The 144,179-nt window shown below is 36.9% G+C and overlaps 2 protein-coding genes across 2 annotated transcripts; both read right to left on the reverse strand.

Moving 5' to 3' along the window:
• Positions 1 to 1,143: 1,143 nt before the first annotated feature.
• LOC129777761 (elongation of very long chain fatty acids protein 7) lies at positions 1,144 to 11,266 on the reverse strand. The gene is made up of 4 exons (XM_055784227.1): positions 11,064 to 11,266; positions 2,368 to 2,642; positions 1,932 to 2,094; positions 1,144 to 1,847 (listed from the first exon to the last, which is right to left on the reverse strand). The coding sequence occupies exons 1-4, from the start codon at positions 11,119 to 11,121 to the stop codon at positions 1,531 to 1,533; spliced, it is 813 nt and encodes a 270-aa protein (XP_055640202.1). The 5' UTR covers positions 11,122 to 11,266; the 3' UTR covers positions 1,144 to 1,530.
• A 24,006-nt stretch (positions 11,267 to 35,272) lies between these two features.
• On the reverse strand, positions 35,273 to 121,109 carry LOC129776219 (elongation of very long chain fatty acids protein AAEL008004). Its single transcript, XM_055781732.1, has 6 exons — positions 120,016 to 121,109; positions 56,955 to 57,457; positions 36,348 to 36,428; positions 36,092 to 36,275; positions 35,902 to 36,017; positions 35,273 to 35,840 (listed from the first exon to the last, which is right to left on the reverse strand). The coding sequence occupies exons 2-6, from the start codon at positions 57,207 to 57,209 to the stop codon at positions 35,601 to 35,603; spliced, it is 876 nt and encodes a 291-aa protein (XP_055637707.1). The 5' UTR covers positions 57,210 to 57,457; positions 120,016 to 121,109; the 3' UTR covers positions 35,273 to 35,600.
• Between the last annotated feature and the right edge of the window lie 23,070 nt (positions 121,110 to 144,179).

Here is a 144,179-nt window from a genome sequence, read left to right on the forward strand (position 1 = left end):
GAACTGAGTGCTTGCGTACCAAAACTGAAAGTATTTGCAGAGCAATGAACTTCAAATTCATTTTTTTTTGAAATCATAAAAATGTCACATGGTCCGGTCTGACTTAACACCGACCGTATGTTGTATAAAAGCTTGTGCAGACCAAATTGAAGTTTTTGTTTAGCCATTTATATTTAGCGGGATAATACGCCAGTAAAAAGTTTTGAGGGTGCTTTAATTGTTCAACAATTCATGAAAAAGTTGAACAGACTCAATTTAAGCCCTAAATATATATTTTATTTGACTATTTGCACTCTGCCCTACCGACACGAACCGAACAATAGGTGTAATAAAATTAATCAGTGAAATAATGGTCGAACAATAGTATTGAGTGCTCAACAACACAATATGCTGAACTATACGTTGTAATTTGTTTTTATCTAGTAGCTGTAAAAGACTCCAACAAGCGTCTGTCAAGGTGCTAAAAATTCTATTTATATTCTATTTTCTAATTCTATTTATAGAAATTTGGTAGAAGAAAATAATGATGTCAGACAAAGATCTTCGATATCGCAGTCGAAGTAGAGCTAATCAAATCAGAATATGGTCGAATGTACGTGTCCACCACACCTTGGAGTTGGATAAACGTTTTCTAATTAACTTTAAACTACATTTTACTAACACTATTGGCTATAGCTTAATAATTTCTCCTAATTTGCTTGAACAAGACTTGAATAGAGTATTCGATCACAATAAGTTCGGGCATTATTAAGCATTGAGCTGGATAAAACCATCATAAAAACGTCACACTGATGGGAAATTGTGTATGAGTTTTTATTGCCTGAGTAAAAATTGATGGAATTTTGAGTAAAACTAGTTAAGAGTGTAATGTTCACATGTCCAAAGGAGACAAATCCGCCTAACTCGCCAGAACTTTGCCCAATAGATAAATTTTGGGCGTAGGGCTCCGGAAAACAGAGAAGGTCTTCAAGAACGATCGGGATTTTAAGAAAGAGTGGATGAAAGTGTGTAAGAAAGATGAACTAAGCGTTGCACTTGATTTGATGGGTAGCGCATAGTCCAAGGTGCAGGCATTTAGACCAGGACAGGAAGTTAGAAAACCAACTCTGAAAAAACATAGCTAATATGCGTTCATTCATTCCCTGAGAGTTTCAAATGTATCCGACTTAAAATTAATTTTTGGTGATCATTTTTTACTGTTGCACTTTTTCCGAGTACTGTCTTTATGTGAATTGACTGACAAATATTTAATGGTTTGATTTCAAAAGATCTGAAAAGAGTACACCTGATACGAAAATAATTTTATTTCAAGCTTAAGTCTAGACTCTAGAGTATCTAGAGCCATGTATTTAACCCAGTGATTCGAAGAACGTAAAATGAAATTGGAGAAACAAGCTTGAATACTTTTAATTTTCTAGAATAAATTATATAATACTTTTTCTTATGCATAAAAATATTACAGCATTTTCATCATATCAATCGGCAACAACATCTCTATGCAAATCATCCGCCTTTTCTCCTGCTTACTCCTCACTGCGCCTTCTGTTTCCCGCAGCGCTCCCGCTGACCATACGCGTTCCGGTAAAAGTTCCAAAACAGAAACAGAAAGATGGTCACATTGATCACGAAGAAGAAGCTGAGCGAACGTGGCGCACTGCACTGGAAAGTTATGATAAGGAACAGATAGACCAACATGATGCCGAACTGCAGCAACTGCAGCGTCGTCATGTACTTCTTCCACCAGAGGTACTTCTGGTACCGGGGTCCAAGGGCCGCTATGAGGTAATACGTGTACATCACGATATGGACGAACGAGTTCAGGATGCCGAGAAAAGCGCCTTGGGCTCCTATAATTGGATGATAAGAAGAGAGGGAGAGAGAGAGTGAATCGATTGAACTAATTGAATTTGGTGATTTGTCACAACGCATACCTGGCAGATATTTGAGGTAGCCCCAAGTGAATACCACCATGATTGTGTGGTGATAAACGTGCAGGAATGAGACCTGATTGTGTTTTTTGCGCAGCACGAAGAACACCGTATCGAGCAGTTCGATCACCTTCATCACCAAATACCACCAGGTACCCTTCCAAATCTGCGAGATACAAGCAAACAAAAAAACGAGTATTAATCAAATCAAACGCAAAAAGGATGGTCTCCCGTCTGTAACGCATTTGTGTGTGGTGGCTCCGAATCCATCTCTAATAATTTTGACCTTGGAGTGATGCTGATGCACACTCTCAGTCCTCCTACGGCTAATTTCAGCCATATTTTGCCCCGGGTCGAGAATATTCAACGTTTCGGCGCGTGTTACGTTGGGAGAGCGAGATAATCTGATTAATGGTGGTAATTTAACTATTCCGCTTACCGCCATCTGTGTGCTTTTGTCCAATGCGGTGCTAGCATTGCAGGAAACATTGAACATATGACTCAGGCCGCCGATGAAGAAAGGCTGGATGCAGAGCAGGACCGAGAACACCACCTGAGTGGCGTTGTACAGTATGAGTGTCCTCTTCATTTCCAGCGGTTTGCGGTTCCGCATCCATCGAGGGCCGAGGTGCAGCACGAATGAGAGGTACAGCGCGGCGATGGCGAGAACCGGAATCGGTGAGCCCATCAGTGGCCAGTTGTCGATGATGGGGTCTGAAAGATTGCGATTGTATTATTAGTGGCTGAGTGGAGAATGTTTCTTGGGTATTAAGCGACGGTCTACCCACAAAGCTTGTGTTGGGTCATATAGAATAAATATTTTTTGTTGTGAATCCAGACTGTGCTTCGAAAACATTTTTCTAGTTTCTAATTTTTCAATGCTATGCATGTTTTTTGGATGGAAGAAAAACGCTCGAGAATTTGATTTTTCACGATAATGCGCCTAATCACAAGTTACTGATCGTGTGTAATTCTTGGGCTGGAAATCGCATGTGTCCCAAATCATCCAATGAATTCACCTTCATTTGCACTCTGTAATTTTTTGTTTCTAAAAATCAAGGCAAAGTTAAAAGGATATTTTCTAGCAACAAGTCGTTCGAACGTCTTCGACCGTATCATTGAACACCATTCCGCAAAATCAGCTAGAACACCTATTTAAATCGCTATTAAATCGTTGTGAAAGTGTATTTAAGCAGAGGGAAACTATTTAGCATAATAAAATCAACAAATATTACTTGCTGATTTTTACCACTTGTCCCGGCACGTTATTGAACATGATACAAAATGAATTCAATTAAGTCAGGATTCTGTTCACAAATCCGTTAACCGGAAAACAAATTGATTCGGGAAATCCGTTGACGCAAATTCTGGACAAGCGGATACCGAACGATGCGCTTACGTAATATGAAATTCATTCTGTTATTTGAGGTGAGGCGAAATTCGTGTTTCTAAACATAAACGATTTCGGTGCTGATTTTTCGTTTGGATCGTCTTGAATCATACACCTTTCGGCATAATAATTTGAATGAAATAGTCGAAAAATTATATATGGATTAATGAATTATCAAGAAAAATATGTTTGTTCACCACAGGATTGATTTGCTTAGGATAATTAGGATAATAAGATAAATTCTGTGGATAAATATAGAAAGTAAATCAGCTTTTTCACATCGGGAGAATCACTTGTGTCAAACACAGTGTATTAATTGAGATTCGGGACTGGCTGTGAACATGAACATTAACCCGAGTTATTTGAATATTTGTTGAATTATTATTTCTGGAAATGGCGTTCAACGCATCGGTTGAAGACGTACGAATGGACATAAGTGTTATTTTTAAGAATTCCATAATTTTCGACAAAAAAAGAAAAATCACATAATGCAAATCGGATCATGATTCAGATAGCCAGATAGCCTTCGGAATGAATTCAGATGATTCTGGCCATCAAATAATTCCAAACTATGTGATAACATTCTCAGTAACTGCTGAAAATAAATAATGAATTTGCCACCCTGCGCAACATCGAGAATAAAAATTGTTCATTTATACTGCTAAAAGCACGATATCACTTCTAGGTGGATTAATTCGATTTTTTTCATAATCCAACTGATATTCGTGATGAGTTCAGACCTTGGTTGAATAAAATTATCCCTCTCGCGATCGATAAACCTCTATGCTTCATATATTACAAACCTGTCCATATAACCCCCATTTTACCTGCATCGAAAAAAAAAGTTGTATTTTTCAGTCTGTTTTAATTTCAGTAAAAAAAAATTGAAAAACACTTTTTTGTAAAATATTTGATCAATTAGGTAGAGAGACAGTATATTGAATTGCAAGAAACCGCATCAAAGTTTTGGGAAACAATGAGTTTCCAAAGATATAATTGAAGTTCTTCTTAACATGTCCGTTTTACCCCAGATTTTTGAAGATTTTGCTTAAATTTCCACCAGGAATTGTTTGTATCAATATTGTAGCGAAATTAAGAAAGTTGGGTGTCGAAGAACAAATTGTAGAGCTATTAGAGAGCTTCAAGAAACAATCAAGTTTAATCTGAATTTTTAGGATAAAATTAATAATAACACATTAAAAATTACTATCTTTTAAGTTTTCACTTCCAAAATGTTATTAAAATCAACTAATTTAGATGTTTCACTACTATATTCTGTACTATATTTTCTCATCTTTCAAATGGAAGCAACATAATTGTTTCCCGTACAGTACTTTTTAATGTAGAGCCAGTTTGAGGCAACACAGTCCGAACCAAAAACAAAAGTTTTATAATTCTGTCATTGTTGAAATTCGAATATATGCGTAGAAAGATTTTTTTCATTAAATATGATCGTCTATCACCTCTTGAGAGATAATATACATGCATAAAAAACGAATTACTCGATTATATACAGGATTCGAGTGAAAAGAAATCCGAGACTGTATATAGTCGAGTACGCCCTGTATTTAAATTCCTACAAATATTTCGTTCAAAATATGATGACATTTTAAACGAAATATTCAATCTATTGCAGAAAAAACGATTCTATCCTGAAAAAAAAACAAAACATTGAAAAGCGCCTGTCTGTCTTTTTGTCGTTCTGCCTTTCTGTCTTTCTGTCTTTCTGTCTTTCTGTCTTTCTGTCTTTCTGTCTTTCTGTCTTTCTGTCTTTCTGTCTTTCTGTCTTTCTGTCTTTCTGTCTTTCTGTCTTTCTGTCTTTCTGTCTCTCTGTCTATCTAATTCTTATGGACTCGGAAACTACTCGGAATCAACATGAAAATTGGTATGTTTTAAGGGTCGAGGAAGGTTCTTATGATAGTTTGAGACCCCTCCCCCGCTCTGAGTTGGGGCTGCCATACAAACGAAACACAAATTTCTGCATTACTCGGAAATTAGTTAAGCAAATAAAACCAAATTAGGCATATGGAGTTTTTGGGGGGCAATAAATGTTTCTATGGTGGTTAGATACTCCACCCTCCTCTTTGAGGGGGAGCTGCCATACAAATGAAACACAAATTTCTGCCTAACTTGAAAACTAATTAAACAAAAGGAGCCGAATTTGGCATATAGAGGTTCTAGGGGACGATAAACGTTTCTATGGTAATTCGACACTCCTCCCTCCTCTCTAAGGAGAGGCTACCATACAAATAAAACACAAATTTCTGCATTACTCGAAAACTAATCAATCAAATGGAGCCAAATTTGGCATGTGAAGGTTTTTGAATATGATAAATGTTTCTATGATGGTATGACACCCCTCCCTCCTCTGAAATGGAAGGGGTCCCGTAAAATAATACACATATTTCAACCAAACATATTCCAACCAAACATGACAATCGATTTTTTTTAATGTGATAAAACGCAGTCCTATATCTTCTTTTATCTATATAAATAAAAATGGATCATCGAATGTGTTGATAAGAGCACAACTTGAGAAAGGAATTGTCCGATTTAGAGCTGTCTTTATTATATCATATTTTCTGTATCAAACATTTATTCCATGTAACGGAGAGACATGTTATTTATAAGTGGTTGAAAAATCTTGAATGAGGATTGTGTCTGAAAATAATCTGATATTATAATAATGAGTTTTGGTAGAAGTACTAGGAATTTCATAGTATAAGGTAATTTTAAAGGGTAGATTAGAAAATCAATAAATGAACAGTTCGGCGATTAGACCTATGAACGTGTGCTTAATAAACGTGATTGTGATAACGAAAAAAGAATTTTGGGCGGGACGAAGTTTGCCGGGTCAGCTAGTCATAAATAAAAATTTAAAAAATTATATATAAATTATATAAAAATTATATATTATTATAAAAAAACAAATTCTACACAGCATAATCCGTTAAAAATAACTTCAGATAAAGTCAGATAAAGTAATCATTGAAGAAATATATAAACAAAATGTGCAGTAAACTGTCCACATCATCGTTACTATTATTCGTCAAAAATTTAAAAAACATTATTCGGCTGTTAAGAAAATACAGCTTTAGTGTGTGAAATACAGTGCCTCTTGAATTCTGTAAATGTTGTTGCGCATTTAATATGTCTTGGCATCGAGTTCAAAACATTCATTTCTTTGGAATACAACGAATTTTGTGAAGCACACGACAAGGAATGAGCTGTTCTTAATTCATTCGCGTTTCTAGTGTTATATCTATGAAAATCGCTTGCTCTTTCAACTCAATCACTCAAATATCGAGGCAGGAAACCGTTAACTACTTTAAAAATTAACACCATTGTTAAATAAATTCTTTGCTTCACGAATAGCCATTGCAGAGCGTCCAGCATCAAAGATGTGTAAGTGAACCTATCACATTTTAGAATCAACCGCATTATTTTGTTCTGAAAGCGCTGTAACCTCGATATTTGTGTGTCATTGACAGAATGGAAGAACAAAAGTCTAAATGAGGATAGATGATTGATTTGTACAATAGTATTTTGCTGTGAATGGTCCAATCGTTTTTCAATCGATATATGATTCCATACTTTTTGGAAATTTTCTTGATGACATTGTCAATGAGAGTATTTAACTTGAGTATGTCATCAATAATCACGCCACGATATTTAATTTCCCGAACGCGATTAATAGTCTCATCATCAATTACAATAGAGACGTTTTCATTAGATTTCATATAGACGATTTCGCGAGATCACCATATATCCTGATTTGAATCACGACCTGATTTAAATCATTAGCTGCAATGAACAATGCAGTATCATCTGCAGAAAGATTGATGTCACAAAATCGTAAAGCTCGTCGCATGTCATTGATGTACATAATAAATAAAATGGGCCCTAATACACTTCCCTGGGGTACTCCAAGATTATTCCCTACAGGACTGGAAATGAAATCGTTAGAAATATTCCGCTGAGTTCTGTCATACAAATAGCTTTCAAACCATTTATATACAGTACTCGTAATTCCAAAGCGCTTATTCGTATTCAACAACAAGGGCCTTGAAATTGTCACGAAAGCGCGCTTTTGATCCAAGAAAACAGCAACAATCGTGTCTTTACCTTCTAGTTTTTTGTTCCATTTTGCACCAAGTTCAATGCGGTTTCACAGGAATGACCTTCCCGATATCCCGATTGTTCTGGCATTAGCAAAGCGTTACGATTTAAATAGTCCAACAGCTGGCATTTAACAACTAGTTCCAATATTTTATCTAATGTGTGCCACATGTTGATGGGACAAAACTCTTCGTATCGTTCCAGCATCCTTCTGAATTGGGACTATTAGGGATTTCTTCCATACCATACCAGCACCATGCCCAGTCAATAAAGATTTATTACTAAGGTCCAGCAACATGTAAGCAATTAAATGAAAGCAATCTTGACTAACTCTAGCGTTAATATTAGCTACTCCTGCCGTTTTTCCTAAAGAAAAGCCATTACAGGTCGGACTCGATTATCCGGAGACTCGATTATCCGGGATTCGATTAACCGGAATTTTAGACTCGATTATCCGGAGTATTTCATTTTTGATTTTCGGAAATTTTGAATAAATGGGTATCAAATGAAAGGGCTTGACTAGTAGAACATATTTATTTATGAAAAATGCAAATCCAAAATGGCTGCCAACACAAAATGGCGCTATATATGTTTTTGTTCACAACCACATAAATATGGGCATCAAATGAAAGGGCTTGACTAATAGATCACATTTATTTATGGAAAAGGCAAATCCAAAATGGCCGCCACCACAAGATGGCGCCATATTTTTTTTTCACAACCCCATCAATATGGGTATCAAATGAAAGTGCTCGCCTGGTAGAACACAGTAGATAATGAAAAATTCAAATCCAAGATGACCGCAGTTCCCAAATAAACAATTATTTTAATGGTTCCATTCAACTTGCCCTGTTTGTATGTACGTTTGAGTGTTTGTAGGGTTGTCCCACATTAATTGAAATTTGACCCCATTCCTGACCACTGATTGGTCTGAAATTTGGTACATACCTTTAATTCTACTGTCATTATAAAAATGCATATTCCATGATCTAGAAAAATTCAATTTGGCCGCCGCTAAAAATGGCTGATTGGCTTGACTTGGAGAATACACTACATGGAATACGCAGTTTTATAATGACAATAGCATTTAGGGTGTCTTCTAAATTTCAGATCAATCAGTCAACAGGAACGGGGTAAATTTTCTATTAATGTGGGACAACCCTACAAACATTCAAACATACATACAAATAGGTCAAGCTGAATGAAAATATTTATAAAGTAATTAGTTATTTGGGGACTGCGGCCATCTTGGATTTAGATTTTTAATAAATAAACGTGTTCAACAAGTAAATCAAAAGTTATGGACCGCGGTTTGATATTCCTAGGCCAAAAAAGATTTCAAAATTTTCCATAAAATTTTCCACTCTTTACAGATACACGGGCCAAAAGTTGTGCAGTCCACTGAACATTCAACAAGAGCCAAAAGTTGTACCGCTCATGACAACTCTACACGAGCTGATGATTGCGCCGGCTAGCGACCATTCTATCCTGGATTCCTCGAGTCGAGAAAGATGCACCACGCTAGATATGGGTTACAGACTAGGGGGGCGTTGCTGATTAATGGTCAGCTGCATCCCAATAGGAAGTATCCCGTGTCGGGCACACGTACAGAGCATTGGAGACAACAACATCCCAATTACGAAAACACTTGTAATACTAACCTCGAGCCAACCGCGAGTAATCGGTTACATATTACTAACATAGATAAAAAGAAAAATTGTCAAAGTATTGGACTCCCGGCCCCGTGAGGCTAACGCCATATGAGCCTTGATTAAAATATATATTTTGGAAAAAAAAACAAGTAAATCAATTTCATTTGATATACATATTGATGAGGTTCTGAGAAAATATGTAATCCGCCATTTTGTAGTGGCCTCCATTATTTGATTTACATTTCCTATAAATAACTGTGTTCTACTGATCAAGCCCTTTCATTCGATACGAATATTGATGGGGTTTTGGGGAAACCCATATTGATGGGATTTAAAGAAAATATGTACATAATCCGCCATTCTGAAACGGCCGCCATCTTGGATTTTTAAGATCATGGAATACGCACTTTTATAATGACACTAGAGATAAAGACGTGTTCCAAATTTCAGCTCAAACGGTCAACAGGAAGGGGGTTAAATCTTTATTAATGTGGTACAGCGCTACAGACAAAGTTACAAATATACAAGCTAGATAAAACCGTTTAATAAATAAGTACAAATCATAATTGACGGGCTTAGAATGAAAGGGGTGTGGATGATTTGATCGATTTCTCTACATCGACTCTCTCTTTTGGTCATAGCTTAGCCTCAAATACATTCCCAGCTATATTTGACAATTCTATAGCAAACTTAAATTGGAACGTTTTTGCAATTGAGTTATTAACTAAAGAAAAAGTTGATAAAGAGAAATCGATCAAGTCACTTACACCCCTTGCATTCTAAGCCTCTCAATTATATTACGTTTACCGAGAGAAAATCCGTCTTTTTTCATGATTCGATTATCCGGAGGATACGATTGTCCGGAGAGACAAAAAAAATCAATACTCCGGATAATCGAGTCCGACCTGTACTTCTAAGTTCGTTTATTGTAATTGTGTGAAAATTTTCAAATCTACAACTACTTTTAACCGGTTGTTTTATTTCATCAGGTTCTTCGACCAGTTCAATTGATTGATTGATCAATGCAACACTATTGATGAAATAATCGTTAAACTTAGATGCTATTACCTGCTCAGAATGTTCAAATGTGCCATTAAAAGTTATGGACCGCGGTTTGATATTCCTAGGCTTCAATAAAGATTTCAAAATTTTCCATAACTCTTTGATGTTGCTTTGATGCTGATCAATATTCCTTTTAGTCGCAAACAGCATGCAAAAAAAAATCGTTCATATTTCACTTTCTCTCATAAGGTCATTGCTTTAATTCAAACGAAAACTACAAAATAAAATTAATTCCACTGAACACAATGAGTTGTATACATGAAATTTCATGAGCAGTAGACCTAGACCTAGACCCATTTTTGTGCTTGTATGGATGTCATCCTCACAACAACTCACATCGTACTTCAAGGAATATTATGACATAATTATAACTAGTTATACCAACTGGCTGAATTACAATAAAGAAAAACATACTTAGAAATGTTTTTGCCTTTGTGAAACGAAGTTTTTCACTCAACAAATAAAATAGTCTATTAGTATTAATGAAAAACATTGCTCCTATGATATTTTTTTAAAGTAAAATTGAATCCCAATCACACTCCCGTCCAACACTATCACTGAGAATCATTGTTGCAGAATGTCACGTGTCTAAAATACCAAATAGATGACCCCCAAAAGGGAACGATCAAAGAGGTTAGAACTATCGCGACACTTTAAGTTATTCATTATAATCTACTCTCTCGCCTTTTAATATCAGAAATTACTATCACTAGAAAAAAAAAAACACAAATAAAACAATAGGATTCATGGCTGAAATTAGCATAAATATTCCTGACTTATTTCACTCAAAAAGAGTGAGTGACAGTAATTGCCAATGTCTCACATTATTGATTCATTGATCTTGAGCAAAAAGATAGAAAAATAGTGGAATGAAGTTTGGGGATTTAACAAAATTCATGTAACCCACTGTACCTGCTCCTTCCGTCATATTCTTGTATTTGTTAGAGAATGTCACCGCGTAGTGATCCATGTCTCGTCCGTACAATCCAAAACTCCGATCGCACCTACACGAATTCCCACACTCAAAATCCTTGATCACAACCTTCTTCCAGCTATAAACAAAAGAATTGGTCAACCACTTTCGCTCCGGCGACCTCGAGCTGAACTCGAGCAAGTTCCACGTAAGACTGGTGCGAACATTACCTACAACCACAAGCCACGTTCCGCGTTTCCGACGGGGCAGGGACAGGGACAGGTTCAGAGTTCGAACCTTTTAGTGGCAAAATTCCTGAAAGAAAGCGAAATTTCTCCCTGCGGCGATGTGCAAGTTCGCATGCCGCTCTTAATGATCGCGCAAGTTCCACTCGACGGCGAACAAATACACCGAAGAGGCACAGCGCTTGGTTACGGGGCAGCCTTTTTGTAGGTTATACGGTTCGTTGCAGTTGTGAGAGTGCATCAGTGCACACGGTACCTTCGGCAGGAGATGCATCCAATGAGACGTAGGTGGTTAAATAATAAAAATAGGTATTCACAATGTTGTTGCCTCGTGAGACACTTCATCATGAAGGCTCAGCGCTATTTGATTGTGGAAAGAAAACGACCACTCGTAGTGGTCGTCTCCTTTGGTCATTTCTCTGGAGGGCCTCTTAGCGGTGGAGAAGAAATCTCGCGTAACTTTTGAAAAGGTCCAATGTAACATTTTCGTCAACTCGAGAAAAACGAAGTTGAAGACCCGAACATTATTCCGCGAATTGTCTTAAAAGTTATCGATCTTTATCGCTCCTCTCACCACTAGCGATCAAGAATAGCTCTCCAAAACCAATCGTAGCTGTTGTTCCGTGATTTGAGTTTAAAGTTGAAGCCAAGGAGCGAAAAATGTTGCATTGGACGTTTTGACTGCCCGCGTTTGCACATTGGACATATTACGTTGCACGATAAGAATTTGAAACTAACTACTAAACAACAATCCAAAAATCAGCATTTCGTTTTAAAGACAGATTATTATTGTTATCACCCGTTGAATTGAACTGAAATCGATAACAACTACTGTAAGAAACAAAAACTCAAAACGACCGAAGTACGACTTCGTGTTGTTTTGACTGCTTTGTTACTTCGGACGTTTCGGGCATCGGAGGAAAGTGGCGTCCGAAGTAACAGCCGGGTGCTTAAAATCCGAATCTGTACATTGGATATTTTTTGTATCGGCGATAAAAAGATGAAGACGGCGCCAGTGGTTGTATGGTTAGCGTAACAGCCTCACAATCCGATCGGCCTGGGTTCAATCCCAGCTGGCGTCGTTGGGATTTTCTGAGGCGAAAAATCTCTGGTTACGTCTTCCTTCGGAGCGGAAGTAAAAGAAGTTGGCCCGGCTCATGAGTTGTTGAGTCTGATAGGTAGGAACAGGTGGAGTCGCCTCCCTGATGTCGGTGATTGGCACTAAAGTGGCGGAAATAGGCCGACGAAAAATAAGCGAAGATAAAAAAAAAAAATAAAAAGATGAAGAAAATAGATACGTGATCGATTGTTTTTGTAATGCATTCAATGATTGAAGACTAATAGCGTGCATCCATTAACTCGATTTGTTTACATTTGTTACATAGGACCTTTTCAAAAGTTACGCGAGAAATCATCAACAAGCATAATGCATTCTGCATCAGCGTATTGGCGAAGAAAGTTTATCACTTTTGCTATACCTGCTGACCGCGCAAATGAATGAAATCAATTTCCTAGTGGCGATGGTTTTGCCTAGCAAAAATCTACATTTGGTCTATGTGGACAGCTGTTCGAGTGATTATAACGGTAGCTTTGATTACACTTTTGTAATTTTTTATAGGTGGGAATTAATATTCAATAATTTTGAATATTATATGATTTTTTAAAGAAAATTTGATCAACTTTTTATTGTTTTGATTTATCAAATGTTTATCGAAAAATGCATTCGTCGATAAAGGAATTGTGTTATGCCCTCAAGAACATGTATACATGTATTCATAATATGCATCTAGACTTTAAAAACATCTTAATACATTTTATATTAGTTAAAATAGTTATGCTGGAAAAAAAACTTTATTTCTGTTATGAAATCCCACTCTTTCCATGCTGCACTATGATATACGCAAATTGTTAACCAAATGATTGATTGATACTCTAGCAGCTCAGTTTGATCGAAATCTAAAATACTAAGTAGCGTTTCGCTCCAATGTTCTAATTCAATCGAAAATCTAAATATAAATGAATAATGAGAATTCGAAGTCGTTTGAAAAATAACCTTATAATGTAATGTTGAAGCGATTCATAAATGCTATAATCCAATTACATTGTAATTACATGCGTAACTGCCACTAATCATCGCGCTACATTAATCACATGTGCGAAGGAACCGTTAATGAGATATCGCGTGATAAACATTGATCGGGATCTTTTTTGATGGATTATTCGTTTCTATTTAGTTCTACACAAGTGCATTTCATTAGTCGTACTCATTGCACTATCCATTCTAGCTTGAAATTGGAATAGTCAGATTGCGTTGCTGATCTCTACCTTGCGAATGATATCATTATTCAAACGCAATTGTGCTCTGGTACCGACGTCAAAGCGCAAAGCGCCGATTGAATTCAATAACTAAAGAAAAGTGAAAAAAATATTCATTCGATATTTATTTGAAAATAAATCGATAAATAAACCCAAAAAGGTCCTTTTATGCACTCGCTTGCACTGTTGTTGATTTACCAGATATCACGAACAGTGAGTGAATCGTATCCCAGAAAAGTGATCGGTTGTTTTCTAAAAGAAAGAATGCATATATTAGAAAATAATACTGAATCGACAGATATACAATAAAACGTTGGGTTTGAATGGAAAAAAAAATACAATTTATTATGTCACGTGAAAAGGGGTAAAACTGTACTCATGTTCACCAACGAAATCGTGCATTTACTGGAAATGATTTCTACTTGAATACAGTGGGGGAAAATCCTATAAGCGCACCTGGGTTTTCTGAAAATTCTAGATAGAATGTGTACTAACTTTGTTGTTTAAGTCATCATTGGGGCAAACATATTTTTTTACTAAAACATTTTTAAAATTATGGTGCGAAATTCTCATAAACGCAACTGGCATTTTAATTATATTTTCCCACCAATATGTAAACATCTTGGCCATTTTTCAACACATCCTGGTAAGGTTGTAACGTGAGAACGAGTTAACCACAATCAGCTAAGCAGTGAAGTAGCGCAATTGAATTTGAAGCACGATGCCGAAAGGAAAGTTCTTGGACGAAACTGAGCGGAGATTAATAACCGAATTGAAGGATATTGGTTTAAGCAACCGGGAGATAGCAAAGAGGATCGATAGAGGAGAAACAGTGGTCCGGCATTTTTTCAAGAAGGGCCCAAAATATGGCATCAGAAGGAAGAATAAAGGTAACTGCAAAATTTCAAACCGCGACCGGAACCGCATCATTCAGCTTGGGGAGACTGGAAAATTCCCATATCCAAACGACGTGTTTCCCAAATTTTGCGAGGATCTGGACATCTGGTTTACACGAAGAAGGCAAAGAAACCAAACCTCACCCCAAGGCACATTAAAGCAAGATTGGATTTCGCTAAACAGCACATGGATTGGAAGGCAGAGTGGGATGAAGTGATCTTCTCCGACGAGAAAAAGTTCAATCTTGATGGTCCCGACTACTGCGCGTATTATTGGCATGATCTACGAAGTGAAGTGAAGTTGAGCAGGAATTTTGGTGGTGGAAGTCTCATGGTGAGGGCTGCGTTTTCGAGAAAAGGGAAGACTCCTATCGCCACTATTTCGACAAGGATGAACTCCGACAACTATGTAGAGCTACTGGACAGTGTTTTGGTGCCATTTACAGAAGACATTATGGACGAAAACTTCATCTTCCAGCAGGATAATGCTGCCATTCACGTAAGCAAGAAATCATTGTCATGGTTTTCCGAAAGAAACATTCAGGTTATGGACTGGCCAGCTCGTAGCTCGGATCTCAATCCCATCGAGAATCTCTGGGGAATCCTGGCAAGGCGAGTCTACAGTGGTGGACGGCAATTTGCAACAGTTCGTGAGTTGGAGAGATGTGTAAGGGACGAGTGGAATAAAATTCCACATGAAATGTTGGATAATCTGATTGAGTCAATGCCAAACCGTGTCAATGAAACTATTCTGAAAAATGGTAAACCAACCAAATATTGAATGCTGTCATTTTCATGTATAAATCGTTCTTTGAGAATAAAGTCTGATGTGCGTTTATAAGAATTTCTACCTTGAAAACACGTTTTTCTCATTCTGAATAACTGTTGAGAATAGGATTGGGACTTTTCTTGGCAAGATAAACTTGATGTTCGAAGGTCATTTAAATCCCATGAAAATATTTTGGAAATATATAAGTTACGGACAGGTGTGTCAGAGAACCCTACAATAGATTATCAACAGCAGCTGCATTGCCGCCACCCATGGCGGTATCAAATTCGAACGGCATAATTGCCGCCAACAGATAAGCGCGCGAGGTGCAGATTCAGCGATCCCGGAGACTGGAAATGGGAACATAAACATCTCGACAGCATCGGTTCGCATCATCGGATAAACATAAACAACGGACGGACAACAACAACGGCATGGAATGCTGACGAAGTGTTTTGTGATTAATAAAAGCTTTTGGAAAATAAAATCTAGTTAGTTCTAGTTAGGACCTGGCGCAGTCAAGTGTTAGTTTTTAAAAAAACCCGAACGTTGCCCAGCAACTATAACTGGCGCGTGTCGGTAGTTGGTGTTAAAAGTTGTGTTTCCAGCGTTGCAGCTATTTTCGGCGGCTTACCGAAAATTTGCTGGACAACAACGAAGCATCCGAGCTACGCTCTATCAGTCACCGAGACGACAGCATATCGCATTATAGCGACAGAAGGGACGAAGTGAGTCTTAGCAGAAACTTGTTCAAACTCTGCCAAACGACCACTGTCGAAACCTTCTACGGAGAAGTGTGCAACATTATCTCTCTTCTAATCAATCTGTTGAACTTGAGCACAAATAATGAAGAAGTTAAAGCAGCAAAAAGTACGTTTTAGCAGGTTTAAAAGAACCTCTAGGACCTATAATAAGGGCCCAATCCCCAAGTTCTTTAAAAGAGGCTCTAAGATTGTGTCTTGATGAGAAGAATTACAACTACGTAAAGCACCCTTTTAAACAGACACCAGCGGTTCCCCCGAGACCAATTGGTACACAAAACAGAATATTTCAACAACCCCAGCACGTCTACTAACCCCCATTAAGGAATTTTCCGCCACCCGGTCTAATGCCATCGACATCTCAACCGCCTCCAAGGCAATTACAACCTTACCGATTCTCTCAACCACTTCCAAGAAATTTACTTCCACCCCGCCCAGATACTACATCTCAACCCCAACCAAAGCCGGAACCAATGGAGGTAGATCCCTCCTTACGTTCACGACAAATGAATTATATAAACCGACCAAGAACAAGTGCACAATTGCGTTATGGACCACCAAGGTTCCGCAATGAGGAATTGAGAAATACAGAACATTATGAATACGAACCATATTATTATGACCCTTATCATTATTATTATGACTATGAATCAATGTCTGATTATGAACCTGAATCGGAACAAAAAGATGAACCAATCCCGAAACAACAGCAGCCAACTGAGGATTCGGCGTGCGACTACCTAAATTTTCAAATGGTGTGTAAGGGACGAGTGGAATAAAATTCCACATGAAATGTTGGATAATCTGATTGAGTCAATGCCAAACCGTGTCAATGAAACTATTCTGAAAAATGGTAAACCAACCAAATATTGAATGCTGTCATTTTCATGTATAAATCGTTCTTTGAGAATAAAGTCTGATGTGCGTTTATAAGAATTTCTACCTTGAAAACACGTTTTTCTCATTCTGAATAACTGTTGAGAATAGGATTGGGACTTTTCTTGGCAAGATAAACTTGATGTTCGAAGGTCATTTAAATCCCATGAAAATATTTTGGAAATATATAAGTTACGGACAGGTGTGTCAGAGAACCCTACAATAGATTATCAACAGCAGCTGCATTGCCGCCACCCATGGCGGTATCAAATTCGAACGGCATAATTGCCGCCAACAGATAAGCGCGCGAGGTGCAGATTCAGCGATCCCGGAGACTGGAAATGGGAACATAAACATCTCGACAGCATCGGTTCGCATCATCGGATAAACATAAACAACGGACGGACAACAACAACGGCATGGAATGCTGACGAAGTGTTTTGTGATTAATAAAAGCTTTTGGAAAATAAAATCTAGTTAGTTCTAGTTAGGACCTGGCGCAGTCAAGTGTTAGTTTTTAAAAAAAACCCGAACGTTGCCCAGCAACTATAACTGGCGCGTGTCGGTAGTTGGTGTTAAAAGTTGTGTTTCCAGCGTTGCAGCTATTTTCGGCGGCTTACCGAAAATTTGCTGGACAACAACGAAGCATCCGAGCTACGCTCTATCAGTAACCGAGACGACAGCATATCGCCAAGGTGAGCAGTAATTTGTAAGTAATTTATTAAGATTAACTTATGTAAAAGTGCTAGTGTTAAGTTTTCTCCCAACCGAGTGAAAATTGGTTGTATATTTTTTTTTGTGCAGAAATAATTGATTACTGATTGATTGATTTAGAGTGTTAGTTATTATTACCGAATTGTGTGAATTTAATCAATTTTCGAAGAAAAATTTTGCAGTGAATGTAATTAGTTGTAATTATTTTATTCAACGATTTTTTTTGTGAACTTCGTGAATTATAATTAATCAATTCAAATTTTCCGGTGAATTTCGTGAATGGCATTAATTTTTTTTTTTTAGTTGCTGAATGAAACATTATCTTTTTGTAAAAAAAAAATAAAAAGTGAATTAAATTAAATTTCCCTTGGTGAAAAAGTTTTTTTCATTCTGAAATAAACCACATACGGTCTGTTTGTTTTTTGTGTTGTTATTCAATAAAAGAAATTCAGTGGATTCCTCGAAGTTTTTTTTTCGTTTGCTTTTACTCACCAGTGATTGAATAGTGGGAATTTATCAATTTTGTTCTCCGCACGCAAACGTTCCAAAGCATTATTACTACTGATATAAACAAAACTCCAATTTTGAAAAATGGATCCTTACCAGCTCCAACAACGTGTAGCTGAATTAGAAGCCGCGGTTCAGGACCGGGATGACCACATCCAGCAGCTTGAAATAGAAGCAACAGGTACCGCTCACGCTGTGCAAGCTGCTCGCGTAGGTCAAGCAGCAGCAGCAGTACCTAATGTTAATCAAGAATTATCTCCAGTGGAGAGGATTTTGAAATCCTTACAGACTCCACAGATAATTAGGGATTTGCCATGCTTTAAAGGCAACCCAGTTAAACTTCATAGCTTTATTAAAGCAATTGATAATCTTATTCCTCTACTTGAAGCCGCTAGGAATACCCCCGTGTATAGGGCCTGGATACAAGCATTAAGAGCCAAAATTCAAGGCGAAGCAGACAATGTACTCGAACTTTACGGGACAAATTTAGACTGGCCCGAAATAAAAAACAACTTGATAACGCATTATAGCGACAGAAGGGACGAAGTGAGTCTTAGCAGAAACTTGTTCAAACTCTGCCAAACGACCACTGTCGAAACCTTCTACGGAGAAGTGTGCAACATTATCTCTCTTCTAATCAATCTGTTGAACTTGAGCACAAATAATGAAGAAGTTAAAGCAGCAAAAAGTGCGTTTTAGCAGGTTTAAAAGAACCTCTAGGACCTATAATAAGGGCCCAATCCCCAAGTTCTTTAAAAGAGGCTCTAAGATTGTGTCTTGATGAGAAGAATTACAACTACGTAAAGCACCCTTTTAAACAGACACCAGCGGTTCCCCCGAGACCAATTGGTACACAAAACAGAATATTTCAACAACCCCAGCACGTCTACTAACCCCCATTAAGGAATTTTCCGCCACCCGGTCTAATGCCATCGACATCTCAACCGCCTCCAAGGCAATTACAACCTTACCGATTCTCTCAACCACTTCCAAGAAATTTACTTCCACCCCGCCCAGATACTACATCTCAACCCCAACCAAAGCCGGAACCAATGGAGGTAGATCCCTCCTTACGTTCACGACAAATGAATTATATAAACCGACCAAGAACAAGTGCACAATTGCGTTATGGACCACCAAGGTTCCGCAATGAGGAATTGAGAAATACAGAACATTATGAATACGAACCATATTATTATGACCCTTATCATTATTATTATGACTATGAATCAATGTCTGATTATGAACCTGAATCGGAACAAAAAGATGACCCAATCCCGAAACAACAGCAGCCAACTGAGGATTCGGCGTGCGACGACCTAAATTTTCAAATGGTCGCGGTGAACCCTCCCGTGACTTGAATAATTTCATTCCATTTATAACTATACAAAGTACGAAGGGACCATTGAAATTCCTGATTGACACCGGGGCGAATAAAAATTATATCAGCCCACGGCATGTAAATATTGAAAAATGCAGATACACTCAACCATCACAAGTTACAAATGTAAATGGTACTTTTGTGGTGAATCAGTTTGTAGAATTTAATCCATTACCACAAGTACCTAGTTCTAAGAAATTACTTTTTTATGTTTTTGAGTTTCATAGCTTTTTCGATGGGTTGATAGGATATGAATCTCTGCAGAAAATTCAAGCTAACATCATGACAAATGTCAATGAACTACATTTCCCATGTGGATCAAAAATCAAGATGCTCAGAAAGCATGCTGACAAAGTACAAGTTCGACTCAATGCTAACGAAACAAAAATTATTAAACTACCAGTAATCTCGAACGATGGAGATTTTTTCTTAGAAGATGACCTCAATATTTCCCCTGACATCGTCATTCACTCAGGTCTTTATTATGCTGATAAAAATAAAGCATTTCTCTTAGTGACAAATCGCTCAGCAGCATTTGCAGAAATTAGCGTTTCCAATCCTATTGATGTTGAAATAAATAATTTTGAAACATTCCATATGTTCGAAAAACAGGCCAACCAAAAAATGAACTTGTTAAATGAACTTTGTATTGACCATTTGAATGCAGAGGAAAAATCCAAACTTTTGCACGTGATCTCGAAGTACCAAGATGTATTTTATAAGGTAGGCACTGATCTTTTATTCACAAATGCAATTAAACATAAGATTGTGACTAAAGATGAAATACCTGTTCATGCTAAAAACTACAGGTATCCTCATTGCCACAAGCAAGAGGTTCAGGAACAAATCACTAAAATGCTTTCACAAGGAATCATACAACCAAGCACATCACCTTGGTGTTCGCCAATATGGATTGTGCCCAAAAAGTCAGATTCCTCAGGCAAAAAGAAATGGCGACTTGTTGTTGATTACCGTAAAGTAAATGAAAAAACGGTAGATGACAAGTACCCATTGCCTAATATTACAGAAATTCTAGACAAATTGGGAAAATGTCAATACTTCACGACATTAGATTTAACCTCGGGGTTTCATCAAATAGAGGTTGACCCACAGGATGTGCCCAAAACAGCTTTTTCAGTAGAGCACGGACTCTACGAGTATCTTTTTTTTGCCATTCGGGCTTAAAAACGCCCCAGCCACGTTTCAAAGAGTCATGGACCACGTGCTGAGGGATTTCATTGGAAAGTGTTGTGTGGGCCTGTCATTATTTTCGGACGTATCTGTTTGGGAGAAAATTTACTCTCTACACAGATCATCAGCCATTGACATATACCATGAATTTGAAGACCCCCAACTCTAAATTAGTACGTTGGAGATTGCAACTCTCGGAGTTTGATTTTGAGATAAAACATAGGCCAGGAAAGCAAAATGTCGTGGCAGATGCTTTGTCCCGAATCGTACCTGAGATGGATGAATTGAATATAAACGACACCTCTTCCGACAATGCAACAGTACACAGCGCTGATACGGATGATTCCGAATTCGTAGCCTGTACTGAACTACCTGTAAATTTTTTTCACAATCAGATTATTCTTCGAATCGGAGAAGATTCTGAGACATACGAAGAAGTTTTTCCGAATGTCCATAGAAGGACCGTAACGAAAGTAATTTTTGGAGTCCCCGCAATTTTAAGAATTTTCAAGGAATGTATGGATCCACGAAAGACGAATTGTATTCACTGTCCTGAAAGATTAATCGGCATAATTCAAACTGTCTATAAAAACTATTTCAGCAGGTGCAAAACATTTAAGGTAAAAATTTCGCAAAAATTATTACACGAAGTTCAAGATGAAGCCGAACAAGACCAAATTATTGAAGATACCCATGAGACTTCTCATCGAGGTATAAAGGAAAATCACAGCGAAATTATTAAGCACCATTATTTTCCAAAAATGAAGGCGAAAATCCGAAAATTCATCATTCTATGCAGTATTTGCAATAGAATGAAATATGAACGGAAACCATACAAAATGAAATTGGGTGAAACACCAATTCCCAAGCAACCCCTCGACATTGTTCATGTCGACATTTTCATTTCGCAACCGAATTTATTTTTGAGTCTGGTAGATAAACTATCAAGATTCGGGTTTCTAATTCCAATAAAATCCAGGACAACGATGGACATTAGGAAAGCCATCGTAAAATTCATTTCACAGTATGGGTCGCCGAAACTTATCGTTTCGGACAATGAACCAGCCCTGAAATCAATTGAAATCAGAAATATGCTGTATAAATTAGGTATTCAACAATATTTCACTCCAACAGATTGCAGTGAAGTAAATGGAATCGTTGAACGCTTCCATTCGACTTTAAGCGAAATTTATAGGTGCAACAAACACAAGTACGAAAACGTTTCTAGTAAAGAAATGTTTTTAATATCATGTAGTCTATATAACAATACCATCCATAGCTCCACTGAATTTAAACCAAGAGAAGTGTTTTATGGAATAAGAGAGGGTGAAGAAAGGCCCCTTGACCGTGGCAGACTTCTAGAATATCGCGACAAATTCTATGAGGAAACAGCAAAACAAATTACGAAAACACAGACGACGCAACACAAACAGCATAATGCCTCCAGAGAAGATCCCCCACCATTAGGAATTGATCAGGTAGTCTATAAAAGACGACTAGGCATTAAAGCTAAAACCAAGAATTGGTTCGAAGCTGCTCTTGTAACGGAAGACAAGAACCAAACCTACATAGACGAAAATAACAGAAAATTACACAAAGCAAAAATGCGAAGAGTAAGAGAATAGCGAGAGTAACCTTTTCTCATTAAAAAAAAACTATCATAAAAACAATTATAATATCAAACTTACTTCCTCGAACAACATTCTAATGTTTTTTTTATTTTATAGGCGACGATAATCATGGACATCAAGCTAATTTTATATCTTGTATTTTGTAGTAGCCCACTATGCGCAACCAAGATGGTTATCACGGATCATAGCAACAATCCCGGATTGCTCATATTGGTAATAGGAAATAGCTTTTTAAAAGACGGCGATCACAAAATCTATCATATGATAGACTTAGAGGACTTTCGGCCAAGTTTCGATAAACTGCAAGTCATTATCGATGGACTCGCCTCGTTTAAAGACTATTCAGAACTTACGAATATTTTAAAAACTAAATTTAGTAATATTCAAAGTCTCTATTTCGGCCTTCTCCCAAGAAAACGTACCAAAAGAGGATTACTAAATTTTGTAGGAACAGGAATAAAGGAAATCACAGGAAATATGGATCACGAGGACTTCATTGAAATCTCTAACGATTTGAATAAACTGAAATTCAACAACCAAGAATTAATCACAGAAAACAACAGGCAAATAAAAATCAATTTAAGGATGCAAGATAGAATAAACGACATTATAAAGCAATTGAAATATCAGCAGGCATTGATAACAAAAAATTTAGTAGGGAGTAGAAACGAAACAGGCTACAGTAGGGATTTGAAAGTACTCAAAGAAGTGCTCAATATCAATGTAAACCTCGATCATTTGAAATTCCATATTGAATGCATCATAGAATCGATTCATTTAGCAAAACAAAAAATAATATCAAAACACATTTTATATCCAGATGAATTAGAATTTGCTTTAGAAAAATTAGAAGAAAAGTGAGTTGCTATCAACAACTATGAACAAATTTATGATTTTCTGAATATCATCGCTTATTTTAATCAGTCAAAAATAACATTTGTTATAGAAATTCCAGTAATTGAAAAAGAACCTTATAGTTCTTTAATTGTAGAAACAATACCAAGAGATCACAAGACACTTAAGTTACCATCGAAGATTGCCATCATCAGCACAGGAAACACATATTTCATCACGAAGGAATGCGAATAAGTCGAAGGAAACAAAATCTGTACTAAAAATAGCGTTTTGGACTTCAGCAAAGATAATTGCTTTTCGAAACTTCTACGTGGATTACCAGGTAACTGCACTTTTGAATCATGCAGCACGGACAATGTGATTAAATCCATAACAGATAATCATGTACTAATCAAACAAGAAACTTATTCACATGTGACATCCACCTGCGGAATTACTGGAAGAAACCTAACAGGAACGGCCCTTATCGAGTATCATAACTGTTCCATTCAAATAAACGACACTACGTTCTCAAGCCTAGAATTTACGGAGAAAAATCAGCCATTCGTTTTACCTCTCCAAGGATTGCAAATTTCCGTACAAAAATTCGAAAAAACGAAAACGATAGATGACCTGCAAAATGAAAATAGACATTTTTTAGAAGATATAACACAAAACCATAAGCAACATACTATAGCAACAGTGGGGATTTCCACATGCAGTTTTATGCTCGTTATAATAATTGCAATTTGTTTATTGAAAAACAATAATCTCAGAATCAGGATATTTACACAAAAATCCTCAAATCATAATCAGGAGCCACAACTCAATATGGAACTATTGAATCAAACGCATCGGGACGTTGCGTCTCCAAGGGGGGGAGTAGTTACGGACAGGTGTGTCAGAGAACCCTACAATAGATTATCAACAGCAGCTGCATTGCCGCCACCCATGGCGGTATCAAATTCGAACGGCATAATTGCCGCCAACAGATAAGTGCGCGAGGTGCAGATTCAGCGATCCCGGAGACTGGAAATGGGAACCTAAACATCTCGACAGCATCGGTTCGCATCATCGGATAAACATAAACAACGGACGGACAACAACGGCATGGAATGCTGACGAAGTGTTTTGTGATTAATAAAAGCTTTTGGAAAATAAAATCTAGTTAGTTCTAGTTAGGACCTGGCGCAGTCAAGTGTTAGTTTTTTAAAAAAACCCGAACGTTGCCCAGCAACTATAACTTATATCTAGTTAATCTTACAGCCAAAATATACATGTGCGCTTATAGGAATTTCTCGCATTGTATATGTAACAACTTGTTCTAGTAAGTCCAAATGATGTTACGTCAAACTGGAATGGATCTTATACATATTGGAGTAATCATCGATTGTTATGACTTGTTTTTGATCAGAATTCTATTCAGTAAGCTATTTCTGTAGAAAAAAGGATATTGTTATGTGTTTGAGAACATCTCTACAGATGGTCTAATAGTAAAGCTTCTTCTCTACACAGATCCCAATATAGAATCTATGTCAATAAATGTTTTTTTCAATGCTGATAAAAATTCTATTCATTTTGGAGTGCACCATGTCTGTGTATATTCTAAGCTATTCAGTTTCGAGCGCTAACTACAGAGCGGAAAACCCCTTCTATGTATATGGTCGAATTGGAACAATGACAGTGTTACTGAACTTTTGTTGTTGTTTCGTACTCTGATTGTTTCAAACTGGCTCTACTCCCAAAAGTATGCTACTTAAGACGATTCAGTTTCTTCCGGTTGAAAGATGAGAAAATTTAATGTAGGATACAGTAGTGGAACATATAAATAAGTAGATTTAAGTAAGTCAAGTAAATATTTAAGAAAAGGAATTTAAGTTAAGTAAAAAAAACCTTAGTGCTCTTTTCTCAAGGTGTTATTATATGGCTATTAAATAACGGTATGGCTATTAAATAACGAGACTGGTTACGAAAAAGGGTTATATTTTAAAAATTAGGGTACAACGATATGCTCCCCTTGATTATACTCCCCTTGGCTCTTCACAAACCTTTCCGTACGTTTTTTCCATTGTTTGAAGCAGTGCTGAAACTCTTCTTTTGTGATGGCGTTCAAAAGCCGCGTCGCTTTTTCCTTCGCCTCTTCTACGGACTGAAATCGGGTACCTTTCAACACGGATTTGATCTTGAGGAATATAAAAAAGTCACATGGGGCTAGATCTGGCGAGTACGGGGCATGTTCAAGCACTGGAATGCACTTATCGGCTAAAAATTGCTTAACTTCCATTAAAACCACTGCTGCTCGCAAACTACTATAGTGACATAAACGTGTTTTCGTACGTTTACAGCAGACACTTCAAGCTATCGAACGCACTATTCGTTTTCCCCCCCACCCCTCTAGGGCACCCATCCAGGCGCGCATTCTCGTTATTTAATAACCATACCTCGTACATTATGGTTTCTAAAACAAGTTCTCTGGCTACTCTACAATTAGTAATTTGACATCCAACTCTTATCTATTTTAATCCCGCTGCAATAAAATGTTAAATAATTAGTGGTGAGGCTTCATTTAGTTTTGAACATTCCACAAAAATCCACACTTACTCCACTGTACTTCGGACCAATTAACTTTCACCTTAACGAGGAAATATAACGTTTTTTTTCTTGAAATTAAAAAAAAATTAAAATCTCTTGAGTCTAATCGAAACTCAAATTGTATATAAATGAATCACATATAATCGAAAATGTATATAATCGAGTCCGACCTGGATACACAAAATAAAAACTTTGGATATTATACGACCATTATTATAATATATTTTATTAGGCAATTGATATACATTTTTAAAGCCCAATTGAATATAATCAAAAAATCAAAAAGTACGATCGAAATCTTAAATGCGAATTATCGTTCCTTACCAAGGAATCATAATAGAAGTAAAAAAATGGTATTCAAAGCCACTCTACTACGTTGAACTGAAAAATTTAACTTAATAAAATGTTTTATGAAAGCTATAATTAATTTACATTGAAGTAACATGCGTAACCAGCACTCATTGTGGTTCCTCTATCATGTGTGCAAATCAACCGTTGATAAGATATCGCATGATAACTTTGATATCGCATGATAACTTTTTCATAAAGATCATATCTAGTTTATCTAGTTTCTATTCAACAACCACATTTCACTATTCGCACACATTTTATTATGCATGGATTTGGCTTGAATTTGGGGTAACCTGCACTCCAGCACTAAAGGGTGTGTCACATCAAATTGCATCACGGAAAAAACGCTGTAGAAATTCGCCCAGTAGACCGATCCTTTTGAAAATTTTAGACAGTAAAATAAAAACTATTAAACAACTTTTGGCATTTTCTTTTTATTCATACTTCGAGCCCAAGCCCGTATGCTCGCACCTTCCTCTTTACCCCGTCCATAAGGTTCTGTACAACGTCAGGTTGTAGTTTTTTTTGAACAGAAATCCATATTCTTTGGGTTCTTCCGGAGGGCCTGCTTCATAATCGCCCAATATTTCTCTATTGGGCGAAGCTCCGGCGCGTTGGGCGGGTTCATTTCCTTTGGCACGAAGGTGACCCTGTTGGCTTCGTACCACTCCAACACGTCCTTTGAATAGTGGCACGAAGCGAGATCCGGCCAGAAGATGGTCGGGCCCTCGTGCTGCTTCAATAGTGGTAGTAAGCGCTTCTGTAGGCACTCCTTAAGGTAAACCTGCCCGTTTACCGTGCCGGTCATCACGAAGGGGGCGCTCCGCTTTCCGCAAGAGCAGATCGCTTGCCACACTATGTACTTTTTGGCAAACTTGAATAGTTTCTGCTTGCGAATCTCCTCCGGAACGCTGAATTTGTCCTCTGCGGAGAAGAACAACAGGCCCGGCAGCTGACGAAAGTCCGCTTTGACGTAGGTTTCGTCGTCCACTTCGTCAGCATTTCGGTTTACAGCTTCCGAGCTCGCGTCTTCCCCACCATGTTTTGCCTTTCGTCGCGGTTAGGAGCCTTCTGAACCTTGTATGTACGCAGGCCCTCCCGCTGCTTGGTCCGCTGGACGAATGAACTTGACAAATTCAGCTTATTGGTGACATCCCGGACCGAACTTCTCGGATCACGTCTAAACTGTTCGACGATATTTTTCCAAATTTACGAAAAATTGACAGTGAAGCATGGCCAACGTGATCTATACACTCTTATCTGATTATAAGCGAAAGATGAAGATATAATTCCTAAAAATTAAATTTCTACAGCGTTTTTTCCGTGATGCAATTTGATGTGACACACCCTTTAATTTCAATCTTGCTCATACCTTCTTTTTGAATGGCAATTACGTTCCAACAGGAACTTTAGCCGTCTCAACGTAGTGTTAAATGGCATAATTTTTATGAATGTTTGGTTAAGCCCTCATAATCAAATAATACGCCTTGTACAAATGACACATTAGAATGTAACTGTATTCAGAGACTACAGTCCTACTTATATTAGGCTGTCAAAAAAGTCCTGCGGTATTTTTTTTTTAAATTTTCATTTGTTCATAAAATTAGTTACAATCATCTGTTTTAAGTCAAATATGCGCCGTTTTGTTCGATGACTTGTTCCCAACGAGATGCCAACTTCATAATACCCCAGTTATAGAAGCTCGCTTCCTTATTGGCAAAAAACTCGGATAGTCAATTTTCACAAGCCTCTTTTGTGGCTAACTTCTGACTACCTAGCTCGTTCGCCATGGACAAAAACAGGTGGTAGTCAATTGGTGCAAGGTCCGGACTATACGGCGGATGCAAAAGAACATCCCATCCGAGCTCCCGGAGCTTCTGGCGCGTCACCAAAGAAGTGTGTGGCCTGGCGTTGTCCTGATTGAAGACAATGCGGCCTCTGTTTATCAAAGATGGCCTCTTCTTCATGAGTGCTACCTTCAAGCGGTCCAGTTGTTGGCAGTACAGGTCCGAATTGAGCGTTTGACCATAGGGAAGCAGCTCATAATAGATTATTCCTTGACAATCCCACCAAACACACAGCAGAACCTTCCTGGCTGTTAATGAGGGCTTGGCCACCGTCTGAGCCGCTTCAGCGGGCTTCGACCTCGACCGTTTGCGCTTCACGTTGTCGTAAGTAACCCACTTTTCATCGCCAGTCACCATCCGCTTCAGAAACGGGTCGATTTTGTTGCGATTCAGCAGCGATTCACATGCGTCGATAGGGTCAAAGATGTTTTTTTTTGCGTCAACGTGTGTGGCACCCATACATCGAGCTTCTTTGTGAATCCAAGCTTCTTCAAATTGTTCATAACGGTTTGATGACTTATCCCCAGCTCTTGGCCGATGCTACGGCTGCTACTATGCCGGTCTTTCTCGGCTAATTCAGCGATTTTGTCGCAATTTTCGACGACAGGTTGGATGGTTAGGTTCTCGAAGTATCGTTTTAGTACTCTGCTGACCGTGGATTGGACGATTCCCAGCATCTTACCGATGTCCCGATGTGACAACTCCGGATTCTCGAAATGAGTGCACAGGATTAATTCACGACGCTCTTTTTCGTTCGCCGACATTTTTCCAAATTTACGAAAAATTGACAGTGAAGCATGGCCAACGTGATCTATACACTCTTACCTGATTATAAGCGAAAGCTGAAGATATAATTCCTAAAAATTAAATTTCTACAGCGTTTTTCCCGTGATGCAATTTGATGTGACACACCCTTTATTCCACTCCTCACAGGTCGCACCCAAACGGCCTCTTCTAGCGACAAGCCAAAAAAGGAGCAACCGAGCTATAGTAAGGTTGCAGCCATTGGCTTACGACCTACGTCAACACCTTCACCTCATTCTTCTTCTACTGAGGATCTTTACAGTATGCAAGAACTTGCAACCCTGTATCTTGAACTAGATCGGCACTAAGTGGTGCGGACTCAATCCACTTCATTCTCAAGCAAATTCTTGCATGTTTTCAAGCGATTTCTTGCAATAAATTCTCAGACCACCAGAGATGCCAGATTTACAAATATGTTTGTAAATTTACAGACATATCTGTAAAACATTCATCACATCTATTCATCACATCAAAAATATTTGACTCACCATATGACATTTTTCCATAGTTTTAATACAGAAAAGTTATTATATTTAGTATATATCAATACACATGACGTTAGACCAGCGATACTCAACCTGCGGCCCGGCAGTCCTTCTTGTTGGCCCATCTGGTGTGTATGATGTTTGGAACTCATACACATAAGTACTTTTGCCTTGACATCATTGCAGACGAAAAAGAGGATACGGTTATTCACAATTAATGAACAGTTGCATTCTCTGCAGGTAAGGAATCTTGAACGAAAATTGTCTCTGATAATTATTTTCTGTTCTAGACAAGATTGTTTTGCTGAAATGCAAGGAGATTTATTGAAAAATAGTGAAGTTAGGGTCAGGACTATGCAACCTATGTATTTAAACAACATCGAATAAAAATTTTCATTCTATTTTCAACAACTTACATTTGCTTTCGTGTCTGCTTATGACGAAATATGGGTTACTGTTCGATATTGTTACGACAGACATGGTTCATGGCCGTGTGGTGGTCTAAAACTTGTATAGCCTTGCATGGCGGATGGAAAATATACACTGCATTTTTTTTAAAATAAAAACGACAAGACCGCAAGCCTTGGTGGATGTCCAATATATCAACGGAGAAATACTGTGTTTTATAAAAATTAACAACGCGTATGTTTGTGTATGTATGTGTATGTATGTATGTGTAGATCGTTGAAACATTTAAACACACTTACAGCACATAAGTTATTAAGTGGTCCGAAAAATAATTTTTTTCCACTTTTTCCCAAAAATGACAAATGAAAATTAATAACATTTGAATCACTGAATCGATTTAGATGATCGACATATAAAATTGACCTAGCCTTTTATACAAAAATATTTAACTTGCGAAAAACATAATTATATTTTAGTAATTATTGATTGTAGTCGTTTTTTATTTTTTTTTATGACTTTGGACTAGAGGGCGCTATATATTTTTATATTTTTTCTTGAAAGCTGAGGATTTTTTACACAACATATCTCGATATCAGGGTTGCTATTTTTTCGTTTTTTAGATATGATTTTAAAAAAAAATCATTTTTCCCCATTTGTCCAAAAATAACTTTCTGCAAAAAATCATAACATTTGAACTACTGAACCGATTTAGATGATCGATATATTAAATTGAAGCCAATAAGCAAAACTCACACTTGCGGGAAGATTGGATTCTAGTAGCATAGGTCTAGTTTAGTCACATATGAATATTGATCGAAGACTTAAAACATGTTAAATTTACAAAATTCTAACTTAAAAACAATAATTATAGCATCTCTGATATCGAGATATGTTAAGTAAATACTCCTCAGCTTTCCATAAAAAATATAAAAAAATATAGCGCTCCTATCTTTAACCGAGAAAACTATGAAAAACTAACTCAATCCATAATTACAAAAACAAAATTCAATTTTTTCGCAAAAGTAATATTTTTTAAAAAAATATATCTCGTAAGCTTCAATTTGATATGTCGATGATATGAATCGGTCCAATAGTTCGAAAGTTATGACTTTTTGTAGTGGGAAAAATGGGGAAAAATTGTTTTTCGAACCATCGATTAGTTTTGCAAAATCATATTTCAAAAACGAAAAAAATAGCATCTCTGATATCGAGATATTTTATGCAAAAGTTCTCAGCTTTCAATCCATATTAAAAATAGGATCCATATTATATGCAAGTTAAATATTTCTCAATTAAAGCTCATTGGCTTAAATTTGATATGTCGATCATCTAAATCGGTTGAGTGGTTCGAAAGTTATAAATTTTTGAAAAAAGTCATTTTGGGAAAAAGTGGAAAAAATGATTTTTGGGATCACCCTAAAATGGAAATGGGCACCCTAATGACAAATTAAAAAAATACGAGTTTAATGTTTTGCGATAAAGAACAAAATTACCACTTTTGACGAAGAGCTGAGAACCACTATATTAGTTTGGCATGGAATGGCTGTATATATATATATATACAGAATACAATCTTACGTGCATCGTGATGTACAAAGTATTAATGAATAAGTGAAAATTAACGTTAAAAGACATTTCTATAGATCTGCACACTTTTACAGACTTTTCCACATTTTTAACAGACATTCACATGTTTTTACAGACTTTTTTTAAAAATCATCTGGCAGCTCTTCCTTCCACTTTTTATCGAATATTTCCAAATCGCAGGAGTAAACATTTACGTGACTCTGACTTTGTTTGTTTTTATTACGTTCGGAAAAACGTTATGACAAAGAGAGGGGACATTAAAAATGCGTTGCTCAGTGAAAGGCTGAGATGGTCTTTTAGAGATGCAATGGTTAATTAAACAATTGACGGAAAAATGTAGTTCGTTCATTTTATAATTTTACTTATTTTTGCCCTTGACAACAATACCTCTTTTATAGTGTTGATTATCATAAGAAAAATAACACTCCTGATCGTTGGATCTCTTTTGACATTTCAATTGGATCTTTTTTGACAGCCGTTTTGATTCAGTCCGCACTACCTAGGATCGGCAGACTAGAAATTGTCGCAAATCATCAAATGGTGTGGGTAAAAATTCAATGAGCAGAGGATATGAAGGCATATCCTTCAATGCAATCTTGAATAACCGAGCCAAAGCGTTATATGCGCACCCAGTTTTGTAATCCGTGTTAGAAAAACAGTTTTCGGAGTGCAAAAAAAATTATAGGAGGTTGTGTCCAAGATACGACCGCATTGTTGGCGTAGAACTACACTGTTATTTTACATAAGTCGCCATACATTGGTGGCTTGAAACTACTAGGAATATAAACACTTCTCATCATTTTGCGTTATTCTCAGAAGAAACGCTTATATTACTGACCTCGAAAAAAGTTGCATTACTTTCTCATGCTCGAGGGAAGCGCAGCTGTCACTCTTAGTGGAGGAGGTTTTGCTACTGTCAAGCGAAACCTAATCACATACAAAATTCCAGAACGACATTTACTTTCTTGATGACTAAACAAGCGAAATAAACTCTTTTATGTTAATAACAACCTCGAAAACAGTAGCAATGCTTCATTATGATCAATATACTTACGACAACGTGAAGCGCAAACGGTCGAGGTCGAAGCCCGCTGAAGCGGCTCAGACGGTGGCCAAGCCCTCATTAACAGCCAGGAAGGTTCTGCTGTGTGTTTGGTGGGATTGTCAAGGAATAATCTATTATGAGCTGCTTCCCTATGGTCAAACGCTCAATTCGGACCTGTACTGCCAACAACTGGACCGCTTGAAGGTAGCACTCATGAAGAAGAGGCCATCTTTGATAAACAGAGGCCGCATTGTCTTCAATCAGGACAACGCCAGGCCACACACTTCTTTGGTGACGCGCCAGAAGCTCCGGGAGCTCGGATGGGATGTTCTTTTGCATCCGCCGTATAGTCCGGACCTTGCACAGGAGGTTTTGCTACTGTCAAGCGAAACCTAATCACATACAAAATTCCAGAACGACATTTACTTTCTTGATGACTAAACAAGCGAAATAAACTCTTTTATGTTAATAACAACCTCGAAAACAGTAGCAATGCTTCATTATGATCAATATTAGCGCAAATGCAATCCTAGTTGAAGGCAGTTTTGCGACTGGCACGCGATCCCAAATAACTTATAACATTCCAGTAAGACATTCGAGATGCTTGGTATTCCCCAAAGAATTTTTTGGCGCTCAACCTTGCCGCCTGCTTCGCCATAACGTCAGTTTAATGCATTGATGCACTCTCGAAGGCACCAACGAAGCCCTTATGATGACGGAAAACAAACAATGTTACCAGCTTGGAAAAAAACTGAATTATGTCACACAGCTTGTTCTCTGCTGTAACACCCATCGATGCGAATTCACTGATGAGTTTATCAAGAGCGACCGCTTTGATTTTAGTTGCTGCCTGGGTAACGGCGTTTACATTTTCGACCGACGCGCCGAAATCGTCTACTTCGCTGTTGTTCGATGCGGTGTCACACTCGCGAAGGTTCGGTTCAGTGCGAGCGCTTTTCACTGCACCAACATCGCGTGCATCATTAGATGACGCTTGCCTCGAAATTTTATTGCCCCTGGCAATGCGTTCGTATTTTGCAGGGCTCGAACCTGCCTTTCTCTTCTTCTTGCTCATCACACACTACGCGAAGCGTCCAATTTATGACGCGGAAAGAAAAACACACGATGCGAATAACGCGAAAAACGAACAGAAAGACCAAACGACGATATCCAAGTTGGATTACCACTGGTGGGGTCCAATATAAGATCGAAGCGCAGCGAAAGCAAAGTGAACTGGATTGCTCAACAGTCCGATGCCGAATGAAAGTTTGCCTCAGCGAGATCCACTGTTTATACTCTAGGCAAGTATTCCCCTTCATTCTTCTATCTTTTCCTTTGTTCACGGAGACTTTAAATACTACGATTTCCCCTCCGTTGGTCGTCGATAAGTTGCTCGTTATTGACAGCTCTGTTCGGGAAAGCACACAAATGTACAGAACAAATGTATGGGAAAATGGAAACGCTTAAAGTTTGCATGAATTTTAACCATCTACAAACCAGGGGAATCTAATGTATAGCATATTAAACAAATCTTACGGAATTTCCGATTCGTTTAGTATGTAAATCGCCAAAATCCGTTCGCGACAAAAATAGTTATTAACGTTAACTTTATTTCATAAAAACGTGACCTGTTTTCTGATTCGGCCCCCCTAATGAAAAACGTAGTTCTACGTCAAAAAACATGCGGGTGCAATAGCCCCGGCCCCGTGAATCAACAACTTCAACTTCTACTTTTTCTACTATAGAGGCCATAAACTTAAAAGTTCATTCGCCTCTAGTGTCTACACGATTTTCTCAGGTTCCTAAGTTTAGAAGACCGTGTTAAGGAAACATATTCTAGTCTGCACAAAGGCAAGCGAGTACAAAAGTACTCGCAGTTTGCATTTATTTGCAAAGCCGATTTCCCCAGATGCCTTGGTTTTGAAGTCTGTATCAGGGAACACATTTCGATGAAAACAAAATTCCCAATAGTTTCATGTATTTGCAATGCCGATTTCCCCAAGGCTGCTTGGCTTTGATGCCTGTGTTGGGGGAACCGTAAATTGGCCCAATCAAAACGAGGCAATTAGGGCGTTTAGATAACGCTTAAGATTACAGTTATTCAATTGTTTATCTAACGAAAAATAACATTTTATTAATCGCGATAATTGCTCAGAAATATTCCCTATCAATTGATGCATACATCTTTCCGAATGTTGGAGTTATAAACATTCGGCATCTTTGATTTTTTCATGTATGTACTGTGTTTAGGTTTTCATTTTAGCCCCTCTCCATATACTCCGGTTAGACGTAGTCCCACGTCAATATCAATAATCTAATGCGAATTCGAAAACATACTCGTCTCGAAGTGATTCGTTTTTGAAAATTTAGAAAATGTTTCGTTGGGGAGTTACGCAACACTTCATTTCAAAGTGCTGCTGTTCTTGATTGTTTGTCAGGAAAAAAATCGCATCTATAAAAAAAAACTACTCACTTTTGGGTTATACAACTTTTCACCTACCGTCAGCTTCAGCTGTATCGTAGATATACGGGCAAAAATATGTGTCATCAAATTCATCTACAATTTGGGCTTGTCATCAAATTAATTGGTCTATCTGCCTTTCTGAAGCACCATGTTCCATTCCTCTTCTTTTTAGGTAGGGTACAAAGTTCATCGGATACAACACCCTCGAAGCGGACTTGAAAGCCAAAAAAAGCGGCATTTATTGACATACTCAGACAATTCTTCCCAAAAACAGAATTATAATTCGGAAACGAGCAAGGAAAACCAGTTTCTGGCGGGCGTGAATCCTGTTCGTAAAATTTCCAACGCAAATAGCTTACGTAACTGGTTTGCCGGTTATGATTATGCAGAAAGCCGGTTTCCGAATGCTGGAAATTCAGAAGAATTTTACGAACGCTTACGTCAATTGGGTGCAATAAATATACAGTAAAGAATGAACAAATACCGACGGGATAATATCATCTTAACATGTGTCGCTTTTATTCTCACACTATTCGTCTGAACAACAAAACTCTACCTTACGCTCATTCTACTAAAATTGTTAAAATTACCTTACACAGCTAGCGAAAAAATAGTCCTTAAAAATCAACGTTTCACTCATGCAACTCTCCATCAACTTATGAGTAGATTTCTGTATGTTATGAGCAAATACTCGCTTGTTCTATGAACATGGAATGAGGTGTTAGTGTTTCTGTTGGTTTTTCGGTACAGGGAAGACGGGGATAGGGATAAGGGGAATATTTTTGGACAATGAACGGTACACGGTGGTGAATGAAGTGGCAGCCACTGTATATTATAGCACTTTCTCGGCAGGCTTCTCGGCGGTGGACGCTCGACTCAGGGCGGCGGCGTTGTTCCTGGCGGCAGCCAATCGGGCGGCGCGTCTTTGGCCGTATGCCTTCTTGTAGAAATCGTTGAACAGCAGGTAGAAGAAGATTGCGTTCGGCAGGGTGAAGCAGACCGACCAGCGGGGATAGCCACAGTCTGTCCACAGCAGCTGGGCCGAATGGACGAAGGCCATTCCGAATTGGATCTGCGAGTATGGGTTATGAGATTTAGAGAGATTTCTCGATTCAGCATCGGAGGTTCCTTACCATCTGCAGATCCGTGATGTACTTCTTCCACCAGAGATATTTGTGGAACTGTGGGCCCATGGCTGCCATCATGTAGTAGGTGTACATCACAATGTGTACGAATGAGTTGATAACACCTGCGAAAATACAAAGAATAGCAAACAAAACCAATGAGAACGATTACCGCTGGAACGTTCACTCCGATACGAACCGATGAAGGTTCCGTGTCCTCCCGGGTAGTATTTGGTGGCACCCCACGAAATCATCGGCATCACGGTGTGGTGGTACAAATGAAGGAAACTGATTTGGTTGTCCTTTTTCCTCAACGTGAAAAATACAGTATCCAACAATTCGGAAATCTTAGCCAGGAAGTAGATGTAACATCCGCGGGCAACCTAGGTGTAGGGAAGGATACAAATTCGATGAGAGCAATTCGGTCTAGTAAAGGTAAATGTTGAGATTATTACCCTCATTGCATGGGGATTGTCGGAGAAGTCCACAGGTTCACAGCGCCAGCTGTAGTGTCGTAACCAAGCTCCATCGAGACCCTTTAATAGAAAAATGAAGAAAAAACAAAACATTGGTAAAGAAATTTCATGTTGCAGTTATTTTTGTTTCGTGAGTTTTTGTAGGAAAGGCAGCAATTCCAAATGAAATCATCCTAAAAATGCAGATTTTAAAAACTTGTATAAACTTGATTCCAATGAAAGTGTGTATTCCGTTTGGGTTGGAGGAAATATGAGTTTTTCACAGCAAGTGGGAATTTTTTGACTCAAGCGTAACTTTTGAAAAGGGCGTATCGATTTTAGTAAGAGAAATCTTTGATAATTTATATCTCAAAAACTTTGAGTCATGCAGAAATAGTGTCTTAGAAAGCGTATTGATGAGTATTGATGTATTGATGTTTGAATATGGAAAAAATGTATACTGAGAAAAAAAATAGTACTCTTTTTTTTATTTACACAATAAAAATTCAATTTGCAATATCCAAAATACATATTTTATAATTTTTTTTAAATTTTTTCATACAAAATAGAAGTCATGCAGAAAATTTAAAAAATGGGCCCAAGATGTAAAAACTATTTTTGACGAACTTTGTGGAACATCAAATTTTTAGAAATTTTCGAAACTTCGAATTTTTGTATATTAACACTCATTTTTAGCCACAAATTATGAATCCTGATGTGATTTAAAACAAAAAAGGTTATTATCAATCTCCTTCTAAATGTAGTCATTCCCGAGATATTTAAAAAAATATTTCAAATTTATTGTCTTTTTTATAGTAAATAATCGCTTTTAATATGTTTGTCGTGTTATACCGTCATGTTAATTAAATTTTATGAATTTTCATATAATTCCCAACTATTTTTTTTTATTGATTGAAGTTTGTATTAAGATAAAAAAGATTTTTCAGTTTCGCTACGTTTTGTATTAACCCACATGTCTTCGAATGTTTAGTAACGTAACTCCTAAACATATGTCTTTACCATAACGATGTTATGGTAAAGACATATATTTTCATACATTTTTTAAATTTTCTGCATGACTTGTATGAAAAAATTAAAAAAATATATATATAAAATATGTATTTTGGATATTGCAAATTGAATTTTTATTTTGTAAATAAAAAAAGAGTACTAATTTTTTTCCTCAGTGTACATTTTTTTCATATTCAACGATCAATACTCTATAATTTTTTCTAAGACACTATTTCGGTACGACTCATAATTTTTGAGATATAAATTATCAAAAATTTCCCTTACTAAAATCGATACGCCCTTTTCAAAAGTTACGCTTGAGTCAAAAAATTCCCAATTGCTGTGGAAAACTCATATATCCTCCAACCCAAACGGAAAACACACTTTCATTCGAATTAAAAATACTCATGTTTTGTCATTTGTCGATTTCATTTGAAATTACTCAAGGTTATTCTAATCATTATTCTTTTTGTTTGAACTCTATTTGCGTATTTCCTCCATTCAAAATATTGTTCATATTTTACTGGATGTTCGTTAATATTTTTTCATAACAATTAGATTAGTCAATTAAAGTGAACTAGTGGTATATGTAAGAGATTTGTCTTCTTTCTCTAACACAATTTTCTATCATGTTTACCTAGAATGATTGTGTATTTATTTTTTGAAGAAAATATCCAAAAATGCAATTTAAATACCCCAAATCGTTTCTTCAATTCAAGTTGTTTCTGTTTTCAAATTATTAGTAGACGAATTTCATGCCAACTCGACTGTCCATTGGGAGCACCATCTCAGATAGTAGTGAAACGCTGTGGGTGTAAAGACATGGGTCATTGAAGCAACTTTGCATACTTTAAATATTCGAAAAAAGAATTAGACTACTTTTTGGGAAAAGCCAAATTTTTTTTTCTTCATTTTTTACAAAAAATTATAACTTAAAAACTATGATACCTACAAAATTCTTAGTCGAAGGATGAAATGTAGGAAATTGTTTAAATTTTCACAAAAAAACACCAAAAAATTTTGAAAAAAATTTCGCTGACCAAAAAGTTACATCAAAAATTAAAATTCATTTATCTCAAAAACATATTTTTTTTAAAATTCCCAAAAATATATATCTGAATAGCCCTTGAAATTTCCAATAAGTCGTGTATACATCGGAAGATGGGCACTCTTACAGGGAAAAAGTTTTTCGAGCAACAACTTTTTCATAGTTTCTTTGCAAAAAATACAACTAATCCTAATTTTGTTGAAAGTCGAGATAGCGATATAGTGTATTCGACAAAGTTTTAGATCTTATTAAAATATGAACTTTTGTCGAAGACCTCAATATTCTATCTGTTATAGTTTTTGGAATATAAATCATTTTTGTATGAAGACTCCTGCAACAAATAATGTTTTGCTCGTATCATTTTTGTGTGTAAATTCTCACGTTTGACATGTTCTTGAAATGTTTATAAATAGAGAAAAGTTAGCGGATCATGCAAATTGCGATGATTTATACATAAAAAATGTAAATTAATAGAATTTTTTCAAAGAAAAACATGAAAAAGTTGTTGTTCGAAAAACTTTTTTCATGTAAATATGCCCATCGTTCGATGTATGGAAAACTCGTTGGAAATTGTAAGGGCTATTTATTTCTACATTTTTTTAGATTTTTGAAAGCATATTCCACAGAAATGAGTTCTTATTTTCAAATTTATTTTTTATTAATGATTTTTTTTTCAAAAAATTCTTTGATAATTTCTAATGAAAACCTAAGTAATTTCCTGCATTTCATTCTCTGACCATCTTTTTGTAGGTCTTATAGTTTTTAAATTAAGATTTTTCGAAAAAAAAAAGTTGAAACTCAAAATTTAAAAAGAAACCTACAAAAAAATCTATCAGACCAACAACATTTTAGTCAAAGAATGGAATGTAGGAAATGATTTTGGTTTTCATTAAAAATTGCCAAAAAAAATGACATTGAAAATAAATATTTGAAAATTAAAATTCATTTTTCTCGAAAAAATATGCTTTTAAAATTCTGAAAAAAATTTATACAAATAGCCCTTTAAATTTACAACAAGTTTTCCATACATCGGACGATGGGCACATTTACATGGAAAAAGTTTTTCGAACAACAACTTTTTCATGTTTTTCTTTGAAAAAATACTATTAATGTTCAATTCGTTACATTTTTATGTATAAATTATCGCATTTTAAAAGCTCTGCTAACTTTTCTCTATTTTCTCTACATGTCAAGAACATGTCGAACGTGAGAATTTACACACAAAAATGTTACCAGCAAAACATTATTTTTTTCAGTAGTCTTCATACAAAAATGGCTTATATTTCAAAAACTATAAAAGATAGAAAGTTGATGTCTTCGACAAAACTATATATTTTAACAAGATCTAAAACTTCGTCGAATACATTATATCACTATCTTGACTTTAAACAAAATTAGGATAAGTTGTATTTTTTTCAAAGAAACTATGAAAAAGTTGTTGCTCGAAAAACTTTTTCCCTGTAAGAGTGCCCATCTTCCGATGTATGCACGACTTATTGGAAATTTCAAGGGCTATTCAGATATATATTTTTGGGAATTTTAAAAAAATATGTTTTTGAGATAAATGAATTTTAATTTTTGATGTAACTTTTTTGTCAGCGAAATTTTTTCCCGAAAATTTAAAAATTTAAACAATTTGCTACATTTCATCCTCTGACAAGAATTTTGTAGGTATCATAGTTTTTAAGTTATAAATTTTTGTAAAAAATTAAGAAAAAATTTTTACCTTTTCCAAAAAGTAGTTCTTTTTCGAATATTTCAAGTATGCAAAGTTGTTTAAATGACCCATGTCTCTACACCATCAACGTTTCACTGCTATCTGAGATGGTGCTGCCAACTCCTAAGACGAGTTGGCATGAAATTCGTCAGTAGTAATTTTTTATATGTTGCTCCTTTGTTGAATGAATTGTGTGAAAAGTATCTGTTGCTGCTGATTACTTTCTCGGGATACCTAGACTAATTGAACGGTTAATTTAAACCTAAAATTGTTTTTTTTCTCCGCCTCGCGCAACCTTTCCGAACGTGGGCATCAATTCTTGTTACTCCCAACAATGATGGTTTTCAGTACTCCATTCTAAACAATAACATCGGCTGTTCACTATCGGAGGTTTGATTCCGTGAATTAGAAACCAACAAATTTATTAGACTTCTGACGACTGCGAAAGAAAATGATTGAAATGTTTTGCAGTTCTGATTTTCCATTTACGAATTGTTACCTCTGGTTCCATGTTTTAGGAAATGAAAAATAACTCATTCTGAGTATAGACTTTTGTAATTATGATGAGGTATAGATGATCTTTATCTTCTCGTCATTGTTTATTAAGGATTCAGATTGGATGTGGCAAATCCGAAAATACGACGACATGTGTTTTATGATCAGCTCGGCTTAAGTCAACAAACTAGGATAAGAATAGGAAGGCAACTCGAATAAGTAATGAGAATTCTAAACAAGGGTTGCGCTAGTAATGGATGCCATTGCTAACGAGTGCATCATTATATCCTCCGAAGGCCCACAAATTTAGTGTCAGAAGAGGGTTGATTTATATAAATTAGTCTTTAATCATAATCATAGGAGACAAATGAAAACCAAAACTATCAAATTGTTCAGTAATTTTTTTTTTGACGTAGAACTTAGTCTTACATTAAGGGTGATAAATCAGAAAACAGGTCACGTTTTTATGAAATAAAGTTAACGTTAATAACTATTTTTGCTGTCAACGGATTTTAACGATTTGCATACCAATCGAATCGCAAATATTCTAAGATATGTTTTATATGCTATACATTTCAATTTCATAGTCTGTATATGGTTTCAATTGATGAAAATTGGAAGCATTCCCATTTCCCCATACTTTTGTTCTGTCCATCTGTGTGCTTTCCCGAACAGAGCTGTCAAAATGGGCAACTTATGCAGCCGCTAGAACAGAAACAACGAAGGGGGATAGCGAAAAGAGAATATTTGCGAAGTAAACTCCACCCTTGCATAGTAAGCTGTCGCTAGCGTATAAGCACTGCATCTCGTCTGAGGAAAATTCTCAGAATCTTTCTGTGCCCGAAACAACAAAGGTCGCTTGTTCTGCTCGTTCGCATAGGCGGGATTTCAGGATCCTCGGAACTTTTTACTAAAGAGTTATTTATGAAATTACGATGTATTCGCAAATAATATACAACATGATGAACCCACAAATTTAAAAAAAAGAAGATTACGTAGTCCTACGTCCGAAGTGATCGTGTCTCGGATAAAACCCCTCGAATTTTTTCTTGTAGTCGTCAAAAAAAAAAAACGAAAAATCTAGAATAGATATATTATATTGGATATTTTAGAATTTCTAGCATTGTGCAATGTTCACGATTTTACATTGATCTGCAGATTGAAAGAATACTATGGCTGATTCAAGTATTGAAACAGCAGCTGCTTAATATTGGAGGTTGAAATGGTGACAGTAACATATAAGAGGCAAACTGGGTAATGAAAATGGCAATGATAATCGTGGTATCGCCTGCAGAAGCGAGTGTCCTGTACTGGATATGCATTTTTGGCGTAGAGTTTGTCACAACTGTAAATATTGCAATGAACAACACGACTGTAAAGACGAACACGTAAGAAAATGAACACTATCTGATATTTTGGAAGCAATTAGATCCAAGCCTGCTTACATAAAACTTTTGGAGTTTACCGGTAAATCTCTTCAACTAGATGGGGTATCCATTTTCAATGTGTCACTGAAGCTAGTTTCGGAATACAAAAGACAGTACAGCGTGTAAAAACGATTAAGGGGGTATTCTAGTGTAGAGGCACGCATTTCAGACGTTTTTTCCAGTTCCGTAAACATATAACAAATAATATTTTTGCTATCCATTATATCATTATTTATTTCTCTCTATCTTTTAACAATCAAAGAAAAATTTAACAGAGAAAAAATATTCAAAACTAGAATAGTTAAGAGCGGTTGAAGTTAGAGGGTTAAGAAAAAGTTGTGCCATGGCATACACGATTCCAGCCCTTCTGGTTATCTGTAACATAAAAATCGAACAGATTCTGAATCAGTAAAGATGTCGCAATCGCATGAATCTCGGAAAAATCAAAAACATCTTTTTCGACAAAATGGCGACCGTTTGAAAAATAAAAATCGGTTTAAAACGTTTTTTCTAACGCTTCCCAATTTTTTTTAATTTTTCAGAGGTTCATGCGGTAGATAGATGCCTGCAGATTGTATCCATATAAATTCGACATGAATCGGTTCAATAGAACTTGAGATATCGTGTACGCCAGATTGAAAAAAAAAACTAGTTTCGAGTAAAACGCATTTGAAGTTCATTGTAATGGCCATAACAGATTAGATACCGCATCACTAAAATGGCTCTAACTCGGTAATAATAGGTTTTTCGATAAGACCTCTCTAGGGTATATTCTTGAATACCTAAACTACAAAAATATGAAGGTAAAAAAATTATTTTTTCAATTTTTTTAGACTAGAATACTGCCTTAAGGAAAACTCCGTAGGACAAGGAAGTCTTGTCAGGATTGGAGAAGAGCGATGTACAGATTCTAAGCAGTTTTATGGTTAGAATATTGAATGGTTAATGCATAAATAACAAGTAATAATGAAACAATTATAGCAAATGAACAATAACGATACATTGATTGAATGTGTTTCACAACATTGAGGTAATTCTAGAGAATAGGATAGTGGAGCCATTTCTAATAACTGACCTATAAGGAATGCACATGAACAACCAGACTAACAGACATTTATCCTTCTAATTTTCAATAGAAACTTATCCAAGGAACAGTCTTGAAGTCATGTTATACTAGTGAATTTAACAAATGAAAGAACTTAAAATGAAATACATGGGAAATCATTGCGTTATAATGAATAATAAAGTGAATAAGACATGATGGAATTCTATAACGAAACACAGAATAAAAAAAGGATGATATGTTCAAAAAGGAGAAACATAAATTAAAAACACTACAGATATGAATGTAGAGTTTTACGCGACATACGCGACAAATGACAAGGATGATAAAAATCTGAGATAATGCTGTGAGTACGTAAAAGAGTAAGGAGAATCAAATCAAGATTGAATACAAAAACTTAAAAGTAATAAATGACGAATTTAATGCCAACTAGTCTTAGTAGCCCTACCCCTTCAACGAATCAGCAAATCTTTTTTTACCGGTGCATTTTTTGTTTGTACATCACCTTAAACGAAACCATTTTCTTGCACTTGCCTCAAGGAGGCTGAAATAGTGATGTTGAATTAAACCTGTCAAACAGCTGATCAAGTTGTATACGGGGGTTAAATTACGTTTCTGATTGGCCGACAGGTGTATTAGTAGATAGATACCGTGCCTCGCTTGAGAATGCATTTTTTGCACTTGAGTTGCAACGAGATCTGTTCTGTCAGTCTCGTGTGGTTAAGTTAAATCAGTTCAATCAATTACAATCTATTACTAAGTGTAACCAGTTAATGGCAGACGTGGTTTATCGCTGGGATATTTGTATTTGAGCCTGTTGATAATAATTGGATAAATAAATAAACAAATAAAGAGCTCGATACCCGATTGCTATTATGACAATTACGGAGGGCTGGGATATTCTACGAAAGGGTGCTCAATAAGTTTCGATCTACGCTTTCACCTGATACAATAAGTCGAATATGATACACCAGTGAAATGTTGTGGGTGTAAACACATGGGTCTTTTAAGCAACTTTGCATACTTGAAATATTCCGAAAACAATTAGGCTAATTTTTGAAAAGATCCAAAAAAATTTATTTCATAAATTTATATCTCAAAAACTATAAGACATACAAAATTTTAGTCAGAGAAAGAAATGCAGGAATTTTCATTAAATAATATTTAAAGTTTTTTTTATTTACGCTAATTTTTTTTTAATTATTTTTTTTTTAATTTAAAAAAAAATGTAAATAGCTCATACAATCACCAACAAGTCATTCCTACATCGGAAGATGGTCACTTTTACAAAGAAAAAAGTTTTCTAACAACAACTTTTTCCCGTTTTTTTTTTTGAAAAAAATACAACTAATCCTAATTTTGTTAAAAGTCAAGATAGCGATATAGTGTATTCGACAAAGTTTTAGATCTTATTAAAATATGAACTTTCGTCGAAGACGACAACGTTCTATCAGTTAATACACATTTCAGCAATCGGTACTGTCCCATTCCACCAACTACGAACACCCGAAAAGACTAATCTTCATAAAAGCCGGACCCTAGAATTTCCCTGCCATAAAACCCATAAGCAGAATTTCCCCGCCATAAAATCATAAACAGGTATAAACATCATGAACGGATAAGAAAAATACAGAATAAGATAATGCTGGAGCCAGGTAAACTTTGTATGATTCTAGCATGAACATAAATAGCGCAGAAAGCTAAAATATAAAATCAGTCCCTTTTTAGTCCTCAATAAACAAGGAGCATCGCTCCTAACGCAATAAAACTTAGTTTTATTTTTTAAACTTATCTTTTATAGTTTCTGGAATATAAGGCTTTTTTTTCAAAAAAAAAAAAAAACAAAAAAACATGAAAAAAGTTGTTGTCCGAAAAACTTTTTTTCATGTACTATCGTATATCCATGATGGCGAAGAAATGCTCTGTATTTGGTGGGATCAAATGTTGCTGTTCGAGTTGAATATTTGGAAAATATCAGATGGGAAACTATGGTCAAATAGTCCACACCTTGTCCCACCCGACTTCAATTTGTTTCGATCGACGAAGAACGCTTTGAATGGAATGCGGTTCACTTCATAACGGGATATCAAACATTGGCTGGATGCATTCTTAGCTTAGAAATGCACGCTTCTTTCGCGACGGAATCAGTAAATTGTCAGAAAGATGAGGAAAAAGGAGTGGCTAGCGATGACCAATACTTTGAACAATGTATTAATCAATTTTATTATGCGAATAAACGTGTTCTTTAATGCAAAAACAGAAGCGGGTTATATCTGTAATATAACCGCAAGATGAACGTAGAACTAACGACGACGACCAATTGTTTGAAGTTGCATCTGAATCAATTATTAATACTGTTCTGTTCTTGTTTTTAATTCTATTAATTCTCAATGAATGAATGAATGAATGAACGGATATTTTGAAAGAACGCTGAAGATTTTTCTTGTTAGTGTTTGAGTGGATGGGTGTAAATATGGAATTATTTATACAGGGATACACATGAAATTCAACTCTTTTGACCTTGTTGGTGTTCCTGAATAGAACCGAGGCGCCTTTATTTTGCGTCCGTGTTCTGGAACACATATTCCGTCAACGAAAAATGCATGTGAGGGGCTGTCCACATACCACGTGGACAACTTTAGGGGGGGGGGAGATGGGGGTAGGGGTTACGAAAATGACTACGCTTGTCCACGGTGAGGGGGGAGGGGGTTTTGATAATGTCCACGTGGACACGTTAAGTATTTTCTAAAGTAAAACATTCAAGTCAAATTTGAATGAGATCTGTTTTGTATTCACACGATTTTTTGAACTTCACGCCCGCCCTGAGTACTCGATATTCATCAATAAAAAAACTGAACTGCCTGAGAGTGCTGCTCGGTCAAACATCCATATTTTTTCATATGACTGAACGTCTTTCCTGAATTGTATATTCTGAAGGTAACGCAAATGAACTAGGATCCATCAATTTATTCCAATCGGTACTAGAGGGCCATTGAATCCGTCAGAATGTTGGATTTTTCGTAGTGTTAAAAATCACGACTTAAGTGCGGGTTGAATTCAGCTTTTGCTCTTGATGACATAACTGTTTGGTTTTTTTTTCGAGAATTCTCAAGGATTTCTGAACATTTGAAACGAACAACAAATTCTTCCATGAGTGTACGGGCCGTATCTCTGGAGATCTATTTCTTGCAGCGATGATGTTTTTCATTGATGTCTGGTAATTTTTCTAACACGCTTCTTTTGAATTGTCTGGAAAGTTCATGCTGCTACTGCTGATTAATTAAAAGAAAATATTAATCTTTGATGCACATGAATTAGTAGATTCGCTACAGATGTCGAAAATCACCTTTCATGAGAAACGAAACATCACGAAAAACATGCATGCAACATGCAAACATGCAACAATGCATGGACTACATATTAACCCATATTAGATTGTATTCATATAAACATAGATCGGATAAGTAGTACTTGAGATATTGTGTAAGCCAGTTTGAAAAAAACATGTTTCGAGAAAAACGCGTTTGAAGTTTATTGTTATGGCCGTACTAGATAAGATATCGCATCACTAAAATGGCTATATCTTGGTAATTAATGAGATTTTGGAAAAGTCTCTTCTATGCTATATTCTTAAATGTCTGAATTAGAGAAATATGAAGAAAAAAATTATTTTTTTTTCAAATTTCTAGACTAGAATTCCCTTTTAAAGAACGTAACATTGTGCTAATTTCAAATCCGACCAGATTCCGGAATAAGGGTTTACTTTACCGAAAAACACTTGAAGGAACTTATCTCATACTGCGATTCGTTTCATAAACGCGACGAAAATACATATTTGTAGCGAATTGTAAAAGGCAAATCATTCACAAGAATGTTGAGTTAAAAAAATCTTAGCAAGTAAATGGAACCCCGAAGCAGGTTTTCGCTTGAAGAAAGTTATGGCTGGGTCTGGTAGGACTAGAAGAAAATCTGTAGTTTCGATGAATTCCAACAAGTACTGCTAGCAGCTGAGCGTATTAAAATCAACGATCCAGAACGCTTCTAGGGCACTTCTAAAACTCCACCCACCTTACTTACCAGATATTGCATATTCATATTCATTATTAACTGTTAAGATTCTTGCAAGAACTTAAACTTACTGCATAGCATAAGTTCTGAGAGGATGGAATTCTCAAGTTGCATGGAGGATGCTGAAATTTTCAGGAAAAAACGGTGTATCTATGATCGAAAAGATGCATGTCTACAAAAATATGCTTTTGGTTTTTTCCTTAGAATCGGCACGAATTTTTCAGGACAATATTTAGCATGATTTAACAATTAAGGGTTGTAGGTCAACGGAATCATCGATCACGATGATACTGCAGATGTTTTGTTTTTACTAGGTTCATTAGAGCCATCAGGCACCACCGAAGCTGTAAAATCATTGATGTTTAGACGAAAAAATGCTGTTTTCAAACAAAGTGCTTGATTTCATTGTCTGATTTTTTTTTAAACTCAAACAGCCAGCCTGCTTTAATAAAAATACTTGAGAATAGGTTCACAATCGATATTTTAAAATGGATAAGGAGATAACGTAAATGGAATTCGGAAGAAAATAATGAGCTCCCGGACAATGTTAAAAATCGAATATCGAATATTTTAAGACAAATCGTAACCATTGGTAAGGCTATAATTTTTATCAATAAAAATATGCAATAGAAAATAGAAACAAACTTGAAATGAAATTTATGTGAAAAAAATTGAATTTCTTGATTTTTTCCTCAAAACCGGAGGAATGTCCACGGAGGGGGAGGGGGGTGTCTAAAATCATGCTTTTTCTGTCCACGTGGTATGTGGACAGCCCCTGAGTAAAAAAGTACTCAGCTTGCATGTATTTGCTATGACGATTTCCCAAGGTGCTCTGATTTTGCGTTCGTATTCAGGAACACATTTGTTTCACCAAAAAAGAAACCATCGTCAATGAGTTAAATTGTCATGACTTCAATAGCTTGTTTTCAAAACATTTTTGAGCTATTGAAACAATTTGGAACAATAAGTTACAAGCATATAACGCGTAGACGTTTTATTTTTCTAATGAAGTGGTTATCATGTTGTTTGAAACCGAGACGAATGAAAAACTTCGGTAAAATGTGTCGTGAAATAGTGCAGAAGGAATGAGAAGCACATGCCACTTCTGAAAGAAAGAGACGGTGGCACAATCGGAATCTGCTGGATCAAAATATATCAAACGCAAATCTTCCATCATCATTGATGACAACACTGTTGCTTCTTGGTTGGTACATACTTTCTACTGTTCGGGTATTATTTGTTATGTATTTATGTATTTTTGACCATAATTCGTATTTTTTTTTTGTGCATTGTGTATCATAACGTTGTTTTACAACTTAGGTTTGTTTTATGTTGGCTATGTACCGCTGGTATAACTCCATTTAAACAAAAAATAAATCTTGTCCTCGCACGAACCATAATATCTGTGATACTTCCTATTACATTGCTGACGAACGGATCGCAATTTCGTTGTTTTTTTTTTGCTTAGAAGCGTAACCATGCAAATTTCCAATGAAATAATCTGTCCAGTTGAAAGATATTATCGGCAAAAAGAGGGCCTAGGAGATTTTGCAGATTAAAACATATTTTTCCCATTTGGAAAACGCTTGCGTCTATTTTTGTGGACAATCAATCGTTTCAATGTAGATTTGTTCGCATAGCTAGACGTAATCACCAGGTTGCTCTGTCTGTTACGTTAGTATTTACATTTTCAATAATAGTCAAAACGTCTCCGCCGGTAGTTTCTGTTGTTATCGGATAAAATCGGAAAGGTTTGGAAGAAATTTAGTGAAATGTCTGGAAAAGGTGCTCTGGGTTTGTTGCGAGTCTATGATAGTACTTTTTTTTCCTAAATACTCTGGGGTATGATAAGAACAGCAGATTCGTGTTATTCAATTAATCGAATTTGTAAAGGCAATCTACAATGTTGGTAATTTTAACAACATGATTTATGCCATACAAATGAAACACAAATTTCTACATTACTCGGGAGTTAATCAAGAAAATGAAATGAAATTTGGCATATGGAGGTTTAAGGGTGCAATAAATGATTCTATGGTAGTTAGACTCTCCATCCCCTTCTCTAAGGGGGGGCTGCCATTCAAATGAAACACAAATTTCTGCATTCCTCGAGAATAAATCAAGCAAATGAAACCAAATGTAGCATGTGAAGGTTTTGGGGTGCAATAAATGTTTCTATGGTGGTTAGACTCTCCACCCCCTCTCTAAGGGGGGGCTGCCATACAAACGAAACACAAACTTCTGCATAACTCGAGGATTAATCAAGCACAATTCGGATTGTGAGGGCTTTAGGGTATGAGAAATGTTTCTACGATGGTATGACACCCCTCCCTCCTCTGGAATGGAGAGGGGGTCCCATAAAAATATTACACATATTTCAACCAAAAATATTCCAACCAAACATGACAATTGAAAATTTTCGGAAGACTCTAAAGGAAAAAGGGAAAATTCAGAAAATTAAATTCTTATATGTTCTACAATTACATAGTGACAAGTGATGTTAGTTTATTTGATGTTTGCGCTAGCGAAATTGATCTTTGTTCTAAACTGGAAATGGATTTTAATGTGATGAAACGCACTCCTATATCTTCTTCTACCTATACCAAAAAACAACGATCGCCGGATGTGTTGATAAAAGCAGACCTCGAGGAAGGAATTGTCCGATTTAGGGCTGTCTTTATTCTATCATCATATTTTCGGTATAAAACATTTATTTCATGTAACGGAGAAACATGTTATTTGCAAGCGATTGAAAAATTTTGAACGAGAATTGTGTCTGAAAATAATCTGATATTATAATGATGAGTTTTGTTAGAAAAACTAGAAATTTTATAGTAAAAGGTAAATTCAACGGGGTCGATTAGAAGAGCAATCAATGAACAGTTCTGCCATTAGACCCATGAACTTGCTCATAGTGAGAAAACGTGAATGTTTGAAGGTATTGATAACAAAAAACAAATTTTGGGCGGGACGAAGTTTGCCGGGTCAGCTAGTGTTTATATACAGCCATTCCATGTCAAACCGGTAAAGTGGCTCTCAGATTTTCGAGAAAAGTGGTAGTTTTATTCTTTATCGAGAAGCATTAGACCCGTATTTTGTAATCATTATTGGGATCATTCCATTTTAGGATTGCCCCAAAAATCAATGTTTTCCTATTTTTTCCAAAAAATCCTTTTTTTATATTCATAACTTTTGATCTACTGTACCGATTCGGATGATCTACATATCAAATTAAATAGGTGACCATTTCCATTCTAGTGTGGTCCAAAAGATATAGAATCACATTTTTTCCAAAAATTCCTTTTTTTAAAAATTCATACCTTTTGAACTGCTGAACCGATTCAGATGATCGACATATCAAATTAAAGCCAATTAGCTAGTCTATTTCCGAAAAATATTATACTTGCAGAAATTTTGGATTTTGGTCTTGTAATTATTGATTTTTTTTTTCATAGTTTGCATTGTCTCGGGTTCAAGGGCGCTCATAATAAATTCATAACTTTTAATTACCGGGCCGATTCAGATGATCGATATACTAATTTGAATTCAGATGAAAATTTACATATGCATGAAAATTGGATTCTAGTCGCATAGATGTAGTCCAGTCGCATAGAAATATTGAACGAAAACTGAAAACATGTTAACTTTGGAAAATCACTCGAAAACGAATAAAACACCTCTCTGACATTCGGATATATTATGTAAAAAAAACTCAGGTTTCAAGAAAAAATATAAAAAATATGGTGACCTTCCGGTGACTTCCGAAACCATGTAAGCTATGAAAAACAATTACAATCAATAATTACGAAAACAAGATCTTGGTTTTTTCCAAGTGCAACGTTTTCCAAGCAGACCTATTGGCTTCAATTTGATATATCGATCATCTGAATCGGTTCAGTAGTTCAAAAGTTATGAATTTTTGAAAGGGTCATTTTTGGAAAAAAAAAAAAGGGGGAAAAGTTGATTTTTCGGACCACCATAAAATGGAAATGGCCACCCCGATGAAAAAAAAAATACGGGTCTAATATTTTACGATGAGGAATAAAACTACCAATGTTCATGAAAATCTGAAAACCACTATATCGGTTTGGCACGGAATTCGATTTTGTGCTTGATCCATTCTCACCCCCACTCAGTGCAAATAAGAGATTATTTCGAAAATATTGAAATTCGAATGGAAACAAATTTTTGATGTTCAAAATCAGTAATGACTCATCTGGCAAGACTTTATAGAATAATTCTATCCAATATTTACAATTTTAGTAGTTCTGTATAATGCTGGGCATGAGATTTTTTCTGTGGTGTTATTTGAAGGGTATTTACACATCAAACTTTGATGAATTATTAAATAATAACTATTTGTACTACAGTTAAGTATTATGCATTGGAAGTTGTGGAAATATATCTCCTACTAAACGGTTCACAGATTTCACAAATATTCACAATATTTGTCAATAAATTACTAATACTATACCATTTTTGACCCAATATCACCTCCATAACCCATATTCACCCCCTTCGACAGTATTTTTAAAAGTAAGCTGAAACAGTATATGACCATCAACATAAATCAATATATTCTGTAAATGTGCAGATCCCTTTTTATATATGTAGACTTTGGCTAGTGTGTATTCTTTTTTTTTTCTTTTTTTTTATTCTTTATTTGAGAGGCTTTCAGCCTCCTGGGCTGGTTCGCCTCTGTTTCTTTTTTCCAGTATTCTTTTAATGTTGTATAATATGGTGGACCCTTTCAAAGGAACTCCAATGTTCCACTGAGATTTCACATGTTTTGACGTGGGACTACGTCTAACCGGAGTAATGAAAACCCAAACATAGAACATGCAGGAAAAAATGAAATATTCCGAATGCTTATAACTCGAACATTTCTAATTGGATCGGAAAGATGTTTGCATCAATTGAAAGGGAATATTTCTACACTTCTATCGCAATTAATAAAATGTTATTTTTCATTAGATAAACAATTGAAAAACTGTAAAATGTTAAGCGTTATCTAAACGCCCTAACTGCCTCGTTTTGATTGGCCCGATTTACGGTTTTCCTAACAAAGCCATCAAAACTAAGCAGCCTTGGAGAAATCGGCATTGCAAATACATGAAAGTCGGGGGTATTTATGTTCCGACTGATATGTGTTTCCCTAACACAGACTTCAAATCTATGGAGCGTGGGGAAATTGGCATTGCAAATACATGCAGGTCGGGGGTATTTTTGTTCCCACCGAAATGTGTTTCCCTAACACAGACTTCAAATTCATGGAGCGTAGAGAAATTGTCATTGCGAATTCATGCAGGTCGGGGGTATTTTTGTTTCGACTAAAATGTGTTTCCCCAACACAGACATCTGAACCAAGGTGTCTGAGGAAATTGGCATTGCAACTCCATACAAGTCGGGGGCATTTTTGTTCCGACTGAAATGTGTTTGCCTAACACAGACTTCAAAACCAAGATGTCTGGGGGAATCGGCTTTGTAAATAAATGCAAACTGCGTGTACTTTTGTACTCGCTTATCTTTGTGTAAACTAGAATATGTTTCCTTAACACGGTCTCCTAAACTTAGGGACCTGGGAAAATCGAACAGACACTAGAGGCGAATGAACTTTCAGGTTTAAATCCTCAATAGTAGAAAAAGTAGAAGTTGAAGTTGTTGATTCATGCAAGCCGGAGGTACTTCTGCACCCGCATGTTTTTTTGCACTCCGAAAAGTGTCTTCCTAACACGGATTACAAGAACGGATACGAACATAACGCTTTGGCTCGGTTATTCAAGATTGCATTGAAGAATATGCCTTCATATCTTCTGCTCATTGAAATGATTGCTAAGCTTAGGTAGTCCCACGTCAACCTTGCGGTTATATTATAGATATAACCCACCCTTTTTTGTTTTCTTCGTTTGTAGATGCGTTCTCCGCTATTTCTTCTTTTGTTTGTTGTTTGTTAGCAAGAGTCCACTACCAGGGGGCTCTCTATTCGTGCTTTCAGGTGTGGGGATTAGTGGTGGGTATAAAAAAAGAGCAAGTAAGTTTCGTAGATGTCCAATTCTAACGCGCTGTTTTTCAATACTGCACGATTGACTACAACAAATTTATTTTTATTTCCCATTTTTCCCAAAAATGACTTTTTCAGAAATTTATCCACTTAATGTGGATTCGAAAAATTGCCAAAATGATGGTCATTTGAATTTTAATTAGCTGTTTTTTCAATAAAAATCGCTTTCGAAAAATCATAGAATATTCATAAATTGAGATATAAAAAAAAACGGGAAAAATTTAGATAATGCATGTTACAGCTCCCGTGGCCGAGTGGTTAGGTTCAAACCTAACATGCCGGGGGTCCGGGTTCGATTCCCGTTCTGGTCGGGGGAATTTTTCGTCAAAGAAATTTCCTCCGTCTTGTACTGCCACTCAGAATGCATTCAAGGCGTGTTATTTTGAATAGAAATCTCAACAAAAAGTACTCATAAAAATGACGCAAGTAATACTACGTTGAGACGGCGAAGTTCCTTTAGGAACGTTAGAACGTCATATAAGTAGAAAAAGAAGATGATGAAGAAGATTTTACAGGCTGAAAAAAAGTGAAATTTGTGCACTAGATGCTGAGATAAACGTACCACCAGCTGAAAAAAAATGTTTCGAGGAAAACACATTTAATGATTCCTACAGCAATGCTACTTCCCTTGAGGTGTCCCTATAGTTTTTGCTACAATTTTTCAACGAGATGAAATATCGATACAACATTCCTAAAAGTATGTAAAAAATCCCAAATAATTTCGATTCTTTCCGATTACTCTGGTTCCCCACTTAATTATTTTGTTCAGTATATATTTTTAAAAAAATATTTGGGAAATTCAAATAATTTCCTACATTTCCGTCATTGACTGAAATTGTTTAGGTCTCATAGTCATAACTTGAGTTTAAATTTTTTGTGATAATTTTAAAAAAAAACTTAAGCCACTTTCCAAAAAGTAGTCTAGTTTTTGAGATTTCAAGTATGCAAAGGGCCTGGCCGGGTAAGGGAGTAAAAAGTGCCTCCAAACCAAATCACTAGCTGTATGGCAAATAATGTAAATGATATTAAATAAGAAATTTTGGTGGTTTATTTGAATCCCTATGTGGTTTAACATAGGATCTATAGTGAAAAACGTATTTTTTTATTTATTTCACGCCATCCTCAACAGATCCGAGATAAAAATTTGAAAAAAATACTGAATGTGCATCTTACTACGGTGTATCAAGAAAAAATATCAAAAAAAATCAAAATATCAAAATTCATCAAAAATTTGAGTACTAAAAGAAATATTGAAATTCAGAAATTTTTTTTTTGGGATTTAGAGATTCAGACTCTAATTCATATTAAAATGTGCTCCTACGGCTTTTCTAGATTGATAAATATCTTCAAACAATTTTTTCATCTAATAATAAAAAAAAATACACAGTTCAAAAAAATGTTTGAAATTTTGAAAAAAAAAAATATAACTTTGAGACCCATATCTGCTCAAATTTTTATTTAAATGCGTTCGAATGTGTCTTTTTTTCTACATGTGGCGTAATTTTTCCTGAATTTTTAAGAGCATTGCGACGCACAAAAATAGTTTTCTTCATCGTCTGAATTATTTTTTTTTTTTAAATCGATAATTTTATTATATTCGTGGTTTTCAATTGTAAGATTAAAATAAAAAAAAACAAATCGGATTTTTTAAGTGTTCTTCTCATTAATCCGAGTGATCTTTCCACAAGGATTTTATTTTTTCTCACAGAGCTCTATCGTACTCCTAACTCCTATGAACTTGGTAAACCATCTAAATCCAATGTAAAGATAATCTCATATACTTTAAGATACGAGAAGAAAAGTTGTACAGCGCAATGCTCTAAATATACCGACAAAATTTAAACATATGAAAAACAAATTTTAAAAAATATTACAGCAGTTATGGGTCTCTAAATTCAAAATAAATTAAAAAATGCCCAAAGGCCAAAAAACCATTTTTTTTCGCACAATCCTCTTAAAAATTCATGAAAAAATACGCTACATGTGGAAAAAACAACACATACGAACACATTTATATAAAAAATAGAGTAAAATTAGGTCTCAGAGTAATATTTTTTTTTTCAAAATTTCGAAATGCATGAAAATATATATATTTTTTTTGTACCGCGAAAAACACTCTAAAAAATCTGAAAAAATCACATATACCTAAAACAGACGTAGGACGAAATTTGAATACAAACTAGAGTAGTACTGAATGTCAAAATAAAACAAAATTAAAATTTAGTTTAAAATAAAGATAAAAATTAATTTAAAATTTTTTTAGTGTTTGATTTTCTGATGGAAAAATTGTTTGAAAATATTGATCGATACACCTAAGTAAGATGTACTTTCAGTTTTTTTTTTCATATTTTTGTCTCAAAGCTATTGAGAATGACGTGAAAAAAACAATAGGTGCATTTTTCATCATATATCCTATGGTATACCATATAAGGACTCAAATATATGGTACTACTGCCAAAATGTTTTATTTAGTACCCTATACAATATTTTCCATACAGCTGGTGATTTGGTTGGGGGACTTTTTACTCCCTTACCCAGCCAGACTATTTGGAAATATAAAAAAAAAATTTTTTTGGTACCGCGCAACACTGAAAAAAATCTGAGAAAAATCACAAATATCTAGAAAAGCCGTAGAAACACATTTAAATATGAATTAGAGTAGTACTGAATCTCTAAATCCCAAATTTTTTTTTTAATTTCAATATTTTTTTTAGTACTAAAATTTTTGATGAAATTTTTTTTTTCATAATTTTTCTTGATACACCGTAGTAAGATGCCCATTCAGTATTTTTTTCAAATTTTTATCTCAAATCTTTTGAGGATGGCGTGAAATAAACGAAAAAGTACGTTTTTCACTATAGATCCTACGTCAAACCACATAGGGATTCAAATAAACCGCCAAAATTTCTTATTTAATATCCTATACAATACTTGCCATACAGCTAGTGATTTGGTTTGGGGGCACTTTTTACTTCCTTACCCGGCCAGGCCATTTGTTTAAAAGACCAATGTATTTACACCCACAGTATTACAGTTTTTGAATTCTTTGACCAAAATTTTGTAGGTTTTATAGTTTTTGAGTTAGTTAGAAATTATTGTAAAAAATTAAGAAAAAACAACTTTGGCTCTATTCAAAAAGTAGTCTATTTTTTCTGGAGATTTCAGGCATGAATGAATGATGAGAGTGACTATACGAATGCAGACGCGTGAATGGGTTATATTTTTTTTCGACTAAGTCGCGATAAACGGGTTTCCAAAGCTAATGCTAGGATTGAGCTCTGTGACGAGGAAGACGAAAATGTAAACGGAAAACATTAACGAAGCTGATAATTTGACGAATTTCACGAAAACGATAGTGGCTAACTTTAGTTATTCGGCTAATGAATTTTGCTTCCAAATAAATGTTATCGAGAATCTAAATAGTTTAGTAGATTCAAACTAAAATCATTGGGATATTTGTTTGTAGCCTCTTCACTTATTAAATTCAATGCATCTATAGTGGTGGAAACTCACTGTTCTGCTGTGCTCTGTATTTACAGTGTTTTAATTTATTAATTAATTCATTTAACATCCGAAAATGTATCCGACACCCAGTTAATCGTATCAGCTTGTTTGTATTCCATAAAATTCACACGTTATGTAAACGTTGAGTCTATTCCTTGAGATTGGAAACCTACTTCAAATGCAATACAACAAAAAAGTAGTCAGGAAACTCACCTCCACGAACAGCCATATGCTCACGATGACCTGGATGAAATTGTACACGACCAGCATCTTCTGCATTTGGAAGGGCTTCCGGTTGGCCATGTATTTGGGGCCGAAGTTCAGCACAAAGTACAGATAGCTGGCAATGATGGTGAGCACAGGTACGGGTGACGTGATGAGGGGCCAATCGTTCGTCCTGGGGTCGGCCAGCTCGATGAACAGGAAGTCCCAGTAGCTGGACGACGCTGTGACGTTCGGCGATGACATTTTGGCTTGTGATTTTTTTTTCTCCTCCCTTTTTCTTTAGTTATTACTTATAAACTACGATAATTGACTTTCACAGGTATACGGAGTAGCACCGGTTGATGCCTACTTGACAGGCTTCTTGATCACTAGGTTTCGTACTAACTACTAACTACGAGTAATTGACATTTGGGGGAAGGGGAAGCTCCGGGGGTGGTCACTTGGAAGAACTCGATTCAGCGCTGCTGTGAGGAAGCACTCTCGTAGAATATCTGAAAGATGCGGGAAAAAAAGAAAATTGAAATATGAGTCAAGCGTTCGTAAACATAAATATTCTTCAGGAAGTGAATAGAATTGAATAGAATTAATGGCGCAACGGAGCGAATAAAGCAAAAAAGCAGCTAGAAATTGACCGGTTCAATACGGAATATTCTCCGTTATTCGAAACATTGCTATCAAAAGCAGTTATTCTTCGATGCCCTTTTCAAACGATATACACGAGTCCTTCGGATTGCTTGATACGGCGGGTTGTCGCACGAGTTCAGCGGGAGTTCGCAAGTGCTAATAGGATGAGTGACACGAGATGGCCAATTGATGCCAATGACGATGAACGATGGCATCTAATACATACGGCTCGGATAGATCTCATCGAACCACAACACACCGCCGAGCTTCCATAGTCGCTAATGTGGTTGACATTGGACCCGCGGAATACCGTTCGTACGAAAAGTGAAGCTCAACGTTCATATATGTATGTCTGTATGTTTTGCTTTGGAGAGCCATATCCTTTTGCGAGAATTAGCGCGAAAACGCAAAAACAACACCGCGAGACATGCTTTTTTCGACGATGGAAGCAAAAGCGCGTCATTCGGTTTGCGGTTTCTCTTCGCGGGGAGCTGCAACCGGGTGGTGGTTAGGAGGAGTGGCAAAACAACTTTCAATTATGTTCTAAGCACCACGGCAGTAACGGCAAGTGGAAACGTTTTGGCTTAACTTTATTGAACGAACCGATCGGTGTTTGATGTGGTGCAGCGACCTTCAGACTGTGTCCTCATCTCGAATGGGAAGGGGGAATGTTCGCTAGAGCATTGGCTCGTGCATATCTTTGATGGGAAACATCGACGCGAAGCTGTGTCCGTTCGCTATCGGTCGAATCAGTAAACTTCCGATGGGGCTTACAGAAGGCCGGCTCTAACCATTAGGATTTAATTAAATTCCCAACAACTATCAATCAGCCCGAGAGTAAGTGATTTAACTTCGTGATTTAGAAACAATCAAGCTACTACCAGATCATATCACTCTAACGAAATTCATCTCCGTATCGGCCGATCGCAGCTATCAAGCACCAAGTCGGACAAAACCCCTCTGGACCGAAAGATAAACATTATGATCTTTCATTGAACATTCTGCTAGCGGTGCAAGCAATTGTGGGTTATTGATTTGTCGATTATCACACACTGGACTGCTAACTACCCATTGAAGGTACTAATAGGCGCGTACGAGGGGGTGGGGACTCGGAGCCATAACGCCGCGATGTGTGGGCATATGTTTACCCGCGCGGTGGCTGTGGGCATGCGGAAAAACTGGTTCTCTGACCGGAGCCTATGTTGTAATCGTTCCGACGCTTTGCTAGAGTGGAACATATTTGCATCCAACTGTTCGCTCGCGTGCAAATGTCAACAAATCTTCAAGGTTAGCGATGTGAAACCGGTGAGTGAGTGCACTTTGGGGGGAGTGAAAATAACGGATAGCAGGTAGCATTTGTTTGCGTTTTCTTTAAGCTTTTCACGGGGCTCGATTTGTAGCCAATTTGCACATTTAAAACCCCCAAGGTTGGCAGTCCGGAATAGAAATGCACCCAAATGCTTCCGCGGTGTGAATAGATTATTCTTCCTGACAGCGGATGCGGTTGAGTTATCGTTCGTCGATAAACACTCGGCGCGATGAGTCGCGCATGGGATTGCGTAAAATCATGATCACGATCTTGGAAATGTTCTAACTAGTTGGAAAAATAAGCACCACATCAGCAGCAGAGCAGGCATCCATTGAGTCGCGCCGGTTGACAAATGGCGAGACTTCTCTCGATGGCAGGCAAGCGCAGGTGACACTCACAGAATTTTATTTTCTACGATAGAATAGTAGCAGCAGCAGCTACAGCTCGAGGAAAATATTAAATACTAGTTCGCGACGTGTTCAAGTTGTAGTGAGAACGGAATGCAGTGGCTTCAAAGCGCATTTCCACCATCAGTAGACTGACCCGTTGGGACAAATATAGAGAGGCAGCGATTTGCGCCGCTGTGGCGGTTCGACGGCCACAACTTCGATTGGATTGTATCGCGCAAAAAAATATTTTTTTTACATTCGTCGCATCAATTATTAATTTGAGAACAAAATGTTTCATCCAAATATATGTGCTATCGCTTTCTTGTCATTCACTCAAGAAAAACATCAATTTCAATTCATTCGTTATGCTAACGTCGGCTTTATAAGTTTCACGCACAATTCACAGCTTAACTTTTTTCATCTCTCCAATCAGTTTCACAAATTTTTAGATTTTTTTCCAATTCAAGATTTTCAAGATTTATTTATTCTAAATGAGTAATATTCATATGTTATTTCAAATGTCATTTTTATTATCATATAAAAAAATTGTCTAACAAACAACGATTGAGATCTTTTGGCATTGAAATAATTATAATAAGATTCTGCATAAGGTTTGTTAAAGCGAAATCAGCCAATTTATTAAAATTTTTGATTTTATTGCAAAAAATGGTCCCATCCTTATCCTTCATTCATTGGGAATCGCTAACCATTACCTTTTCCCATCATTCTGGTAGGATATGGATTCCTCGTCTGAAGAACTGCTGATTTTTCGAAGCGATCCACTTCTGTTCGTAAAAATGGAAGTGCCGTCAAGCTAGGCCATGTTCACCAATCGGCATAAATGATAGTCAGAGGGAACGAGTTGTGAAGAATATTACGGTTGAGGTAGAACATCCTATTAAAGTGTCTCCACCTTCACTGACCTGAGCAACATGTGGCCGAACGGTGTCATGCAGAAAAATCACTTTACCGTGCAGCCGTTTCATCTTCGATTCTCAAATGCGATCTCGATCTCCTGAGATATTTTACCGGCAATCCAAAAATGTTTTTCGAAATAAGTTCTTGGATGTCAAGTTTTTATTGTATTCGATTTGAATCCCTATGAATAAGTGCCTCCAATTATGTATCTTCGAACGTCTCGACACTAAAATCTCCACTTTTGAAGCGTTGAAAGCATCCACGATACCTCCTTTCAATAACAACTATAGATCATATATCACGAGAACCGTTGAGATAATGACTACCGAATTGTGTTATGACCATTTTGCAATGTATTAACATTTATTTAATATTTTAAAAATGAACTATAACCCATTGCACAATGCACAATTGGTCCAGGAGATGCATTTAAGTGGAAATTAGCATTTAGAACTCGACGGTTATTCTCTAGACAAAAACTGTCTTCGACAAAGTTGTTACATATGATAGAGTGCTCATTTTCATTATCAAAAATAGGGTGACCAGAATTGTCGATGAAATAAAAAATATAACTTTCTTATCTTTATAGATAGAGGTAAACATAGTTCGACAATGTTGTAGTCCCAGTTATTTGAGACATCTTTGTAGAACAATGTTTTTTTCTTGAAATAACTGATATAGCGACTTTTGCGTTAAGGTCACCATGAAAAAAAAAAGGTTTATATACTCTAACTTTTATGTTTCAAATTCTACATACAAACTGTCTTCGAAAGATTTTCAGAACATACTAATACGTACATTTTGCGATGCAGAACTTGTCTATATCTCAACTTCACTCAAAGTTATTGATATTTCTTCCCAAAAAATACGCTCTTTGTAATTGCTTGCCATTCATTCTGGGGCAAACATAACAAATGTTTATTGACGGAATTTGAAAGAACAAATTTCACATTATATAATATGTGTGTTGCGACAGCAATCAAAAGGCAACTCACCGTTTTTGTTAGCGATACTTTAATATATGCTTCAAACTAAAATAATAATTTAATTTAGATCTACAGAATTCATATTAAATATCTGTGCTTACAATTCAGTGATTTCTTCTATTCTAGCCTTTTCAATTGGCCTGTCCAACTTCCGTTTCGGTTATGCCCTAAATATTTGTATGATACATTAGGAACATCTAACGACAAATTCATGTTCTTACCTTCACAAATCAGTATGTTGATTTACAAAGTAAAAGATTCAGATTTATAACAAGAATAACTTAAAAACTGTTTCACACAAAAAGCCTTCTGCACGCTAGAGATGATTTTTCCAGAATGTCCAGAATTTTTCCACACGAGCTTGCTGCGATCGTACGCAAACGATTGATCAATGGTAACTAGCTCGATGGTACCGTAACATCCTCCCCCTGGTGCTTCTCATAGTCCTTAGGGACAGCACTTCGATCATTTACGTCGAGCACTGCTAGCCTTGAAGTAGAACGCCTGAAGATTCCCTGTCTTGTTTGCATGGAAGCCTGTCGAACCTTGCCATCTGCTCCTTGGAAGATTTGTATCACTTTGCCTCGTATCCACTCCTTAGGTTTTTCGCCATCTGCAACCAATATTCGAACACCTCATCGCATATGGCTTCGTCCCACTCCGTTCCAGCTCGCCACAACTCTTGAATTAGCACTTTACCATGAATTATGAACGGTGCAAGAAGCCCTAGAGGATCGAATAGGGACATAACACACCGCAAAACTTGACGTTTGGTTGGTCGAGCGTCACTTCCCAGAAGGTTCTTCACTTCCTTGCTCATGCGGGTGGAGAAACTTAGTTCATCCGATCTTGACGACCATAGTACTCTATCAACTTGTTCGCCACTTTCTAAGTTCAGGTTCTTGCTGTCTACTTCCGCTGGTTCTCCGAGTACAGTCAGGACCTTTTGGTGGCCCGCTCCGAACGTCGCAACATCCATTAGGTAAATCTCAGCTGGACTACCTCGTGTGTCACTCCACAGGAATCGCAATGAATTCTTATCGCATGATATGATTCTCAACTGATGGAACATCTGTTCTATACCTGCACTAACTGCTATGGAGTACATACGAAATCGGAACAAGACAGCAGGCAATAGTGTCAGTTGATCTGGTCCTTTCAGTAATACACTGTTCAAAGATACACCAAAGACCTTGGCCGCCGCGTCCCAAACAAGGCGTACCTTTCCAGGCTTGTTTGGATTCGTCCTAATGGTAAAAACCAAATTTTCCTGGGATCAGTATTCTCCAACTCGGCAGGAGTCGCTCGATGTGCGTAACCTTTTTTCACATAATCTTCCATTTGACGACTGATATTCTCGCGAAGATCCGGGTTGCGGTCCATTCTTCGTTGAAGACACTGATACCGATGCAGCGCCATGCTGTAACTATCGGGTAACTTAATGTCGTCCTTTGCCCAGAGAAGTCCTGTTTCGAAGTGCCTTCCGATACGCTTCGTTGTTTTTTTCTAATAGTTCTTGAGCTCGCTGTTCATCCGCGCTAGGACAGATCCCGATTTGCCTTACTCCGTTGTCCTCTACTGCGAAAAACTGTTTGACTGTTTCGTGTAATTCGTCGTTTCCCGTACATCCGCAAATATTGAAGCTGAATCCTTCATTGGCTCGTGTATCTCGTCTTCCATAGATGCACCAACCTAATCGTGTTTTTACGGCAATTGGCCCAGATCCATCGCCTTCTCTTGTCTTCAACGGCACAGCAAGTTTCAAATTGTCTAATCCAATCAAAAGCTCTGGTTTAGCGTTACGATAGCTTTGAACCGGCAGTTGTCCGAGGTAAGCGAATCTCTTTGCTGCCTCCTCAAAGTCGAAAGATTGCGTTGGGAGGTTCAAACTATTAACCGTTCGAGCATTTACCAACTGGTAACGGCGTTGCTGATGCACACCGGATATTGCGATCGTCACAATCTGCGACTCCTTCTCTATGCGTGACGTGTTTCCCGTCCACCGCAGGCAAAGTGGATGTGGATTTCCTGTCAACCCTAGTTGCGTCACCAGTGCACCCTCAATAAGAGTCAATGACGAGCCTTCATCCAGAAAAGCGAAGGTGTTGATATTTTCCGTCTTTCCATATAGTATCACAGGTACTATACGGAACAGAACAACGGAATCCAAAAGTCGATTAATGTGATTATTCGCCACTTGAGTTGTAGGAGTCGTTGATTTTCCGTGAAGCAAAGGATGATGCTTAAACTGACAACCATTCACGTTGCACTTGCTGTTACTACGACATGCTCTTCTACCATGATCAAACAGACATATTTGACACAGCTTCAGTGTTCGAATTCGTCGCCAACGATCATCAATGGAGAGCGCTCTGAACGCATGGCACTCACGAAGCTTGTGACCCTCCTTTCCGCAATGCAAACATCCACTAGGCTTGGATTGTGCCGTCGTCGAAGCAGGTGTCTCTTCAACATTAGCCAAGTGTGAATTAACGTACGTTTTCATTCTCTCTCTGTCACTGCTTTTCCGGGAATCCGAATCATACAGGACTACACTTGACGCATCCTGCATTACTCCCGTCATGTACTCGCTGAACGTTTTCAGGTCTACCACTGGTCGTCCACGTTTAAAGCCGGCCCACATCAGCTTCTGATCCCCGGGTAACTTCCCGACAAGCTTTTGCAGAAGAGTTGGGTTTGATAAGTGCGCTGTTTCATTCGCTGCCTCAATATGATCACACAATTCTTGAACAACCATCGCGTACTCGATAAGGGCTTCCAGCTTATCTCCACGAGGAGCGGGAGTTGCTCGGACCTTCTGCAACAAAGCGTTGATTAGCAGCTCTGGACGTCCGTATCTCATACGTAATGCCTCAATCACTTGTGGAACCGCTGTCGGGAAAACAAGACGACTTCGAACACACTCCAGCGCTCAACCACGCAGGCATCGTTGGAGGCGAACCATGTTTTCTCCTTCTGTATACCCACATGTCTTCGTCGTGTATTCAAAATTGGATATAAATATCGGCCATTCAGCTGGATCTCCAGAAAACGTTGGAAGATCACGAGCTAAAGATTGACGTGAGGTGAGCTGACGCTGTGTGGGCATCAGTTCTTGCTCGTTTGGATTCGAACTTAGCTGTACAAATTCAGAAGTTGTGGGGTCATGCGCTGGACGCTGCTGACTTGAATAATCCTGCTGTAGAGGTTCCTGCATCGAACAATGCTGCCTCGGAGGATGATAAATCGGAGGTTTCATTGTCGGTGAATGCTGCATAAGAGAATGACGCACTGGAAGTTGCTGTACCACAGGATTATACAGCGGAAAATGTTGCTTCTCAGGAATATGCCCAACTGGAGATTGCTGGCTCGAAAACTGTTGCATCATGTGCGGCTGCTGCGCTGAGGGCTGCTGACGCTCGGAATACTGCTGCAATGGAGGAGAGACTTTTGCATACTCTTTCGGAACGGCACCAAGTGCCACCGCACCAGATGATACGAATACGTCCTGATTTTCTGGGTGCCCCTGCACATTCTGCAATCCTACCTCAATCGCTGACGATGGCCCCGTTGCTAAGCGACGTACGGTGCAATGCATCCCTTCAAAATTATGCCTGTCCAATTGCTGTTGATAAGCCTCTGATTCCTCAAGACACTCCTTCATCTTTGCTCGCAAATCTCGAACTAGATCGATGGCTGTTCGTTCAACACCAGCTCTTCTCAGTGAGGGCAGTGGAAGCGAACCCACATTTCCAGTGGTGTTGAGTGTTGGTGTGTTTCGACGACGAAGCGGAGAAATGTGCGTTTCAGTACCAGAACCCATCTGGATAGGATGAGAATTATGCTGCTGGATCGTTGAAGCTGCTAGCGTTCGATGTGCTGCGCTCGTTTGCGAATCCGCGCTACTCTCGACCCACTCCTGGATTCTTCTCATGCTGACTGCGTGGCTCCCACGGCTCCTTTTCTCCTCTTCTGCAGCAATGGCGACATCCAACATGTTTTACTGTTCCTTCAGGAACTTCTTCTCTAACTCGATTTCCATGCGTTGCTTCTCTAGTTCTTGACGTTCACGCAGTCGTGCCATGGTGTCCGCCAAGTGCGAGGACGATCCGCTAACGACGCTGGCTCTCGCAGAAGCATCGCATTGGACCATATTGTCCGCTTCATCTGGTCTGGCGCATCCAGTAAATCTATTCTTTTTTCCGGGAGTCGAACGATGACTCATTGTGAATTTTTGAAGTTTGTTGCGACAGCAATCAAAAGGCAACTCACCGTTTTTGTTAGCGATACTTTAATATATGCTTCAAACTAAAATAATAATTTAATTTAGATCTACAGAATTCATATTAAATATCTGTGCTTACAATTCAGTGATTTCTTCTATTCTAGCCTTTTCAATTGGCCTGTCCAACTTCCGTTTCGGTTATGCCCTAAATATTTGTATGATACATTAGGAACATCTAACGACAAATTCATGTTCTTACCTTCACAAATCAGTATGTTGATTTACAAAGTAAAAGATTCAGATTTATAACAAGAATAACTTAAAAACTGTTTCACACAAAAAGCCTTCTGCACGCTAGAGATGATTTTTCCAGAATGTCCAGAATTTTTCCACACGAGCTTGCTGCGATCGTACGCAAACGATTGATCAATGGTAACTAGCTCGATGGTACCGTAACAATGTGATTGTCGAAGATATGTTATTATTTGTGTTTGAGTAGATTACAATTGAAATCATGAGTTTTTGGGTGAAAACCCATCAATAACTTTGAGCAGGATTAAGATGTTAACAAAATCTTTATCGCAAAATGTTGGTAAGCTGTAAAAGTCGTACGAAGACAATTTTGATGTAGAATTGTACATATAAAAGTTAGAGTAAAAAACCCGTTTTGTTTATGGTTACCCTAATGCAATTTAGTTTAAAAAACAACTTTGTGGCAGATATTTATTCTTTAGACAAAAACTGTCTTCGACAAAGTTGTTACATACGATACAGCGCTCATTTTCATGTTATCAAAAATAGGGTGACTAAAATTGTCGATGAAATAAGAAATATAACTTTCTTATCTTTATAGATAGTTCGACAATGTTGTAGTCTCAGTTATTTGAGCTATCTTTGTACAACAAAGCTTTTTACCATCTTTTAATATAATCGAATTAGCGCTTTTTTCCTAAGTTGCATAAGGGTGACCATGGAAAAGCAGGTTTTTTACTCTAACTTTTATATTTCAAATTCTACATCAGAACAGTCTTCATACGACTTCAAGAGCTTATCAACACCAATATTTTGCGATGCAGAACTTGTTAATAGCTTAATCATACTCAAAGTTATTGATTTCTTAGCCAAAAACTCATGATTTCAATTTTAATGTACTCAAACACGAAAAATAACATTGTTTTCAAAATCACACATCATGTAGAGTGAAGTATGTTCTTTCAAATGCCGCCAATAAACTTCGTTTATGCAGAGAACAGAAAAACAGTTTTTTTCATGGTGACCCTAACGCAACTTAGAAAAAAGGCGCTATATCGGTTATTTCAAGAGATAGAAAAAAAACTTTGTTCTACAAAGATGTTTCAAATAACTGAGACTACAACATTGTCGAACTATGTTTACCTCTATCTATAAAGATAAGAAAGTTATATTTTTTATTTCATCGACTTTTTTGTGTCACCCTATTTTTGATAACATAAAAATGAGCGTTCTATTATATGTAAAAACTTTGTCGAAGACAGTTTTTGTCTAGAGAATAACTGTCGAGCTCTAAATGCTAATTTCCACTTAAACGCATCTCCTGGACCATTGTGCATTGTTTAAGAAAATATGTCATCTTTTTTCAGTTCAAAAATAACACGAATATAATGGGTAGTGTTTCAGTTTTCAGATGAAGTCTTGCATGAATACACATTAGAGTGCCAATGAAAAAGGTCATCTCAAATTTTCAAACGGGACTTGATTAAAAATGTTGATTCACACAAAAACTAGCATATGAAAAACACAGCTTAATCGGACTTCATTTACTAGTGTCGCACAGACGTCAAAGTTTGAGTTTTTTTGAAACCCGAAAAATCGACTTTTTAGACGGAAAAACAACGACAATTTTTGACAAAAAAAAAAAATCGAGATAACAGTAAATCTCAACGTTTCATGTAATTCTAAAACATTTGGCCTCAAATTTTTTGAGACCCTGATGTGATTCTGTGGTTTTTGGTTTTCAAAAAAACTCAAATTTAACGGCTGTGCGACACTAGTGAATGAAATCCGATTGAGCTGATGTTTTGCATAGGGATCGTTGAAATGAACGTAAAATAACACATATTTAAATTATAATAAAAAAAACACTAATATTCAATCTAAAAAAAAAAGTTTTTTTTACTATCGAATTAAAAATTGTATATAATCGGACTTGATTACATAATCAGTGAAAAAACTTTGGTAATTCTGAATAAAAGATTATTGAAACGCAAAACAGTTATTCTATTTCGATACTGAAGGATTATATAGAATTATTCGTCTCGTTCAACATGAAAAAAAAAGGAAATCTCTTGATAAACTCACAAACGAAATTCACAGAGCCATTCTCAAGATACAATCGTTTTTGCTTGGCGTTTCCTGTGAAAAATAACTTTTTTCGTCATTTTGGTAGTACATATTTGAATTAATTATTGACAGAATTTAAATTCTATATTGGAAAGTCATTTTTTTATCTTCAATATTGATATCAAAATTCGGTGGCGTCTGAACTAATCACATCAGATTACGTTCTCAAGCCAAGGTTGTAAATACATTAGATTAATCTGTAAATCTACTTATTTTTTCCCTGTTCAATACCGAAATTCTGTAGTTACAGATTTTTCGGACTCCGTACAGAACCCATAGTTATTTTTAAAAATCACGATCCAGATTATGACCTCTTGTTGAGAATACTTCAGTTTTTTTTACTCTCCTGGTGCAATTTCCCGACCACCTCAAACATTTTGTTCGTCTTCTCTATCACCTGTCTTATGTGTTCAATTCGTCAAAGCGCATATTCGATATTTCAAACAAGAAAAAAAAATCCCCGATAACCTGACTTTATTGTGCTACCTTTTTAATTATTGCATATTTTTAAATTTTTGTGTGTACTGGATTTGACTGTAATATATTATTCAAGTAAACAATAATGAGTATACTCTGTAAACAAAAAAGTAATGAGTAAACTATACTTTTTATCTAATATGTAAACTTCAATTTATCTTATGAGTAAAACTAATAGAGTAAAAAAAAATAGATAAACTTCCATTTCATGGATATAAGGCTGTAAACTTTCTTTCAATCTCAATGAAGTGTATTTTAGCACAGTTTGCATGTTTACTATACTGCCGTGATCTCGCAAAGTGACGCAAATTGACATTTTACTTTTTATGTTATGAATCGATAAAGAATACCAAATCCTTTCAAACGACTTCGAAGTTTTATAGAAATGTGGAAAAATGACCCCGTAAAAGCTTGAAAACGGAATGGCGTAAGCAAGCGCCACATCCCTTATAATGTGACGTAATTTGGAATCTGATGCGATATGATTTTTAATCCGTCCTGATGGCATAGAATGAACGAGAAGGGACAACAAATTTCAAATAACAACATCAATCAAGGGACAAAGCATCTTGACGATGTTCACTTACCTCACTTGCTCAATGTCTTTTTCGGATGAATTGAAGCTGAGAGTTGATCGAAGGGTAATGTCTAAAATCTCCATCGAAACGCATAACAAAACTTCGAACATCCTCGCGTAAACTGTATTTGTTTTACATCGGATAATTTCGGACGGAATTATCTTATTCAACACGGATGTTTTCAATTGCATTTTGGATTGGAATAGAAGATGCTGTCCATAGTTGTTACAATCAGGCTCTCAACTACGTTGGCCCGCTCGACACACGCTACAAAGACGGAAAATGTGTAGAACTCTTCTCTCTGATGCTACCTCATGCTCCACTCAACGGTGGCATGTTGTAGAAAATATTTGAAAACATATTCTCCCATACTTTGATGGATGAACGCCAATCGGTTGTGGAAACAGCGATTAAAATTTGCTGTTTTCACAACAAACTGGCGTTGGTAACATAGCTTAAATAAAACTGCATTTTTTCAAAAACCGAGCCGATGGCAATGTCTTTCCATCAATTGTAAACAATTTGTACAGATCAGATTTTCGTAATGTACGCGTGTGCTGATTATACAAGCAATTTTGCGAAAAGTCTCGTACTGAAAATTTCTCCCTCTGGCGCTTGCGTCACTTCGCGAGATTACGGCAGTATAGCTACGTGATTACTCTCAACATCGTCAAATTTTGCTAAAGTACATTCTGTCAAATACACTCGACAAAAAATAAGCTAAGGATTTTTCACATAACAGATGTCAAAAGCAGAGAGGCGTTTTTTTTCGTTTTGGGTTATGATTTTTCAAAGTTAACCAATGTTCCGATAAATTATTTTCCCCCATTTTTTCCACTACAAAAAATCATAACTTTTGATCTACTAGACCGATTCAGATGATCGACATATCGAATTAAAGCCAATGAGCTAGTCTTATTTAAAAAAATATTACACTCTGAATAAAAAAGGATTTTGTTTTCGTAATTATTGATTATATATGTTTTTTATAGCTTACATCGTTTCGGGACCACGGGCGCCATATTTATATATATAAAGCTGAGGTTGAAAACTATAAAAAACAAATACAATCAATAATAACGAAAACATAATTCAAATGTTCTGCGACTGTAGTACTTTTCCAAAAAAGACCAGCTAATTGGCTTTAATTTAATATGTCGAATATTTGAATTGGTCCAGTGGTTCACAAGTTATTAATTTTTAAAGAAAGTCATTTTAGGCAAAAATGCAAAAATACCACCCTAAAATGGAAATGGTCACCCTAACAAAAAAATAAAAAAATACTGGTCTAATAATTTGCAATAAAGAACGAAACTACCACTTTTAACGAAAATCTGAGAACCACTATATCGGTTTGGCATGGAATGGCTGTATATTTATTTCTTCACTAGCTGACCCGGCAAACTTCGTCCCGCCCAAAATTTATATTTTGTTATCAATACCTTCAAACATTCGCGTTTTCTTACCATGAGCAAGTTCATGGTTCCAATCGCAGAACTGTTCATTGATTGATCTTCCATTCGACCCCGTTGAATACACCTTTTACTACAAAATTCCTAGTATTTCTCACAAAACTCATCATTATAATATCACATTTTTTCACAATTCTCGTTCAAGATTTTTCAACCACTTGCAAATAACATGTTTTTTCGTTAAATGGGATAAATGTTTTATACAGAAAATATAATATAAATACCCTAAAACATCAATATGCATAATTTGGTTTCATTTGCTTGATTAATTCTTTAATAATGTAGAAATTTGTGTTTCAACTAGAGTCTCAAACTATTGTTCCTTCCTGTTCAGATAGATGCAAACATTTTGTTTGATGAGCCGACAATGATTAATGGAATTATGAATTATGAGATAAAAAAGTGGAACAAAGATCCGTGCCCGTTGTAATTCTTGACATCTTGATCTGGAATTTGACAAATTTTATGCTTCTCTATCCTTCGTTGTAGAGAACAAAGTAGTTACATCCAAGAATGTTTGATTATTTGCTTTTTTCATGGTTTCATTCACTCAATTCAGTTGGGTGTGGAACTCAATTCATTCCGTTTTAATGAATGGTCGACGATGACAGAAGATTTTTGCTGAATCGTGAAGTGTCGACATCTGTCAACCAGATATTGTTTACATGTCATTGAGTTTTGTACAACTAGTTCAATTTTTACTGAGTTGAAAATACATCTGAATGTTCAAACTCATCTTAGGCTTCGTGCACAAATTACGTAACGCTAAAAATCCGGATTTTGAACCCCCTCGCCCCCCTACGTATCGCAATTTTCTATCTCTAATACACAGAAAGTAACGCAACCTCGACCCCCCGCGTTACGTAATTTGTGCACGACGCCTCATACATCTTGTGTATTGCTTGATACATAATTACTAAACCGTATATATTAGTGAAATGAAACTTTTTTTTTTAATAATAATACAGGATCGGTTCTAGATATATAACACAAAAAATGTTTGAACGTGATATAATCGAAGCGTTACAGTTGTGAGTTATGCTTCATGTTTCATTCGAATAGAATCGGATGATTGTTAGATATTAGTGTTCTGTAGAATCATTATAACCAACGAATATACATCCCCTGTGTACAGAGTCATAGTTTGTCATAATTATTGGTGTAATCGATTGGTCCTATGATTTTTGGAATCGCTGAAATCAAGAGTCCTACAAAGATTAGTTTTGCAGAGAACAATATCTTTAGTCGTGCTTTGGCGTGTGATTTCCTTGGTGAAACGAGGAAAAAACCACCATTGAAAGGGTGAGGGGAAGGGGATTCTTGATAGATCATTTATAATTCAGGATTATAATATAGAGTAGAAAAAAAATTATACGTCTATCTGCCCTCTAGAACGAAAACAAACTGCTGACACAACCTAATATAATATGCCATTATCGCTAGCTTGCTAATTTAATTAATGTGGACTGTTACATTCCGATATTTTCATTTGTGGATGCAAAAGTTTCTATGGAAATCTAGTCGCTATTTGGTTCACCATAACCTGTTTTTGTTCCTTCAAATTTACATTCATCACTGAGGATTAACATCACCGCTACAATCGGCTAGCGAATTGCAAATGAAACAATAAATAATAATTGGGATAATTATCTCATTATACACACGTGCTAGAAGAGAGACGAGAATATTATCGAAATGATACAAAATCTGCCCAAACTTTACAAAAAGAAAGCATAACTGACAATATACAGAGAAGTAAGCATGAAGTCCAACGTAAAGTAAGAAACGGAGGGAACTATAATAATAATATTTTTGTTGGAGAAACCAGACATTTGGTATTGATAACATACAGGGAAAAACTTGCCAAAGGTGGCATATGAAAAATAGTTGTATCTAACAAATGAGTAACGAACGAATACGTAGACTTCGGAGTTTTCTCTCCTCATATGTTTGTATAATTTCCGTGATTCAGCTACTTGATGGGTATAAGTGTCCGCTCATTATCGCCATACACGCGCTTAAAATTCATCATTCTTTCAGTTGATGACCACATGCGCATGAATCTAAATTTCCACATTACACGCGAAGATACGCATCGCCCTGGATTACCCTCACGGCTCAATTGTTGTTTACGGCTTTTGTTTGTAAACTTTTGTTTCCGGATTTTTTTTCCCCAGACATCATGAATCGTGCAAATCCGCGTTGTGACTTGCAAGATTCTACGCCAGACACAGTTCTCGAACTCACTTTCTGTGCTGTCTGCCGAGAGAATTTCTCCGTCACACGCGGGGGAACAGGGAAGTGGTCAAACTCTGGGGGAATACCACTGCGGAATAGCGCGCAACAGATATTTGACAGTGATAAGTTAATAACCGTTTGGGTGGCGCGGGGCTTTCCACTGAATTACAGGTGCATTTGGCGGCTATTGTTCACCCGATTGACGTTTACCGTCTATCGAGAACGAATCGATTAATGATAACCATCACGCCTTGCGGCGATCTTCGCCGGATATTGATGCTGCCGCGAGGTTCAAGGCATCGCCGACCGATACACAATGTTTCCTTCTACAGTTCGCTTTTGCCACCCTATAAAAACAACCCGCATCGTATTTCTGTGCTCTGTTTAACAGCCTTAAACTTCAATTATCCACACAGCCACAGGCCCATAAACACATCGCATATGCTCCGGAGCCATTTACATGCATTAGTGGTGACGATGCTGTTTCGGAGGCCATTTCCCAACAAACGGACGGACGATGTAATGGCGTTGGTGGCACACATAATTATCACCATGATATGTGACTTGGGATGTTTTTTTTGGACTCGCTTATCGTTTTACTTTTGGTTGTGGTGCGTATCGCTGGGACCCGTTGAACTTGACCGCCCCTGAGTCAGAGATTGCCGCATTGTAACGGCTTCATAAATATCGGACGGGGCTGGGCTGAAAGATTTGATCCGTTATCTCATAGTAGCTCTAGCTATATGACATAACATGGTTATGCGGAATGTGTTTAACATTTTTTCCTACCCCCGATAGACAGTGGCGGGGCTGGTTTGGGGTCAAGATAAGGGACAACGAGACGTGATGACGCAAGTTGGTGTGAATTTTAATATGCTTTATTATTTTCGTCGGTTTCTTCAAGGTGAAAATGATATAGTCAGAATAAAGTGGGTTTAGACTAGGGATATATTCTTGTGAAGAAATATGATGAGATTTATAGAAACCACATCAACCGTTTACACTAGCGCGAACTTATATAATGAATATATTCATATTTTCGGTGAATTTATCCACCTGAAGTAGAACTGCATCCAACTTTAGTGATATCTATTTACATCTATTTTCACGTGAATAAATCCATCTATAGCTATAGATCTCCCTAATGTTAACCCGCTATTAGAATGAAACGTTTAGTTGATTGTAAAAACATCGGAGGTTCCATTTTGAATGAAATGTTCATTCACACACCGGTTTCATAGTTTACTTTCAATACTTCAATGCAATAGTTCTACTACTTTGCAATTTTCAGAGTCTATTAAATTGAGAACTCTGAATAAAACAGTTATTGATGCTAATAGACGAATTTCAAGCCAACTCGTCTTAGGAGTTCGCTGTACCATCTCAGATAGCAGTAAAACGTTGTGGGTGTAAACACATGAGTCATTTAAGCTGCATTTGAATCTTCAAAAAAAAATTAGTGGGTTATATCTATGATATAACCGCAAGGTTCACGTGGAACTACCTTAGCTGAGCAATCATTCGTTTGTATTGATTAAATTCTTGATTGAATGAAACAGTTTCCAAATTCAATTGAGTTCAATATATTTGCTCTGTGAGTGAAAAAAATGATTAAATGCCGTGTAAAGTCAATTCATTTATTGTGATTGATTGTTCTTCGTTACAAGTAAATTTAATGGCGGACCTTTTACGTTTGGTATGATGACTAGAACAAAATATATGTACGGAAGAGTTATCAAACGTTTGATGAACCAGCCTAAGGCTGAAAATCTTTCCAATAAAGACAAAAAAAATTATCAAACGATTATTTTATTTTACATTTCCCTCTAAAGTTTACATCCCAAAAGTGTACATACTTCTCGAATCTCGAATTTGCTTGAAACTGGGAAGTTCATTCGCTTCTAGTGGCTGCACGATTTTCCCAGGTTCCTAAGTTTAGAAGATCATGTTAGGACAGACATATTCCACTCTGCACAAAGGCAAGCGAGGACAAAAGTACTCGCAGTTTGCATTTATTTGCAGAGCCGATTTCCCCAGAAACCTCGGTTTTGAAGTCTGTGTTAGGGAAACACATTTCAATCGGAACAAAAATACCCCCGATTTGTATGAATTCGCAATGCCGATTTCCCCACGCTTCATGGATTTGAAGTCTGTGTTAGGGAAACACATTCCAGTCGGAACAAAAATACCCCCGACTTGCATGAATTTGAAATACCGATTTCTCCAGGCACCTTGGTTTAGAAATCTCTATTAGGGAACACATTTCGGTGGGAACAAAAGCTCCCCCTACTTTCGTGTGTTCTTTTTCTTCTTTTTGGCTTTAAGAGGGTTTAAACTTTTCAGTTCACTCGCCTCTAGGCTCTTTCGTGTGCTTGCAATGCCGATTTCGCTGCTTGGTTTTAAAGTCTGTGTTAGGGAACATTTTTCGATGAGAACAAAAGTCCCCCTACTTTCATGTATTTGCAATGCCGATTTCCTCAAGGCTGCTTGGTTTTGATGGCTGTGTTAGGGAAACCGTAAATCGGGCCAATCAAAACGATGCAGTTAGGGCGTTTAGATAACGCCTAATATTTTACAGTTATTCAATTGTTTATCTAATGAAAAACAACATTTTGTTAGTTACGATAGATGCGTAGAAATATTCCCTATCAAGTGATGCAAACATCTCTCCTATCCAGTAAGAAATGTTCGAGCTATAAGCATTCGAAATCTTTCATTTTTTCCTGCATGTTCTGTGTTTAGGTTTTCATTTTACCCTCCATATATTCCGGTTAGTCCCACATCAAAAAAATAGACTATTTTTTGAAAAGAACCGAAAAAGTTTTCTTAATTGTTTACAAAGATTTATAGCTCATACACTATGATATCTAAATGAGAGTGCCAATGGGTGTATTGGAAAAAAGTGACCCTCGAATTTTCAAAACGAACTTGAATAAACATGTTGATTCCCACGAAAAACTACCCTTTGCAAAATATCAGCTCAATCGGACTTCATTTACTAGTTTCGCACAGCGGTCAAAGTTTGAAAACCGAAAAATCACGGGGGAACGGGGGAGTAAAGGAAATCGGGGTTTTCGAAAAAAATTTTGACGTGGGACAACGTCTAACCGGAGTATATAGGGGGTAAAATGAAAACCTAAGCAAAGAACATGCAGGAAAAAATTAAAGATTCCGAATGCTTATAACTCGAACATTTCTTACTGGATCGGAAAGATGTTTGCATCAATTGATATGGAATATTTTTACGCTTCTTTCGCAATTAATAAAATGTTATTTTTCATTAGATAAACAATTGAATAACTGTAAAATGTTAAGCGTTATCTAAACGCCCTAACTACCTCGTTTTGATTGGCCCGATTTACCGTTTTCCCCAACACAGCCATCAAAACCCAGCAGCCTTAGGGAAATCGGCATTGCAAACATCTGAAAGTATGGGGATTTTTGTTCGCACCGAAATGTGTTCCCTAACACAGACTTCAATACCAAGCAGCGTTAGAGAAAGTCGCGGTTATTTTTGTTTCGACTGAAATGTGTTTTCCTAACACAGACTTCTAATCCATGGAGCGTGCGGAAATTGGCATTGCAAATACATGCTAGTCGGGGGCATTTTTATTCCGTCTAAAATGTATTTCCCCACCACAGACTTCAGAACCAAGGTGTCTAAGGAAACTGGCATTGCAAACTTATGCAGGTCGGGGGTATTTTTCTTCCGACTGAAATGTGTTTCCCTAATACAGACATCAGAACCAAGTTGTCTGAGAAAATTGGCATTGCATATTCATGCAGGTCAGGGGAATTTTTGTTCCGACTAAAATGTGTTTACCTAATAAAGACTTCTAAACCAAGGTGTCTGGGGAAATCGGCATTGCAAATACATGCAAATCGGATCATTTTTGTTCTGACTGAAATGTGTTTGCCTAACACAGCCATTAAAACCAAAATGTCATCATACCAAACGTAAAAGGACCGTCATTAAATTTACTTGTAACGAAGAACATAATCTATTGCATGAATTGACCTTACATGGCATTATACAACCTTGTTATTCACAAAGCAAATATATTGAATTCAACTGAATTCGGGAATTGTTTCATTTAATCAAAATTTTAATCAATACAGACAAATGATTGCTAAGCTAAGGTAGTCCCACGTCAACCTTCCGTTATATCGTAGATATAACCTACCCATTTTTTTGATGCCAAATGTCTTCAAAATGCATGAAACGTCGAGATCTACTGTCATCTCGAAAAATTTTTTGTCAAAAATCGACACTTTGGGACTTCGTTTTTTTCGGAATACGAAGCAGAAAAAACGTATGGTTTAGGGTGCCAATGAAAATCGTCATATCGATTTTTTATACGGGACTTCCTGCGAAATGTTGATTTGCACGATAAAATACCCGCTGTAAAATATTAGCTCATACGGACTTCATTTACTATTGTCGCAGATCTCAAAATGTTAGTTTTTTGGAAATCGAAAAACCACCCAAGGGGGGGAGTAAAGGAAATCGGGGTTTTCAAAAAAAATTATTTTGATGCCAAATGGCTTAGAATTGTATGAAACGTCGAGATTTGCTGTTAACTCGAAAAAAAAATTGTTGTCAAAAAATGACTTGGTCGTCGATTTTTCACGAATTTTTTTTTCGAGATAACAGTAAATCTCCACGTTTCATGCGATTTTAAGACATTCGGCATAATTTATTTTTTGTTAAAAACGCCGATTTCCTTTACTTGGGTAATTTTTCGATTTTCAAAAAACTAAAATTTTGACCGCTGTGCGACACTAGTAAATGAAGTTCGATTGAGCTGATATTTTGCACAGGTTAGTTTTTCGTGGGAATCAACATCTTTAATCAAGTTCGCTTTGAAAATTCGAGATGGCCATTTTCATTGGCACTCTAATCTACATAAACCTTTTCACAGGATGAAATGTAGAAAATTATTTAAGTTTTCTTAAAAACACCAATTTTTTTTTTAAATAATTCACTGAAAAAAAATTATTTAAAAAATTAAAACTAATTTTTTTTTAAAAGCGTATTTTTTTTAAATTCTCAAAAAAGAATATGAATAGCACCTAACATTTCCAACACGTCATCCACACATCGGAAGATGGGCACTTTCACAGGGAAAAAGTTTTTTTCTAACAACAACTTTATTATGTTTTATTTGAAAAAAATACAATCAATCCTTATTTTGTTTGATGTCAAGACAGTGATATAGTGTATTCGACAAAATTTTATATCTTATTAAAATATTTACTTTCGTAGAAGACGTCAACTTTCTATCTTTTATAGTTTTCTGCAGTCTTCAGAATGCAACTCGGTGCTGATGTGCAGCAAGTTTTTTGTACCCAGTTGAGCTCCTACTCCTTGCGCACACATGCGCTCTAGCGAATGAGCACACTCCGAAACACAGATGAAATGTTTGGCTGTCAGCGCCGTTCTTACGCAGAGATTTGCGCCCAACGTTAAGCTGAAATTTGCACCGTGCTTGCGCCGTATTTCTATACTGCGCGCTTGAAACTGGATTGCTCTCTCTGTTGAGATATTCTTCTTCACACAAGCGTATACGGTTCAAATAGGGGCGCGTTGTTGTTTTTATGCTTTGCTTAGAACGAATGAAGACAAAGCGGGCGGTAGAATTTGATGTGTATGTGTGTGTGTGTATAGAATGAGATGCGCATCACACAAGTGAGAAGAAATGTTTAGTATCTGGGTTCTGCGCCGAGTACATTTTGCGCTGTCGTGCTCATGAATTTTGTGTTCTTCGCACCAAGATAGAATACGAGATTTTTTTGAGCGCGCGTTGAGGAAAATTAAGCTCAAGCGCAGCGCTGCATTTATTTTCTGAAGACCGGTTTTCTGGAAAATAAGGCATTTTTGTTCGAAGGCTCCTGAAAAAATAATGTTTTACTCGTAACATTTTTGTGTGTAAATTCTCGCGTTTGATGTGTGCTTGACATGTTTCTAAATAGAAAAATGTTTTCAGAACATGTAAATCGCAATATTAATAGTTAATCAATAGTAATTTTTCAAAGAAAACATTAAAAAGTTGTTGTCATAAAAACTTTTCACTTGTGACGGTGCCCCATCTCCCGATGTATGGGTGACTTATTGGAAATTATAAATTAATAATATATATATATATATATATATATATATATATATATATATATATATATATATATATATATATATATATATATATATATATATATATATATATATATATATATATATATATATATATATATATATATATATATAAAAATTAAGTTACATGAGGATATCGAAGAGTTTTTAAAAAGAAAGGAAAGACCGGTTTCACAGAGAGCACAAGTTAGACTGATTTTATTATTATCAATTTTACATCATGAAGCCTAGCCATTTACCTAAAGCCCTTACGCTGCACATTCTATCCAGTCCGTTGTCGCGTCAGGTACAGAGTCCGAATCGATGTTTTACGTTGGTGTCCTAAATTGTTGTTTCGCTTGCGTTCGCGAATTGATGCTACCGATAAACTGTTCCACAGTGATCGGTTCTGTTGCTGTGGGAAAAATGATGTTGCTTGCGTTAACTACTCCCTCACCAAGTTTGGATCGTCCCGATAAAACTTGTGTTTGGTTTTCGTCTTTTTGAGTGTAAGTTGTCACATGGATATTATTGCTCGAGTTATTTTCTTCTGCTGTTGGTTTTTCCTGTATCTGGCATAGATTGCAATGAATATGACGAAAAGTATGCAGGATGATGATAGCCCTATACTTGTTGTGGACTGTGTTGTATAGCGGTTTCTGAGAATTTCTAGTTGTTGTCTGTTTTCAATATGGAGTTTACTCAGTGTATGGAGGTCTGGGATTGGTTCGATTATTTCCTGTTCAATGTTGATACCATCCATAGGTACAATCAGAGGTATTGTTTTGGGGGTAAATTTCGATGTGCTGATTTTTTTTCCATCCAGTGTAATGTTGCAATTGGAAAAGAAAATTAGAGTCGTACCGGACAGAGTCCTATTATTGGGTTCGCAACTCGTGGATAGCGTAACTGAGGCATTCTTTATGATAATATGATTATCTGTCAGCCTTTTTACGTTTGTTGTTCTTCTGTATGTGGTGAATGTGCACTTCCCTATGAGTCCATGTATTATTTTGGAGAAACATTCGTCGTTTGATACATCTTGTAGATCGTCTTCGTTGCATATGGTGTTTTCTCCAATAGTTTGACAATTTGTGTTGATGAAGTATGTAAGTTTTCCATTTGTTGTTGCTTGATGTGACGGTAGTTTAATAATCTGGTTATTTACTGGAAGAGGCTCCAGAAGTAGGTTGATGAACAAATCCGGGGATATTTGGGGTACTCCAATTATAAGGTAGATTAAAGCGCCTTTGTAGATAGCCTTTATGTCCAAGTAATCATAAGCCTGGTCTGTGCTTAGTATCGTGACGTTCTGTTCTTCTAACTTGTCTATAATGAAATTTAACTCATCTGTTTCAAGAAAGTTCTTTGAGATAATGTGAATTTTTGCTAATTGAATTACTTCGAATATTTCTTCAAAATGTTTCTGAATAATGTCTAAATGATTTGATACCTTGAATATTTGTTTGACAATTGTGAAAATCTGATTGATTGCTTTGTTATTTATAAGCGATTGTCTTGCTGTGATTAATTGTTGTTTAATTACTTCATGTTGTTTGTTCAGTATTTCTATGATTTTATTAATCGTTTCTCTAAATGCTTATTGATTGTAACTTGAATGTTGATTTGCCTGGTTAATTCTTGATTGTTTGCTCTAATTGAATCAATTTCTTGGTTGATTTCTTTTAAATCGTTTGCGTCTAAATTTCCGGTTATTGCTTTTATTCCTGATCCAATCAAATCGAATGCTCCTCGCTTTATTCTGTTTCTTGGTAGAAGTCTACTGTAGGAATTGAAAACATTCTCATATTTACTATTAAGCATGTCATTCATGTCGTTGAAGTCTGTGAATGTTTAAAGTCCAATTATAGCTTGGCGTGCGTTTTCTAGAAGTGGTCGGTATTTATCCAAGTCGATTGAATGGTATATCCGATGTTGTCCCGTCCTGATCAGTGTATTTCCGGTTTGTAATGTCAATAGCCCAGGGTTCCTTGTTAGGTCGTATATTTGAATGTGTTGTGATGTGGTCTTCGTGAGAGTCAGAAATATTAATGTGAAAAGTTGAATCCACACCATCTTACGTCGCCGATGTTCCTGGATTTGATGGGAATTACCGTTGCAAATCGAGAGAATTTATTTGATAGAAAATAGATCACTCGTGTGTCCATTGTAGTTCTCCAATCGTCAGCCACTCGATATTCGTTCGCGCGGGAAATCACTTTCGCGAATTGGATCTACGCGTGAACATTTGAACGAGCAATCCTACCGACTGCGCCAATTAAGTTACATGAGGATATCGAAGAGTTTTTAAAAAGAAAGGAAAGACCGGTTTCACAGAGAGCACAAGTTAGACTGATTTTTATTATTATCAATTTTACATCATGAAGCCTAGCCATTTACCTAAAGCCCTTACGCTGCACATTCTATCCAGTCCGTTGTCGCGTCAGGTACAGAGTCCGAATCGATGTTTTACGTTGGTGTCCTAAATTGTTGTTTCGCTTGCGTTCGCGAATTGATGCTACCGATAAACTGTTCCACAGTGATCGGTTCTGTTGCTGTGGGAAAAATGATGTTGCTTGCGTTAACTTATATATATATATATATATATATAATTTTTTTTTAGAATTTTAAAAGCACATGTTTTCGAGAAAAGTAAATTTAAATTTTCAAATAATTTTGTTTTCAATGAAATTTGCTTTCGAAAATTTGTTTGATATTTTTTTGATGAAACTCCGAACGATTTTCTACATTTCATTCTTCAACCAAGAATTGATTGATCTTATAGTTTTGAAATTAAGATTTTTCGAAAAAATGTGGAAAAAAAACTCAAAATTTAGAAAAAAAATCTCACACAAAATCTATCAGACCTACAAAATTTTAGTCGAAGAACTAAATGTTGCATTTTTCTTATGTTTTCATAAAAAATATCAAAACAATTTTTGAAAAAAAACTCATTGAAAAAAAAAATATTATGAAAATTAAAATTCATTTTTTTCGAAAACATGTTTTTTTTAATTCTGAAAAAAATTGTTATGAATAGCCCATACAATTTCCAACAAGTCTCCCATAGAGTAGTGCGGGGAAAAGGTGCGCATTGGCCTTTTTGAAACAAATGAGTATAAAAATTCCGCAACAGTGTATTCATTTGACACATTCTTACACCAGCAGCTCACACATAGAACGAGATATATTTCATGAAAGTGTCAAAAAGTTACGAGGTAAGAAGGTTTTTGAGTTATTTCGATCTATTTTTTCGATTTTGGGGATGACAATTTAGTTACCAAAACAAAAAACTGGAATGCTCTAAACTACATTGTCAAGGAAACCTTCATTCTGTAGTAGATAATAGTTTGTATTCGTTTTTGTGAAAAAGTTCAAGAGATTTTTTTAGAAATTGCAAAAGTGCGCAGTGGGAACAAAGTTCGCACCAGTGTTTTGCTCTCAAACAAAACAATATAAATGTTTTCAACTGATTTTTAAAAGGGACCCACAAGAAAAAAAATAATTTGAAGAAATGCACATCAAAAAGGTTCGAAACGGCCCGACAGAGGCTTCGGGAGGAAGTCTCGAAGCGTCGGATTGTGGCAGACTTCGGTATTTCTGATTCAGCTCTGAGAAAGAGTCTCATATTAGTAAGTGATTTATGAATTGAATCTGCTTTTATTGACATTTCTGCTGCTGCTGGGGAATGCCAATAAGCACCTATGCCGGTTCAGACCAGTATTTACGAGTGAGCAGTCTGAGGTTCTGGCGAACCATTGCAGAACACTGGACAAAGCTTTCTATGGTATGATTTACTGCGCCTGGCGTTTGAGTTAGCGGAAGCCAACAACCTCTAGCATGAATTCATCCGGGTTGCAAAACTGGCAGGAAGGGATTAGTTTCTAGCTTTAAAGAAATCATCATCTGCCTCTTCGAACCCATCAACAGCGCTCCAAGGCAAAGCGTCGGAATCATTAGAACCGAAATCCAATATGAGAAAAAAAAATAAACAATTGCTTAAAAATATAGTGGTTTCCAGATTTTCGTGTAAAGTGGTAGTTTTGTTCTTCATCGCAAAACATTAGACCTGTATTTTTTTATTTTTTCAGTAGGGTGACCATTTCCATTTTAGGGTTGTCCGAAAAATCTACTTTTTCCTCCCTAAAAATTATTTTTTTCATTTCATTTTTTTTATAACCTTTGAACTACAAGACCGATTCAGATGATCCATATATCGAACTAAAGCCAATCATCTGGTCTTTTTTGAAAAAATACTACACCTGCAGAAAATTCGAATTCGAATTATTATTGATTGTATTCGTTTTTTAATTGTTCTCATAGTCTCGGGGCCAAAGGCACTTTTTTTTCTGGAAAGCTAAGGATTTTTCACATAACATATGTCGAAACTAGAGAGGCGTTTTGAGTTATTTGAGTTTATTTTTCTTTTTTTTTCCAAAATTACTTTGTTCAAAAATGTATTACTTCTGAGTTCAGAAGTAGTAAATCGGACCGATTCAGATGATCGGTATATCAAATTAAAGCCAATTAGCTAGCCTTTTTTGAAAAAAATACACATTTGCCAATTAATTGAATTCTAGTCGCATACATCCAGTCTACTCGCATAGAAATATTGAACGAAGACTGAAAACATGTTGACTTTGAAAAATCATAACTTAAAAACGAGAAATAACACATCGCTGATTTTCAGATATGTTATGTAAAAAAAAAAATATGAAAAAACATATAATCCTTGGTCCCGAAACCATATAAACTATAAAAAACATATACAATAAATAATTACGAGATAATTTTTTTTTTCGCAAGTCTAATATTTTTCGAAAAAGCCAATTAGGCTTGAATTTTATGTGTCGATCATCTGAATCGATCTAGTAGATCAAAGGTTGTGAATCTTTGTGTTGAAAAAAACAGAAAAAAATGATTTTTCGACCCCTCGGTTAGCTTTGAAAAATAATAACTCAGAAACGAAAAAACGCCTCACTGGCTTCGACATATGCTATGTGAAAAATCATCAGCTTTCCAAGAAAAAATATAAAAATATATAGCGCCTTTAGTCCCGAGACCATGAACGTTCTGCAGGTGTAATATTTTTTTCAGATTATGGCTTTAATTTAACATGTCGATCATCGGTATCGGTCTAGTAGTTCAGAAGTTATGATTTTTTTTTTAAAAAGTTATTTTTGGAAGAAAGAGGAAAAAGTTGATTTTTCGGACAACCCTAAAATGGAAATGAAAAAATAAAAAAAAAATGGGTCAAATGTTTCGCGATAAAGAACAAAACTACCAATTTTAACGCAAATCTGAGAACCACTGTATCGGTTTGGCATGGAATGGCTGTATAAAAATACAATTCAATAAGTGCGCACTTTTGCCCCCACTAGGGGTTCACATTTGTGATTTTGTATTACAATGGCTATTTGCCAACTACAAACAAAACTCTAGAAATTCTTGTACTACGTTTTTAAGGTAATATATATATAGAAACAACTTGGTAAGCAAACTGGATTTTATTTGATATTATTTCAAAAGTTAGCGGACGACAACAGTTAGATGCGCACCTTTGCCCCTGCACTACTCTATACGGAAAATGGGCACTTTTACAAAGAAACAGTTTTTCTAACAACTTTTTCATGTTTTTCATTGAAAAATTAATATAAATGTTTAAGTCTTAACATTTTTATATGTAAATCATCGCATGCTCTGCTAACTTTTTATATTTATCAACATATCAAGAACATCTCAAACGCTAGAACTGACAAACAAAAATGTTACGAGTAAAAAATGTTGTTGTTAGAATTTTTTTCCCTTTTCAAAAAGTAGTCTAATTTTTTCATTTGAATATTTCAAGTATGCAAAGTTGCTTAAAAGACCCATGTGTTTACATCCACAATGTTTCACTGCTATCTGAGATGGTACTGCCAACGGCCAGTCAAGTTGGCGTCGATATTGAAATTAATCAAATTAAAACGATTAATATCGAAGGAAAAACGCTGAATTGGATGAAGTTCTTGGCAGATGTGGTTCTATATTTGTAGCTTTTTTATGGTTCGTACCCTGTAGATGGAAACGAGTTGACTCCGATTAGAATGACCCATAATCCACTTGAAATAAAACATTCGCGACAAGATTAAACTCTTAACTACCAAAACCAACACTCATATTTACCAAACTGATCCCGTTCTATCAACAAATGTCGACCTCAAATTTACTTTCTGTTGCGAATCGTAAAAAAATGTGTACATTGGAGGTCAACAACTACAAAATACACAAAACCAGCCGCAAACGCTTCGGAAGAGCGCCACCTGAAGCGAGTAATCCGAGTGAGAAAAAAATAATGAATTAACATCTCACATCTTCACCACAGCGCCGATATGGCAAGCGACGGTCAACGGGCGGCCACTTTATGAATGCTGCGCGAGGGGTTCCATTCATTGACTCAACACCACAAAAACCGCCCAAACAAAAAAAAAAATCAAACCATCATCATCTCATCAAGTACAGGGTAAACTTGAAATCGTACGCAAAAACAGCCCGGTGAATGCTGAGGGTACTTATTGCCCCTTCTGCCGGCCAATCCTCGAGCCGTTAATCTTCTAGGCCCTCGACAATAACACACAACCACGCGACCGTGGCCTTACACTTCTCACGCCTTAGACCCCGACCATTTGATAGGTCCAGGCATGGACTCGGCGCGCATCACCGCCCCGCTGGCAATGTACAAATTACCACCGGCACTTATTAAATGTGTGACTGACGAAGGATTTGTTTGAAGATCAAGTGTACACGAGCGAATTAACCGAAGTGCGGTACTTTCATTTTTATACCGCCACAACCTGTACCTTACGTGAATCCACCTGGGCTGACTGACCTCGACCATGGTGAGGTACTTTTGCCGGTGCATTCCCGTGAGGGTCACTGGCGATGTAAACCGTGTGTTGTACAACAAGAATGGTTCGAGCGCTGTTTCCCGCTAATTATCACCATTGATTTGCTTTTTATTCTTCGAAGGCAAACTTATTTTCCAATTCACCGCTGACTAGCGTTTCATTGCTTTGCTCGCTGATACGTAGCGTGTGCATCAATGTATAACGAAAGATTACGCAACATTTATGAAATGAATCAAAGTCATATTATGGCCCGTTGAGGAAAGTCCCACGACGTTTCGTTATTGCGCTTAACACGTCCCCCGCGGATGAACTCACGCACGCAATCACGGTTCGACGCGGCCCATATGATAATCTCGCGGCACCACTATGATGTCATGATGCTGTCGATCAGTGGCTTCGGAAGATCACGCTAACAGTCGGGTTAGGTCAACGTGTCCAGCCCAAGCGGGATTGTCAAATCGTTCCCAACAAATCACCGTCATTTAGGCGAGGGTCCGATTAACAAATTTCATTCGCACCCAAACAGGTTTAGCTGGGCCAGCCTATGGGCGATCATACGCTCTCTTCCATCTGTTGTGACTTCAATTCAGTGTATTATATCACGGAAATTCGACTGTGTCAGAAAACATAAATGCTTCGACATTAATTGGTCCGCAAGTTTATTGGTTAGTTATTATCAAAGTGACTGAGCATCAGGATCCAAAAAAATGTCTATAATTAGAATAATAATTTCCGTCACTTTTGTACTCGGTTTGAGAACGGAAATTTTTTTCGACTGCACCGTGGACTTGCTGGTTTTAATCTGATAAATTAGTGATTGTTTGTTTGTAGATATTTTTATGGTTTTTTCAATCGAGCTTTGTGAGCCTGTATCGCATCAGGTTATGAAGTAAAAAAAACAACGAAGTTAATCGAATCAGTTCATTAACAAAGTTGACAGAAAAAAACGCGATAGCGATTTCCAATCTGCTTCCTCATTCCTTAGCATTGCATTCAAAATACAAGTTTGTGAAAATAAGTTTTATGGGTTCTTCCTGTCAATGTGAATTGGAAGACGATTATATCGAGACATACTACTCTGGCAAATCTGATAATATGTAACCGAGTAATCGGTTACATATTACTAACATAGTCTAAGCAAACATTGTCAAAATATTGAACTCCCGGCCCCGTTAGGCTGACGCCATATGAGCCTTAATAAAATATATATTTTGGATACTCTGGCAAAGTGGTCGAAAAAACATAGGCTTTTGACCATAATTAATACAATGATAGATAAGAAATGTTCTGTTTAATTTTGACACGATAAACATCCATTTCAAAAGACCGTTTCCATTTGGCTGCAATTGTATATCAGCCGTTCCATGCCAAACCGATACAGTGGATCTTAGATTTCCGTGAAAAGTGGTAGTTTTGTTGCCTTTCGCAAAATATTTGACCCGTATTTTTTTTATTTTTTCATTAGCGTGCGTTTTAGGGTAATTCGAAAAATTAAATTTTTCCGCTTTTTTTTTTTCAAAAATGACTGTTTTCAAAAGTTCATAGCTTTTGAACTACTTAGCCGAGACAGATGATACATATCAAATTGAAGCCAATTTGCTAGTCTTTCTCGGAAAAATTTTACACTTGCAGAAAAAATGGATTTTGTTTTTAAAATAATTGATTTTATTTGTTATTTACTATTTACATGGCTTTGGACCCGTGGCCGAGTGGTTAGCATCATAACTAACATGCCGGGTGTTCGGGTTCGATTCCCGTTCTGGTCGGGGGAATTTTTCGTCAAAGAAATTTCCTCCGACTTGCACTGTGATCACGCGTATTCTAGAGCTTGCCACTCAGAATACATTCAAGGCGTGTTATACTACGTTGAGACGGCGAGGTTCCTCTAGGAACGTTAGTGCCATTGAAGAAGAAGAAGATGGCTTTGGACTAGAGGGAGCATTTTTTATATTTTTTTCTTGAAGCTGAGATTTTTTTACATAACATATTCGAAAATCAAAGATGCTTTCATTTTTGAAAAAAAAAAGCGGAAAAAGTTAATTTTTCGAATCACACTTAAATGGAAATGGGCACCCTAATGGAAAAATAAAAAGTTGATGGGGATGAGCCTAGGGGCACGGACGGGGTCTTGACATAGGACTGTGATTGCGTGTAGTCATTGCATTTGAATTGAGTTTTTTCATAGTCTGCTTCCATCAAATGGAAGCCCTGAGAAAAACCGTTTCCTATATGAATTTGTATCCTTCAAACGGGTTAGATGAGATAACTTGGTAGAATCCAAAACCACATTCTGTACAATAGTGTACACAAAAATACCATTGAAGTCATACTATTTTCGTCTGTTTATTCAAACTTTGCAGAAGAAGACAATTTGTATGTATCATTTTACACACAAGTCTAAATAGTTAAGATCTACATAAATAAAAGCCTAAGTCGAATAAATTTATAACTACAGAAATATGTTATGGATAAAAATAGCTATTTCTCCTTGGTTACCATGAACATTGTTTGTAATAACTTTATAGCCCGGTAATGTATATTGAGTATTCTATGGCCATGAGTGCACTCTTGGGAAGTTCGTGTAGCCGCTGTAGTGAATTGATCTCATTGGATGCCAAGTTCTGCTTATGTAGAGGAAAGGGAAATAGGAAAGGGCATGTGCATTCGAGGAAGTGAAGTGGGTTTCTTAGGAAGATATATATATATATATGGGGAGCATAATATAAAGATCGCGATTACTTAAGTTATCATAATCTGATATGCGTGAGTATACCCTTTTGATCTTTTAAATCAGCAGCCAGTTAAATTCTTTAATTGCATTTTTTGCTTTACCAAATCATCAGTAAATGGAGAATAATTCATTATACACATAAACTCACATTGTGCAATTCCAAATGAAATCGTCCAAAAAATGCAGATTTTAAAAACATGTATTTTTGATTCGAATGAAAGTTTGTATTCCGTTTGGGTTGGAGGAAATATGACTTTTCCACAGCAATTGGGAATTTTTTGACTCAAGCGTAACTTTTGAAAAGGGCGTATCGATTTTAGTACGAGAAATCTTAGATAATTTATATCTAAGAAACTATGAGTCGTACCGAAATAGTGTCTTAGAAAGAGTTATAGCGTATTGATGTCTACACATGAAAAAAATATTTAAAACAAAAAAGCTCATTATAAATCTCCTTCTAAATGTAGCCATTCTCGAGATATTTTTAAAAATATTTTTAATTTATTGTCTTTTTTATAGTAAATATTCCCTAAATATGTTTGTCGTGTTATACCGTCATGTTGATGAAATTTTATGAATTTGCTTATAATCTACAACAACTTTTCCAAAAACATAATTATGGTAAAAATATATGTTTAGGAGTTACGTTGAAAAACATTTGATGACATGTGGGTTAACACAAAACGTAGCGATATGAAAAAATCTTATTTTACCCTAATACAAACTTTTAACATATTATTCGTGTTACACAATCAAAACACGAACAGTAGAATTGAAATCCCAACAACAAATACACCTTGTTGATTCAACCGGACGTTATGGGTACAAATATAATTAACTTGTTTACGTTGCGCCTAGAATATACCTGAAGTCAGGTATCTCTAAGCTACCTCTGTATAGGTATATAAAGTCAGGTATCTTTAAGCTACCTCTGTGCAGGTATATAAAGTCCGGTACCTCTATAATGTATATAAAGTTCAAACATCGTTCATCAGTCGAACAATCTTTCTTATAGAGTGAATAACAGTATACCACAATGAACTACAAACATTTGTTTCGTGTTGTAGACCGTTTCCCAAAAACGGTAATAAATGTTCTTCTGAAAAACCTTTCTTAACTGTGTCAATGATTGAGAAACTTAAGTCAATGGGATGCAATTACTTTAGATACATCTTTAAAAATTTGCGAATCATGCCCTTTATCTGTATACTCTTCCAAACCAAAGCAGTGTAATACTGAGAAGCAGATCAGTACAGCAGTAGGAAATACTTTAGAAGAAGTACCATCAATAGTTTTCGGTCGTTTTAGCATTTTCGCAAGATTCCCAAAACAGCAATATACCAGAGTACAACATTGAGCTATTCAACAAGGGAATCGCTGGTATTAACGTTTTACCAATAATGACGAAAAGACTTGGACAGGCTAGCTACCCCGAACAAAAATTCAAAGAAATTTCTAAAGGTATTAAAAGAAATCTATTTTCCTTTTCACATGAAGAAGACGAAGAGTCGAACTTTAAACAAAAGGCAAAAGAGTTTGATGAGATTCTCAATCAGCTCAAAGAGAAATTTGACCACACAGAGACAACAAGATCAGAAAAAGTGAGAATTTTAACAGTTTTGCCTAAGTCTTGGTCCGTGCAAAAAATGGAAGAAGAATTTGGCGTTAATAAATATATGGCAATTCAAGCCAAAAAAAAACTGGTAAATGGAAAAGGTGTATGGTCGACACCACATAGCAAATATGGACCAAGTTTAAGTGAAGATGTTAAAAATCATGTTTCGGGATTTTATAATGACGACGATATCAGTTGATCATTTCCTGGAGAAAGAGACTATGTTTCTGTAGCCAAAGATGGGAAGCGTCAACACATCCACAAAAGGTTATTAATAACATCATTACGGGAAACTTTCAACAGATTTAAGGAACTTAATCCAAATTGCAAAGTTGGATTTAGCTCTTTTGCATCAATGCGTCCGAAGCATTGCAAATTGCTGAGTAGTTCAGGAAATCATAACGTTTGTGTTTGTACATTCCATGAAAATGTAAATCTTATGCATCATAGTCTCAAAAAATATTCCTTTAACAATGAATGCAAAGAATATATGGAAAAAATACTATGTAACATTTCAAATAGATCAAAATAAAGGGTGTGTCACATCAAATTGCATCACGGAAAAAACGTTGTAGAAATTTAATTTTTAGGAATTATATCTTCAGCTTTCGCTTATAATCAGATAAGAGTGTATAGATCACGTTGGCCATGCTTCACTGTCAATTTTTCGTAAATTTGGAAATGTCGTCGAACGAAAAAGAGCGTCGTGAATTAATCCTGTGCACTCATTTCGAGAATCTGGAGTTGTCACATCGGGACATCGGTAAGATGCTGGGAATCGTCCAATCTACGGTCAGCAGAGTACTAAAACGATACTTCGAGAACCTAACCATCGACCGGAAGGTGAAGAACGGCAAAAATGGATGCTCCGTCAGTGAAAAAGATCACAAGCGCGTAGTTAAGCAGTTTAGACGTCATCCGAGAAATTCGGTCCGGGATGTCGCCAATAAGCTGAATTTGTCAAGTTCATTCGTCCAGCGGACCAAGCAGCGGGAGGGCCTGAGTACATACAAGGTTCAGAAGGCTCCTAACCGCGACGAAAGGCAAAACATGGTGGGAAAGACGCGAGCCCGGAAGCTGTACACCGAAATGCTGACGAAGCCGCAATGCCTGGTAATGGAAAACGAAACCTACGTCAAAGCGGACTTTCGTCAGCTGCCGGGCCTGTTGTTCTTCTCCGCAGAGGACAAATTCAGCATTCCGGAGGAGATTCGCAAGCCGAAACTATCCAAGTTTGCCAAAAAGTACATGGTGTGGCAAGCGATCTGTTCTTGCGGAAAGCGGAGCGCCCCCTTCGTGATGACCGGCAGGGTAAACGGGCAGGTTTACCTTAAGGAGTGCCTACAGAAGCGCTTACTACCACTATTGAAGCAGCACGAGGGCCCGACCATCTTCTGGCCGGATCTCGCTTCGTGCCACTATTCAAAGGACGTGTTGGAGTGTACGAAGCCAACAGGGTCACCTTCGTGCCAAAGGAAATGAACCCGCCCAACGCGCCGGGGCTTCGCCCAATAGAGAAATATTGGGCGATTATGAAGCAGGCCCTCCGGAAGAACCCAAAAGTTGTCAAATCGGAGGCGGACTTCAAGAGAAAATGGATTTCTGTTCAAAAAAAACTACAACCTGAAGTTGTACAGAACCTTATGGACGGGGTAGAGATGAAGGTACGAGCATACGGGCTTGAGCTCGAAGTATGAATAAAAAGAAAATGCCAAAAGTTGTTTAATAGTTTTTATTTTACTGTCTAAAATTTTCAAAAGTATCGGTTTACTGGGCGAATTTCTACAGCGTTTTTTCCGTGATGCAATTTGATATGACACACCCTTTACTGTGCAAACTGATCAAAATACAAACATATTAATACTGATACTGTTAAAAATACAAACATATTTAAAGGGAATATTTACGATAAAAAAGACAATAAATTAGAAATATGTTTCAAAATATCTCGTGAATGGCTGCATTTAGAAGGAGATTTATTATGAGCTTTTTTGTTTTAAATCACATCAGGAATCATAATTTGTGGCTAAAAATGATTGTAAACATACAAAAATTCGATGTTTCGAAAATTCATAAAAATTCGATATTCCACAAAGTTCGTCAAAAATAGTTTTACCATCTTGGACCCATTTTTTAAATTTTCTACATGACTTCTATTTTATATGAAAAAATTAAAGTTTTTTTTTTGTAAATAAAAAAAGAGTACTAATTTTGTTTCTCAATGTATATTTTTTTTCATGTTTAGACATCAATATTCTATAACTCTTTCTAAGACCCAATTTCGGTACGACTCATAGTTTTTGAGATATAGATTATCAAAGATTTTTCCTACTAAAATCGATACGCCCTTTTCAAAAGTTACGCTTGAGTCAAAAAAATCCCAATTGCTGTGGAAAACTCATATTTCCTTCAACCCAAACGGAATACAAACTTTCATTCGAATCAAAAATACTCATGTTTTGTCATTTGTCGATTTCATTTGGAATTGCTCATTTTCCAGATTTTTTTATCAAAACAACTAAAACAACGGAAAATGTGACTGGTCTATATAGGAACTTGACACCTGAAAGATACACAAACATTCGTTTACGCTCAGCGCTTGCACATACACATATTAATATCATGCAGCGTATGGGTGTCACCAATACCTACACCCTAGAATACAAATTGAAGCATTTTTTGTTTACAATGACACAAAGCAGCAAGATCATCACCTGGTCTTATAGAAGTTGGACAGAGTGTATTTGTATAAAACGACACGACACGACTTCGGCACACTAAATCGTGAATTGGTCAGCATTCGGCGAATTCACAGTTGGAAAAAGTAGCTTATTTCACTGTTTGTACCGAGACAGAATATTTTTACGTGCACTTCATTCTACTACGCAGAAATTCGAATTTGTAAATCGTTAGGATCTTATCGAATCGAGTTCTGGCTCGAACGAATTGCGTATTTTGAAACGTTGCCGAAATGTTTCCAATCAGGAATGCAACAAGCAAAACAATCAGCTCGAAAAATTATGCCAATAGCTTTCACCCAACTGTATCTGTAACAGCATAATAGAGCTAACGAGCAAAATTCTGTTCAACTAGAATTACATTAGGGCTAATATAGGGTTAGGTAAAAAGAAATGTCGTGTTTCTGATCGAAATTTGACGCTTTATTTAACATATTTAAAATTATCCAATTTAAGTCAAATATGCGCCGTTTTGTTCGAATACTTGTTGCCATATAGAAGGCAACTTCATAATCTCCCCCCTTATAAACACCCCCCCCCCCCCCTTATTTGCAAAAAACTCAAACAGCCTGTTTTCGCATATCTCTTTTGAGCCCAACTTAGTATCACCAAGAGCGTTTTGCATGGACCGAAAGAGATGATAACACCTTGGAGCCAGGTCCGGACTATACGGTAGGTGCAATAGGACATCCCATCCGAGCTCCCGTAGCTTCTGGCGGGTCATCAAAGATATGTGAGGCCGAGCGTTGTCCTGGTGGAAAACAACACCATTCCTATTAATCATTTCTGGCCGCTTCTGGTCAATCGCCTGCTTCAAACGGTCAAGCTGCTCACAGTAGAGAACCGAGTTGAGGGTTTGGCCAAAGTTGAGCAGCTCATAGTGGATGATTCCCTTCCAATCCCACCAAACACACAGCAAAAACTTCCTGGCCGTCAATCCGGGCTTGGCGATGGTTTGGGCCGGCTCACCACGACGACCACGACTTTTTTCGCTTTAGGTTGTCGTACGTTAATCACTTTTCATCACCAGTCCCATCTTCTTCAAAAATGGGTCGAGTTCGTTCCGTTTCAGCAGTGCATCGCAGGCGTTGATTCGGTCTAAAAAATTTTTTTGCGTCAACTCGTGTGGCATCCATACATCCAGCTTTTTTTGAAATCCAATCTTCTGCAAATGGTTGGCGATTGCTCACATGCCGGTCTACTTGGATGATTTCAACGATTTTATCGGTTTTCACGACGATTGGCCTACCAGTACGGGGTGTATCTTCGACAGCCACTACACCAGAACGAAATCGATCACACCAACGCTGTGCTGTGCGAATCGTTACAGTATCGGGTCCATAAACTACACGAATTTTTTCGGCCGCCTTCGTTGCAGTTTGACCTCGCAGGTAGTAAAAACGTAAAATATGGCGAATTTCTTGCTTGGTGCACTTCATCTTTGACGCGCTATAACTTGAGACTGAAAAGGACAATCACAACACTGTCAAAACGACACTTGTAGCACAGATTGCGATGCGATAAGTACAACACAAGATATGTTTAAGTGTTGCCATATATTGACAATATACGACATTTCTTTTTCCCCAACCCAATATTTAATTTTAGAAACTTCTAATTTTTCATTCATCACTGTTGTTCTATTCATGATTATATTTTTTGAAAGAAATTTGCACCAATTAATTAACATTACTTATCGTAGTTTTGAAATAAAAATAACAACACTTCACTGAAATTCAGTTTTTATTCATTTTTCGAAAATCAATAAAAACTGAAAAACATTTCGAAAACATTTTCAGTTGGTTAATGATATGCCTAGAGAAAACATTGTTTAAATTGTTCTTAGTGACAATTTTTTGCTTTATTACAAGTTATAGTCAAACAATTGCATGTGTCAATATAAAATAACTACCAATCTGAAAGAAAACATGAAAACGGAAACTTAAATGAAAAATATCTACACTACAACTGTTTTTTTTTTGAGGTTAGCATAAACACCTTATAATGATGATGGAGGCAAAAGGTGAAGGGATATTTATACCATTGTGTTTGGAGGTGACACTTTTCGACCGGTAGACCGCGGACTACCGTTTGGCCAACCCCTTTTGTAGATGAAAAGGTTATGCTTGTTTTTGTTGATAACCTCACGCGGAAACTAGTGATTTGGTTCACTGAACCACGAACAAGAATTCTCTTTGGTTTTCTGGTGGGAATATTTAGAATTCACATGCCCTACAGGTCGCATTAGATCAGCCATAACAACTACCCTGCCTACCGGAATTTATGTACATCCTTAGGGTTTTGACTATGCTCATTTTACGGAACAAAAAAATCTAAATTAATGATGCTTCTAGAGCTAGAATGGCGAATGCCTTTGTCCTTCTACCCATCCAGCTTCCTTATACACGGCTGAACGGCCTGATGAACAAACATCCGGGTCGTGTGGTTTTGGCGAATTAATAATCACATCAACCCTAATTAGAAGCAGCAGCATTGTCACTTTTAAACAAAACAAAATGGTCACCACTCAGTTCATGGTAACAATGGAGTGATAAATGGAAAAACCTTTTATTTTTGGACGATACATTGCACTTTTAATGATGAAAGTGATGTCCATTAACTGTGCCAAAAATGCAGCGGAATTTTTAGGTTGGTCCTTCAAATGCTTTGGATTTTTTTTATAACGCAAAACAAAAACCTATGTTGATCAATAATCGGCTTCCTAAAATTACAGGAAATCAGCAAGGACGGATGTCAAACTGTACAGGTATTCGAATTTTTTGAATATTTTGATTTGAAATTCCTCTCCCGGCTGCCGAGTGAATGCTGAATGAAGGCCAGTCGCTGCAACTATTTCCCGCTGACGGATGAATATTCGAATTCCAGCCTCCGACTAACCTTGACATGGCGGACGGCCTCTCCTATCGATTTCGGCGATCGTAAGCGCTCTCCGTTCACATGGTGGAGTCGGGGGAGGGGGTGGTTATGTAAATGATCGAAAATGAATGGTCGAGTTTCGATGGCCACCTGGCCACTTTCCGAGGCAGCAGTGATTTGTAAAAGTATGTCAGTCGGTGGGTGAATTGTATTTACATCTGGATCATATTTAGCGCTGGGCTGAACACGGCGCTGCATTTCGATGGAATTCATTTTCATAAAATTATAGAAAATAGATTGAAGGAGGGAAGGCGAAAATTTTAAAGCGTCTCGAATAAAAACAAGACATCACGCATGCGTGGATTGCCGCTAAGATGTTACAAGACGCGTCCGGTTGGACGAACGAACAGAAATATTTATCACAAAAATTTAGATATGTGCAACACGTGATATAATCAATTCCGTTGTAACATCGGAATAATTGTGTTGTTATGACAAATTGAGAAACAGCGCAAACTTGTTTCACGTTCGCCGCAGAAGTGCAAATGAGAGCCGACGGCGGGCGCTTTTCGTGAAATTTCCCACGGTTCTGTGCAGCGAAGTAATTTCATCTGTTTAGCACACAAAGTGACTTTCGTTCGCATCGGGAAGACTCTAGACTGCAGTTTCAAGGCACGGGGGAAGTACACGAGCGAATCATGTGTATGATTCGCTACATACGCAATATCTCTGCTATTTGCATTCAAACGATCGCAATCCCCCCCGCGGGAACAATGGGATTGGTATGTATTTTAGTACTCAACCTGTTAACCTGTTTCCGAGGGGAAGTTTTCAACGAATTTTCAGATTAACGAATGAAGACGTGAGGGTGATCTCTAATTGCTGCGGTTGGTGGATGTGATTTCAACAATTCGGATGTTATGTTATGTTCTATTACAGCCTATAAAAGCCTGCTCATCTATGTAGGAATATCAGAAAAATCTAGTTAGATTTCAGGAGTGAAAATGAAGATTTCTTAAAGTGAGAAAACCCTAGATGTCATCGAGACCGACGGGCGCTCTCTAAATTGCGACCGGTAAAACGACTTTCCCATAAAACAGCTCGGTTCCGACGCATAAGGTAAGAAGGGCTTAGAAGTGATACAGAGAACATTCCACTCATCTGTAGAATGGACTCGCAGGATTATGATTCGACAGCCTCAAGAATCTGGCAAATTATGCATAACATTTGGATGAACTCGGTATAACGTAAAATTTTGCAATCTTCGCCACAAGAAGTAAACTGCTTCTCGCTTGAGGGTTTGCGACTTGTTGCCGAAGACCACGTCGCACGATTGAAGATGTGTGAGATTATTTAAACCAACACTCCATGTTACGAACATTCGGTCTTAGTTTTTACAATCAAAATGACATTAGTTTTTTATAACCAATGGTACCTTTCAGTTCCGGGTTCTCCATCTACCAATTACAACTTTATTGTTGTCTCGTTGAATTTAGATGCATTCCTGTAATTTTCAAGAATCCCACGCATTTCATCGTGAACCCATGATGAGTGAAATGTGTTGAGGGGGTATTTTAGTGTAGAGACACGAATTTCGGACGTTTTTAGAGCTCCTTAAAGATAAAACAAATAATATTTTTACTGTTCATTATATCATTATTTGTTCATCTACCTTTTAACAATAAAACAAAAATTGAACAGAGAAAAAATAATTATAACTAGAAAAGTTAAGAGTCGATGAAGTGAGAGGGTTTAAAAAAAAAGTTGTGCCATGGCGTACACTATTCCAGGCTTTCTGGTTATATGAAACAAAAAAATCGAACAGATTCTGAATCAGTAAAGATGTCACTATCGCATGCACCTCGGACAAGTCAAAAACATGTTTTTTGGCAAAATGGCGGCCGTTTGAAAAACAAAATGCGGTTTAAAACGTTTTTTGGATTTTTTAAAAATGGTAAAATTAAAAACTATTATTTTTTGGAGGTTCATGCGATAGAGAGATGCCTGCAGATTGTTTCCATATAATTTCGACATTAATCGGTTCAGTACAACTTGAGATATCGTGTACGCCAGTTGAGAAAAAAGTAATTTCGAGAAAAACGCGTTTGAAGTTCATTGTAATGGCCGAAACAGGTTTGATACCGATACTAGCTCGGTAAATAATAGAATTTTCGATAAATCCTTTCTAGGGTATATTGTTGAACTTGAGCTTGAGCTTGAGTAGACTGTACAATTCGTAATTGCCCTCCGTGATTGACCTGAATCAACTAATTTGCACAAAGACACATAGAATTACGCTTGGGACTAGCAAATCATTCTCGTTGTGCAATTTTCGGTGATTCAAGCTTTCAATGGTCAATAACGACGCCGGTCACGACCTTACAGTCACCAGGGGAAGGGAAGGAATGTTAGTATGATATTCGCCGCTTGAAGGCCAGAAGGGTCGCCTCTATAGCGTGGTTCCCTAGCGTTTTTCATGGAAGGGATAGTTGTTAGTGGGAAGAGGCAGTAATCAGGATTCACTGAGGTAAGTGATGTGATTATGTATAGGCGAACTATCGACCACTCGACGAAATGGAATTTCGAAAATCATACATTAATTGAATTTTCTTTTATTTAACGTGCATACTCTTTATATAAATCCAATCGTGGCGAAGGAGAGCTATCTTTGGGCAACCTGAGAAGGTTACGAGAGGGCTCCTCTGAAGTTAATCGGAGCAACGATATATTTTGTTATTTAGGACGCATACTCTCGATATAAATTCAATAGTGACGATGGAGAGTTATATTTGAGATCACCAAGAATCCCACTGAAACTAATACCGACGATATATTTCGTTATTCAACGCGTACTGTTTATACAACTTCAATAGCAGCGCCAAAGGATTATCTTTGGGAAACCTGATAAGGTCACGAAGAGAACTCGTCTAAAATTAATCGTGGCGGAGATATTTTCTATTATGCATCGGATTAATCGGACCGACAATATATTCTGTTATTTAACGCGCGAACTCTATATATAACTCGAATCGCGGGAAAGGAGGACTAACTTTGGGCAATCTAAGAAGGATCGACGATAAATGAAACTAAAAAAAAGAAGAACTGAAAAATTAAATAATATAAGAGTTGAAGAATAAAATAATAAAAGAATTACAGAATGAATAAAAAGTGAACGACAACCATTCAAATGTACACACACAGTTATTTTCGAAAATACAACAGATAATTAAGATAAACATAGAACACTATCCAAACTAGGCCGGAAAAGCACTCGCTGTACTTCCTTGAGAGAATACGAGAAATTTTGAGTGCTTTATCCAGACGCTGTTATGTCATTACCTTTGTGTGGGTCCCTTCTCATTGCTCAATTCCGGGTAATGAGAGGGCTGACTCATTAGCAAAGGTAGGTGCGATTGAAGGCGATATTTATCAGCGTCAAATCGCCTTCAATGAATTTTACTCTTTAGTCCGTAAAAATACCATCGCTAACTGGCAACGCAAATGGAACGAAGGTGAATTGGGCCGGTGGCTTCACTCGATTATCCCTAAGGTTAGCCTCAAACCATGGTTCAAAAGTCTGGACTTGAGTCGGGACTTTATTCGCACCTTCTCCCGACTCATGCCCAATCACTGTTCGTTAGACGCGCTACTCTTTCGTTTCAATCTGGCCGGCAGCAATATCTGCGTTTGTGGCCGAGGTTACCACGACATCGAACACGTTGTTTGGTCGTGTGAGGTGTATCTTGTTGCCAGATCGAATTTAGAGAACTCCCTTCGGGCTAGAGGAAGGCAGCCCAATGTGCCGGTGAGAGATGTGTTGGCTCGGTTAGACCTTGATTACATGTCCCAAATATATGTTTTCCTTAAATCTATCGATGTTTGTGTGTGATTATCCTTATATCCTTATACCCTCCATTTCTTCCTTTGTGAGTAATTGGTCCGCTTGCTATAAACAGGAGAATGAAATGTAAATTCACAATAGATGTACGAACAGATTTAAGAATTGAGTGTGTGTGATTATCAACATTGTAATAATTTCCTTATACCCCATCCTTTTCCTGAGAAAAATATGTCACCCTTCTAATCTCGAGTCCACCGCGAGTAATCGGTTTCCCACATTACTAACCATAGATTTAAGAAAATTGTTCATATATATAGTTTAAAAAATATATTTAAGATTTCGGCTCCTTTAAACTTATGTAACTGAGCCTGTAAAAATAAACGAATTTATAAAAAAAAAATACTATCCAAACTAGTCACATAGAGTAAACCGACGGTTGAAATTGAGATCCATCGCATATACAAATCCTTTAATCTATGGTATTATTTAAATGGGGGCTATCCATGAGTAACTTGAGAAGGCAACAGGGAAAACATCTCTACAATAGAACGGACCGACGATGTATTCCATAATAATCACGTCGCAGACTTATGAATCTTATTTTTCTCATTATCATATTTTGAAGACCCGATAGCGGAGAAATTTATGACTTTAAATCGCATTAAGCAAGCTAGCAATATAATATATTTCCTACCTCTGCATACAACTATATAAATATCTATATAGAATACCAATAACTACATAATTACAGACGAACAGAGATATTATCTAAATAAACAAGCCAAAAATATATTTCTTAAAAAGTTCAAAGGAACCCTGTGTACCCGGACTCACAGACAAAAAACGCTTCCTTTCGATTATATGTAAATATGAATGTGCACGTCACACATGAGCTCATTCTAGATCGAATTCATATTGTACACCTTACTATGCAACGAATAACACATTCAAAACCAAATAAATATTGTCAATGAACCGACGACCAAATCTATTTTAAAGCGAGAGAGAGATACATGACAATGATTGCATATTTTCATACACGACGACGAAACATAATATTTGACACATATAATATAACATTAAACATCCAACATCTTTTGTCCCCAGATTTATTACATATTGAAAATCTCAGAGCAGTTAAAATTAGATAACTTAGCTGAATTTGGAATAATATCGTTTTGCAGTATTTTTTCCCTCGGTGATAATATCACTACGGCAAATTAATGCAAATAATGGGCCTGATCACGAACGCCACTTCACGGTGAAAACGAACTGTATTGTATCTCCTTTCTTGGGTATATTCTTGAATGCCTAAACTACAGAACTATGAAAGAATTTTTCTTGATAATTTTCAAATTTCTAGGCTAGAATACTCCCTTAGGAATGTGTGATGTTTTTGCCGTTTTTCATGAGGTGATGATTGATTATGAGTTCGTCCCAACCGCTGAAAACATCTCGAGTGTTTGTTTATCAAGCCTTGCAGCAAATTGAGGATTCTCAAAGATTAGCAGGATAAAGCATTCCCCTTATCGAACTTCAGATGCATCAGTAAATCGAACATTATTCCATCTAAATCTAATCGGTAATAAGGATCGCAAATATCGCTCTTCGAAATAGTTTGAGTTTTTCATGAAGTACATAATAGCATCGTTGAGTGCTCGATGGCTAAACGTAGAGAACCACAGCAAAATTTTGTGCACAGTTTTTTTTATGACGCATAAAAATCCAGAGAACAAGATCTGTTAGATAACCTGCCAAACTTCAGGATCAGCAATTACAGTTCTCAGCAGGGAAGCACACTCCAATCTGAATTGTTTATAACGAGCGAAATGAAGAGTTCTTTTTTTTTCCAGAAGAACTTGCCAGTTCATACTTTATTTCGCAGTACCATTTCAGTTCTTGAACGTATGTGTAATTAGTTGTGTATAGTGTTGGACAAAAGATAGTATGTATATGAAAATTTGCTTCACAATCACGAGTTCAGTTGAATTCAGGGGTTTCGGGTTTTAATAATATGAAAATTATTGAATTATTTTCTGTTATCTATTATCCGTCCAAAACTAATACGGTTATTTATACTCAAATTATCTGCAAACGTAAAATGATTATCAAATACTCATTTCCTAAGCGAGAAAAGACAACTGGAGAATATTACTTATGATTTATGATGAATGTGTTAATATTGTGATGCGTTATCTTTATTTTCGATAGAAGAAACTTCGGGGCATGGATTCAATTGAATTGTCAATTGTTTTCTTCCTTGGAATTTTTACCCCTGTTTTAGAGAATGTTTGAAACGATATATTTGTGATTCAGAAAGAAACATTCGTTCTTCCCCGTCGGTTCAATGTTCTATGATGTTCTAAACCGGTATTCAAATTTTCTATGTAGTTTAAACTAGATTTGTTAGACAGAGAACTTCAATGTAGTGATCAAGGAACATTTTTTCCCAAAGTATGCTTGTGATCATTGTCTTGCTGATGCCTCCAAATCAGAGACATTTCATCTTCGACAGTACCATAATCTATCTGTACAGTGTTCTGTTCGTTATTCCATCAATCAAATTAACATGCCACACACTAAGGTGTAGACGAACAGACGTTGAACTTTTGAGTTGTTAAGTTTCCCCGGATGGTTGAGAATATTTTTTATGTAGCTAGTGTTTTTTAGTTCCACAATGAACGGTTAGCTAAGGTATGTTTTTGGCATTTATTTCCACAATTCAAGCAATATCCTATCATAAACAACCTGCAATTATATTTAGTTAGATTCAGTTCAAATATTCTTATTAAGCTCAGTTTTATCTTAAATTCATCTAACCGTACTAATACTTTTCATTGATCAGACTTGAAAAAACATGGGTGCTTTGTATTTCTATACCTACTGTCAACAGCTCATATCATTGTATGGTTTCAGTATGGTTTTCATACTACCAAAAGACAATATATGCATAATGTTTGTTGAAGTAAATCCGTCACTATCATTGCGCGAGAGCCCCAAGGGGTTGAGCCGCCATTTTTGTTGTGGCCAGCATATAAAATCATAAGCCTAGAAATCATAACCTTAATGTAAAAATTAAGTGATTCGTGTGATCCTACGGCAGATGTTGAAATTGCGGGCTCTCAATATTTCCGAAAGAATTCGGGTACTCACAAGAAAATTGAGAGACTTGCATTTCCATGTTCCGAGTTTCCAATCTCTAGTCCGTGTTCTTTGCGTGGGTCTAGTCCGATTGTCCTGTCTCGAATTTCTTTGTGAATTTTCCTGTGCGTTTTATTTTTGCGGATGGCTTGCAGGGCCTGCACCTACGGCAGATAATTCAATTACAAATCACCATATAAAGCTTTCGACATCGACGTCCAAACATCGTTTCCAGAAGAAAACTACCCTAAGAAACCATTGGTTACTAACCATTGCAAATGTTGAACATATTTGCATTATTCCGTTAAGCATCCTAACAAATTGAAGCGAAAATTTGGTTGATTTCTTATCGAACATCCCAAACACGGTTGAGAGAGACGATATCTTGTGTTTTTTCAACGGTATCCCTGGAACTGTATTTTTTAAAATCCATATAAGACACTAAAAATGTCTTTGAAAAAAATTTGAAAAAAAAAATAGATATAATCTCCGAAATGTGTCATACTGACAAAAGTCACCACATACTTTGAAATTGATTCGGAATGTTTTTCCAACATGAAATGTTTTCCAGAATTTGTAAGCCAAGGTCTCCAAAATGAATACAAGTCTATACATCTGGTCTTTCAATTGTGTGTCGAGATAAAGGAGGGAGAAAAAAAGGGTCATCATGCACATATGCTGAGAGGAGCAGATCAACTATAAAAAATCTCAGCTTGTGTGCTTAAAGTTTATATCGTAATGCATCGAAATTCGGACACTTAAGGTGGTATTCTAGTGTAGAGGCACGAATTTCGGGCGTTTTTACGAGCTCCGAGAAAATGGACCAAAGAATTTTTTTACAATCTTTTATTTCATTATTTGTTCATCTATTAACGATAGAACAAAATCTGAACGATAAAAATATTTACGATTAGAATAGTTACAAGTTGAGAGGTCGGTTAATCGTTCGATTAATTCAAATTATCGAATATCTGCAATTTTATTCGAGTAAATTTGTATCGAATAATGAAAAATCAAAATATGAATACAGTTTATTGTGCGATTTTTTTTGAGCGGTGTATGAAAAGAAGCATATTTGACGAAGTTATCGTTCATTTAGTTTTTTTTTCGATGGTTTATATGCATTCCAGTGCGAAAAAAGCATATTTGCGTCTCAATTATCCACTTCTGAAATCATTCCCCTCCTCTCATCAAATGCTCTAAGTTCTTCTAAGTTTTTGCATGACATGATTTCTAACAGCAACACGTTTCGACATGCAACTTAAAGCACAAAACAGCCACGCGATGGCAAAGTGTCCCACCGCAAAGCAGGGAAACAAAAGGAAATTTAACGGTGAGTTATTTTCTTGGGGAAACTTTTTTTATGCGGTCCCTATCTTCCGCAAATGTTTTAATGTGTATCGAACACGATCTTTTAAAGCTGCTGGTGAAGTTTTGTACGGTTTTTTTATGCGATCCCTATCCTCCGCACAAAAAAAAGTACAGTAAAAAAATTGTTTAGTCGTTATGGTGTTTTGACGATATACATCGAATATGCTATATAATTTAGGGTTGAATCATAAAAATAATCCCCTGGTGATGGAGGAGACTGGGAAGAGGAATTCAACGTCTGCAGGTGTAAAAGGTGGAATTGAAGGAGCTGGTCTAAGTTCCCGTACTAAAGTGGTAGTATTCAAATTTAAAGTGCTATATTTTAACAATATTTGAAGATCAGGTAATTTTAAACAGAAAAAAATTGTATGTTAGGACAAAAAAAATATTGTGCATCATTTTCATGATCTTCTATTTTTTCAAACGTTCGCAAAAAACCATGAAATGGTAAAGGGCCTGGCCGGGTAAGGGAGTAAAAAGTGCCCCCAAACCACATCACCAGGTGTATGGATAATATTGTATAGGGTACTAAATAAAAAAATTTGACAGTAGTACCATATATTTGAGACCTTATATGGTACACCATAGGATCAATGGTGAAAAATGCACCATTTTGTTTCTTTCACGCCATTCTCAATAGCTTTGAAGCAAAAATAAGAAAAAATACTAAAAGTACATATTACTAAAGTGTATCGATAAATATTTTTAAACAGTTTTTTCATCAAAAAATCTAATAATAAAAAAAAACGCGGTACAAAACAAATTTATATATTTTGGCATTTCGAAATTTTGAAAAAAAAAATAACTCACTTCTGCTCTAGTTTTTATTTAAATGCGTTCGTATGTGTCTTTTTTTTCCTACATGTGGCGTAATTTTTACCTGAATTTTTAGGACCATAGAGTAGTACTGAATCTCAAAATAAAAAAAATAATTTAATTTAAAATTAAAATTAAAATTAATTAATTTTTTTTATTATTCGATTTTTTGATGAAAATATTGTTTGAAAATATTGATCGATGCACCTTAGCAAGATGTACTTTCAGTATTTTTTTTCACATTTTTGTCTCAAAGCTGTTGAGAACGACATGAAAAAAACGAAAAGGTTCATTTCTCACCATATTATATGGTGTACTATATAAGGATTCAAATATATAATATATCAAATATATCAAACATAATCGATACGAGTTTGGATTTGTTGAAAAGCCCCAAGTCCCTAGTTGCTAATAATTGAAATTATTCAACTTTTTATGTTTTTCAACGATTTTCCTTAAAGAGGAATTATGATCATGGTTTGACCACCTCTGATCATGGTTTGTCCGGTTTTAGAAATCACCATTTTGGAATGAAAACCTTCGAATTCTCAAGTAGATGTTGCATTTATCATTGCTTGAGTTTACTGTCATCATATTGATCCATTCATAACTTACCTTTTCTTCAGAATATTGCCTTTTCTTGGGCATTTTAAAAGTGTTACCCTCAACACACTCAACGCAGAGAAACTTTATTTCTGCTATGCGAGAAGGACACAATAAACAAACTGCAGCGCGCCAAGCGGTTGCCATAGAAATTATGTGGACAAAACAACAATATTGAATTGCACAACTCATGATCAGAATTGAGTTCATCAAAATGCGTTAATTTGATGGTTTAGCTATGTAAATCTGATACAAATGGTGTGCAAGCATGATGTTTACAATATTAGCAAGTGTTATAATCCAGAAAAGGTCTGAATACGTGCGAAATAATCATCTGGTGATCGATTAAATGTTAGCTCGAATGAGGGGCGCATTGACACAAATAGAAGGTGGATTTTATAATCCTTTAAAATATGTGATTCCATGAAAATATACTATAAAACTACTGTAAATCATGAAAAAGACAATTTTATTTATATGCTTTGAAACATTCAAATACCTTATTTTACACAGGAGCGCTGAATTAGAGCATTCAAAAAAGTGGGCAAACCATGATCATACTTTCGACTGGACAAACCAAAATCATTTACCTTACCGCGCAACTCTGACAAAAATCTGAAAAAATCACACATATCTAGAAAAGCCGTAGCAACACATTTAAAAATGAATTAGAGTAGTACTGAATCTCAAAATACCAAAAAAAATTTTTTCTAGATTTCAATATTTTTTAGTACTTTAATTTTTGATGAATTTTTTTTATAAAATTTCTTTTCTTTATTTCTACGGTGTATAGTGAGATGCACATTCAGGATTTTTTTTTTCAAATATTTATCTCGAAGCTTATGAGGATGGCGTGAAATAAACGAAAAAGCACGTTTTTCACTATAGATCCTATGTTAAACCTCATAGGGGTTCAAACACTCCGCCAAAATTTCTTATTTAATATCTTATACAATATTTGCCAAGGGCACTTTTTACTCACTTACCCGGCCAGGCCCTTTATCTATATACTGAAATACCATTTCATTCAACCTATCGCATAAACCTCGAACTAATCAAAAATATTTTTTTTACGAAATGGCGGCCGTTGCAAGAAAAAAAAACTGTTTAAGACGAGTTTTTACGTTTGCCGTTTTTTTTAAAACAGTAAAATTGAAAAATTGTGTTTTTTATTGGTTCATGCCATAGAGAGATTCATACAGATTGTGTTCAACTAAATTCCACATATTACACTTCCTCTTTCTGTACGATTTTTCCAGTTATCATTCCTTTTTTTGATACGTTGTGGAACACTCAATCCAATAGTGATAGCAAACTTTGAAAAAATGCTAACCTTAGGCATTCAAACTAAGCGAATGTTGCTATATCATGAGTATCTGACCCATCTGCTATATTCAGGTTTTCAGTTTTTCTTCAATTTTGTTCAATCCTTCTATTTATTTTCAATATATTTCAGGAGATTTCCGCCAAAAATATTCTTGGCAGTATTCTTGTCAAGATATTGACTCAACCAAAACTTTTTTTTCTGATGGATCTTATCCAAATGGTTTTACAGACTTTGGGGTATTTAATATTAACTTCTCCACATTCCGTAAGCTTAGTTTACACCTGTTCGGTGTTTGTTGCGGAATTGACTGCAATATACACTGCTTTACAACATATTCAGTCCTTGTCACCCGAACATGTTTACATTTTTTTTTCTGATAGTCTCAGCTCTTTAGAGGTACTTCGTTCGGTAAGGTCTAGATGTTCTTCGTATGTCTTGTCTGGAATCCAACAGCTTTCAAGTGTTTTGATGAGCAGATCATTTAATATCACTTTTGTATGGATTCCCTCTCATTGTTCGATACCAGGAAATGAAAAAGCAGGTTTTCTTGCTAAAAAGGGCGCTATGGAAGAACTCTTATTTCATAGGCCCGTTACTTTTGGTGAATATCTCCATTTTTTATGCCTTTTTGAGAAAGAACAGTTGCAAAGTTCTACTCACAGAGGCTTTTCCCTATTCATAAACACTGCTCATTGATGCTTAACGTTGCTGTTCCAGTTCAAAATAAATGACATTAAAAAAAATAAAAAGCTAAAAAATTCGACATAAATCGGTTCGGTAGAACTTGAGATATCGTTTACGCCAGTTTGATAAAACTAATTTCGAGAAAAACGCGTTTGAAGTTGACTGTTATGGCCGTACTAGATTTGATACATCATCACCAAAATGGCTATAATTCAATAAATCATAGAATTTTGGAAAATTCCTTGTTAGGGTATATTCGTGAATGTCTTAACTTCAGAAACATGAAGATTTTTTTTTCAAAATTTCTGGACTTGAATACCGCCTTAAGCATTTACGAGGATAAGATCAACTACTAATAAATATTGCTAGAGTATAGCATGAACCAGTACCATTCAAATAGAATTAGAAGGCGTTCATGTAATATTATGTTATATTTGTTCAAATTTCTTCATTGTATCGTGACTTGAAATTCGAAAACATTTTTAAACATTATTTGAATTCTAGACACTTTTGCTTCAAATTCCGAACACGTTTTGTCAGCAGCATCTCATTCATCGTTATTCTATTATAAACTTAAACCAAACATCAAACATCAGAAATTATTGCTCCATTCTTACTAGTGCTTGTAACACACTCTTATTAAACTTCTACATTAAGAAATTTGGTCATGAACTTTTGATCCGTCCGGATTTAGAATCATATTCTGAATGTCTTTTTTATTCCGGACATCTAGCATTTTTGTTGTTTTTTGTTGTGATTTTTTACATTTTTTTTGTCAACAACTAATTACGATGTCTGACACTAGACTAAATTGACTCAATAGTATCAGTAGTATATATTGAATATGTCAATGATCATTTGGTTTTGTGATGGTATTGAATATCAATCCACAAATTTCAAATTTCAAATTTCAAACCATTTGGCTGAAAATTGAAATTTTCAAACTATTTGCCTGAATTCCAACTACTAATCGTAATCGCATATGATTAATTAGTAGTTGGAATCAGTATATCGTATCATTTGAAATAGACTTCATGCTAATGTACACCCAAAACATACAATTGTTTTCTTGGTTCCTATTCAATTAGTCCTTATCACACCTATAAGAATACAACAGACGAGGTTTGGTAAAGGACGATGCATGCATGAGATGAATACCCGAAAAATGAGTTCAACAAACAAATAAATTGAATCATATTCGAGATTGTAACTGCTGAGAAGATTGTGGATGTCGTTTTACTAGGATGAGGATTCTTATTAACAATTTTGGTCACATAATGTGCAGTCACTAATGACATAATTTCAGTAGATTTTTCTAGAAACAATACAACCAACATCGGAAGCAATTTTCATCACTTCCTAGCGCGATTAGTTCATCCAACCAAATTACATTAGGGGTGTTGAGTGCCTCGACACAGATTAAGACGATTTCATTACCATTTGTCAGACAACACACTTGTTTGTTTCCACCCTTGAAGGTGTTATGTTGGTTAGTTTTTTTTTGTTTTTGTTGCTTTCAGTTTGATGCGGAAATTGAAACAAAACCATCAATTTTGAGCCGGGCTCCGCATAAAGAAATTTGCAGCGATATGGTTTGAACATACAAACCGCCGGTTGGTTTGCACACCACACGCTTCCGTTTGTCTGTTTTTCTGAAACTTTTGCAGAAATCCGCCGAGAGGAAAGAAGCTTTGGTGGGAAAAAAAATTGAACCCGGTGCAGTGAGTGCCGGGTCGTATAGACACATTAACACATCGATTAATAGGAGGGTGGCCCAACATCCAACATACAGCATAATACATCGAACGTTGAAAAACTATAAGAGTGTTCTAGAGTTTTGGAAAGGAAATATTGCTCATTGAAATGAGTGTTGAGAAAAGTCAAAATTACTTGAACACTCATAGACCAGTCGGAAGAGTTTTGGTCATGTGGACTTGTGAACCCACAATATAAGGGTGTTTAATTGCAAACATTGTGTGCGAGTGTTGCGAGAAAAACAAATCATCAGGAAGCTATAATGAAGCAGCGGAACGGAGGTGACAAATTGAAGGCTGTTTTTCCTGGGCTGACATGGGACATTTAATTCAAATGACGTCGATCGTTTCGATAAACATCACAACATGGAAAATTGAAAACAGTGTTCACTGTTCGACTAATTCACTGTTTGACTTGAAAATACACTCGATAACAAAGTTAAAGGAACACTTTGCAGGTTGCAACATCGATACTTTTGAGTGATTTTCGAAAGGCTGCAACATTGAAAAAAAAACAACACAAGTGGATAGGATGTGTATATATTGAATCGTTCAAGTTCAATTCTAGTTTTAGAATATTCTACGCTAATATTTTTGTCTTGCTGTGTGTACGTGTAGTAGACAAAAATAACGAGAAGAAATAAAATCGACTATTTCTGTTTCTTTAAATTTTGACGTGGGACTACGTCTAACTGGAGTATATGAGGGTAAAATGAAAACCTAAACACAGAACATGCAGGAAAAAATGAAAGATTCCGAATGCTTATAACTCGAACATTTCTTACTGGATCGGAAAGATGTTTGCATCAAATGATAGGGAATATTTCTACGCATCTATCGCAATTAATGAAATGTTAGTTTTCATTAGATAAACAATTGAATAACTGTAAAATGTTATGCGTTATCTAAACGCCCTAACTACCTCGATTTGATTGGTCCGATTCACGGTTTCTCAAACACAGCCATCATAATCATGCAGCCTTGGGAAAATCGGCATTGCAAATACATTAAAGTAGGAGGAACTTTTGTTCCCACCGAAATAAGTTCCCTAACACAGACTTCAAAACCAAGCAGTGTTGGAGAAATCGGCATTGCAAATACATGAAAGTAGGAGGAGCTTTTGTTCCCATAGAAATGTGTTCTCCTAACACAGACTTCAAATTCATGGAGCGTGGAAAATTAGCATTGCAAATTCATGTAAGTCGGGGCTATTTTTGTTCCGGCTGAAATGTGTTTCCCTAACACAGACTTCAAAACCGAGGTGTCTAGGGAAATCATCAGGTGCAGACATTAGAGGCGAATGAACTCTCAAGTTCAGAGCCTCTATAGTATAAAAAGTAGAAGTTGGAGTTGTTGATTCATGCAGTCCGAAAACTGTTTTCCTAACACGGATTATAAAAACGGGTACGAACACAACGCTTTGGCTGGGTTATTCAAGATCGCATTGAAGGATATGTCTTCATATTTTCTGCTCACTGAATTTCTACGCATACCATTTGATGATTAGGTAAAAAGTTGATAACCATTTGCTGCGATAACGCCTATTGATTAAACAACATACATTTGAAGTACATGTCAAAATCTAAACTGAGTGCCTGAAGTTCACAAATCAAGAAAAGTCACGGTTCGAGAAGTACGTACACTTGAGAGATATCAACTTCAGAGGGAAATGTAAAATGCAACAATCGTTTGATAATTCTTCCGCTCACATATTTTGCCCTAGGCATCATACCAAACGTAAAAGGACTCCCTTAATTTACTTGCAACGAAGAACATAATTTATCATTTGTTCAATCTCTTTATTCACAAAGCAAATATATTGTATTCGATAGAGTTCGGAAATTGTTTCATTCAATCAAAAATTTAATCAATACAAACAAATGATTGCTAAGCTGAGGCAGTCCCACGTCAACCTTGCGGTTATATCATAGATTTTTTTGCGGTTATATCATAGATTTTTTTTAGACGAACAGATTTTTTTTTTTGCTAATTAAGTTAATAGTAAATACAATTAACCTCATCAATCAGCTAACATTTTATTTCTAGAACGTTCCTGTAGGACCTTTTACTACAGAGATATCACTGATTGAATGAAGAATTATCCGTTCGTCTTTATTGATGAGTACTTCAACAGGCAATGATTTTTAGCTAGGTGTATCCCTGAAGCCCCTATTTCCGCTTCATATCGATGCGTTCAGCAGTTTTTCAAACCGATCGTTTGAAGTTTAAAGTAAATAAGAGCAGCACTTCATCGAAAGTGCGTACCCTTTGAATAAACAATTCGTACTTTTCGTAACTTTTTAAAAAAATGAACCTTTTCATTGATGCATATCCCATCTTATTGTGTTGATTTTTCACGAAGATACAGCTTCCAAAAAACACCCAAAAATATCAATCCTGCAAGGTGTGTATATTCTAATATTGGTATCTTTAGTCGATGGAATAGAACAATGAATATTATCTGGACAAGGTTAATTCGATCTAAGTAAATGTGTGTTTTCAGAACAAATGAACACTTTTATTTCTTATCACCATGAAACACCATGGGCACAACAATTGGAAATGTTCAATGATGGTATTACATTCATGGGAAAATTCCAAAATCTAGAAGGATTTAAAAGGCTGTAGGATTTATTTTTTCGAAACTTTTCTTTTTTGAGATTAAGAGATCAAGTGAAAGTCACATATCGTAGAACTTGGGTATCAGTACAATTTAATTAATGAGATAGAATAATTTGATTGAGTGTTATAGGAGATTCATAGAACGAATTCCGTTCATCAAATCCTTGGAAGCTGTGATCAGCAAACAAAAACAAAAGAACAGTACGCTTATGCTCAATAAACACTAAAATACTCGATGATATATTTCATGATACAACTTGAGAGGCTCACAATAGAAACTGATGTAATATTTTAGAAACAAAAGGTTCGGGCATCTTCACCGTGACAGATAAAGTTTAAATAAAAAATATGGCGTAATTTTCAGAAAAAGTGGAATGAAAAACAGCTTCCGAACCCGAAAAACAACGCGACATATACACTGCTCGAATGTTTACCTCGAATTTCAGATTTCACTAGTGTTGAGAAGGTGGAGAGCTAAGACGCAGTTGAATACGGTTATACCTGCAGGAACTCTCGAAACCATTCATTTGCTTTATTAATTTATCATCTATCATTTCGCAATTAAATATAATATTGGGTATGCAACCCTTGAAATGGACTGAAATGGACTCTACAAAAAGTTATAAACGCTACCATTTTACAGAGATAACACACAAAAAAACGCCAAAAAAGTTTTTTATATAGACCATCACAGTTTAAAAAAAGTAATTATTGACTGGGCATAAAGTGATAGCAAGTATACATTGAGTACTATTATTTATTTTTTTATTACTATATTCATATTTCAAAGCAAAAATTAACTAGGTAAACGTATGCCGCCTCCTTTGTTTCAAACTAATCGGGCAATCAGCGAAACACAGGTTTTCTTGCGAGAGGCCAGCGCTTCCGACGGCGGGTCGGCGGGTCGGCGGTTGACTCGGAAGTTCCCATCTAACGAGCAAAAGAACGTATCGTTAAATATATAGTAGATCTTCACCCCCATCTCAATGTCCTCAGAATAAATACATTGCGAAGGAAAAAGTCGTAATAAAAATTGCACGGCGGTGGCGTTAATACTTAAGTTGAAATGTATTTATATTTTTGTTGAGTAGTTTTTGATTTTCTCGTTGTTATCTCCAGTTTTCGATGTCGTTGGCCTTCAGGACATACATCAATAACCTTATGACCAGTTTTGCAACATAAACTATTATATTTGTTTGTTTGTATTTACTGTTGTTTACAGTGGTGACCTTATAATTAGCACTATGCACCTGGAAAACATTTGCGCTTGATTTATCTTTTTTTTTTATCATTCAAAATCTTCTTTCACTTCATGTACAACTGTTTCAACGTATAGGTTTGCTCGATGAGTAAGCGATTGATAACTGCATGTTTGATATTAATATTAGATTTGCCTTCGAGTAGTACATTACTGTACAAACAGTTTTTCCCTGAAATTTGGTAATTATTTTGAATGCCATCTAAACTTTGGAAATTGTTCTTCATGAATTTGTAAAATTTTCAGTAAATGAAAGAATTGTTTTGTTTTATCAGGTAAGTAACCAAAAAGAGTCGAGGAGCTTCGTATACCCTTCATGTAAAATTGACTTTTGAGTTTTGGGTTCAAGAAGTTCAAGAAAGATGGTATAATATTCCTAATAATAAAAACCCAACAAAAATGGGTGTTGAATTCAAGTTTTTTTTCTGTATTTCTTACGAACATAGATCGTACATTGGAACCGAAAAATATTGCAAATGTTCTCGTAATTTTCTAGCTTTTTTGTGAAAAAGAACTCTTATCACCGTAAATCAATTCTTTTCTCATAAATTTGGTACCATTTTTTTGCCCTATTAGATTATCATCTATCATTTTTCAATTAAATATTATATGAACATTAATATCCTGCTGATCTAGGAAGTTACGATAATAATCCAAGATAATTGTTTTTGTTCGTCCTATAAAAAAATATGTTCACAGCTTTTTGGACCTCAATTTGCTGAAACCTGCTGTTTGTATCCAAATAAATGATTTCTTGTTGTAGTTGAAAATCATGAGCCTGGTAGACCCAAGTCGTATTCACAGCGATGAAACGACGCAATAAATGGTTTACAAACATTTCTGATACGATCCGAATGTTCCTGTGGAATTTTCATTCGAATGTGTTTGCATAAACAGTTCTCTGGAACCCAAAATTTCCGCTCAAATATTGCTTATACTTATCCTAGGGCGTTGCATTCAATTAATATGTTTATCGACATCATATCCTATTTTTTGCTGCAATTTCTGGTGTTGATACAAAGGGCTTGAAACTATAAGCAAGTAAAAAGAGCTCCCAAACCAAATCATCAGCACTGTAGAAAACATCGTGTAGAATACCGAATGAGGGGCTTAGAATGCAAGGAGTGTAAGTGACTTGATCGATTTCTCTTCATCAATTTTTTCTTCAGTTAATAACTCAACTGCAAAAACGTTCCAATTTAAGTTTGCTATAGAATCCGATAGATGAGGTTCTGACCTATCTTCCGCATTGTCAAATACAGCTGGGAATGTATTTGCAGCTAAGTTATGACCAAAAGAGAAAGTCGATGTAGAGAAATCGATCAAATCACTTACACCCCTCTCATTCTAAGCCCCTCAAATAAGAAAATTAAGACATGTTTAAAAAATTCTGATTCTGCTGCATCCCTCAGCGACCGCTGAACGATTTTTTTTTCAGAATACAATTTGAAAAAAATAAAACTAAGAAATAGAACAAGAACATAAATTGCGCGAGGAATCCTAGCTTCCAAAACTTATTTAGACATGCATAAAGAACAGTCAGAATGATTTGGAATGAAACGAAATGTAGAACGGAGCGCAATTTTTCATAAATTTATTCTGATGTTAATTTATCGGTCCCCATCTAACGAAGATAAGGAACCGAGGCTTCAGAAGAAATTTCATTACGAAACAATAAAGTCATAATGAAAATTATGCTCCGATGGCGTTAATACTTAAGTACCAATACTACATACTGACACTGTCACTGTATCTCCTAATTTCTATTGCTAATATAAACAAAATTGAGATAGAATATCAATAATCAATTCTCCAGTTTTTTTTTGTTATTTTTCCAGCTTTTTCGAAAATTTGTAGTCGATGGATAGCTTTTCTGCTAATTGGATTAGGCATATATATACTGTGTAAACCTGCACCAGGCTTCTGATGGAAATAATTATTCATCAACTGTTATATTTTGGTTGATAGCAAGGAACATTGTGCTCCCGTGGCCGAGTGGTTAGCGTCATAACTAACATGCCGGGGGTTCGGGTTCGATTCCCGTTCTGGTCGGGGGAATTTTTCGTCAAAGAAATTTCCTCCGACTTGCACTGTGATCACGCGTATTCTAGAGGTTGCCACTCAGAATGCATTCAAGGCGTGTTATTTGGCATAGAAATCTCAACTAAGTACTAATAAAATATGACGCAAGTAATACTACGTTGAGACGGCGAAGTTCCTCTAGGAACGTTAGTGCCATTGAAGAAGAAGAAGAAGCAAGGAACATGTCCCATATTTCCGAAACCAAGGCAAATTAATTTGTTTGATGGCGTCTTCTTTATTTGTTATTTTATCATAATGGAACCCCACTTTTGTGGGGTGAGGTAGAAATAAACTAGTTTACATATAAAGTTCATATAAAACCGCATTATATGCACGTATTTCCGGTATTACTATTGTCTAATCATACCTCAAAATTCGGCAGCATTTTTTTTTCTGTAAACTTTTCAATAGTTTTGATAATATTGTTATCTATTGTCAACAAGAATGCACTGATAAGATTATCTACGCATCCTGACAACCCTTTCACACCCTTGAAGGTGTGGAAATGGTGGTCTTCCAGGAATACCACCTCCGTCAAATTTTGACCACTCAATACCATCGGTATCTGTTCCGGTCCCCTGAAAAGTGTTTTCTTGCTACATGCTACACCATTTCTTGAGCATATTGTTGACATGTTCATCGTTGGTGATCGACTATTCCTCGTCATTTTCAGTGTCAGATGTTTCACTTTGGATTTGATCCGCTTCATTTTCAGATGGTGGTTCAGAATTTGTTGCAACCAGGGTTGCCAACTATAATTTTAAAAAATCAGGAAGAATGAAAATAAAAATCAGGATAAATCAGGATATCTCATATTGGGTTGTCCGAAAAGTTAATGTCGATTTCTGGAAAAACAAAAACATCATTTTCAATCAAAGCATTATAATTCAATTTTATATTCATAGTTCTCTTTCACAATCTTTCGCCATCTTTCACACGGCTTAAATATTATATCCTCTCAGAACATGTTTGCTTCCTCGTCGAAAACTGCTGCGAGCCATACATGTGAAAAATAGGTTGCTTGGTAGTAGCTCGTAATACAGAATCCATTCCAAATTCCACCAGAAACACAGTATGTCTCTCTTTGGGCGAAAACCGGATGTGTAAAAGAATTAATATGCATGATATAAATCCTCGCATAAGCGGAAATGCTAGTGCTTCGCCTGAGCTTTTGATCGTTTATATATTTTCCGAAAAAACCTACACCAACACTGCAGTCAATTGCAGAGAAATCAATATTCAACTTTTCACTGAATCCATCGTCCATTCAGCGTCCTTTGGAATGACTCTTTACTCAACAAATGAGGCAAGCAGATCGGCAGTGGAAGACTTGTTGAATTTTTCCTAATTTTTATGATACATAGTACGGTTATAGATATATTTACCATAGTCCCATCATTAAAGTTGATTCTACTTTGAATCAACAATTTTCTCTTGAGTAATTTTACACTATGAAACGTATTCCTACATTTATAACTCTGGGGATACATCGACATACACATTATGCTGGATAAAGTAATGTTGTCCTCAAACTTAATCTCGTTGTAATTTCATAAATTCGTCAGACATTCTGGTTTCATGAAATTGCCTTGCACTCTTTTGAAAAGCCACAAAATTTGCCATACAAATGAAACTCAAATTTCTGCATAACTCGAAAACTATTCAAGCAAATGGAGCCACATTTGCCATGTAAAGGTTTTACGGGGCACGCAACGTTTCTATGGTGAATACACTCCTCCCCCTCTCTAAGGGGGACTGCCATACAAACGAAACACAAACTTCTGCATATCTTGAGCACTAATTGAGCACAATTTGGGATGTGAGGGTTTTTGGGTATGAAAAATGTTTCTTTAATAGTATGACACCCCTCCCTCCTCTGGAATGGAGAGGGGGTCCCTTAAAATTAATACACATATTTCAACCAAAAATGACAATTGAAAATTTTCGGGAAACTCTGAAGGACAAAGGAAAAATTCGGAAAATGAAATTCCCATTTGTTCTACAATTACATAGTGACAAGTGCTGTTAGTCCATTTGATGTTTGCGCTAGCGAAATTGATCTTTGTTCGAAACTGGAAATGGTTTTTAATGTGATGAAACACTCTCCTATATCTTCTTCTATCTATACCAAAAAACAAGGATCGCCGAGTGTGTTGAGCAGAACTCGGGGAAGGAATTGTCCGATTTAGGGCTGTCTTTATTCTATCGTATTTTCTGTATAAAACATTTATTCCATGTAACGGAGAATTATGTTTTTTGCAAGTGGTTGAAAAATCTTGAACGAGAATTCTGAAATTCTGTCTAAAAATAATCTGATATTATTATGATGAGGTTTGTTAGAAATACTAGCCATTTTATAGTAAAAGGCAACTCAACGGGGTCGATTAGAAGATCAATCATTGAACAGTTCTGCGATTGGACCCATGAACTTGCTCATAGTAAGAAAACGTGAATGTTTGAAGGTATTGATAACAAAAAACAAATTTTGGACGGGACGAAGTTTGCCGGGTCAGCTAGTTACGAATAAAATAAAGAGTACAAATATCAGGAAAAATCAGGATAAATTGAGTGTTCGTCAGTATATTAGGGAGCGTGTCAAAAAGTCTGGAAAATCCTGAAAAATCAGGAAGGTTGGCATCTCTGGTTGCAACTGATTCTATATCGGAACAATCTTCATTTATGTTCGTTAGATCCTCGTATTTTAACCGAAAGTACCGAAAAGTCGATTACATAAAAAGATACTTCACTGATGGGTCTCGCCTCAATGAATCCACTGGCTACAGATTCCTGCAGTTTACGGAAGGCGCTCGAATTTTCATGGAGAACACATCCAATGAAAATTCGAGCGCCTTCCGTAAACTGAGGAACCTTGTTCCGTTTATGTTGCTGAGCTGGCAGCGATCGACTTCGCATTGGGGATGATCTCCAACAAGCCTGCAGACCATTACTTCATTTTCTCGGATAGTCACAGATCGCTTGAGGCTCTCCAGACGATGAAAACTAGTAGGCACCCATCTTATTCCCTCACAAAAGTGAGGCAACAGATGAGTGCACTGATCGAAAGATCTTATAAGATAACCTTTGTATGGGTCCCCTTTGATTGCTCAATTCCTGGTAATGAGGAGGCGCACACTCTCGCAAAGATGGGTGCCCAGGAAGGCGAATTGTTTGATAGACAGATTTTATACGATGATTTTTTTCAATTACTGCGTCAGAATTCCCTCTTGAGTTGGCAAACCGATTGGGACACTGGAAGTCTTGGGTGGTGGTTATATTCAATTATTCCAAATGTTTCTTCGAGAGCGTGGTTCAAAGGTTTGGACGTAAAACGTGACTTCATTCGTGTAATGAGTAGACTTATGTCCAACCACTACGCACTGGATGTGCATCTCCCCAGAATAAATCTTGTTCAAAACAATGTCTGTCGGTGTGGAAACGGTTACGATGACATCGATCACACAGTTTGGCAATGTACGGATAATTACGGATAATAAGGAAGACACGGTGAAACGGTCTAGTATTCTAGTCTAGAATTTAATGCCTTTGTGTTTTTCTTTTTCGTTATTAGTATGTTTGTCTTGTTCCCTCATCTCACCGTTGCCCACCTTCGACAGCCAGTCGAACACCAGATGCCATCCCTGGTCCTAATAAACAACACTACAGTGCGTGTGGCAACTCTCGGTTGGGACAACTTTACCCCATTTCCATATCCCAAACTTTACCAGTCCCACAAAATTGTAGCCCCCTTAACCTCGAGTAAACCGCGAGTAATCGGTCGAATCCTTCTAACGATAGATTCAATATTAAATAATGTAAACAAAACTGATTCCGCAAAGCTTCTGCGATTGAGCCTTACAAATAAACGATTTGGAAAAAAAAATATGTTCGTTAGATTTTCCAATAAATCAGGTCTATTTCAAATTCATTTCTTGAACCTTTGTGCCAAAATACATGAAATAAATAACTAGTTGGCACCAGTATTGCTGCATCAAGATTCGTACAACAAGTACTACTTTAGCTTTAGAGAAATTGCAGCTTATTAATTACGCCCAAATTCACAAATCACGATGTTATCATGGGATGGTAATTGAAAAATAATGAAAATTGTCATTTCAATACAAAGCCGAACTGGTCATATAAGAAATTTACTCAATTGAATAATAAGAGTGATTTGATTATTTGAAATTCCCAAGCAGTCAAAATGACTTTCTTGGGCAATCTTGTGTTATTTGAAAATTTCTGTTATTTCTGCTCACTGTGATATTTGTTCTTGTTGCTAAAAGTGCAACTGCAGGTCACTCAACCAGACAACAACTGACTCTAAGTTGGTTCAAAATTTTCGCTCACACTGTTCATTAGCGTCTTGTGCTCACCGGTTTACTCAACAAAGTATGAAACACATTTTTCATTATTGTGAATAATTGCGTCATGTCGGAGCTTCTGTTTGAAATTAGTTATCCAAACACTGACAGTTTAACCTCTGCACCCCAACTCTATCTCATTCGTTTGCCTTAGATGAAGATCTCAAAGCAGCTAGTTTAATGTCATGCCCATTTCGTGTAATTAGTTTTTTTTTCATCCGTCAAATCCCCCGAGCTTAAACTTTCATTCGCAGATAAAATGCGCGCGCCAATTGCATTGCAAACGTGACCGCATCGTGGCCGTATTGTACTTTCCGATTCCAGATGTGAGAAACTCAAATTTCCATTTTTTCGTTTCCATTCTTTTTTGTTTTTTTTCTGACCATTTGACTGTTTATAGTATCAAAACAATGCTGAGGAATTGCACTTCGTTTATGATTCTCCGACCATTTGTTCAGCTTGAAGACTGCAAACCACTCACGAAAACTCCCCCACAGCTAACCCTCAATGAAGTATCGATTTCGTACATTTAGCTGCTCTGGCGTGTATCATAGTATCCACCGCCCATCGCTACATCACACGCTATAGGATAATATCTGGCAAAAGCCACACTTACCACATCGAGAGCACTTGAATTGTTTGGCAATAATCACAGATTATTCTACTGCACCCGCGTTCCGGTACGCACAAATCAAACAAACAAAACCAGCTCACTAAATGAACACAAAGCTGAACACCACACAAAACTAGGAATCCAGTGTTTTGGGTTTTTGTACCACCCACACAGAACTGTCACTGTCAAAAGCACATCCACCCTACGATCCCACCGTCCTGTTGGGGTGAATCTTTCAACCGGGGCCTTGCGTTGGTTCCCAGTGCGCAGCTGTGAAAATATCCTCGCGGTGCGTTACTGCCCCTGCGATGAAAGGAACCAGACATATGCAGGACTACTGATAAACGTCACTACTTGTTGTGCAACAGCCGCACTGCGTTGCGATGTGCCGAAGCGAATGCGGCGGGAGGTGATGTGATGCCGTAAGGATGCTGCTCGAAACTAACGTGGCACGGATGCTACCCTGCCGACTTGTGAATCACGACTGGTGGGTGGGGGCGAGTTCTGATCGTATTTTCAAAGCACTAACACTCACGCGCGCCCTCATCCGTTCTCCGTTCACCGAAACCAATCGAATTCGACGGGTCGATCACCGGCAACTGGATAAGTTGTTCCGTGTGCGAAAACAGGATCTTCTCCTCTAACGATTGGTAACAGATTTTTTTTTCAACCTCGTATGGCTACCGGTGCATCAAACGAAAGGCTTAGAATCGAGAACAGGTGGTGTTCTGTGGCAAGATCCGCGACACGATCCGATGGAAGAAGTTCAATAAATTAACGTGGAAATAAAAACAACATCGCACTTTATAAAAGCTCTCCGCCACTGGATCGCAGCTCTCCGCGTTCTCTCCACACACAGTGAAAAAAGCTCTCAAAAATCCACTTTGCTGCCCCGTTTGGGGGGTAGTTTATCTCTCGGACCGAGCTAGCCGCGGTCAAGAAGGGTTGACTATCGAGCGCGGGAACTCTCACACGCGAGAACACATATGGAAAATCTATGCATATACTGTTGGTGTGCGCGGGTTGGCCTCTAAGATTGGCTCGGAATGCCAACCGTTCGTTTGATTCGCTTTTCAGCTACTATCTGAACCGATAGTATACAGAGAGGACCTCGTTGTGGGGCTGCTATACGCGCGGGGACACACAAATTTTGAGCGACTAGTCTGGCCAAAACCTGCGACTAAACTGAGCCAGCCCGCGCGTTAAGTGATCAATTAAAATGTGGCTTGGCGGAACACAACAGCGGAAACTGTGGTAGACTGGCGCGGTTGAGATTTGAGGCGAAATATGACAGACCAAAAAAAAAAAAACAAATGCAGACACCAAGCAGATACGGTGAGCTTCTTCCGTGACTGACGCTACAATCGGATTTTTCAGCTTTGAAACAGGCGGCGAAGTGTGACGGTCCCATTGGATTGTATTTGCTTAAATTAGTATCTCGTTTCTATGTTGAAGATCTTCGTCGATGATTACAGCGAAATAATCTTCTCTGCCGATGCGCATTTAAGTTAGTTTCACGCGTCCCCTAGGTGTTTTAGTACACTTTCTGTACAAAATCTTTGAGAAAATTAAGGTTTCATTATGTCACCCAGAAGCGGAAACCAAATAAAACAAATAATAACATTGTATTTTGGAGAAAAAAAAACTGTTAATGGAAATAAGTTTTTCGTCGTTTAGTTTCCTCCTTTCAGATTATTTTTGTGAATGTGTTTGAGAATGTTCTTGATTTACATTTAATACAGTCTTACTTAGTAACATAACATAATCTAGCATTTTTCGATATGTTTAGTAGAAGTGTGTTTCATTAATATCACTTTTATTCATTCTTTTTTTTATCCCATTTATTTATTTTAGGCTCATTAGTATTTTAGCTGTAACAGAGCCGAATTTTAATCGTGTACATGTCACATGGTTATCATATCTATAATTATAGCACATTACACAGTTGCCATTCGCCAGTATTCCTTCTATACCATTGCATATGGTACATTTACACAGTAGCCATATAGGCGTAAGAGTATTCTTTCTGTTCTTCCATTATCCAGTTAGACCACCGGACAGCGGAGACAGTTGGATATGATCATTGTTGAGTTATTTATAGAACAGCAGCCCGATGTGTCTTGCTGAGCAGAGCAGTTGTATGGATGAATCGATCTTGTTTCGACCGTGGATCGATCTCCATCGCTGATGATTGTTGCGTGGACGTAGCTATTCTGTAACAACACAAAGATGGTCAATGAGGGCCCTGAGTTTTGAACTCACGATCGATCGCTTACTAAGCGAACGCGCAACCAATGTGGCTACGGAGACCCCCCAATTTTCTTTATTCTTTATTTAGGTACAATCAAATGAAGAATACACACGACCTTCTGTGGAACAAAACATTCACAAACACATTGTTCGGTTGTCAAAAGATTAAAATTATAAAATGGAAACGAGTTTTCACGATCAATTTCGTTGAACTGATCGACTGAAGATCAACTATCCATTTCTCGAAAAACAATTCCCTTGTCGTGCTTGGGGTTGCGCGTGTAATGGAATTTTGTACTTTTCCAGCCATACGTTACAGCCTCAGTGTAATGAAGTTTATAGCGATGTCACGCACTGTCGACCAAGCATAGCCGTGTCGCGTCACTCCAACAATATATTTATGGGTTTCATCAAATAAATAGTGCTCTAAAATCTGTTTATTGTTTCGCAACATGGATCATATAGTCCAATGTTTCGAGACTAGTCAAAATAATGAGATATTATAAAGATTGTTTTGCCGACTTACTTGTATATAAGACTATAAAAAATTATAGGAGGTTGTATCCAAGATACGATCGCATTGTTGACGTAGAACTACGCTGTTATTTTATATAAGTCGCATGTGAAATTTTAGAAATTACATTACTTTCTCATGCTCAAGATAAGCGTCATCCTTAGTGGAGAAAGTTTTGCTACTGGGAAGCGAAACCAAATCACATACAGAACGAAATTGCAGAACGAAATTTGCTTTCTTGGTGACTAAATAAACGAAGTAAACTCTTTCTGTTAATCTCTACAACCTCGAAAAGAGTAGCAATACTTCATTATGATCAAGATTAGCGCAAATGCTATCCTATTTGGAGGCATTTTTGCTACTGGCACGCGAACCCAAATAACTTTTAACATTCCAGTACGACATTCAAGATGTTTGGTATTCTCCAAATAATTTTTCGTGGCAGGGCCAATACACATGGGAGCATATACAAATGGGGTTTCAGCGTAGCGAAGATGCACTATTCTTACGTACGGGTTATGAAGCACGCACGTACGCACACAAATATCCATATATCGATGGCTTGAACCAACTAAATATACACACACATATCTCCGTTTTGCGCTATTCACAACAGAAGCCCTTCCTGTTAATATTGCTGGTCTAGATTAGCTTAGCTCTCATCCTTTGTGGAGAGAGTTTGTGAAGCCAAAATTCCAGATCATTTATTTCCTTGATGGGCCGACGATAGCCTAGCTTGATGATGACACTATTGTGTAGCTCAAAACCATAATGCAATTAAAGGGTGTGTCACATCAAATTGCATCAAGGAAAAAACGCTGTAGAAATTTAATTTTTAGGAATTATATCTTCAGCTTTCGCTTATAATCAAATAAGAATGTATAGATCGCGTTGGCCATGCTTCACTGTCAATTTTTCGTAAATTTGAAAAAATGTCGTCGAACGAAAAAGAGCGTCGTGAATTAATCCTGCGCACTCATTTCGAGAATCCGGAGTTGTCACATCGGGACATCGGTAAGATGCTGGGAATCGTCCAATCCACCGTCAGCAGAGTACTAAAACGATACTTCGAGAACCTAACCATCAACCGGAAGGTGAAGAACGGCAAAAATGGATGCTCCGTCAGTGAAAAAGATCACAAGCGCGTAGTTAAGCAGTTTAGACGTGATCCGAGAAGTTCGGTCCGGGATGTCGCCAATAAGCTGAATTTGTGAAGTTCATTCGTCCAGCGGACCAAGCAGCGGGAGGGCCTGCGTGCATACAAGGTTCAGAAGGCTCCTAACCGCGACGAAAGGCAAAACATGGTGGGGAGGACGCGAGCCCGGAAGCTGTACACCGAAATGCTGACGAAGCCGCATTGCCTGGTAATGGACGACGAAACCTACGTCAAAGCGGACTTTTGTCAGCTGCCGGGCCTGTTGTTCTTCTCCGCAGAGGACAAATTCAGCGTTCCGGAGGAGATTCGCAAGCAGAAACTATCCAAGTTTGCCAAAAAGTACATGGTGTGGCAAGCGATCTGCTCTTGCGGAAAGCGGAGCGCCCCCTTCGTGATGACCGTCACGGTAAACGGGCAGGTTTACCTTAAGGAGTGCCTACAGAAGCGCTTACTACCACTATTGAAGCAGCACAAGGGCCCGACCATCTTCTGGTCGGATCTCGCTTCGTGCCACTATTCAAAGGACGTGTTGGAGTGGTACGAAGCCAACGGGGTCACGAAGGCCAAAGGAAATGAACCCGCCCAACGCGCCGGAGCTTAGAGAAATATTGGGCGATTATGAAGCAGGCCCTCCAGAAGAACCCAAAAGTTGTCAAATCGGAGGCGGACTTCAAGAGAAAATGGATTTCTGTTCAAAAAAAACTACAACCTGACGTTGTACAGAACCTTATGAACGGGGTAAAGAGGAAGGTGCGAGCATACGGGCTTGGGCTCGAAGTATGAATAAAAAGAAAAAGTTGTTTAATAGTTTTTATTTTACTGTCTAAAATTTTCAAAAGGATCGGTCTACTGGGCGAATTTCTACAGTGTTTTTTCCGTGATGCAATTTGATATGACACACCCTTTACGTCAGTTTGATGCAATGATTGCAATGCCAGATACATCAGTGCGTGAGTAATTTGGTTGCGTCCTCAGCTCAATCCGAAATGAACAGGGGTATGACTAAAACGTCAAATCTCTCATATTGCCAGTATACCCAATATTGCTGCGGTTCACTGACATTTTGGTTCTGTCAATTACTGTTGTTTACAACTCGGTCCGGTTATATGGTCCAATAGTGGCTAACTTTAAACTCCATGTTGAATGTGAACACCTCCATGTGAAACTGAAACATGAAAATCGCTTATGCAGTTAGAAATAAAGCAGCGCAGTTTTTCTTTATTTTTACTATCTCCGTGATTTCAACGATTTCAATCCTCGCAAATGATATGTTGGTAAACAAACGACGCCATATTGATTTTGATTTTGGGTAGCCTATATTCAATTGATGTCTAACCCCTGGAAATGAAGGCATGTGATGACACAGAACAAGGAAGAACAAGCGATGTTCATTGCCTTGAATACAGAACGTGACTGAAAGTTTGCCTCAGCGATATCCACTGTTTATTGGTGATCTAACGCAAAACGTAAACGATCGGTGAGACATCTGGATTTTGTTTTTGAACTAAGAAAATGATGATAAGCTAACCTAAAATTCAAAAACAAATCACGTATATTTTAACTCCGGACTTTCCAAGGTAGTTCTCACATGCAGGAACCATGCATTTTTCAACTTGGTTTTGATTGTGCTCTCGAATTAACTTTTTTGATTCAACTATTGTCAATATTTATACAGTTTTCACTACTGAAAGAGGTAAGAAAATAAAATGTTATATATAAAATGGCGCAGAATTAAATTTCTTACAAGCCCATCGCATTCAAATAATCTTTTATGATTATAATATTGTAATTTATGGAAAGAATCACAAATCTTCCATAAGCTCACATTGCAAAATTTAAAACCATCATCACTTTCACCGCAGCGCCGCCTAGGTGTAGATTTGTACGTTAGATCGCCAATACTCTAGGCTAGTATTCCCCTTCCTTCTTCTTCTTGTTTTCCTTTGTTCACGGGAGCTTCAAATCTTATGATTTCTCCTTCGTTGCTCGTCGATAAGCTGCCCATTATATACAGCTCTGTTCGGGAAAGCACACAAATTGACAGAACAAATGTATGGGGAAATGGAAACGCTTATAGTTTTCATGAATTCTAACCATTTACACACCAGGGGATCGTAATGTATATCAAATAAAATATCAAATAAATCTTAGGGAATTTTCGATTTGTTTGGTATGTAAATTGCCATAATTCGTTCGTGGCAAACATAGTTATTAACGTTAACTTTATTTCATAAAAACGTGACCTTTTTTCTGATTTGGCACTCTTAATGAAAGACGTAGTTCTACGTCAAAAACTATGATATTTGTTTTTTTTTCGATTGTTTAGCCATTAATCAGCCATTCCATGCCAAATAGATAGAGTGGTTCTCAGATTTTCGTGAAAAGTGGTAATTTTGTTCTTTATCACGAAACATTAGACCCGTATTTTTTACGTTAGGGTGACCATTTACATTTTAGGGTGGTTTGAAAAATCAATTATTTCTACTTTTTCCCAAAAATGACTCGACATGTCAAACTGAAGCTTATGAGTTTTCTTTGAAAAAATATTGCTTTCGGGAAAAAAATTGATTCTCGTTTTTGTAATTACTGATTGAGTCAGTTTTTCATAGTTTTCTCGGTTAAAGATAGAGGGCGCTATATTTTTTATATTTTTTCTGGAAAGCTGAGGATTTTTTTACATAACATATCTCGATATCAGAGATGCCATTTTTTTTCTTTTTTTGAAATATGATTTTTCAAATTTAACATGTTTTAAGTTTTCGTTCAATATTCTTATGTGACTAGACTAGACCTATGCTACTAGAATACAGTCTTCCCACACGTGGGATATTTTTATTAAACGGTTTTATTTAGCTTGCTCTGTAATTTTTATGTTTGTAACATGTTTGCCTGTAGCGCTTTACAACAATAATATTAAATTGAGCCCCTTTTTGTTGACCGATTGATCTGAAATTTGTAACATACCTTTATCTCTGCAAGCATTATAAAGCTGCGTATTTCATGGTCTTAAAAATCCAAGATGGCGGCCGCTACAAAATGGCGGATTACATATTTTTTCAAAACCCCATCAATATGGGGTTTTCCCAAATCGCATCAATATGGGTATCAAATGAAAGGGATTGACTAGTAGAACACAGTTATTTATGAAAAATGTAAATCCAAGATACCCGCCACCACAAAATGGCGAATTAGATATTTTCTCAAAACCCCATCAATACCGGTATCAAATAAAATAACTACTAGAACATAGTTATAAATTGCGTTTCACAACTATAGAACCATTCATTTTTTGTTTGAGGTCCCAGAGAAATGTAAGACGTCGGTTGAATTGAAGTATATAGTGTAGAGTACAATAACTATCTTCATTTATAAGACTGGTCATTTGACCAGTTGTGTTTTGTTCAGGCGCGAAACATTTAAAAAACTAAAATTCCAGTGTTTCATAACTATAGAACCAGATGGAAAAGTCTCACTTCTTTACAAAATTAACGCCAATTTAACATAGTGGGTAATACCCACTATAACATGGCGTAGCTTGGTCGTAACCACCCCGAATGGGTTATTTGAACTGATTGAGAACTAAAAATGTCCTACGAATTAGAAACTCATCGTAATTTATGTTAAATTGGCGATAATTTTGTAAAGAAGTGAGAGTTTTTCCATCTGGTTCTATAGTTATGAAACACTGGAATTTTAGTTTTTTTAATGTTTCGCGCCTGAACACAACAATAAAGTTGAAATGGCCAGACTTTTAAATGGATATAGTTATTGTACTCTACACTATATATTAGGCTGTCAAAAAAGTCCTGCGGTATTTCCGCGAGGTGTCGTTGGAAGCGCGTAGTTCTAGTTGTTTTCATTGTATCGAGTCATACTATATCTTGTTGGAAAGGTATTTTTGCGCGCTATAATATAGTCCTTGACAGTGTTTTGTTTGGTTAAGTCGTTCGTGAGTTATAGTGTCGCAAATATGGAGCAAAATAAAAAGAAAATCCGACATATTTTACAGTACTACTATGACAAAGGCAAAAATGCATCTCAAGCTGCCAATAAAATTTGTGCAGTTTATGGACCCGATACAGTTTCTATTTCCACCGCACAACGATGGTTTCAACGTTTTCGTTCTGGTGTAGAGGTCGTCGAAGATGCGCCACGCTCCGGAAGGCCTGTCGTCGAAAATTGCGACAAAATCGCTGAATTAGCCGAGAAAGACCGGCATAATAGCAGCCGTAGCATCGGCCAAGAGCTGGGGATAAGTCATCAAACCGTTATTAACCATTTGAAGAAGCTTGGATTCACAAAGAAGTTCGATGTATGGGTGCCACACACGTTGACGCAAAAAAACATCTTTGACCGTATCGACGCATGTGAATCGCTGCTGAATCGCAACAAAATCGACCCGTTTCTGAAGCGGATGGTGACTGGCGATGAAAAGTGGGTCACTTACGACAACGTGAAGCGCAAACGGTCGTGGTCGAAGCCCGCTGAAGCGGCTCAGACGGTGGCCAAGCCCTCATTAACGGCCAGGAAGATTCTGCTGTGTGTTTGGTGGGATTGTCAAGGAATAATCTATTATGAGCTGCTTCCCTATGGCCAAACGCTTAATTCGGACCTGTACTGCCAACAACTGGACCGCTTGAAGGTAGCACTCATGAAGAAGAGGCCATCTTTGATAAACAGAGGCCATCATGTCTTCCATCAGGACAACGCCAGGCCACACACTTCTTTGGTGACGCGCCAGAAGCTCCGGGAGCTCGGATGGGAGGTTCTTTTGCATCCGCAGTATAGTCCGGACCTTGCACCAAGTGACTACCACCTGTTTTTGTCCATGGCGAACGAGCTAGGTAGTCAGAAGTTAGCCACAAAAGAGGCCTGCGAAAATTGGCTATCCGAGTTTTTTGCCAATAAGGAAGCGAGCTTCTATAACAGGGGTATTATGAAGTTGGCATCTCGTTGGGAACAAGTCATCGAACAAAACGGCGCATATTTGACTTAAAACAGATGATTGTAACTAATTTTATGAACAAATGAAAATTCAAAAAAATACCGCAGGACTTTTTTGACAGCCTAATACTTCAATTCAACTGACTGACATATCTCTGGAAACTCAGAAAAAATGAGTGGTTCTATAGTTGGGAAACGCAGTGTACATGAAAAATGCAAATCCAAAATGGCCGCCACCATAAAATGGCGGATTACATATTTTCTCAAAATCCCATCAATATGGGTATCAAGTGAAGGGGGTTGACCAGTCGATCACAGCTATTTATGGAAAATTCAAATTCAAGATGGCCGCTCTAACAAAATAGCCAATTACTTTTTTAAACGGTTTCATTCAACTTGACCTGTTTGCATGTATGTTTACAAGTTTGTAGGGTTGTCCCAAATTAATAAAAAATTGACCCCGTTCCTTTTGACTTATTGATCTGAAATTTGGAACACACCTTTCTCTCTGCTGTCACTATAATACTGTGTATTCCATTATCTTGAAAAATCCAATTTGGCCGCCGGTAAAAAATGGCTAAATAGCTTGACATGGAGAACACATTAAATTATGAACAAGGTGTATTTATTTTTTTGTAATTCTCTCAATATCGGTATCGAATGATATGATTTGACTAATACAGGGTGGGCCATTTAAAGTGGAAGGATTTGTTTTTACAATAGCAAAGTAAAGAAGTGGAATTTTAATTTTTTTTTTTTTTTGAAATTCATTTATTTTGGTCCAATTTGTTCTAACTACTTTTTGATTATGATATCTCGTAAATGACCGCCTCTGGCCTTGACCGCAAAATGTGCCCTTTTTTCGGCATTTTCCATCACTTTGCCCAATGTTTCGGCCGATATGGCAGCAATTTCTTGTCGGATATTGTCTTTCAGCGCAGCCAGGGTCCTTGGTTTACCAGTGTATACCATGGATTTTAAATATCCCCATAAAAAAAGTCAGGAGGCGTCAAATCAGGTGATCTCGGTGGCCAGTCATAATCGCCGTTTTTCGATATTAATCTTCCGGGGAACATTTCGCGCAATAATTTGGTCGTGGCAGCCGCTGTATGGCATGTAGCGCCGTCCTGTTGGAACCAATTTGGTAATTGTCCAATTCATTTTCACGAACGAATGGCAATAAAAAATCGGTTATCATTGTCCGATAACGCTCCCCATTCACGGTTACCGTTGCTCCATTTTCGTTTTCAAAGAAGTACGGGCCGATGACTTTATCGGCATAAATGCCACACCACACAGTAACTTTTTGGTCGCAAAGAGGTTGCGTTTCGATGAATTGAGGGTTTTCAGTAGCATAAAACCGACAATTTTGTTTATTCACTCCTCCATTCAAGTTGAAATGCGCCTCATCAGACAATATGATTTTTTGCCAAAAGCCACAATTGAGAAGTTATTTTGAATGTACAGCTGAACAATTTCAGCGCGTTGTTTAGGTGTGTATAGTTTCATGGTTAAAATTGTACTGAAATGACGCTTCCAACGCGGTATGACATTTGTTAATCTGACATCTCTGTCAAAAGTTATGGGGTTGCCAGATGCTTCCACTTTAAATGGCCCACCCTGTATAATGCAGTACATCATCAAAACATTCCGAAGAAAATTAGGTAATAAATAAAAATAAAAAAAAATTTAATGGTTTTATTGTACAGAAGTATTCTAATCATACAGATAATTTACTAAAAATTAGAAAATTGAAAAAGTAAAAAAACTTTCAAGTTTTTTTTCCTTTTTTTATTTTTCTTATTTTCGTCGGATTTCCATTATCCTCAGTTAGTTGTTTCATCATATGCCCCACGATTTTATTTTAGTCTCATCATTGCCCTAGATTAATGAAGGAAAGGATGTGATTACTACTAACTGCTATTTGCCTAATCATTTTTTAGTCTTAGTACATCAAACCGTTTAACTTAAAAAGTTTTTTTAAATTTTTTTTACCTACTTTCAAAAGGAACCAAATAGTATATGCTTTGTGCAATGGTTTGTTCATATGCTGCCAATCATTTTTGCGTATCACGTATAGCAGTCCTAAAAGAGTCACATTTCTGCTGACTCCCTTCTTAATTTCCTTCGATTATACGATCTAGCTAGAAAATAATACAATCATGCCATGAAGCAAGGTTATCTTTTCAAAAATCAAGTGGATATAGAAATTTTTCTAAATACTCATTAGTTACAAAAATGACCTTTTTTACAGCTACAGTAGCTTTTGAAAGCCTCGATGTATTAGATAAAAATAAAAAAAACCAATAGTGTGAAAGAGTTATCGATGAACTTTGTACCAAATGCAACTCACTGTTGGGCAATTCGTTATTATGCAATTCATCTAATGTACACAGGATAATTCCTACACCCTTGATGGGATCAATCTTAGCAATTGTCGAACACGAGTCTACTTACAAGATAATTTTCTAATTTGGCTGTTTTAATTATACCTTTTTCACCGGCGAAACACAAACAAAAATCGTAATGTAGCAATACGTAATAATCATGAATTGCAGAAGTTCAATTCTACGATGGCTACTTGTGCGATAATTTCATCGTGAGTCAAGCCAATCAAATGATTCACAGATTGTGAAAAAATAATTTCATTTGAAATAAAATAAAATCCCCCTTCTATCATTTAAAATCGGGTACCCTGTAAACATCGGAAACAAAACCAAAACAAACCTATCAACTAATTTGTATGCAATTGGTACCAATGTATTTTTATAAGCTTCCCATCCAACGAAACATTCGAACTGCCGGATACAACTTTATAGCTCTCTAATTGGCACTGTCTGTACAATTACCTAGTAGAAACTGCACCGAATAATCCTTGGTCACAATGCAATTTCCGATTTGACACGCGTATCAAGTGAATAGAGAGATGCTGTAGTATTGAACCGCGCGGAGGTCGTTCCTCTTATTGGGGCATAACGATGGGGGACTTGCCCGATAGAAGCCGATGGGCTGACTTATTTTTGATACACCTTTGTGGCTCATTAATTCAATTACGGCGATGCGCGGTGCACGATTAGCGCCGACGCTAGCGAAGGGCTACTCCATATTTGTTTCAATAATTAAGTGCCCATGGATAGAGCCGCGCCCGCGGAGCCCTGTGCGATTTCGATGACCTCTCGGTTCTCGGTACTGAATCTGGGACACGGGGCGCTACTGGCGAGAGCAGTGGCGTGTGGTAATCGGTAGAAAGCTTAGTATTGCGCCATAGCCTGAGAACTCCGACATTGGCAGAAGAAAATTGGAACTGTGGTTGCGTGCAAAACAAACGTCATCCTCATAAAGGGCTTTGGCGCAATAACGGTTTTACGGCACTAAGATAGAAACCGATCGAAAGAGTTGAGCAGAGTTTGATTCACAAACCATACGATGTTACACTGCAAGCCTATGGAACTGACCGAGGCTTCCGAGTCATAACAGTGTTGACTTTGCCTCGGCCAATTCGCTCGGTTGATTGGATGGCAGCTAACGATAATAAAGCTTCTACATACGGAGGCAAGGTCGAAAATTATGGGCTCATTCGGGCGAGCAGCCATTATAAGTTGCGCTTGAGCTTGAGCTCGGATAGACTCTACCATTCGCAACTGCAATTCCGTGATTGACCTAATTCGATGACATTGCACACTGAGGAACGTTTGGTCAAACACGTCAAACGTCCTTACAATCTCCAGTTTTAAGGCGAGTGGTAAAACTAATGTAAAACTTACAGCCGAAGGTATCGCATCTATCGCAAGGACCCTAGCGAATGATTCACGCAGGAATATTATTTGCGGTAAATACACGATTACACGGTCGATGTTGTCACGAGAATAATATGTCTCGAATTTTCTGCGAATGAAGGAAAGGTCTTGTATATTATTGATAATTGTGATTCTGTGCAGCAAAAAATGCAACAACAAAATGTGTTACTAAGTATCTCAAACTCTAAGGACATATTGAGGGCGCTTTGCTTGACGAAGGACTAATGTATCATTTATTTGCTGCGGTGTAGCGTGACCGGGTGACACCCGTGGCGGGTTACTAGGGTGTCACCCCTCTTCCCACAATAATACTTAGTTTTTGTTTTCGAATAAAAAATAAAACTTATCTAAACAAGAAACGAGCGAGCAGATGAACTTGCCAGGAACGGCTCAAACTCACCATTCACTGGTCCAGAACCATTCTGTGGACTTTCTGACTGTGTGTTGAAAAGAGAGCTGAAGAAATCGGAAGACCGGGAAGTGACAGCCACTGCAAAACTTAAACGGGCAAAAAAATTGTTACGCCGAGTATTAAAATTACTCAACAACTGCTGAGCCTTAGAAAGAAAGATTTCAGCACATCCATTGATCTTGTAACAGGACACTGTCCGTGTAAATACCATCTTAAAACAAAGGTTTAGCACAAGATGATATGCCGATGATGCTGAAAACGAAACCTCGGAACATTTGATCGTAAGGCGTCGTTCACAAATTACGTAACGCATGTAGGGGGGGGGGGGGGAGGTGAGTCGAGGATTTGTTACTTAATGTGACATAGGGGGGGGGGGGGTGGAAAGCGTGCTGGTTACGTAACAAAATTCAATTTTTATTCCTAAATAAATTCTGCGCCCCTATATGCTTGAGCAGATAGCTTCGATACTGGGGCCGAATGTGGTGTGTTTCCTGAGTCAAGATGACAAAGCACGTGTTGTAATGGGCTAAACCGTGGTCAATTGGCAGGCACCGATTCATGCATCTCGAATATCGCGTTATTCTTCCAGATCATTTTTTTTTCTTGGCTGCTAGTCATAAGGTTATTCCAACGGTTATCACAGGTGCAGAAAGAAGCTGGTGCACTTTGGTCATTCTGAATCAGTTGGATACAGTGATCCAACGTACGTTGCAGTTTGTTCAGGAAGGCACTATTCTTTAAATTCATGCTTTCTATTTAAAAAAAAGGTGGCGAACTCCCTGAATTCGAAATTCTTCGATATCGAAGATTTATTGACCCAGTAATCATAATTAATGTGGATGAAGAACCAGACGAGAACCCTCGTTTTAAAATGGTCATAGATATATATTTTCTAAAATGATGAAATCAATCTTGATGCAATATTGTTTTTTGACAAATGGTCCAAAACGCATGGTTTTCAACCGTGTTGAACGTCGGAAGGCTATTATTTCTAGAAGTTAGAACGATTAATACTTTCGCATGATAATTATGAATCTCACTTGGATGAAAAACTCAAAACAATTCGAAACTGGAAGTGAAACATTTTGAGTATGTATCGAAATCGTTAGATGATCTGTGGAACAGCCAACAATCGATGGATATCCCGTTAAAGCCTAATATATTAAGCCCGAAAACTCCCAAATTGAGGAAGTGGAATTTGTAGGAAATTTAGCCGAATGATTTTCCTCGTCACGTGAGAACATCCCAGTACTCATTGCAACTAGTCAAACGACAGGAACCGCTGCGTTGAAACAAGGAGTAGTCACTGTTGGAATTTATACAAAGCTGTTTAGTCCCGATGGAAACCAAATATGGCTCAATCTGACTATTCCCGATCATATCTGTTATTCTGTCCCGCACACACACCCGCATACAAGATTAGGCATCTCAATGCGACTACAGCGCAGATGAGTTGATCTAAAAGAGGACCCATCAGTAGAACGACAGACAGCATCCAAAATCATACGTGCGTGAATTTCAAACTAAGTCAAATATATAGGGGAAGATGGCCCAGATCAGATCCCTTAAAATGCAAATGCAAATGCAATCATGTTAAACACATGAGGGAACGTATTAAATAACTACGAAGCAAACACAGAGGGCTGGTTCAGGACCACCACAACTTTTTTCAATCAACGGTATGCTGTTTACTTCATGCATCAGGTAAATTCAATCTATGTAACTTGTCTTGAAGAGTAGACCATAAGCATTTGAAATAGTTTAGCATTGTAATGTTTCATCGCCTGAAAGAACATTTAACTAATTCTCAGTACTGGTTAAAAATCTATGTTTCCCTTTTTTAAGCATTGAAAACACGGAATGTCACCAAAACGCTGGATTAAAGGGTGCAAGAAAATGGTCATCATACGTTAAAATCATCAGTTTTATGACACCTTTCATTTGATACTGCTAGAAATTCGGTAGGTGGCACCATTTCCGAGATCCAAGAAGAGGTCGGTTCAAGACCTTTGGTCGGATTAGGACAATTTCCCCCTATTCTTTAAATTTTAGAACGTATTTTTTAAATTCCTAAGAAAGCGACCCTTTTGTTGAGCAGTGACAAATCTCGATGCTCGATTCAGTTTCGAACATCTGAAAACAAACAATCATTTTTGTATAAATTAACATCAATTTATACCAGCTCCTGTTCCTCTCAGCCAAACACTAGATGGTTTGAAAGTACCAATCCTAATAGATGTAAGCATTGATTTTCCTTCTCTTTTTGTTAGAAATTTTCTGAACTTGTCAAATTTAATTCGAATAAACTTTGATTCCGGCTTGGACAGATTTTCTACGTTGATATTTTCATTATTTAATAAAATCTGAAATATTATGAAAATTTTTCAAACGACTTTGATTTTGCGTTACGTAACATGAGGGGGAGGGGGTTTGTCTTGCGTTACTTATTTTTACATAGGGGGGGGGGGGGAAGGTGTCCAAAAACCGCACTTTTAGAGTTACGTAATTTGTGCACGACACCTAACTGCGGAGCCGTCGCCGATCAGGATTGTAAATTTTATTAAACAGATTATTCCTGATTGGCACCTATCTCACTATAGCTTTCAGTCTACTCCTTCCTCAATAAGCAGTAGATGAGCTTGATGGTTAGTATACCACAATACCACAATAGTTCAAAATAAAGGACGCAGTGGTTCACATCCAACAGAGAAAATAAACAGGAAACGTATTCATTATAATATTAGATAGCAAATTTTTAATTATTTTCAACTCTGAGAGGTCTCTCTACAAAATGCTACAGACGTACACGGTTATTATTGACATCATTAGAATTAGTTCAGCGGTCTTCAATTGTCTACGGAGTCTTGGTATCTTTAGCAATAGCTTCGTAGTTGCCAGTATGTCAATCCGACATTTTCAGTTCGCTGTCAGGTACTAATAACATGTGTTGAGCTTGGATTGCTTTAAGATTTTCGACTTCTTCTTTAGACCGTTCTTGTAACTCCCGATGAAAATGGTCCATGCACTCCAACATTTCCTTTGCCATTGTTGGACCGGGTCCGGAAGGTCTTTCGCCTGGTTTGCTCATCCTTCCTCATTCTTTTAGTAGCAAATTTATAATCGTTAGATTTTAATAAAACTTTTTTAAGGCCGGTTCCACTAGACTGTTCATTCAACAGCGAAAAAAATTACCACTGCATTCAGTTTGATAACAACGTTACTCAGGGATGGTCCTTTGGATTGCAAGTATTCTGCGCTAACGTGTGCATGAAAAAAATGGACTTTTTTCGGATGGTGATAAAAAAAAAGTCACAGGAGGGTTGTGTCCGAGACACGACCGCATAGTTAACGCAGGATTCCGTTAGGCTATTTTTTGATTTTGGATATGTTTGAAGAATTACATCGTTAAACTCTTTGATAATGATTTGGTGGCAGTGTTTACCGAGGGATGATGACAAGAGGATGGTAAACAGTCGTTGGTAGTGCGTACCAGATGAAAGATACCGAAGTGGAACGAGATATGATGAAAACTGCCCTCTGTGATCCTAGACGAGATACCGTCTGTATTTAACACAGACATGGATGAAATAAAGAAAAAAACTCACCAATGTAATATAAGATAACTAACAAAACCGAACATAATTATAAATTTATCTCATCAGTAAAAACATGTTACACTAATATAGAGAAAACATATTCGAAACGGTAGGTAGTTTTCTTTTTTATTTTTTGTTTTATTTTCTGAGGGTTCATTCAATCCAATGCGAATTTGATTTGGACTAACAACACCTAATACTATATGTAGAACATATGGGATATAACTTTTTCTAATATTTCTCCACTTTTCCAAATTTTTCGCGCCGGCTAAACTTTTCATGGGTGAAAATGAATACAACAAAACAGACAGCTTTAAACAAACGACCCGTTCCCGAGTGAGGACACACCCTGGTTTGTATTTATGAAAATTGAAATAAATCGTTTAATCATATATAATCAAGCCATTTTTAACACAACTGTCACTATATAAAATTTTACACTTACACACAATACAAGATCGGTCATTGACATGAAATCTCACGAAGCAACCAATATTAAAGTTCCAAATTTAAATTTTATTTGCTAAAATTAATCGTATTACTCCCTTACTTGCGATATAAAAATGCCCCAGACTTGCATATATTTGCAATGCCGATTTCCCAGGGGCACCTTGGTTTTAATGTCTCTGTTAGGGAACACATTTCAGTAGGAACAAAAGCTTCTCCTACTTTCATGTATTTGCAATGCCGATTTCCATCAGGCAGCTTTGTTTTGATGTCTCTGTTAGGGACCCGCCGCATGTGTCCTCAATTTCGACCAATCAGAAGTGAATATTAGGATAGGATAGGGGTTGAGATTTTTCAATTGTTCGATAGTTAGTTTCATAACATATATTATTTTTTTCAATATAAAAAATTGTTATGAAGTGCCGAAATCGATTGACGCAAAAATTTCATCAATCCATTATGAAATGACTGAGCAATAAGCGTTTGAAATTGGACAATTTTCACGATGTGCTCGATTTTCGATTTTCAATTTGTACCCCAATATGTTCCCGGAAGACGTAATCCTACGTCAAAACTAAGATAATTGAGTTTGATAAATTTCCCGTGGAAGGTAATGATATTAGCATACTTGCAAAAAAATTCTACGCCCTTGCGAGCGGCCTTCCGGCAGTTACCCGGAGCATTCACCATGGCGGACGAAAACATGCGTGTAGGCATGTTTTTGAGATCTTTCTTTCTTCGGAAATGATAAATATCCTGCCCAGTTTTCACGACAAAATTGTTGGAGTAGAGCTCACGTTTCGAATTTGGCCAGAAATTCTCGATGGGACGCAGCTGGGGGACGTTGGGCGGGTTCGCCGACTAGGGTACCACATCGATATTCAGCCGCTCCATCTCCTCTAACGATCGCTTCGAGTAGTGGGTCGACGCCAGATCCGGCCAGAACTCCGTGTCTTCGCCCTTATGCTATTTCTTGATGAACGACGCAACCTCCGGCAGGCTCTTCGTACTTTAAATTTCCCCGTTAACGGCCAATCCGCAGCTAAAGAAGAGTGGCTTTGACATCCTCTTCTCGCTGATTGTCAGCTGCAGCAGCACCTTCTTGGGGAACTTAGTGTGTGAAATAAACTTCACTTTAATATTCCGCAAGGGGAGGAAATTTTTTTTCAAGATAATTTATGTGATTCATCCACGAAAGGTTTGCGTCTAATACAACTCCAAGATATTTGAAGAGTGCTACTTTCTCTATTGAAACATTCATAATTACGAGGTCAGAACAAATAGGTTTTTTTTCTTGGAGAATGGAAGATCATGTATTTGGTTTTAGATAAATTAAGTGACAAATAAGCTTGAAATATTTACTCAGGATAGTCATACCTTTTTCAATATTTTTAACTACATTTTTGATATCTAAGCAAGGGTAAAACAATGCTGTGTCGTCAGCAAAAAGCCTGACAGTTCCAATAAGTGACAGGTTCCCGATGTCGGTCCGATATTACTACCTTGGGGTACACCAACATTTATTGGACACAGGAGTATTGAGATCTAGAAAGAGTGCACCAACAATCATTTTACGGTCGATTCCTTCGATTATTTTATCTACAAGCTCAGTGATAGCAGTTGTAGTGCTGCACCCACGCCTGAATCCAAGCTTGTAGAAAACACGATTTTGATTCAGAATATCAAGAATTTTTTTCACAAGCAATTTTTCAGTTATTTTATTAAACACAGATAGTGTTGAAATGGGCTCGGATTTGTGGAATCGCCGGATTTAAATATTGGCACAACTCTAACAATTTTCAGGCAACTTAGATAACTCCCTGTAGACAACATTCTATTGAATATTTCTGAAAAAAATCCTTGAAAATGCAATTAAATTCCCTTTTATTACACTTACTGGAATGTTATCAGGACCGCAACTCTTACTGTTGTTCAATTCATTTATAATAAACAGCACCACATTTTGGGTTGAGGGATACAAAAAAATATAGTATTTCGGACGTGTTGGGGATTCGTGAATGAAATATTGTCATTATCTTTAGGGATTTCGCTGGACAATTGAGCTCCAATGTTTGAAAAATCGTTATTGAAAATGTTGCATACTTCGTTATCGCTTTCAGTATTCTTACCATCATGAATGAGGTATATTTGGGTTTTTTCTTTGGAGCGTCTCGAAGTGGATATTAATTTTTTCCACATTCTAGATTGGTTCGTGTTGTTCAACATTTTTTCATGTAGTACAACCGTGCACGTGAGTCGCACTATACTCCAGTGGCTGTGATCCGCTCCATCCATCGAGTTTGCGACAATCTTTTAAAACACACTTGTGTGGCTCAGAAACGTTTGATCCTGACATGGTTGGATAGCCTACGAACGGGACTTCATGAAAACAGAACCCAGACCTTCCAATTGTTGAAAGATATCGTTATTCAAATCTACAGCTTTTCCCACAAAAACGAAAAAAATAGGAGTGGGTGACATCTGTGATATAACCGCAAGGTTAACGTAGGACTACCATTGGCCCCTCCCTCTAAGGGTGATACCCGAGCGGACCACCCTTTCGCCCCTCCCCCAACGCTACGTCACTTTTTATTTGTATACTGTTTCAAAATGAAACGAAATTTCGGAATAAACCCATAAATATATTTTTCACAAAGTGAGTCAATGCGACGTCATTTAGCTTCGTGGGAATTTTAGGTGGAATAAGAACATTTTGAAATAAACGTTAAGAAAGTAAATAACTTTTGCTGTAACGAAAATGTATTCTATGTAATTTTTTTATACAAATGCATACAAAGCTTAGCATAAAGCGAACCCTGATGCCGTCCGTGGAAGTGTTATCTCCAGCCATCTGGCCCGTTAGTTGAAATTTAAATTTGTCTTATGATAATGAGAATTGTGATTTTGGGTAGCTGCCACCTTATGTACAAAGTTTAAAAAAAAACTGGAAGAGGTCGCGTTAAAAGCGGTTGTTTTTCGGCTGATTTGGTGTGAAATTGTGTGGAATACCTAATAATTTCTTCGGTTTCGATTTTTTTACTGTTTAGGTACGGTTGACGAAGACTTTACTCTCAACATAGCTCCAAAGAAAAATCTCATGGTTCATAAACGTGGAAGGAAGGCTCCTCCTGCCAGGAAGCTTCGTGCACATGAATTCGTGTGTTTCGAGTCTTGTGTGACACGTAGTGCAATTCTGTTGGAAATAAGGATAGTCCGTATCCGTGTTTTCGAATTCCGACAGCAAAAAAATGGTTCAGTTTTTCCGAGACATAATATCACGTTCCATTGATCGTGGCGGGATTTTCAGTTTCATCTTCATCCAGAAAGAAAATTATGGGAGGTAGATGTTTTTTTTTCAAACGTTACCAATCGATACAACGGTACACAATATAGAAAATTTCATAGAGGTAGATGAGGTTCGATGAAGTACGTAGTCCAGCTCGAGTTTTGGTATTCTGCTCGAAAGTCTTGTTCACATGCAACATTTTAGCCACATCTCGGACATTCCACATCATCATTCCGTTTAAAGACCCCAACTATGCGTTTGTGATCGTTCCCGTTGACCTGACGGCTTTTCTTCAGGATCTTTGCTTCCGATCAACAGTCAGGCATTCTTCGATCCGTTTTATGATAACGGAATCCGTGGGATTCGCAATTCCCAACTTGTTTCCGGTGGCACAATGAGACAGATCGTTATTCTTGAGGTACTCGTGCTAAACTTTTTCGCGCACGCACTGTTCTTTCGTCGCCATTTTGAAGCTTTTCGAAACCTGATGAAATCAACTCAATACTCAATCCCTGATGAGTGTAAACAATACACGTTAAACTATGTTTATGAAAAATTTCAATTAATTTTACCCAACTGATCAAAAGTAAGAGCAATTTGAGTGCGGATGTTAAACGGTACACATTTCATTCAAATTATTTTTGACGTAGGACTACTTCTTTGATTTTTATATAGGGGGTCGCTCTACGAAAAATGTAACAAAAAATTAAGTGTTTTTAATAGCATATTACACAAGATCGTTGAATGTTGTATGTATGTTATACTGTACACCGTTATTCAGCAATTTTGATAATGACAACACAAATAGTGAAGGCAGTAAAACAATTTAGCGAATAAAGTGGGCATGTTAGATATCACTCGCTGCTTGTGCTGTGGACAAGAGAAAAAAGTCACAAGAGGGTTGTGTCCGAGACACGACCGCATGGTTGACGTAGAATTTTGTTAGGTTATCTGTTGATTTTGGATATGTTTGAAGAATTACAACGTTAAACTCTGTGGAAAAGGGTCGTTTTGTTTGGTTGTTGGGTATTTTTTGTTCACTCCACCATTGTTTACCGAGTGATGATGACAGGTGACAGATGTGTATTAGATAAAAAATACCGAGGTGGAACGATATATGATGAAAATCACCCTCTGTGATCCTAGACGAGATTCCTCCTGTATTATGTATGGATGAAATGAAAAAAAAAAATCACCAATGTAATATATGATAATTACAAATACCGAACCCAATTATAATTTTTTCTCATCAGTAAAAACATGTTACTTTGAGATAGAGAAAATATATTTGACATGGAAAAGGTATTTTTTTTATAATTTTCACTTTCTGACTGTGAATTTGAATTGGACTAACAACACCAAATACTATATGTAGGGCAATCACTTTTTCTAATATTTCTTCTTTTTTCCAATTTTTCTCGCCGTATGAACTTTCTTTGGGTGAAAATGAACACAACAAAACAGACAGCTTAACCCAAAAGGTCCGTTCTCGAGCGGGAACACACCTTGGTTTTTGTTTTTGAAAATTGAAATAAATCGTCATTTATAACACAACTGCTACCATATACAATTTTACACCTACACTTGTGCTAAATTTTTCACAATACACGACCGGTCATTGATTTGAAATTTCACGAAGCAACCAACATTAAAATTCCAAATTTAAATTTTATTTCTTAGAATTAATCGTATCACTCACCTTACTTGCAATCAGGACCACAAATCTTCGAAGGTGAAAAATGAAGACCGACTCTACTCTCACTAGCTTCGCTTCGACAGTCGCCGGCAACAAAAAGTGAATTGACAAGAAAATGAATTGACTAGCGTTGACTAGCGAGGATGATTGGTGAACTAGTCCAAGCAGTGGTTATTTTAACTGACTCGACTAATGAATACAAATCTGCCTCTTCATTCAACTGACTTCAATCCACCCTTCCATTTCCCCCTGACGCTAATTTTATACCCACGTACGCAATCTTATTTTTACGTCCATGTGAAGAGGAACGAAAACATGATTTCTGATGCAAAAAAGAAGTTACCCCATCAATGGACGGTTTATTGTCTACCCATCGTGAACTCAAACCGACGAACATAGACATTTATCAAGTATGCTATAAAGGTCCTCGCGTTAGTATTAGTTAATAGCGTGCAAAATAGCGCGCACACACACTGCACGCTATTTTATACGTGTGAGTAATTTTCGTGTACGATACAAAAGAATCTAGCTCACCTGTAGCGTATGTCAAACCACGTTGAACTCAAACATCGATGCATGCGCACGTACATGGGAGAGAGAAAGAGAGGAACGAATTCGTTTTGGGGGAAATCACTTCATAATGCAATCAAGATGGTGGAGTTAACAGGTGGCTCGTAATTTACACTATTTAGAAAAGACGTATGAGGAATGGCAAGACGAAAAGTTTGGATTTGTTTATATTATTACTTACGTTGGTATGGTTACATTTGATTTCGTCGAAGGTATTTGAAGCAGTATAATAAATAAACAGTTGTCGTTGAAAATAGTAACCTAGTAACCTTTATGCATATGCTTCCGCCAGCTGGCTCGGCTAATGTGATTCAGGGAGTGCTTTGATCGTGGTACCGCCACTGGCGCATAATTTGCAGCTTTGTTTTTTGTGCTGGTTCATAACAACAATCAACCGTGCCGGCGAAACTGTAGTCAATGTTTAGTGTTGTTTGGATACCATCTATGTAAATAAGTTCAAACTTACGGGATACGTCCGAACGGCAATTCTGACATTACGTTTTACCTTCCACTTCACTTTCCTTGAATGCAATGAGGATAATTTGACTGGGAAGAATGAAATGATATAGTCTGAGTCGGTAGAAAAAAGTTAACAATTTGACCATTAACATGGGTATGTTGTTTTGATTTTACTAGCCATTCGTTTTCCCCCACAATACAACGAGCAATCTTTTTGCCTACAATTCGGCGTTAGTTCACAATGTGATTAGATGCGTATTATGAATTATTCTCGTTTTGTCGATAGTAGGCATTATTCAGTTGGCAGAATCAATGGAGGGATGATCTAGGAATGATCTTGAAGATGATATTGGTTAAACATTGATAGAGATTTTATTAGACTGAAGTTCAGGTTGTTGTCCATCCAATTCGTGCTCCATCACGTTTTATCGTGTAGGTCTTGGTACTAACAATTTATGTAATTGTGGTCCATGATGTCATTATATCGAGCATGTTGTTTGGTTATGTAAAAAAGGCAATTAATGAATTTAACTGGCTGCTGATTTAGAAGTTCCAAAGGGTATATTCACGCATATTTTTCAGGGCTTCCTTTTGATGTATACAAAAAGAAAAAAAAACAGATTTCGATTTTGCAAGGAATTCAAATGCAATTACTACACACAATCACAGTCCTATGTCAAAATCCCGTCCGTGCCCTTAGGCACAGACCCTTCAACTTTTTATTGAACATAATTCATTGTTAACAAAAATGGCCGCCATTTTGGTAATTTTTCGAATTTTCAAAAACCCCTATGTAACGCTAACGCTAAATGTAAAGTATTGTTTTAAAGTTTCAAAATATTAATTGGAATTCGTTCTGCGACACCCCATTGCTGCAGAACCGATACCACCAGCAGGGTACCGATTTTCAGACAGCATCTACGCATCCAGCTGTCAACAGAGTAAGAATCATTATTCGTGCACTGAAAAAATGGGAGATTCCTAACATAAAAAAACACGAAAATTCCATATTTTTCGATCTTCTACACAGGGGTCCCCCC

Source organism: Toxorhynchites rutilus, chromosome 3 (genome assembly GCF_029784135.1).
Source record: "Toxorhynchites rutilus septentrionalis strain SRP chromosome 3, ASM2978413v1, whole genome shotgun sequence".
Classification (NCBI taxonomy): domain Eukaryota; kingdom Metazoa; phylum Arthropoda; class Insecta; order Diptera; family Culicidae; genus Toxorhynchites; species Toxorhynchites rutilus.

What these genes read in the sequence shown, in the direction of transcription:
- LOC129777761 (XM_055784227.1), bottom strand. Translation starts at nt 11,121, where the DNA reads ATGGATCACTACGCGGTGACATTCTCTAACAAATACAAGAATATGACG. An exon ending in ACAAAAGCACACAGATGGCG is followed by an intron (nt 2,095 to 2,367) that starts GTAAGCGGAATA and finishes TGTATCTCGCAG; the next exon opens with ATTTGGAAGGGTACCTGGTG. An exon ending in CTACCTCAAATATCTGCCAG is followed by an intron (nt 1,848 to 1,931) that starts GTATGCGTTGTG and finishes ATCCAATTATAG; the next exon opens with GAGCCCAAGGCGCTTTTCTC.
- LOC129776219 (XM_055781732.1), bottom strand. Translation starts at nt 57,209, where the DNA reads ATGTCATCGCCGAACGTCACAGCGTCGTCCAGCTACTGGGACTTCCTG. An exon ending in AGGACACGGAACCTTCATCG is followed by an intron (nt 36,018 to 36,091) that starts GTTCGTATCGGA and finishes GTATTTTCGCAG; the next exon opens with GTGTTATCAACTCATTCGTA. An exon ending in ACATCACGGATCTGCAGATG is followed by an intron (nt 35,841 to 35,901) that starts GTAAGGAACCTC and finishes CCATACTCGCAG; the next exon opens with ATCCAATTCGGAATGGCCTT.